The sequence below is a fragment of the Salvelinus alpinus genome, chromosome 25 (assembly GCF_045679555.1).
Source record: "Salvelinus alpinus chromosome 25, SLU_Salpinus.1, whole genome shotgun sequence".
Classification (NCBI taxonomy): domain Eukaryota; kingdom Metazoa; phylum Chordata; class Actinopteri; order Salmoniformes; family Salmonidae; genus Salvelinus; species Salvelinus alpinus.
The window spans coordinates 28,423,224-28,548,986 of record NC_092110.1 but is presented as its reverse complement, the minus strand read 5'-3'; the positions used below and the strand labels follow the sequence as shown (position 1 = coordinate 28,548,986).

At 42.6% G+C, this 125,763-nt stretch overlaps 3 protein-coding genes and 2 pseudogenes across 13 annotated transcripts; 2 read left to right on the top strand and 3 right to left on the bottom strand.

The window, feature by feature from the left end:
- Window positions 1–12,628: 12,628 nt before the first annotated feature.
- LOC139553770 (putative nuclease HARBI1) lies at window positions 12,629–16,688 on the bottom strand. Of its 5 annotated transcripts, XM_071366424.1 has the most exons (10): window positions 15,939–16,688; window positions 15,675–15,851; window positions 15,523–15,584; window positions 15,354–15,440; window positions 14,983–15,266; window positions 14,868–14,903; window positions 14,215–14,769; window positions 14,030–14,145; window positions 13,822–13,933; window positions 12,629–13,727 (listed from the first exon to the last, which is right to left on the bottom strand). In XM_071366424.1, exons 7-10 carry the CDS (start codon window positions 14,684–14,686, stop codon window positions 13,357–13,359), a joined length of 1,071 nt encoding a protein of 356 aa, XP_071222525.1. In that variant the 5' UTR covers window positions 14,687–14,769; window positions 14,868–14,903; window positions 14,983–15,266; window positions 15,354–15,440; window positions 15,523–15,584; window positions 15,675–15,851; window positions 15,939–16,688; the 3' UTR covers window positions 12,629–13,356. The 5 variants fall into 5 exon arrangements, with proteins under 5 accessions (XP_071222525.1, XP_071222523.1, XP_071222524.1 ...); XM_071366422.1 differs by having other exon boundaries at window positions 14,868–15,266; XM_071366423.1 differs by having other exon boundaries at window positions 14,215–14,903.
- Window positions 16,689–17,960: 1,272 nt separating this feature from the next.
- LOC139553768 (zinc finger protein 658B-like) lies at window positions 17,961–60,926 on the top strand. 3 transcript variants are annotated; one of them, XM_071366419.1, is made up of 4 exons: window positions 17,961–18,102; window positions 18,511–18,600; window positions 24,862–25,033; window positions 60,821–60,926. In XM_071366419.1, exons 1-4 carry the CDS (start codon window positions 18,073–18,075, stop codon window positions 60,895–60,897), a joined length of 369 nt encoding a protein of 122 aa, XP_071222520.1. In that variant the 5' UTR covers window positions 17,961–18,072; the 3' UTR covers window positions 60,898–60,926. The 3 variants fall into 3 exon arrangements, with proteins under 3 accessions (XP_071222520.1, XP_071222521.1, XP_071222519.1); XM_071366420.1 differs by lacking the exon at window positions 60,821–60,926 and adding an exon at window positions 59,187–60,572; XM_071366418.1 differs by lacking the exon at window positions 60,821–60,926 and adding an exon at window positions 41,661–44,215.
- Window positions 57,806–60,372, bottom strand: LOC139553769 (transcription factor Adf-1-like; annotated as a pseudogene).
- Window positions 60,927–61,040: 114 nt separating the features above from the next.
- On the bottom strand, window positions 61,041–82,307 carry heatr4 (HEAT repeat containing 4). 5 transcript variants are annotated; one of them, XM_071366414.1, is made up of 19 exons: window positions 81,896–82,307; window positions 81,420–81,465; window positions 68,138–68,165; window positions 67,099–67,879; window positions 66,715–66,902; window positions 66,463–66,621; window positions 66,187–66,390; window positions 65,884–66,027; window positions 63,945–64,121; window positions 63,538–63,707; window positions 63,281–63,385; window positions 63,056–63,174; window positions 62,787–62,967; window positions 62,535–62,604; window positions 62,170–62,359; window positions 61,886–61,964; window positions 61,644–61,797; window positions 61,417–61,469; window positions 61,064–61,178 (listed from the first exon to the last, which is right to left on the bottom strand). In XM_071366414.1, the coding sequence occupies exons 4-19, from the start codon at window positions 67,860–67,862 to the stop codon at window positions 61,092–61,094; spliced, it is 2,844 nt and encodes a 947-aa protein (XP_071222515.1). In that variant the 5' UTR covers window positions 67,863–67,879; window positions 68,138–68,165; window positions 81,420–81,465; window positions 81,896–82,307; the 3' UTR covers window positions 61,064–61,091. The 5 variants fall into 5 exon arrangements, 4 of the variants coding, with proteins under 4 accessions (XP_071222518.1, XP_071222516.1, XP_071222515.1 ...); XR_011670724.1 differs by having other exon boundaries at window positions 61,113–61,178; window positions 61,624–61,797; XM_071366417.1 differs by lacking the exon at window positions 61,417–61,469 and having other exon boundaries at window positions 61,041–61,178; window positions 61,624–61,797.
- A 1,447-nt stretch (window positions 82,308–83,754) lies between these two features.
- Window positions 83,755–107,107, top strand: LOC139553093 (RNA polymerase II-associated protein 1-like; annotated as a pseudogene).
- The last annotated feature ends 18,656 nt before the right edge of the window (window positions 107,108–125,763 follow it).

Here is a 125,763-nt window from a genome sequence, read left to right as displayed (position 1 = left end):
ATGTATTGAAATTGAATATGACAACTTTCAGGATGAATCAAACCATTATTTTTTTTATTCATCAATATATTTTGTGGGTAAAGGGTCTCCAAACCTGTTTTTTAAATTATGATTCATACATACAATACATGCTTTCCTAACCTTAAAATTTGCCCAAAAAATTTGCCCCCAAAAAATCTACAAAATCAGAGTATTTTTTTATCTGCCAGTTGGTGCAGAAATGGAGCCGAATATGCTTATATTGAGATTGATTGCTTTCATTGATCCCTATATACTGAACTCTGTTCCCCGGGCGACGATGACGTGTGTCTATTAAGGCAGCCCACCGCACCTCTCTGATTCAGAGGGGTTGGGTTAAATGAAGAAGACACATTTCAGTTGAATGCATTCAGATGTACAACTGACTAGGTATCCCCTTTTCCTTTTTGTGGTGTTCTAATTAAGAGGTACATCGTATTTAATGGGATGCACTGAAAACCCTATTAAATGAATATTCCATGAGAAAATCTGTTGGCCAGCAAGTGGGCGGGTTTTCAGTGGTTTAATTAAATTTATTCAGCGCACACAAGGGAACCAGGCCTGCAAAGCCCGTTACGCACCTGCATAAGGTAAGTCTGAATACCAACTACTGAGAAGTGCGTAGGAAAGGCGTGCATGGGAAAGAGTACATTTCTTAAATCTGAATCGGGCCCTTATTGTTTTGCAAAATGCCAACTAGTTCTGTGTCTTGTGAACACAGTTTTGAAAACCGACAACATTGTTCCAAACTATGCTTGTACATGATTGAGAAAAACAACATATGGTCAATGGTGGTTCAAACCTGGTTAAATGCTGAATGAATTACATAAAATGTATGTGTATTTAAAGCTGCAATATGTAACCTTTTGAGGGACCTGACCAAGTAAAAAAAATATGGACATAAAGCAGTTCAAGCAAGTAAAGACTATATGCAATCAATTAAAGTTATACAGTTTATAATATTAATACAGGTTAGTTAGAATGTTTCTTACTGACTGGAGGAAGCCCCTTCATGCTGTCTGTTTTCCTGATTATTGCAGATTGTTCCTGCTCCTCTTCATTAGGCTGAAGCACACCACCTCTCTTTCCTGCCACCATGTCCTCCATCTTCTCCAGCAGCTCTGTGACCTGAGTGACATCACCCCTGTTCTGATTATTCAGCACATGATACCTGTTCCTAAATTTCTCAACAAGCCACTGGAGGGCCTCCCCTTCACTTTCAATGTGCTGCTCAATGGTTGTGTCTCCCAGACAGTCCCCCATAGGTAAACAGCACTATAGTGTGACTCCAGACTGTCTCAATGAGAAGTGCCAGGTGTTCCTCTACGGCTCTTCGGTGTTTCTCAGTGAATTAAACATCTTCTCGTATGACCAGGAGGAGAATGTGGGGTCCTGGGGGACACAGAGACACACTAAGCACAATCTCCTGTTCAACCAGCTCAGGAGTTTCCACTAAGGGAACAATGTTTTTTTGTTGTTGTAAATTCCCATGGAACATCCCCATGGGACACACAGCAAATCATTATTGGGACACGTGCAATATCTTTTAATCAGCTGAGAGTTATAAAAACACTCAAGTTAACATCGGTGTGTACAATGACTTATCTGTACCATGCTCTGAGGAAAAAGTTGGACATTATTGCTGTTTACATGACATTATATATCACAAATCAAATCAAATGTTATTAGTCACATGCGCCGAATACAACAGGTGTAGACCTTACAGTGAAATGCTTACTTACGAGTCCCTAACCATCAATGCAGTTAATATATATATTTAAAAAAATATATGAATAAGAAATAAAAGTAACAAGTAATTAAAGAGCAGCAGTAAAATAACAATAGCGAGACTATATAGAGGGGGGTACAGGGTCAATGTGCAGGGGCACCGGTTAGTTGAGGTAATATGTACATGTAGGTAGAGTTATTAAAGTGATTATGCATAGATGATAACAACAGAGAGTAGCAACGGTATAAAAGAGGAGAGGGAGCAATGCAAATAGTCTGGGTAGCCATTTGATTAGATGTTCAGGAGTCTTATGGCTTGGGGGTAGAAGCTGTTTTGAAGCCTCTTGGACCTAGACTTGGCACTCCGGTACCGCTTGCCGTGCGGAAGCAGAGAGAACAGTCTATGACTAGGATGGCTGGAGTCTTCGACAATTTTTAGAGCCTTCCTCTGACACCGCCTGGTATAGAGCTCCTGGATGGCAGGAAGCTTGGCCTGGGCCGTATGCCATACCAGGCAGTGATGCAACCAGTCAGGAAGCTCTCGATGGTGCAGCTGTAGAACCTTTTGAGGATCTGAGGACCCATGCCAAATCTTTTCAGTCTCCTGAGGGGGAATAGGTTTTGTCGTGCCATCTTTACGACTGTCTTGGTGTGCTTGGACCATGTTAGTTTGTTGGTGATGTAGACACCAAGGAACTTGAAGCTCTCAATCTGCTCCACTAAATCCCGTTAGGTAGTCTACATTATTAAGGGGGTAGAATTTGTAAAGTATATAATAAGTATGTTTTACCTATTAGTGATCTGAGGTTCTCTCTCTGTTCCTGAACCTTCATCAGTCTCTGTTTTGCTCTCTCTTCCTCTACCTTATTTCTCTCTTCTATCTTCTCTAGCTCTTTCTCTTTATCTAATAATGGCCTCCTCTGTTTCCTGACACCGTCTCCTCTATCTTCTCCAGCAGCTCTGTGACATCATTTTTCAACAAGCCACTGGAGGACCTTCCCTTCACTCTCAATGTGCTGCTCAATGGTTGTCTCCCAGAAAGTCCCCATAGGTGAACAGCACTATAGTGTGACTCCAGACTCTCTCACTGAGAAGCTCCAGGTGTTCCTCTATTACTCTGTTTCTCAGTGAATGAATCATTGACTTTATTTATTTTTTATTTCACCTTTATTTAACCAGGTAGGCTAGTTGAGAACAAGTTCTCATTTACAACTGCGACCTGGCCAAGATAAAGCAAAGCAGTTCGACACATACAACAACACAGAGTTACACATGGAATAACATAGAATAAACAATAAACAAGCCAATAACACAATAAACAAGTCAATTTTTTTATATTTTTTTTATTTCACCTTTATTTAACCAGGTAGGCTAGTTGAGAACAAGTTCTAATTTACAATTGCGACCTGGCCAAGATAAAGCAAAGCAGTTCGACACATACAACAACACAGAGTTACACATGGAGTAAAACAAACATACAGTCAATAATACAGTAGAAAAATAAGTCTATATACAATGTGAGCAAATGTGGTGAGATAAGGGAGGTAAAGGCAAAAAAAAGGCCATGGTGGCGAAGTAAATACAATATAGCAAGTAAAACACTGGAATGGTAGATTTGCAGTGGAAGAATGTGCAAAGTAGAGATAGAAATAATGGGGTGCAAAATAAATAAATAAATACAGTAGGGGGAGAGCTAGTTGTTTGGGCTAAATTATAGATGGGCTATGTACAGGTGCAGTAATCGGTTAGCTGCTCAGATAGCTGATGTTTAAAGTTAGTGAGGGAAATGTAAGTCTTCAGCTTCAGAGATTTTTGCAATTCGTTCAGGTCACTGGCAGCAGAGAACTGGAAGGAAAGGCGGCCAAATGAGGTGTTGGCTTTGGGGATGATCAGTGAGATATACCTGCTGGAACGTGTGCTACAGGTGGGTGTTGTTATCGTGACTAGTGAACTGAGATAATGCGGAGCTTTACCTAGCATAGACTTATAGAAGACCTGGAGCCAGTGGGTCTGGCGACGAATATGTAGCGAGGGCCAGCGGACTAGAGCATACAGGTCGCAGTGGTGGGTGGTATAAGATGATTTGGTAACAAAACGAATGGCACTGTGATAGACTGCATCCAGTTTGCTGAGTAGAGCATTGGAAGCTATTTTGTAGATGACATCGCCGAAGTCGAGGATCGGTAGGATAGTCAGTTTTACTAGGGTAAGTTTGGCGGCGTGAGTGAAGGAGGCTTTGTTTCGAAATAGAAAGCCAATTCTAGATTTGATTTTGGATTGGAGATGTTTAATATGAGTCTGGAAGGAGAGTTTACAGTCTAGCCAGACACCTAGGTATTTGTAGTTGTCCACATATTCTAGGTCAGAACCGTCCAGGGTGGTGATGCTAGTTGGGCGGGCAGGTGCGGGCAGCGAACGGGTAAAAAGCATGCATTTGGTTTTTACTAGCGTTTAAGAGCAGTTGGAGGCCACGGAATGAGTGTTGTATGGCATTGAAGCTCGTTTGGAGGTTTGTTAGCACAGTGTCCAAGGAATGGCCAGAAGTTTACCAACTGCTACGACCAGGAGGAGAGTGAAAGGTCCTGGAGGACACAGAGACACACTGAGCACAATCTCCTGTTTAACCAGTTCAGGAGTCCACACTACAGTGGCAATAACCCACCAGCCTGGAGTGTCAAGCACAGTGACTTGCCTCTGTGCTACTTCTCCCTGTCTCTTCACACACTGAGCAGCTGTCCTCAGGTCAAACACCTCTCTGCCCAGATGGTGTTTCCTGCTGAACTCTTTCCAGCTCTTCTGTATCTCAGCAGGACCATCCTCAGCTCTGAGTAATGGAGGGTGTCACCAGAGAGAGAGAGATACAGAGAGAGAGATACAGAGATACAGAACCAGTCAAAAGTTTGGACACTGCTCATTCAAGGGTTTTTCTTTATTTTTTACTATTTTCTACATTGTAGAATAATAGTGAAGACATCAAAACCATGGAATAACACATATGAAATTATATAGTAACCAAAAAAGTGCCAAACAAATTAAAATATATTTTAGATTTTCAATTCTTCAAAGTAGCCACTCTTTGCCTTGATTACAGCTTTGAACAATCTTGTCATTCTCTCAGCCAGCTTTATGACGAATGCATTTCCAACAGTCTTGAAAAAGTTCCCACATGTGCTGAGCACTTGTTGGCTGCTTTTCCTTCACTCTGTTGTCCAACTCATCCCAAACCATCTCAATTGTGTTGAGGTCGGGTGATTGTGGAGGCCAGGTCATCTGATGCAGCACTCAATCCCTCTCCTTCTTGGTCAAATAGCCGTTACACAGCTTGAAGGTGTGTTGGGTCATTGTCCTGTTGAAAAACAAATGATAGTCCCACTAAGCGCAAACCAGATGTGATGCCGTATCACTGCAGAATGCTGTGGTAGACATGCTGGTTAAGTATGCCTTGAATTCTAAATAAATCACAGACAGTGTCACCAGCAAAGCACTGTCACACCATCACACCTCCTCCGTGCTTCATGGTGGGAACCACACATGCGGAGATCATCCATTCACCTACTCTGCGTCTCACAAGGATAAGGTGGTTGGAACCAAAAATCTATATTTTGGACTCATCAGAAAAAAAGTATATTGCTCGTGTTTCTTGGCCCAAGCAAGTCCCTTCTTCTTATAGGTCCTTTAGTAGCGTTTTTTTGCAGCAATTCGACTATGAAGGCCTGATTCACGTAGTCTCCTCTGAACAGTTGATGTTGAAATGTGTCTGTTACTTGAACTCTGTGAAGCATTTATTTGGGCTGCAATCTGAGATGCAGTTACCTCTAAGGAACTTATCCTCTGCAGCAGAGGTAACTCTGGGTCTTAAAGTAATGATGGACTGTCGTTTGTCTTTGCATATTTGAGCTGTTCTTGACATAATATTGACTTGGTCTTTTACCAAATAGGGCTATCTTCTGTAGACCACCCCTACCTTGTCACAAAACAGCTGATTGGCTCAAACGCATTAAGCAAAGAAATTTAACAAATTCACTTTAACAAGGCACACCTGTTAATTGAAATGCATTTCAGGTGACTACCTCATGAAGCTGGTTGAGAGAATGCCAAGAGTGTGCAAAGCTGTCATCAAGGCAAAGGGTGACTACTTTGAAGAATCTCAAATGTAAAATATATTTTGATTTGTTTATCACTTTGGTTACTACATGATTCCATCTGTGTTATTTGATAGTTGTGATATCTTCACTATTATTCTACAATGTAGAACGTTTTACAAGTAAAGAAACCCTTGAATGAGTAGGTGTGACCAAACTTTTGACTGGTACTGTATATTTTCTGGAGCAGCCCACATCACAAAGCTATAGTCACATGTTTAATTTACAAATTTACATTCTCCAAGATATGATTTGAAGTACAAAGATGGACCTCTAGACTACTTACCTGCATGTGTGATTAATCTGCTGGCAGCCATATTGTCTTTCTCCTGCTGCCTCTCTCCTCTGCCTGGAGCTTGGATCACTCAGTGATGTCTGCAGTACATCTGACTAGTTAGTTATTTCCTCATTCCCGGTTCTGACACATGGTGAGGTACAGTACCTGTTTGCCAATCTGATTACATTCCACCACTGCTCAAGTTTTATTAGTCGTACACTACCGTTCAAAAGTTTGGGGTCACATGTCCTTGTTTTTGAAAGAAAGGCAAATTTTTTTGTTTGTTCATTACAATAACATCAAATTGATCAGAAATACAGTGTAGACATTGTTAATGTTGTAAATGACTATTGTAGCTGGAAACGGCTGATTTTGAATGGAATATCTACATAGGCGTACAGAGGTCCATTATCAGCAACCATCACTCCTGTGTTCCAATGGCACATTGTGGTGTTAGCTAATCCAAGTTTATCATTTTAAAAGGCTAATTGATCATTAGAAAACTATTTTGCAATTATGTTAGCACAGCTGAAAACTGTTGTCCTGATTAAAGAAGCAATAAAACTGGCCTTCTTTAGACTAGTTGAGTATCTGGAGCATCAGTATTTGTGGATTCAATTACAGGCTCAAAATTGCCAGAAACAAATAACTTTCTTCTGAAACTCGTCTGTCTATTCTTGTTCTGAGAAATTAAGGCTATTCCATGCAAGAAATTGCCAAGAAACTGAAGATCTCGTGCAACGCTGTGCCCAACTCCCTTCACAGAACATCGCAAACTGGGTCTAACCAGAATAGAAAGAGGAGTGGGAGGCCCCGGTGCACAATTCAGCAAGAGGACAAGTACATTAGAGTGTCTAGTTTGAGAAACAGACGCCTCACAAGTCCTCAACTGGCAGCTTCATTAAATAGTACCCGCAAAACACCAGTCTCAACGTCAACAGTGAAGAGGCGACTCCGGGAAGCTGGCCTTCTAGGCAGAGTTGCAAAGAAAAAGCCATATCTCAGACTGGCCAATAAAAAGAAAAGATTAAGATGGACAACAGAACACAGACACTGGACAGAGGAACTCTGCCTAGAAGGCCAGCATCCCAGAGTTGCCTCTTCACCGTTGACGTTGAGACTAGTGCTTTTGATGAGCTTTAATTTTGAAAAGCTCCTCTCTGCCGATGCTACTGCAATTCTTAGGGCTATCCAACGTTTAGGATAGAGTAACTCCAGGTTTTTCTCACAGAGAAAGGAAAGCAGCTCAAAGGCAGTCATCTACACCTGCATTGCTTGCTGTTTGGGGTTTTAGGCTGGGTTTCTGTACAGCACTTCGAGATATTAGCTGATGTACGAAGGGCTATATAAAATAAACTTGATTTGATTTGATCTTGTCTGATGGCAGATCAGGTACATTCTGATTCTCGTGTGCCAGGTCCATTCCACTGATGTCACAGTCATCTCTGAAGGTTAGAGTGTTTTCAACTTCCATGCAGTGAGCCTTTAAAGATTCACTGGACATCTGAGAGGCAGTGCTGAAGTTCAGCAGCACTCCATATTTGGTTTTCACCTGGTTCAGTGTTTCAAATCTCTCATCCATGGATGTCACAGCAGAGTCGACTACAATGTTGAAGTAGTTGACTTCAAGGTTTTTCAGTACATCAGTCACTGGTTCATCAGGAGCCTCATAGCTGAAATGCCTCTTGCTGTTTCTCAGTCTCTTCTCTTTCAGAACAGCCTCCACATGAATTTCTTCACAAATGCTGTTGTCTGGACCTCAGAGAATCCAGTTTCCCAGTATGTAATGAGGGAGGCCATTGCATTTGCGATTCAATTCACTGCAATATCCAACTGCATTGAGGCAGATTGGAGGAGCTTGTTCACCTTGTTTGTCATTGTCAGTATCTCACACCATTCGACACAGCAAATCAAGAAGCGGTAGGACACAACTTCCTCTGCAAGTGCTTGTGTCTCCACTTTGGCCACATGATCATTGATCGTCTGTCTGGCTTCCAGTAATGCCTCCCGAACCTCATAAGTCTAATACCTGATTGTATGAGTACTTTGGAGCCTACTCTCCCATCTTGTGTCACCCCGTGACTTCACAGTTATGTTCACGTGTTTCTTCAAAACACTCCCATCTTTGTGTGCCAGCTGAAAAGAAGGTGAAGAGCTTTTGCACATGCCCAAAAAACCCAACTGCATCTTTTGGAGATTTGGCAGCATCTGCAATGACAAGGTTTAGAGTATGTGCTCCACATGGGATGAACGTGACTCTGGGATTTTTTTTTTTAGCAGTCTGGCTTGTACTCTTTGGTGCTTTCCCTTCATGTTGGCCACATTATCATAAGCTTGCCCTCTGCAATCTTCAAATGGAATCTTCAGCTTGTTCAGCTTATCTTAGATGACAGTTAACAGATTCAAGCCTGTTGTAACCTCAACATTCACAAAGCCGAGGAAGTGCTCCTTGATCTCTGGCTTTCCCTTTAAAGCCACGCTTCTCGGAATAATGGACATTTGCTCCTGGTGACTAATGTCAGGTGTACAGTCCAAGATAATGGAGAAGTACTTTGAGTCTCTTACTTGAGTCACTATTGCTTCCAGAATCTTGTCTCTCACAATCTGTATCAGCTCATTCTGTGTGCTCCTCCCAAGGTAATGAGCATGTCTCTCCATCTTTCATTTTGCTGAGATGATTTTCCATAACGGGGTCAAATTTTGACAGTAATTCAACCTTTTTTAGGAAGTTTACATTATCTGGTTGGAACAGTTAGTTTGAACCCATGAATGCTAGGTTTCTTTCAGCCAGAGACTGGGTGATACTTATTAAACGTGTAAGGACATCCCGCCATCTCTTTCTTTCAGCCTCCAAAATTGTAATTTGTATCTGGTCAAGAGTCTGTCCCCAACTTAGGTGTGGATCAAGTTCTCTCCACTTAATCACATTGTTTGTGTGTTCAGGACTACCCTCATGGTGTTTCAGAATGGTGTTGATATTTGACCAGTCATTCACGCCTTCCTTTATTATTTTGTACTTTTTTGTAGTAAAGAGCTTACAGCAAAAACAATACACAGCATTGTTTTGATTGAGTATGAAAGCCAGCTCCTGGTAATCTTTTCCCCATTTGACAGCTGTCTCTGTAATAAACCTGACAGGAAACCTCTTCTAGACTTGTCTTTAGGGTAAGAAAAATCCAGTCCTGGTTGAATGGACCTCTGAGCACTAACTCAGTCCTCATAAAATCTGTTAAGACTGGGGGCCAATCTGCTGGGTCATTTGGTGGAGTAGCAACTGTTCTATTAGGGTCTGAGCTGCTTGTATCTGATGCTGGCTGTACACCTCTGGTTATGCTAGTACTGGCTGAGGCTGCCTGTACTTCACCTGGATCTGTGTTAGTACTGGCTGAGGCTGGATGTAGATCAACTGAGTCTGTGTTAGTACTGGCTGATGATCCAGCATCTCCTCTACTGATAAACTTAAGCATAGTAATAGTATTGTTATCAGCTGCATCAGCCCCATTCAAACTGGCTCCCCCAGATTTCCTTTTATACATGTTCAAATATAAAATAGTATTTATACTATGGCTTGGCTGAATACTTGATGGTTATTATTTACTGAGAGATGTGCATCCATATTGCCCAGTATGCCCAGCTAATCAACATTTTAAATGCAATATATAAATCACTAGTCAATGTCAATCCATTGCTTTCCATCTTGCATTAGTCCAGAGTTGTAACTAAACCTTGACTGACAGACTAGATAATCATTGTCTTGTTTTAAAATGATGTGCGCCTATGAGGAGTGTCATCACACCCATATATTGTCTGGACTGGTCCCCAAAGAGGTTGCTGCTGGAAAGCGCGAGTTTCAATTCGTGCACGCGCATATGAATGCATGTTCACGCGCGACGCGGTTATATTTTCCGAGCTGCAGTTTATAAACACCGGATATGGAGATGAGTAGAACCAGGAGTGGCTTAGACCGGGCAGACTGCCCAAATACCCTAATCTTAACCAGTGGCGACCGGTCAATCAGGACCTGTTTTGAGCACCACTTGTTTAGCTAAAACACCATTTATTTCTAGCTCTAGTTGAGTAAAATAAGTAATATTGTTCTGGTCAGAAGATAATCCAGAAAATGACGGTAAACAGCGCCACTCTCTGGCGGAAAATGGAATGTTCTATTCTATAGTTAAATAAAGGTTAAATAAAAAGAAATACAATTCTCAGCCAGGCCCATCTTTTCAAAGAAAACACAATTTCAAATCGAATACATTTGTATTTGTCACATGCGCCGAATAAAACAGGTGTGGACCTTACCGTGAAATGCTTACTTACAAGCCCTTAACCAACAATGCAGTTTTAAGAAAATATTTACAAAATAAACTAAAGTAAAAAAGAAAGAAAAACAAGACATTAAAATACAATGTTCAGGGGTACAGGTTAGTCGAGGTAATTTGTACATGTAGGTAGGGGTAAAGTGACTATGCATAGATAATAAACAGTGAGTAGCAGCAGTGTAAAAACAAAGGGGGGTGGGGGTGTCAATGCAAGCAGTCCGGGTGGCCATTTGATTAATTGTTCAGCAGTCTTTTGGCTTGGGGGCAGAAGCTATTAAGGAGCCTTTGGACCTAGACTTGGCGCTCCGGGTACCGCTTGCTGTGCGAACAGTCTATGACTTGGGTGACTGGAGTCTTTGACAATTTTTGGGCCCTTCGTCTGACACCGCCTAGTATATACCGCCTGGTCCTGGATGGCGGAAGCTTGGCCCCAGTGATGTACATGGCCATACGCACTACCCTCTGTAGCGCCTTACCGTCGGATGCCGAGCAGTTGCCATACCAGGCGGTGATGCCACCATGCGCTCGATGGTGCAGCTGTAAATCTTGTTGAGGATCTGGGGATCTAATTATATCTCTATTTGAGCTAAATATGTAGTCGTGTTGCGATAAGAAAACCCTAGTCATTCAGGTAAAGAACCTCAGTCAGGCAGACAAATCTGAATGTTCAACAATTCGTTTCCCTGGCTGATAAGGCTTCTACTTAGAAATACTATAAGAGTAAATTAATAGATGACATTCACTGCTATAAACCTGTCTCCAGTATAATCGCATAATTTACACAGACCCACCGCGGACCTTCATGTGAATAGGGGTTCCATGGTCTGTTTTGTCAACGAGCTCAATGTATTTCAAGGACTTGTGGTAGCCAGATGATCCCAATAATTCCGGTAGCCTAGTAAACGATTCCCCCTCTGGGGTGATCTATTGCGAACTGTCTGGGACTCGTTGTTTCCCTGTTTACTACTCAACGATATTTTACTTATTAAGTCAACGACGAAATAACTGCAATACACTGGTCTCAAATATATTAGCATAACTAGGCAACACAGAACCATAGCGGACCCACTGTAAAATGAGAAGCTTTTTATCTTATAAAAACGTGTCCCAGTCCAACATGCTCTCTGAAATATGCGCTCATATCGTCGTATTTCACCAGATTGAGTTCTGTCATCACCACCAGCTCATCCAGGCCATATCACATCACCCATATTAGATTATTTCTTATGTCTTTCTGTCATGACTGTAATATTAGTTAATATGGCTAAATAGGTCTACCTGGATGTGAGCTGATAACTTATAAAATAATGTCCTCCAACAAACCATGTGATGAGTGATTATCACCTCTGAAGAAAAAGAGATGTTCACATTTACATTGTCACATCATTATTTGATAAATTAACAAAACAATTAACAACAGACACTTATCTTCAGTAGGCTCTTTATGCTCTTTATGTCCCGGCAGCAGTTGAAGAAATGACAGCAGCAAGGACTTCATCACTCTTTACATCTCTGAACCTCTTCCTGACTAACCTGTTTGACTGGCTACTTACTGTATGTTATCTTTGCATTTCAGACATCACAGATATAAATACATATTTGGACGCTCATGAAGATCTTCTTCTTTAAGGTTTTATGGCAGCCTATAAGTGTATTGCCACCACCTACTGGATGGGGTAGTGAAATTAAATCATACAAAATAAATAAAAATGCTTTGTTTGTAAATTACGTCTGAGTGCTGGGGCCTGTTGCACAAAACTAGGATAAGGGATTAAGCCAGGATATCTTGGTGATCCTGGCTCAATTGATCCGTAATCCGGTTGCACTAAAGATGGATAGGGGGCAGGAGGATATGTTATGGTATAAATTACCATGGAGATTTATTCTGTGGAGCTAGCCTGCTCCAGACCAGGCTAAATTCCAGGATCTATTTAATCTCATCCCTAATGTCAGTCAGCAGTCACCACAAATGGAAACCAATAGTTATTTCACTGCTCACTATACATTGTTATCACATATAACTAGACCCACTGTTATTATTTAAACGTTTGTGATCATTAATTTCAATGATTTTGGATAAAAAATGATTTTTAGATGATGTTGCTATCATTAGATAATTTACAGTTTTCCATAGACTATAAGGCTATATATAAAATGATAGAATATTAGGGCCACAGAGGGGAAAAAAACACAAGTCATAATATTGTAACCAGTTGTTTTAAAGGAGGACAGTTGTTAAAATGACAGATGTGGGGCATTTCGTGAAATTGTACTTCAGTATGGTTTCATAAACAAAGACATGCTGATGTGCCAGAATATTAAGTATCACATTGTCATAAGTATCAAAACTGTAAAAACAATATGTAGCTTTTCTGCAGAAAGAACCAGCCTCATAAATTTATGACTTTATCCTTTTTCTTCAGTGTGGCCCTAGTACTCTGTCATATAAACAAATACACATTCCATATGAATATAAAAACACAATGTGTAACATTATGTTCCTTTATTGAATAAGGACAAAACAAAGCAGGTAAACCATCAGCTCCTTTCGAAACTGAAGTCACAGTGACTCTACAAGATGGAAAGCACAGAATCCAAGCATATTATACAAAATGATACATACACATTCAAAGGTCTGTATATAACACACCCTGCATGTCTGCACACTAAAATAAATGCAGGACAAATCCATACACATCAACTGAACAGACAAATGAATGGATGCAGTAGCCTCCCTGCAGCCTTGTATTACACACAGTATACCGCACAAACATCATAAGAGGCCAAATTCGTCAAAAAACGAACCCAAAAAAACCCAAATTCCTCTGCCACCGCAGGACATATTTAACCAAAATTGAAAGCACACATACTAACTAAAATAATTCAACACATATTGGTCCCTCAGCAGCCGACCACTGTCGTCATCAGGGAAGATTGCCGGATTGTCCCAGTCCATGGCTGGTGGCACTCTGGGGGCCCTCTCCTTCCTCAGGCAGGCCACATTGTGGAGGACAGCACAAGCCACAGTAATATCACATGCCCTAACAGGGCTGACCCTTAATTTGTGAAGGCAGTGAAAGCGTGCCTTCAGGAGGCCAAAGGTCATTTCAACTCTGGCCCTGGTCCTGGCATGGGCATGGTTGTAGGCCTGCTGTGCTTCCTGGGGGTCTGTGAAAGGTGTCAGGAGAAAAGGCTGGCAGCCATACCCCCTGTCTCCCAGCAACACACCAGAGAATTCACCTGTCAACACAAAATCTCATCATTACTACCTCATAAACACAGTGATATTCTTGACACAGCCATGATGGTTATAAATAGGGGTTGTGTGGCTTACCTTGTGATAGGCACTGATAGATTTCAGAGGCCCGAAAGATTCTGGAGTCATGGACTGAGCCAGGCCATTTTGCCACAACATTGCTGATCACACAGTCAGCATTGCAGACCATCTGAAATCATAAGATGAGGAATATTACACCAATCAATGCACATCACTGGCAATGCAGAGTGTTCGTCAATGGACAATATCAAAAAGTTATGTTCACCTGAACATTAATGCTGTGAAAGGATTTCCTATTCACAAAATCGGCCTCATGGGCACCTGAGGGGGCTTTTATCCTTATGTGTGTGCAGTCCACTGCACCAATGACATTGGGGAAACCTGTCACACAAAGTAATGAGTATCCTACTATGTGTTAACAGTTGTCCTGTAATTTGTAGATCCTCTTACCTGCAATCCTATAGAACTCCTCTTTGATGTCACAGAGTCTTCTGTGGCCAGGGAAGGAGATGAAGACATCTGCTAATGCTTTGATAGCCAGACACACACTCCTTATTGTGCGGCAAATTGTGGCCTTGTTCAGCTGTTCTGCATCCCCCACTGAGTACAGGAAGGCTCCACTAGCAAAAAAGCGCAAGGCCACACAAACCATTTGCTCCACACTCAGTGCATGGCTCCGTGCAGTGCGGTGCTTAATCCTGGGACCCAGTAGTCTGCATAGATACCTGATGCCATCTGCAGAAAACCTGTATCTTTCATATAGATGGTCATCAGGGAAGGCCAGTGGGTCCAACCGGTCCCTGAAGACCCTTTCTCGCCTGAAGGCTCTCCTCAGCACAAGTGCTTCTTCATCCACCACATCTCGCACGAATGGGCATGCCATTGTCAGAGCAGAAAGGAACACACAATTTTGGGCCTTCATATAGGCTAGTGGCCACACCTGGTGCTGGGGGGGTGGGCAAAAGAGGGCGATGCCTTATAACGATGACTTGGTTGTACTGATTGCTGGGAAAATAAAAAAAACCTTAGAAAGATGCCACCGTCCTGTGTGCTCACAATAAGAGCTCATATGTCATGGCTCACTTGACTTTACGAGAATATACCTAATTTTTATTTTGAGCTGTGTCATCTTCTTGGAGCTGGGGGAGGAAAGAAAAATAATGATTAATACATTTGTGTTACAGTTAGCATACAGTGTACATTGAAGGCATATCTCACCTCCCTCTCAAGTTTTTTTATTTCAAGGTCCAGTTTCCTAATTGTCCTCTTTTTTATTTCGGACTCCAGTGCAAGATTTTCCATCTTTTTCTTCTTGTACTGAATGTCTATGTCTGCCAGTTCTATTTGGCGCCGGAGGTGGTTGCCATACAACTTTCTGATAGCTTGTGAGCTCTGTGAACACAATACAATTAGCGCAGCTGGAATTTGGCAGGATGTGGTGTCCTTTTATTAATACGCACTATGTTGCCAGGCTGGTTTTCCCACTGTATAGCATCTGGGTCCTGTAAAAGAAATTAGATTTTTTGATTTTGATGAGGACTCCTCACCATTGTAGAGTAAATAGTACTTTCACAGTCTTAACATGATACCTCATGCCTTCTGGAATCCAGAGAGATGGTCTCCTCCTCATCATCGTCTCCATCATGTGCTGTTGCTGCTGCACTGGGGCCTTCACCCTATCACATTTAATCGGATTCATATTGAAGCTAGTAGACAAGACATGCCAGGCCTACAGTATGCCTTTGATGGAGTACTCACTGGATCAGCATCGTCTGGTGCTTGTGCTGGTGGCTCTAACAGGAACACAGTGCTGCCAGACACTGCAAGGCAATAGGTAAACCAAAGTCAGACAGTCCAAATTGATTCAATATGAATGTGGTTGTATCCCATGTAGAGATGGAAGGACATACCTTGAATGAAGCGGGTGGCATCTTGGGAGGAACCTATGCTCGTCTCTTTCCCCCCAGGGATCCCCTCTAAGACGGGCCTGCCTTTATTTAGCTCCAAGGCCATGTCCTCTGCTGGGGTAAGGTCAGCCTTTGGTGACCCACCACCCGTGCCTTGTCTGTGGGTATTCTTTTTCACTGCTAAAACAGTACAGACAATGTGTGAGCAGGCACCTTCTGGGTACAATATATGCTTGTGCTTTGTTAAATATTAGTCAGGGACCATACCATTCTGCAGAATGTTCTTGTATTTGATTTTGACCTGCTGCCATGTCCGTTTTGGCCCGTTCATGTTTAATCTACACACACACACACACACACACACACACATTTAATGGAGTCACACTGCAAAAAATTACTTGGTATTTTTGTCTTGTTTTCAGTAAAAATATCAAAAAATGTATCATACCTTTATACAGTGTGATGGAGTTACTTTACACAATTTCACTCATATCTGCAGTGCATTTCAATTAAAAATTTAACCGTTTCATAATTACAGTACAACTGCATTTTTGGAGATGTGAATTAAATATTTGAATTGTAATTGTGATGTTTCAGCGGAGCGGTGAGTGTGTAATTGTGCACTACTTACGCATTCAGGCGGTCTGCAATACTTTGCCACGCTTTTTCTCTTTGCTTTATCACTGTGGCGGTGTTGCCTTTCTTCTTAATTATATCTTTTACCTCCTCGTATGCCTCCATGAGGATTTGTGCTTCCGACGGGGAAAAATACGCGGCTCTAGTTGCCATGGTAAATCAGTTAATCTGTGATCTGTGGCGGGGTCTATTTGAGTGAGCCGTGAGCGCGCACCTATCCAGGATTGGTTTCACCTGGCTTAATGAATCCGTGTCTGCTCATCCTGGCTTGGTCTTTGTGCAACCAATTAAGCCTGGACGCACATGTTTTGGCTTCATTGAGCTCAGCTGAGTCATTTATCCCGGATGTCTTAATTCTACTTTTGTGCAACAGGCCCCTGGAGTCTGCCCCTGGCTATCCGTAATAAAAATAATAAAAAACTGTGCCATTTGGTTTGCTGAATATAAGGAATGTGAAATGATTTATACTTTTACTTTTAATCCTTAAGTATATTTGACCTATTACATTTATTATTGATACTTAAATATATTTTAAACCAAGTACTTTTAGACTTTTACTAAAGTTATATTTTACTGGGTGACTTTCACTTTTACTTGAGTCATTTTCTGATAAGGTATCTTTACTTTTACTTATGCATGACAATTTGGTACTTTTTCCACCACTGGTTGGCATACGATATTCCTTCGGTCTACATACTCTTGACACATGGCCAAATAATTTGCATTTATCACACTGCAGGGGTTTGGGCACAAAGGCTCTCTCACAGGATGTCTCATAAACCCAAATACACGTGAGAAGGGAGCCTCTTCATCAAAGAACAACAGAATGGATGGAGTGTGTTTCCTCACTCCATCCACCACGAGGGACAGTTGGTGTGCACCAACCACTTGATCCAATTCTTCACGTATATCCTTTGCATTTACTTCTAGCGCCACCCAAGAGATATCACCCTTGATAGGTGGCCTGCTTTGAAGACCCACACACGACACATTCCAATCCGATATCTTCTTGACGTACATAGAGATGGAACATACAGTGCCTTTGGAAAGTATTCAGACCCCTAGACTTTTCCCACATTTTGTTACATTACAGCCTTATTCTAAAATGTATAAAATAAAATTTACAAAACTCAGCAATCTAATTACAATACCCCATCATGACAAAGCAAAAACAGGTTTTTAGACATTTTTGCGAATTTATCAAAAATAAAAAACAGAAATACCTTATTTTCATTGCTATGAGATTCGAAATTGAGCTCAGGTGCATCCTGTTTACATTGATCATCCTTGAGATGTTTCTACAACTTGATTGGAGTCCACATGAGGTAGATTCAATTGATTGGACATGATATGGAAAGGCACACAAGTGTCTATATAAGGTCCCACAGTTCAAATCAAATCAAACTTTATTTGCCACATGCGCCAAATACAACAAGTGTAGACTTTACCGTGAAATGCTTACTTACAAGCCCTTAACCAACAGTGCAGTTCAAGAAGAAGAAAATATTTACCAAGTAGGCTAAAATAAAAAGTAATAATAAAAAGTAACATAATAAGAATAACAATAACAAGGATATGTACAGGGGGCACCGGTACCAAGTCAGTGTGCAGGGGTACAGGCTAGTTGAGGTAATCACAAATTTATTTTGTGACTCCCAGATGTCATTATACTCCCGTACAGACAGAGGGCGATATTGCGTTGCACCAGTAACTCACTGCACACACTAGCAAAGAGAGAGGATGAGAAGCTTCTGTTCATGCTACGATGGCGTCAGAAGTGAAACCTGTCTTCGAGGTATGTTTCCACTCAGCAAACTTTAAAGATAAAATCAGTTAGAATTTATTTTAAAAAATGTACATTAAAATGATCGTTTTATGTGCCTCATCACAATAAAATACTGCGTAGTGTATGAACGCTCGTGCATGATTACTAACTAATTGTGTTTGTTGTGGAATGCAGCTAGCCACGCGGCTGTTATTTCATTTGGCTGGCTGTGTGCAATTGGTTTTGTATTGCAGAAGTGCATAATTGTATGGACTTATTTCATTTTTTAACAAAAAAACTCATTGGTCTTTTTATAATTCTAAATGGAGATGTCCTATCATCCGTGAGGGTTTGATCGTGCTACTCTGTTGCACTTTTGATGGTTTCCTTTGTCTTGTTTGTTGTTATGATGCTTTTAACTAATGTTTTCTGCAACAGGAGAACACTGCACTAGGATTCCTGTATAGGCTGATGAATGGAGCGTTTCAGGACAGAGACTCCAAAGATTCCGTTCTCTCCAAGGCTAATGTAAGCAGTGCTATTCACATCAGCGTTGCGTCGGCAACACTAAAAAAGTAATTCCGGGTTACGGAATTTCAGAAATTTGTCCAAATATAAGTCCCCGTAATAGTACAAAATTATAATTAACCTGTATTTATTTATGATACATGTAAAGTAATTATCTAAACATTCACCATTATTAATATTTGTTCATATTTAAGTGACATTTGCATAAAATGTTGGGTTTAGAACATCTTCCATGGTCAAATAAATGCCCCCAATGCTAATCATTGTATATGGAATACATATTGGCTTATGCCTGCCCATACCATAACCCCACTGCCACCACGGGGCACTCTGTTCACAACGTTGACATCAGCAAACCGCTAGCCCACACAACTCTATACACTCTGTCTGCCATCTGCCCGGTACAGTTGAAACCGGGATTCATCTGTGAAGGGCACACTTCTCCAGCGTGCCAGTGGCCATCGAAGGTGAGCATTTGCCCACTGAAGTTGGTCACAACGCCAAACTGCAGTCAGGTCAAGAACCTGGTGAGGACGACGAGTATGCAGATGCGCTTCCTTGAGATGTTTTCTGACAGTTTGTTCAGAAATTCAATGGTTGTCCAAACCCACAGTTTCATCAGCTGTCCGGGTGGCTGGCCTCTGACTATCCCGCAGGTGAAGAAGACAGATGTGGAGGTCCTGGACTGGCTTGGATATACGTGGTCTGAGGTTTTGCGGCCAGTTGGACTTAGTGCCAAATTCTCTAAAATGACGTTGGAGGTGGCTTATGGTAGATAAATTAACATTAAATTCTCTGGTAACAGCTCTGGTGGACATTCCTGTAGTCTGCATATCAATTGCACGCTCCTTTAAAACATCTATGGCATTGTTGTGTGACAAAACTGCACATTATAGAGGGGCTTTTTATTGTCCCCAGCACAAGGTGCACCTGTGTAATGATCATGCTGGTTAATCAGCTTCTTGATTTGCCACACCTGTCAGGTGGATGGATTATCTTGGCAAAGGAGAAATGCTCACTAACAGGGATGTAAACAGATTTGTTTACAATTTGAGAGAACTAAGCTTTTTGTGTGTATGGAACATGTCACAGATGTTTTATTTCAGCTCATGAAACAGGGGACCAACATTTGACATGTTAAGTTAATAATTTTGTTCAGTGTATATATGGTCATTTCACGGGGCTCTGAATAATACGGAGTGTTGCTGGCCATATTGGCTAATAGAGCATAATCTATTCTGGGTGCTGCAGTAAAAGTAATGTAGGGAATACTCAGTAGGGTCTGTAGAATGTATATATGGTGTCATTTCAGAGGGCTGTGAATAATACAGTGTTGCCGGCCTTTCACTGTTGTCAAACGGCTTAAAATGAGGTGTCTGGACACTATGGTACAAATATAGCACTGTACAGGAAAAAATATTTGTGCCGAAATAGAAGTGGGGTGGGTAGTACTCAGTCGGGTCTGTAGAATCTATATACAGTGAATTCGGAAAGTATTCAGATCCCATGACATTTTCACATTTTGTTACGTTAGTCTTTTTCTAAAATTGATTAAATAAAATTGTTTCCTCATCAATCTAAACACAATACCCCATAATGACAAAGCAAAAACAGTTTAATTAAACATTTTTGCAAATTGATAAAAAATACAAAACAGAAATACCTTATTTACCTAAGTATTCAGACCCTTTGCTTTGAGACTCGAAATTGATCTCAGGTGCATCCTGTTTCCATTGATCATCCTTGAGATGTTTCTTCAACTTGTTTTGGAGTCCACCTGGGGTAAATTCAATTGATTGGACATGATTTGGAAAGGTACACACCTGTCTATATAAGGTCCCACAGTTGACAGTGCATGTCAGAGCAAAACCAAGCCATGAGGTAGAAGGAATTGTCCGTAGAGCTCCGAGACAGGATTGTGTCGAGGCACAGATCAGGGGAAGGTTACCAAAACATTTCTGCAGCATTGGAGGTCCCAAAGAACACAGTGGCCTCCGTCATTCTTAAATTGAAAAAGTTTGGAACCAATAAGGGCTTTGGTCAGGGAGGTGACCAACAACCTGATGATCACTGACAGAGCTCCAGAGTTCCTCTGTGGAGATGGGAGAACCTTCCAGAAGGACAACAGTCTCTGCAGCACTCTACCAATCAGGCCTTTATGGTAGAGTGGCCAGACAGAAGCCACTCCTCAGTAAAAGGCACATGACTGCCCGTTTGGAGTTTGCCAAAAGGCACCTAAAGGACTCTCAGACCATGACAAACAAGATTCTTTGGTCTGATGAAACCAATATTGAACTCTTTGGCTTGATTTCCAAGTGTCACGTCTGGAGGAAACCTGGCACCATCCCTACAGTGAAGCATGATGGTGGCAGCACCATGCGGTGGGGTTTTTCAGAGGCAGGGACTGGGAGACTAGTCAGGGTCGAGGGAAAGATGAACTGAGCAAAGTACAGAGATTCTTGATGATAACCTGCTCCAGAGCGCTCAGGGCCTCAGACGGGTGAATGTTCAACTTCCAACAGGACAACGACCGTAAGCTCACAGCCAAGCCAACGCAGGAGTGGCTTTGGGACAAGTCTGACTGTTCTTGAGTGTCCCAGCCAGAGCCTGAACTTGAAACCTATCGATCATCTCTGGAGAGACCTGAAAATAGCTGTGCAGCTCCCCATCCAACCTGACAGAGCTTGAGAGGATCTGCAGAGAAGAATGGGAGAAACTCCCCAAATACAGATGTGCCAAGCTTGTAGCGTCATACCCAGGAAGACTCGAAGCTGTAATCGCTGCAAAAGGTTCTTCAACAAAGTACTGAGTAAAGGGTGTATTTTTTTTGTTGCAAACTTTTCTAAAAACCTATTCTAGCTTCAGGATTTTGGGGGGATTAATTTTAGAATAAGACTGTAACGTAACAAAATGTGGGAAAAGTCAAGGAGTCAGAATACTTTGCTTTGTGGCCAATGTAATGGGCGGAGTAAAAGGCCAGCGACACTCCGTATTATTCATAGCCCCATAAAATGACACCACAGGTTCTACAGACCCTACTTAGTACTCCTCCCTACCCTACTTTTACATCGGCACAAATAATATTTTATGTATCGTATAGTGTCCTGGCACCCCATTCTAAGCTACAGTATTTGAAGACAGTAAAAGGCTGGCAATACTCTATATTATTCAGAGCCCTGTGAAATGACACCATATATAGATTCTACAGACCCTACTGAGTACTACTCACCCCACTTTTACATCGGCCTATGTGCCGATGTAAAAATAGTTTTTTTCTCCATAAGCAAATATGTCTATTTTAAAAATTGTCTTTTTTTATTTAACCTTTATTTAACCAGGTAGGCTAGTTGAGAACAAGTTCTCATTTACAACTGCGACCTGGCCAAGATAAAGCAAAGCGACAAACAACACAGAGTTACACATGGCATAAACAAACATACAGTCAATAATACAATAGAGAAAAAGTCTGTATACAGTATGCAAATGAGGTAAAGCAATAAATAGGCCATAGTGGCAAAATAATTACAATTTAGCAATTAAACACTGGAGTGATAGATGTGCAGAAGATGAATGTGCAAGTAGAGATACTAGGGTGCAAAGGAGCAAAAAATAATACAGTATGGGGATGAGGTAGTTGGATGGGCTATGTACAGGTGCAGTGATCTGTGAGCTGCTCTGACAGCTGGTGCTTGGACAAATGGAATGGGTGAAGTAGAAATGGCTGCTGGGTATTTAGACCAGAGTCATCCAAATAATAACACATATATCAAACAAACAAACATTAGGAACACCTTTTTTTTTTTTTATGTATTTTTATTTTACAATTTTTCTTCCCAATTCCGTCATATCCAATTCCGATCTTTTCTCATTGTTGAAGCACTCCAACGGCCTCGGGAGAAGCGAAGGTCTAGTCATGCGTTCTCCGAAACATGACCCGCCGAACTGCGCTCCTTAACACCAGCCTGCTTAACCCGGAAGCTAGCCATACCAATGTGTCGGAGGAAACACCTTTCAACTGACCACCGAAGTCAGCTTGCAGGCGCCCGGTCCGCCACAAGGAGTCGCTAGAGCGCGATGAGCCAAGTAAAGCCCCCCCGGCTAAATCTTCCCCTAACACGGACAACGCTTTGCCAATTGTGCACCGCCTTATGGCTCTCCCGCTTGTGATAGCCTGGGATCGAACCCGGGTCTGTAGTGACGCCTTAGATGTTGCACCACTCGGGAGGCCTCAGGAACACCTTTTCTAATATTGAGTAGGACCACCCCCATTTTGTCCTCAGAACAAACTCAATTTGTTGGGGCATGGACGCTACAAGGTGTCAAGCGTTCCACAGGGATGCTGGCCCATGTAGACTCCAATGCGTCCCACAGTTGACACATTGGCTGGATGTCCTAGACCTCGAAGTCCGTTCCACTGCATTTCATTGTTCCTTATCAGGTATTACAGAAAACCAGCAGGCTTCGAACCTCGTAGGGTAAGAGTTGAATATCCCTGGTCTATGTCATGGAAAGACAGGTGTTCTTAATGTTTTGTATACTCAGTGTAGACTTGCACTAGATCAATAGGGTCTGTAAAATACTGTTATTTACTTAAGCTCCAACCATTTATCAATGTGCCTCACCTTATAATATTTGTTATATAAAGTAGTAACTCTTTAGTTTAGATTTGTGGTAACATTTGAACATTGTGCACTATTGATTTCGTATCATACACAGCATTTTACCGCAGACTTTTATTTTGAAGGTAAAATTGGAAAACGTCAGTCTTAATGTTGCTGCCATGAAGCTAATGCTAATCACATGCTGTGAATATTTAGAAAGAAAAATCTGGTTAGCATAGATTGAATATATATATATATATATATACAGGTTGTTAGCCCCATAGAGAATGATAGAGGCCTTTAGTGGCTTTAGTTTGATAATGAGTTGATTATTTTAATCAGTTGTGTAGTGCTAGGGCAGAAAATAAAACATGCAGACCTTGTGGTCCCGAGGACCAAGTTTGGGAAACCCTGCCGTTTTGGCACAGGCAGTGTCACAGAGCTTGCCAGCTTGTAGTCCTAAAAAGCGGAAATGGGTTACCTCTGATTTGTTCAGCCATTCAAATGGGGGAAAGAATAGGTTTTTGGGATAAATGCCCCCAAAAATGTCTGGGGTTAAGAAATTTAGAAGATCTTATATGTTTTGTTCAATGGGATAATATCAGTCAGTTAACATGACCTTTATGAATTATGAAGCCTGTGCTTTTTTGGATTACATAAATGCTTCAAAATGTAAAACAAGTGATGTTTGCTGATGAAGATGATCACATAGAACAAAATGTTAAGTTATGAAGATGATCTCATACATCACTTGTTTTACATTTTGAAGCATTTATGTAATCAAAAAAAGCACAGGCTTCATAATTAATAAAGATCATGTTTAACTGACTGATATTATCTCATAGAACTAAAAGGATAAGAGATTTTAATCCTCTGTTAACCTCAGATTGTTTTTGCTGTTTATCCCAAAACCCTCCCCATAGGGTTTGTCCAACGAACCATGGCGGAGTTGATGCCTACAAAAAGACACCATTACTATTGCTATCTATTGAGGGCTTCCACCGTTTTAATGTAGTCAACTGGGTGGGACTTCCAACTTCATTGGCTGATCCCTCCTGGTGACCCTGTTGGAGTCATGTCTAACCTACCCTGTTGGTCGTCAACAACCAGGTGTTCCGGTTTTCAGGGAAATGGAAGAGACCCTGTGATGCGACTTCTGTTTTTGGACTTTAACAAGGCGACAATATTAACTCCTCCACATTTACTGGATTGGTTGAACAGTGCAGAAGAGAACCTCCCCCGACAGTTATTTTATTCTCCTCAAGACCAGAATGTGGGGGATCTAGTTTCAGGCGTTTCTTTTACGCCTGCTAAGTTAGGTTGTCTAACCAGGTCATCAGAAGGGATCAGCCAATTGTGAAGAAAATGTAGTACTTTAAAATGGAGATTGCCTTAATGGCTCTGCCCATGCCGTCACAGATGCCATAATGGCACGGACACAATGAGGCGTCTTTCCATCTGCATGGTTAGCCCTGACATCTCATCTGAATGAATATTATCCTCTTTGAATGATACTTGCACAATAAGTTTATGTACAGTATGAAATATACCTGCTGTGCTTTTGGTGTCTCCATTCTCTACAGGACTATACAGCCCAAATTATTCTGGAGAGCGCTGTAGATGACTTACAGTAAATGTTTTTTCCCGCCCTTCACTCCAGGATTGTAAGGACAACTTCAGCATAACTCCGCCCCATCACGCAAAAGACAAACCACCCCTGCCGACTCTTAGAAAGGTTTCAGTGATACTGGAGGACTGCAGGAAATTACTGGGAGACCGTTTCAGACAATGTGAAAGAGAGGAGAATGGATTTGAGGCTTCAATTCCTCTTGGTAAGTGTATTTGTTATGAAGTAGTGTAAAAAGCAGCCTATTCAATGTGCCAAACTGGGTCAAAATATATATATATATATATTTTTGGGGTATTCTGTATAAGTTGTGTTCTTTATAATAACAATTCTGAGATAAAAGTGCTTGGAAAGTATTTATGTGCCTTAATTTTAGAAGATATAAGAGTTAACAAATTTAATTTAATTGTTCCATTGTTTTGAATTGAAGCCATCGGATCCTTACCGTTTTTTATACGGCGTGACTACTTTTGCAGATTTTTCTGGAACCCGAATGTTCCGTGGTTAAAGATACTGAGATTTCTGTGCATGTGCAGGATTTTAGTTTTTAACGTAGCTGCTGTCTACTCCGCTACCTACGCAGCTGTTGCTTGGGGGCTGCTCGTGCTTCACTGCCGCTTCCTCCCTGATCGTCGATGAATGTTGTACACAAAAGACATGTCGATGTGTTCCAACTATGCACGTTTAATCGCCTCAGGCTATTAAGCATAAGTTGATTGTTATTTTTTTCAAGAGGAGTTGCATGCTGACTACACCGGCCATGCGCGTGTCTTCGTGCACATGTTGATTTTGTCTGTCCCCATCAGACGCAATCATGACTAGAGGTCGACCGATTATGATTTTTCAAAGCCGATACCGATTATTGGAGGACCAAAAAAAGCCGATACCGATTAATTGGCAGATTTTTATATATATATATATATATATTTGTAATAATGACAATTACAACAATAGTGAATGAACAATGAACACTTTTATTTTAACTTAATATAATACATCAATAAAATCAATTTAGTCTCAAATAAATAATGAAACATGTTCAATTTGGTTTAAATAATGCAAAAACAACGTTTTGGAGAAGAAAGTAAAAGTGTAATATGTGCCATGTAAAAAAGCTAACGTTTAAGTTCCATGCTCAGAACATGAGAACATATGAAAGCTGGTGGTTCCTTTTAGCATGAGTCTTCAATATTCCCAGGTAAGAAGTTTTAGGTTGTAGTTATTATAGGACTATTTCTCTCTCTACCATTTATATTTCATATACCTTTGACTATTGGATGTTCTAATAGGTACTTTAGTATTGCCAGCCTAATCTCGGGAGTTGATAGGCTTAAAGTCATAAACAGCGCAATGCTTGAAGCATTGCGAAGAGCTGCTGGCAAACGCAGTAAAGTGCTGTTTGAATGAATACTTACGAGCCTGCTGCTGCCTACCACCGCTCAGTCAGACTGCTCTATCAAATCATAGACTTAATTATAATATAATAACACACAGAAATACGAGCCTTAGGTCATTAATATTGTCAAATCCAGAAACTATCATTGTAAAAAAAAAAAGTTTATTCTTTCAGTGAAATACGGAACCGTTCCGTATTTTATCTAACGGGTGGCATCCATAAGTCTAAATATTGCTGTTACATTGCACAACCTTCAATGTTATGTCATAATTACGTAACATTCTGGCAAATTAGTTCGCAACAAGCCAGGCGGCCCAAACTGTTGCATATTCCCTGACTCTGCGTGCAATGAACGCAAGAGAAGTGACATAATTTCCCTAGTTTAATATTGCCTGCTAACCTGAATTTCTTTTAACTAAACATGCAGGTTTAAAAAAATATACTTCTGTGTATTGATTTTAAGAAAGGCATTGATGTTTATGGTTAGGTACATTCGTGCAACGATTGTGCTTTTTTCACAAATGCGCTTTTGTTAAATCATCCCCCGTTCGGCGAAGTTGGCTGTCTTTGTTAGGAAGAAATGGTCTTCACACAGTTCGCAACGAGCCAGGCGGCTCAAACTGCTGCATATACCCTGACTCTGTTGCACAGAACGCAAAAGAAGTGAAACAATTTTCCTAGTTAAAAGAAATTCATGTTAGCAGGCAATATTAACTAAATATGCAGGTTTAAAAATATATACTTGTGTATTGATTTTAAGAAAGGCGTTGATGTTTTATGGTTAGGTACACATTGGTGCAACGACAGTGCTTTTTTTTCGCGAATGTGCTTGTTAAATCACCCGTTTGGCGAAGTACGCTGTGATTCAATGATATATATTTTTTTATTTAAAATGTTTAAATTTTACCCCCTTTTCTCCCCAATTTCGTGGTATCCAATTGTTAGTAGTTACTATCTTGTCTCATCGCTACAACTCCCGTACGGGCTCGGGAGAGACGAAGGTCGAAAGCCATGCGTCCTCCGAAACACAACCCAACCAAGCCGCACTGCTTCTTAACACAGCGCGCATCCAACCCGGAAGGCAGCCGCACCAATGTGTCGGAGAAAACATCGTGCACCTGGCGATCTGGTTAGTGTGCACTGCGCCCGGCCCGCCACAGGAGTCGCTAGTGCGCGATGAGACAAGGATATCCCTACCGGCCAAACCCTCCCTAACCCGGACGACGCTAGGCCAATTCTGCGTCGCCCCACGGATTCAATGATAAATTAACAGGCACAGCATCGATTATATGCAATGCAGGACAAGCTAGATAAACTAGTAAAATCATCAACAATGTGTAGTTAACTAGTGATTATGTTAAGAGTGATTGTTTTTTTAAAGATACGTTTAATGCTAGCTAGCACCTTGGCTCCTTGCTGCACTCGCATAACAGGTAGTCAGCCTGCCACGCAATCTCCTCGTGGAGTGCAATGTAATCGGCCATGATTGGTGTCCAAAAATGCAGATGACTGATTGTTATGAAAACTTGAAATCGGCCCTAATTAATCGGCTATTCCGATTAATCGGTCGACCTCTAATCATGACACGCAGGTGAAAATACCAAAAGCTATTGTGAATCAAATATTTTAATTTAGGGGCAGATCGATACAACAGTGCAGTTCAAGAAGAGTTAAGGAACATTGAGTTGTTATTTTATCTGACATGCATGTGGTCCACTTATTAGCTGGTTATTTGTAGAGATCTTACCAGGAGTCACACAAGTGTGTTTCTCTACTCTGATAATTCATCCACAGATAAAATGGCAAACCTAGTTTTTAGTTAGTTAAACCCATGTGGGTTTGTATCTTCCTGATATCCAGTAAGGAGGGGACTTGTAGTGCATCTCCAATAGAACCAAGCTATGGCTATGAAGATGCTCGTTAATGCATGTGAGCAGTGTGTGTAAAATGATTGAATAACATGTATGTGCACATTTATTTAGCAACTGTCGCGCACTCAACATGGCCAGTGTGGTTTGCGTGTTAGGCTAGATGCAGCTATACACAAGATACATGTTCAACCAGGGCTGTAGCTACATATGAGGAAACCGATGTCCGGACCTCAGTCATTTTTCAGAATAAAAAATCTTATAAATAGTTTTGGGGGAACTGTTGGGGTCTCAACTTACTGTTGAGAGTTAGAATAGTAGAATACACAAAGTGCAATTTTGAAACTTGGTTGTGTATCAGCAGTTTTCCTCTTGTTATGTCGCTCACTGACAGTCACCCAATTAGTCCATGTCAGTTAACATTTTTTAGATTGGTAAATTAGTCTATAGCCAGCTATCTTACCTTGTAGTAATCATGGCCGAATTACTGGCAGGGCACTGACCTCCAGGGGGGACCCCATTTTAATTTTGTTAGTCATTCTCACTCAGATATCAAATTAACATGGCATAAGTCATGGCAAAATGTGTAGAATTTCAGGAAAATAGCTTTAAATCTGCAACAACAAATCTGTAAAGCAAACTTATTTGTTCACCTTTTGTTAAAGTATTTTTCTGGTAACAGAAAGCATTTTAGAGTTTTTAAATGGTATAGAAATGCAGTAAATGAGCTTTAACTTAAAAAATATCTAGATTTGGACCTCACTAAAACTCAGACCCTGGCTACGGCCCTGTGATCAATATGTTCGTACAAGCTTTGGTGTCGTAACAGTATTGCAACATAAGCATGTTTTGAAGATTCTAAAGAACATGTTCTGAGAATAGGCCTATACTGTCTACATTCCCGCCAGTGATAACACATACAGCCAAAAAAACAAGCAAGTCATCAAATATTGAATGACCTTGTATTCAGATGAACTATTTTGGATTTAGAAGATAATTATTTGCCTCTGTGTAGACAAACCAACTGTATTGTTGAATACTTCACAACTGGATTGAAAAACCTTGTAAGATGTAATCATTTAGCTTTATCCACTTTTATTGAATCGCTGCGGTAAAACTGTCATTCTGATCTTGGAATGTTGTGATCACAGCATGTAAGTGTGTATAATTTGCATATCCAGACTCAACTCCAAGACACCATTGCTAGAATGTTACAATGTTCACCCCCCAGGTAGCTGGGTTTGTATTGTAGTCATCCCCTTGACATGTGATACGCTTGATGTTTGAGTTTGACAGCTGTCAAACTCTGATTACGCCCATACATCACGGGCTGTTATCGTTGGACAAATTTGTTTTGCATCGCCCCCTGCCTCATGTCGGCGGAGTATGCACATTTTAGACCATTCCATTGGACCTGAAGTGAGTTCTCCACCCACCCGGGGCATTGGGCGACGCAAAATGAACTCGTGCATTTTCAGTCTGGTTACCGGTCGGGATATGTACTCGGCTTCCTAGATCGTTCAATAGGCTACAGTGGTTCCTCCTTTAAAAGTTGCGAGCTTACACCGCGGGGCTTAGAGGTATTCAACGTCACGGCTTCATTGCTCCAAGCCACCACAAGGGGGAGTTAGAGCACTCATTATGCATTTGGGTCCCAAGGTTTTTATGACCAATCAAATCGAGTGGTTCCAATGATGAATTTAACGCAAGCCACCAGTCCCTGCTGATCCTCAGTAAAGATGGCTGACAAAACATTACGGTGGAAGCAAATGTAAGTAATTATAACGTCATAACAAGTCAAGCAAAAAATGTACAATTGAGAGGAATATGTTAGTTAATGTAGAGACAAATGATTGTGCATATTTTATTTGTTTAATTTATGAAAATCGCTATTTAGCACGTTTTTTTTCAGTCATATACAATACCAGGTGTATCAAACGCCATTCTTTGAATGATGCTGTGTCTGCATGTACAGTGGGGAGAACAAGTATTTGATACACTGACGATTTTGCAGGTTTTCCTACTTACAAAGCATGTAGAGGTCTGTAATTTTTATCATAGGTACACTTCAACTGTGAGAGACGGAATCTAAAACAAAAATCCAGAAAATCACATTGTATGATTTTTAAGTAATTAAAAATGGTAGCCGGTTTCAAACCCTCAACATTCTAGCCTGAAGTCCAGCACGCTATCGACTGTGCCCAAATGTATTAATTGGGGCAGATTGTGGCTAAAAACACTTGTATCAATTGGAATCTTTAACATGTGGAAAGGGTTATTAGTTTTTCACAAGCGCAGCAGGCTGGGATATTAACTGAACAATAGGCTATTATTCAACCTTTACTAAAGAATTGCCTAATAGCTGAACTAGGTGTGACAACTTGAGCTAGGTGTAACCCCCCCCTCATTTGTATCTACCTTTCCACATCTACCTACACATGGTTAATGTTCTGGGGGGGAAAAATATATATATTGGTCATGGCTCCCGAGTGGCGCAGCATCTCGTTGCAAGAGGCTTTACTACAGTCCCTGGTTCGAATACAGGCTGTATCACATCCGACCGTGATTGGGAGTGCCATAAGGTGGCGAACAATTGGCCCAGCGTCATCCGGGTTTGGCCGGGGTAGGCCGTTGTAAATAAGAATTTGTTCTTACCTGACTTGCCTAGTTTAAACAAAAATGAAATTTAAAAAACAAACTGGCATTAACCGCAGCGCAATCAATAGGAGGTGAACAGTGGCTGGTGCCGTTATGCTGTTCTGCTATTCCAAGGATGTGTAACCGAAGAGAGAGACCACGAGCGGGCACAGAAAACTGGGATGGATCCCGAGGCAAATGTGGCTTACCTCTGGGTGTTCATTAATACTGTCTCAGAAGTTTCTGTCCATGACTGGCATTAAAGACAAGAGTTAATGAGTACTTGAGGTCACCGAGAAAGTCAGGACATGGCCTGCTCTCCCTTATGTAAGGAATTAGGCACTTTCCCATGTTTACTACAGTATGTACTGTAGGCTTTGTTTACTTGTCAGCACAGTAGCCGAATAAACAAATGCAGGTGGCTTGTCTTCTAAATGCTTCCAAATGTAAAGGCATATACTGTACAGTACAGTATTTCTTCCATCAGCTTCTTTATGATTTCCTTAATAAAATAATGATAAAAAGTACTTTTTCAAAATGCAGATGTTGTTTTAGTTATGGATCCATAACAAATTACTATGGGAATAAATATCACTGATTTACAGAAATATTGGAACAAAGTTGTATAAAATGATGGCAAACAATTCAGAATCCTTGGAAGTTGGAGTCATTAAAACTAGTTTTTCAACCACTCCACAAATTTCTTGTTAACAAACTATAGTTTTGGAAAGTCGGTTAGGACATCTATTTTGTGCATGACACAAGTAATTTTTCCAGCAATTGTTTACTGACAGATTATTTCACTTTTAATTCACTGTATCACAATTCCAGTGGGTCAGAAGTTTACATACTCTGAGTTGACTGTGCCTTTAAACAACTTGGAAAATTCCAGAAAATGATGTCATGGCTTTAGACGCTTTTGATAGGCTAATTTACATAATTTGAGTCAATTGGAGGTGTACCTGTGGATGTATTTCAAGGCCTACCTTCAAACCCAGTGCCTCTTTGCTTGACGTCATTGGAAAATCAAAATAAATCAGCCAAGACCTCAAGGAAATTGTAGACCTCCACAAGTCTGGTTCATCCTTGGGAGCAATTTCCAAATGCCTGAAGGTACCACGTTCATCTGTACAAACAATAGTAAGCAAGAATAAACACCATGGGACCACGCAGCTGTCATACCACTCAGGAAGGAGATGCGTTCTGTCTCCTAGAGATGAACGTACTTTGGTGCGAAAAGTGAAAATCAATCCCAGAACAACAGCAAAGGACCTTGTGAAGATGCTGGAGGGAACAGGCACAAAAGTATCTATATCCACAGTAAAACGAGTCCTATATCGACATAACCTGAAAGGCCGCTCAGCAAGGAAGAAGCCACTGCTCAAAAACTGCCATTAAAAAAGCCAGACTACGGTTTGCAACTGCACATGGGGACAAAGATCGTACTTTTTGGAGAAATGTCCTCTGGTCTGATGAAACAAAAATATAACTGTTTGGCCATAATAACTATCATTATTTTCGGAGGAAAAGGGGGGAGGCTTGCAAGCCGAAGAACACCATCCCAACCGTGAAGCACGGGGGTGGCAGCATCATGTTGTGGGGGTGCTTTGCTGCAGGAGGGACTGGTGCACTTCACAAAATTTATGGCATAATGAGGAGGAAAGGTATGTGGATATATTGAAGCAACATCTGAAGACATCAGTCAGGAAGTTAAAGCTTGGTCGCAAATGGGTCTTGCAAATGGGCAATGACCCCAAGCATACTTCCGAAGTTGTGGCAAAATGGCTAAAGAACAACAAAGTCAAGGTATTGGAGTGGCCATCACATAGCCCTGACCTCAATCCTATAGAAAATTTGTGGGCAGAACTGAAAAAGCTTTTATGAGCAATGAGGCTTACAAATCTGACTCAGTTACACCAGCTAAGTCAGGAGGAATGGGCCAAAATTCGCCCAACGTATTGTGGGAAGCTTGTGGAAGGCTACCCAAAACATTTGACCCAAGTTAAACAATTTAAAGGCAATGCTAGCAAATTCTAATTGAGTGTATGTAAACTTCTGACCCACTGGGAATGTGATGAAAGAAATAAAAGCTGAAATTAAATAATTCTCTCTACTATTATTCTGACATTTCACATTCTTAAAATAAAGTGGCGATCCTAACTGTCAGGAATTGTGAAATTGTGAATTGTGAGTTTAAATGTATTTGGCTAAGGTGTATGTGAACTTCCGACTTCAACTGTACTATGTTATTACAAAAAAAGCTTTTAAGTTCTCTGCTAATGCCTATTTGGAAGACCATCAAATGCTTCTCAGATGCTATCTGGTGTTCAAACTAGCACTAACTTGCTTTAACAGAAAACATTTCTGACAATTAGATAACGTGCCACAGAATGCTGCAGCAGCCTGCAAGGTGTGCTGCAATATGACAACTTTTAAAGGACAACCACTGTACTTTTGTGATCATTGAAAGGCGAAGTAGCAGTTATAGGGCCTGTGTGTGGTTAAAACAGTTTTTTTTTTGTGAAGTTACATGCATGTATCTAGGCAGCATATCAAACACAGGCAAGATACAGACATCATTGCAAACATTGGCTATAGGAGGCAAGTCTGGCTAGTGGCTTCGAAATGGCAGCGACTATAAAAATTTGCCTACATCACACAACGTAGATTGTTTTTTCTTCAATGCGATGTGTAGGGACTTGCAACTGCAATATCCGTTACAAGAGACAGAAGGTTGTATCCTTCATAATACATTGCCTTCAGAAAGTATCCATACCCCTTGACTTATTCAACATTTTCTGTATATTGTTCTGAAGCTATTACACTGTTGCTTTGGTTGTATACATGGGGTCATTGTCCTGCTGGAATGTAAATCTTCACCCCAGTCTAAGATCGTTTGCCCTCTGAAGCAGGTTATCAAGGATTTGCCTATATTTGGCTCCCTTCATTGTTCCCTTTTTCCTTACCAGTCTCCCAGTCCCTGCTGCTGAAAAGCATCCCCATAGTATGATGCTGCCACCGCCATGCTTCACGGTAGGGATGGTGTTAGACGGGTGATGAGCTGTGCCTAGTTTTCTCCAGACATAGCGCTTTGCATTCAGGCCGAAAAAGTACATTTTTTTGTCTCATCAGACCCCAGAATCTTTTGCCTTACGCTCTCAGTCTTTCATGTGCCTTTTTGCAAACCCCAGGCGTGCTGTCATGTGCCTTTTTCTCAGGAGTGGCTTCCATCTAGCCACGCTCCCATAAAGCCCAGATTGGTAAAGTGCTGTAGAGACTATTGTCCTTCTGGCAGGTTCTCCCATCTCAGCCAAGGAACACTGGTCATTGGGTTCTTGGTCACCTCCCTGACCAAGGTCCTTGTTGCTCAGTTTGGTCGGACGGTCAGCTCTAGGCAGAGTCTGGGTAGTTCCATATGATGAAGACCACCATGCTCTTGGAAACTTTCAACACTCTAGAAATAGTTTTTACCCTTCCCCAGATATTACTCGTCACAATTATATCTCTGAGATCTACAGACAGTTCCTTGGACTTCATGGTATAGTTTCTGTTCTGTCATGCACTGTCAACTGTGGAACCTTATATAGACAGGTGTGTTTCTTTCTAAATCATTTTCAAACAATTTGAGTTGGCCACAGGTGGACTCCAATCTAGTTGTAGTGTCATCTCAAGGATGATCAATGGAAATTGGATGCACCTGAGCTCAGTTTGGAGTGTCATGGCAAAGGAGTGTGACTATTTATATAAATGAGATATTTCTGTATTTAATTTTCAATCAATTTGCAAATATTTCTAAAAACATTTGTTCACTTTGTCATGATGGGCTATTGTGTATAGATGGGTGAGAAATGTACATTTTATCCACTTTGAACTCGGGCTGTAACACAAAATGTGGAATAAGTCAAGGGGGATGAATACTTTCTGAAGTTACTGTGTATATATACTTTTTGGTAATGTTTGTTCAAATCCCCATTGGGTTTTTAGTTCAGATATGAGGCAGAGACATCGGCTACATTGTCATGTTTCAGAAGAGGCTGAATAAAGAGAGCTACGTAGAATAATTGTGTGCGTAAAATAACACATACGTAGAACATGATCCGGCTCCTTAGCTTGAGAAAGAGGTTTCCAGAACCAGGCTATGAGGGGTGGCCAGTCCTCTTCTGGCTGTGCCGGGTGGAGATTATAACAGAACATGGCCAAGATGTTCAAATGTTCATAAATGACGAGCATGGTCAAATAATAATAATCACAGTAGTTATCAAGGGTGTAGCAAGTCAGCACCTCAGGAGTAAATGTCAGTTGGCTTTTCATAGCCGATCATTAAGAGTATCTCTACCGCTCCTGCGGCCTCTAGAGAGTTGAAAACAGCAGGTCTGGGACAGGTAGCACGTCCGGTGGACAGGTCAGGGTTCCATAGCCGCAGGCAGAACAGTTGAAACTGGAACAGCAGCAAGGCCAGGTGGACTGGGGAGAGCAAGGAGTCATCATGCCCGGTAGTCCTGACGCATGGTCCTAGGGAGAGAAAGAAGGAGAGAATTAGAGAGAGCATACTTAAATTCACACAGGACACCGGATAAGACAGGAGAAGTACTCCAGATATAACAAACTGACCCTAGCCCCCCGACACAAACTACTGCAGCATAAATACTGGAGGCTGAGACAGGAGGGGTCAGGAGACACTGTGGCCCCATCCGATGATACCCCCGGACAGGGCCAAACAGGAAGGATATAACCCCACCCACTTTGCCAAAACACAGCCCCCGCACCACTAGAGGGATATCTTCAACCACCAACTTACAATCCTGAGACAAGGCCGAGTATAGCCCACAAAGATCTCCGCCACGGCACAAACCAAGGGGGGGGCGCCAACCCAGACAGGAAGATCACGTCAGTGACTCAACCCACTCAAGTGACGCACCCCTCCTAGGGACGGCATGAAAGAGCACCAGTAAGCCAGTGACTCAGCCCCTGTAATAGGGTTAGAGGCAGAGAATCCCAGTGGAGAGAGGGGAACCGGCCAGGCAGAGACAGCAAGGGCGGTTCGTTGCTCCAGAGCCTTTCCGTTCACCTTCACACTCCTGGGCCAGACTACACTCAATCATATGACCTACTGAAGAGATAAGTCTTCAGTAAAGACTTAAAAGGTTGAGACCGAGTCTGCGTTTCTCACATGGGTAGGCAGACCATTCCATAAAAATGGAGATCTATAGGAGAAAGCCCTGCCTCCAGCTGTTTGCTTAGAAATTCTAGGGACAATTAGGAGGCCTGCGTCTTGTGACCGTAGCGTACGTGTAGGTATGTACGGCAGGACCAACTCGGAAAGATAGGTAGGAGCAAGCCCATGTAACGCTTTGTAGGTTAACAGTAAAACCTTGAAATCAGCCCTTGCCTTAACAGGAAGCCAGTGTAGGGAAGCTAGCACTGGAGTAATATGATCAATTTGGGTTCTAGTCAGGATTCTAGCAGCCGTATTTAGCACTAACTGAAGTTTATTTAGTGCTTTATCCGGGTAGCCGGAAAGTAGAGCATTGCAATAGTCTAACCTAGAAGTAACAAAAGCATGGATTAATTTTTCTGCATCATTTTTGGACAGAACATTTCTGATTTTTGCAATGTTACGTAGATGGAAAAAAGCTGTCCTTGAAACAGTCTTGATATGTTCGTCAAAAGAGAGATCAGGGTCCAGAGTAACGCCGAGGTCCTTCAGTTTTATTTGAGACGACTTTACAACCATCAAGATGAATTGTCAGATTCAACAGAAGATCTCTTTGTTTCTTGGGACCTAGAACAAGCATCTCTGTTTTGTCCAAGTTTAAAAGTATAAAGTTTTCAGCCATCCACTTCCTTATGTCTGAAACACAGGCTTCTAGCGAGGGACATTTTGGGGCTTCACCATGTTTCATTGAAATGTACAGCTGTGTGTCATCCGCATAGCAGTGAAAGTTAACATTATGTTTTCGAATGACATCCCCAAGAGGTAAAATATATAGTGAAAACAATAGTGGTCCTAAAACGGAACCTTGAGGAACACCGAAATGTACAGTTGATTTGTCAGAGGACAAACCATTCACAGAGACAAACTGATATCTTTCCGACAGATAAGATCTAAACCAGGCCAGAACTTGTCCGTGTAGACCAATTTGGGTTTCCAATCTCTCCAAAAGAATGTGGTGATCGATGGTATCAAAGGCAGCACTAAGGTCTAGTAGCACGAGGACAGATGCAGAGCCTCGGTCTGACGCCATTAAAAGGTCATTTACCACCTTCACAAGTGCAGTCTCAGTGCTATGATGGGGTCTAAAACCAGACTGAAGCATTTCGTATACATTGTTTGTCTTCAGGAACGCAGTGAGTTGCTGCGCAACAGCTTTTTCTAAATTTTTTGAGAGGAATGGAAGATTCGATATAGGCCGATTCGTTTTTTTATATTTTCAGGATCAAGGTTTGGCTTTTTCAAGAGAGGCTTTATTACTGCCACTTTTAGTGAGTTTGGTACGAATCTGGTGGATAGAGAGCCGTTTATTATGTTCAACATAGGAGGGCCAAGCACATGAAGCAGCTCTTTCAGTAGTTTAGTTGGAATAGGATCCAGTATGCAGCTTGAAGGTTTAGAGGCCATGATTATTTTCATCATTGTGTCAAGAGATATAGTACTAAAACACTTGAGTATCTCTCTTGATCCTAGGTCCTGGCAGAGTTGTGCAGACTCAGGACAGCTGAGCTTTGGAGGAATACGCAGTTTTAAAGAGGAGTCCGTAATTTGCTTTCTAATGATCATGATCTTTTCCTCAAAGAAGTTCATGAATTTATCACAGCTGAAGTGAAAGCCATCCTCTCTTGGGGAATGCTGCTTTTTAGTTAGCTTTGTGACAGTATCAAAAATAAATTTAGGATTCTTCTTATTTTCCCCAATTAAGTTGGAAAAATAGGATGATCGAGCAGCAGTGAGGGCTCTTCGATACTGCACGGTACTGTCGGTACTGGTACTGCTTTCCAAGCTAGTCGGAAGACTTCCAGTTTGGTGTGGCGCCATTTCCGTTCCAATTTTCTGGAAGCTTGCTTCAGAGCTCGGGTATTTTCTGTATACCAGGGAGCTAGTTTCTTATGACAAATATTTTTAGTTTTTATGGGTGCGACTGCATCTAGGGTATTGCGCAAGGTTAAATTGAGTTCCTCAGTTAGGTGGTTAACTGATTTTTGTCCTCTGACGTCCTTGGGTAGGCAGAAGGAGTCTGGAAGGGCATCAAGGAATCTTTGGGTTGTCTGAGAATTTATAGCACGACTTTTGATGCTCCTTATTTGGGGTCTGAGCAGATTATTTGTTGCGATTGCAAACTTAATAAAATGGTGGTCCGATAGTCCAGGATTATGAGGAAAAACATTAAGATCTACAACATTTATTCCATGGGACAAAACTAGGTCCAGAGTATGACTGGCAGTGAGTAGGTCTAGAGACATGTTGGACAAAACCCACTGAGTCGATGATGGCTCCGAAAGCCTTTTGGAGTGGGTCTGTGGACTTTTCCATGTGAATATTAAAATCACCAAAAATGTTAATATTATCTGCTATGACTACAAGGTCCAATAAGAATTCCGGGAACTCAGTGAGGAACGCTGTATATGGCCCAGGAGGCCTGTAAACAGTAGCTATACAAAGTGATTGAGTAGGCTGCATAGATTTCATGACTAGAAGCTCAAAAGACGAAAACGTCATTTTTTTTTTTGTAAATTGAAATTTGCTATCGTAAATGTTAGCAACACCTCCGCCTTTGCGGGATGCACGGGGGATATGGTCACTAGTGTAACCAGGAGGTGAGGCCTCATTTAACACAGTAAATTCATCAGGCTTAAGCCATGTTTCAGTCAGGTCAATCACATCAAGATTATGATCAGTGATTAGTTAATTGACTATACCTGCCTTTGAAGTGAGGGATCTAACATTAAGTAGCCCTATTTTGAGATGTGAGGTATCACAATCTCTTTCAGTAATGGCAGGAATGGAGGAGGTCTTTATCCTAGTGAGATTGCTAAGGCGAACACCGCCATGTTTAGTTTTGCCCAACCTAGGTCCGAGGCACAGACACAGTCTCAATGGGGATAGCTAAGCTGACTACACTGACTATGCTAGTGGCAGACTCCACTAAGCTGGCAGGATGGCTAACAGCCTGCTGCCTGGCCTGCACCCTATTTCATTGTGGAGCTAGAGGAGTTAGAGCCCTGTCTATGTTGGTAGATAAGATGAGAGCACCCCTCCAGCTAGGATGGAGTCCGTCACTCCTCAGCAGGTCAGGCTTGGTCCTGTTTGTGGGTGAGTCCCAGAAAGAGGGCCAATTATCTACAAATTCTATCTTTTGGGAGGGGCAGAAAACAGTTTTCAACCAGCGATTGAGTTGTGAGACTCTGCTGTAGAGCTCATCACTCCCCCTAACTGGGAGGGGGCCAGAGACAATTACTTGATGCCGACATCTTTCTAGCTGATTTACACGCTGAAGCTATGTTGCGCTTGGTGACCTCTGACTGTTTCATCCTAACATCGTTGGTGCCGACGTGGATAACAATATCTCTATACTCTCTACACTCGCCAGTTTTAGCTTTAGCCAGCACCATCTTCAGATTAGCCTTAACGTCGGTAGCCCTGCCCCCTGGTAAACAGTGTATGATCGCTGGGTGATTCGTTTTAAGTCTAATACTGCGGGTAATGGAGTCGCCAATGACTAAGGTTTTCAATTTGTCAGAGCTAATGGTGGGAAGCTTCGGCGTCTCAGACCCCGTAACGGGAGGAGTAGAGACAAGAGAAGACTCGGCCTCAGACTCCGACTCGCTACTTAATGGGGAAAACCGGTTGAAAGTTTCTGTCGGCTGAATGAGCGACACCAGTTGAGCATTCCTACAGCATTTCCCTCCAGAAGCCATGAGAAAGTTGTCCGGCTGCGGGGACTGTGCGGGGGGGATTTATACTACTATCTGTACTTACTGGTGGCACAGACGCTGTTTCATCCTTTCCTACACTGAAATTACCCTTGCCTAAGGATTGCGTCTGAAGCTGGGCTTGCAGCACAGCTATCCTCGCCATAAGGCGATCGTTCTCCTGTATATTATGAGTACAGCGACTGCAATTAGAAGGCATCATGTTAATGTTACTACTTAGCTTCGGCTGTTGAAGGTGCTGACGAACCATGTCCAGATAAAGCGTCCGGAGTGAAAAAGTTGAATGAGGGAAAAAAGTTGTGAGGGAAAAACTAAAAATATAAACGGTAATTAAAAAGTAAAAACCGTAAAGTTGTCAGCTAGCAAAGTAAGGTTGGCAACAAAACGCACAGCAACACGTCTGCAAGTTCAAGAGGAAGTGACGACACAGCTTACCCAACCTTTGTTGATACATTGCATGTTTTCTCTTAGCTACTTCATGTAGCTAACATATTCTTGCTTTGCATATTCCTCTTTGATTTAGAAGATACTGTTGCACAAACAACATGCTGATTTAGGTCTACAGCATCACTGGTATTAGCAGGCTGTATTAGCTAGCTACGTTTGCTCTTACTCAGTACATTTATTAGCTATTAGCATTAGCGGCTAACAATTAGCATCTCACAAGATTTAGGGCAACTTGCTAACGGTTTGCTGATGTAAGTAACAAACTAATAGTGTCTATAGAATGCTAGTGGATTTACATTAAGAAGCAAAGTGAAAACAGCATTGTTGTCACCAACATTGTTGCATGTGCTGCATTGACCATGTCTTGTGGTTGAGGAACATCAAATGTGCTCCTTGAGTGACAGGGGGCGTGGCTAGGTCTGTGTGGAAAGTGGCAAGAAGAGAAAGAGTGAAGAGAGATGACTCAAGTAGCAAAGTAAACTATAAAAATGTATAATACACATGGCGTATCACATTTAACAAACCAAACATTCAAATACCGGTATAGAAGGTAATGTAAAAACCCAAACCGGTCCCTGTATCAATACAGTATCATAAAATACGGTATACCGCCCAGCCCTAATATATAGTAACATGTTTTTGTGTTTTATGGACACAGATTAAAGGGCAGAGCCTCCACTTTTTAACCTGCTTTAATCAATTCCAGCACCAAACCAATGTCTACATATGAGAAAGGTGTTTGTGGTTAAAAAGATAAGACTCCCAAAAAAATGCTTCTCTGTGACATAAGGTATGCTTAAAAGTAATTTTCAAAACCTGTAACAAGTTTCTAGCCCAAGGGAGGGTATTTTCTTGCTCCCCACATCATCGCAAATCTCATGGTGTTTGACAAATTGTGAAGGAAATTTTCTTGTGTGAAGACAGACTTGAAAATGTTAATCTTGTCTTTTGTGTCATAAACAATCCTTGGTTCCTGCTTGTGCTTGGTAAAGATATGAGTTCGGGGGGGGGGGCGGGGCGTCATGACCACCTCCTTAGGACCATCTTGCAGAATGCACAGAAAGTTAAGATAGGAGATGGAGCCAGTCACATGTAGGAACCGATCCAATGAATCCTGTTTGTTGGTTTTTATGTAGCCGTATGTGGGGAACGCCTTTGGAGAGCTCACTTCAGAACGGGACTTTATGTATCTAAGTTTGACTGTGACCTCGCTAGCATTCCGATAAACAATTATTCATTTAGATTGGCTTTGAGTGTGCTTAGGTAGAATTTCCACGACAAAGTGTTTTAACCTTTGATGGTCACCGGGGTAGAACTTCTCTACAAAACTTAGAAATGTGCCGTTTTCACATATGTTAACTGGTATTGTGCTGAAGATGACGTGGAAAACCAGTTTCCCTTTAATCCTGGACTAAATACTGTCAGATTTAAATATCCTAATACAGTTTTGGATTAATCAACATGGCTTGATTTTCTTGATTAATCTGTCTTTGATGAAACTTCCTAAGACATTGATCTGTTCTTTTATCTAACCCATGACTGTTTCAATCACACAGGACGGAGCCCTAGCCGCAAACAGCCGAAGAACAGAAAGAGCTCCTCTACATCAGCGAAGCCTAAACAACAACAAACATCTTTCACAATTAAGATGCACCACTGTAAACAGTGTGGGAAGAGTTTTAGTAATTATAAAGATCTAAGGAATCATCAGAAAGTGCACAAAGGGAAGTCCTACCACTGCTCTGACTGTGGAAAGTACTTTTCTATCTTAAGTGCTTTGAGAGTACATCGGACAGTTCATACGGGAGAGAAACCTTACTCGTGCTCTGAATGTGGGAAGAATTTTAAGCACATGGGAAGCCTAGGAGAACATCAGCTAAGACACATTGGAGAAAAACCCTTTAGCTGCCCTGACTGTGGAAAGAACTTTATAACACAACGTTATCTGAATAAACATCGGCGAACTCATACCGCTGAGAAGCGATACCCCTGTCCTGACTGTGGGAGAGGCTTCACTACGGCAGGACTTATGAAAAGACACAGAAGAATCCATACTGGTGAGAAGCCATACCAGTGCTCTGACTGTGGGCAAGGCTTTGCCAGATCCGAGGCATTGAAATCTCACCAGCTTACTCATAATGGAGAAAAACCTTATTCTTGCCCTGATTGTGAGATGAGTTTCAGCTCATCAGCGGGCCTGAAGTATCATCAAATGAATCATACTGGAGAGAAGCCCTACCACTGTGCAGCCTGTAATAAGAGATTCAAGTCAGCTTCAAGCTTAAAGTCTCATCAGAGGACGCACACTGGAGAGAAACCTTACCAGTGTCGTGACTGTGGGACAACATTCTCCAGTCTCAGTAATTTAAAAATACACCAGCGCATTCATTCTGGAGAGAAGCCTTACTCTTGCCCTGACTGTGGAAAAAGATTTTCTGCAGCATCCACTGTAAAAGCACACCAGCGGTCACATACTGGTGAAAGACCTTTTCCATGCTCTCATTGTGGGAAGGGCTTTACCATAAAGGCACATCTTGTGGTACACATGCGCATACACACTGGAGAGAGGCCCTACCACTGCACTGTCTGTGATGCAACCTTCTCCTCTTCAGGTCCCTTGGTGAGACACATGAGAATACACACTGGGGAGAAACCTTATAACTGCATTCATTGTGACAAGAGCTTCAAAACCTTGCATGAAATTACTGGTCATACAAGGGTGCATACAGGAGAGAGACCTTACCACTGCTCTAAGTGTGAGAAGAAGTTCAAGGGCCTGGGAGACTTGAGAAAGCATGAGCACACGCATACTGGAGAAAGAGTAGCATGTGGTCAGTGTAAGAAGACCTTTGCCTCCAACGGAGGATTAAGGTTACACAAAATGTCACACACAGGAGAGAAGCCCCACCACTGCACTGTCTGTGGGAAGAGATTTGTATCAACGTTTCTTCTGAAAACACACCATAGAGTGCACAGTGGAGAGAAGCCTTACAGTTGCTCTGACTGTGGGAAAATGTTTTCCCAACTGGCTAACTTATGGACCCACCAGCGCATGCATACTAGGGAGAAACTGTAATGCTGCTCTGAATGTGGAATGTTATTTCAAAATCTCGCTTGAAGGTGGACGTGGTTTTCCATAGAGACGATCAGCCTTTTTCCTGTGGCCGGTTTGGAAAACCAAACACACACCCAATCCTATTGGCGAAAAACGGTTCCATTGCTCCAACTGTGGTAAAAATGCCACCACATCAGGCCTGAAGTCATAAGTATTTGCATACTGGAGAGAAGTCTTGGTTGTGGAAAGGGTTTTGCATTATCACTTCAGTTGACAGGGTTCACAGTGGTGAGAAGCCTTACATGTGTAAAGACTGTGGGAAGTGTTTTCCCCAGCCCTCTAATTTGAAGTGTCATCAGATACAACACACTGGAATAAAACCACACTGCTGCTCTGACTGTGGCAAAGCATTCACCTTAAGCAACCTAGTGCAACATTGGTGTGTGCAGACTGGAGAGAAGTCCTACCACTACCTTGAATGTTGAAATATCTTTTCAGTATTAAAAGAACACAAGCGTGTTCACTCTGGAGAAAAGCTTTACTGTTGCTCGGACTGCAAGAAGGACTTTGCACAGATTTGTAACTTAAAAGAAACACCAGAAAACATCACAAGCAACATGCAGTAGTCAAAGCTAAGAAGTAGATGTGACAGTAGGGCCAAGAGTTTCTCTTTGCTCCAAATGGTAGCGCTTAAACAATCAATGTACACCTCTACATAAGTGTGTTTTTAAATTAAACGGTGGGAATGAATGTGGATTGTACCAGTATGGGGAAAACATTTGAACCAATTCAATGTTAGTGATTGATGTAGAGTTATTATAGCTAAACATTGTTACGCTTAAACTTTTATGCTATACAAAACTGATTTGGCTTAACAGATGTATAATTTTTTATTTTTTATTAATGACAGTTTAATCGAACAATCCATGTGGTTATAATATAAAATAAACTTAGTATATGATTTCCTATGCAGTTCAATAGTAATCTACTATGAATAATTTGTGTGGTTTTAGTACCAAACATTCACAAAATTATTAAATGCTTTTTAACCCTGAATGTATTTTTCTTCATTTTTGTCCCTCTGGTCTTGACAGTATCCCTAAAAGCTGATTTGTGTGTGATACATTTCATTTAGTGAGCTTTGATTACATTATTGTAACAAGTGCTTTTTCCTTTGCAAGAAATTCCATGTTGCGGGCAGAGGTGGTGCAGAAACTTACACATTAATTTGAATTTCAACCAATGTCGGATGAAGTGCAATTTCTAAGTCGTCTTTACAAAAGCAGTCTTAACTAGTGTATGGGGGTGTTAAAGCTGGAACCCTTAAAGGCCCCATTCAGTCTTTGTAATTGTATTTTTAAATCACCACTGTATGTTGAATAGATCAGTGTTAATTTAATGAAAACTCAATGTTTAATATATTTCACAGAGCCTCCTTTGCTGTTTGAAATGCTCAGTCTGATCTTGTGGGTGTTAGGAAATTAATGTGAAGATATTTATATACATAGCCCTGATTGGCTGGTAGGATGGTCTAGAGCCTTTACCCAGATGAACAGTCATTGGTCTATTATAATCAGATCGCATGGTGACATGTGGGCCAAAAGCTCCATCCTACCTGAACAGGCTGAAATTCCAGACAATTTCTTCAAAGGACTCTTGTACAAAAAGGGCATTATCATAATTTCAGTGTTATATCGACCTCACAGTGGTGGAAAAAGTACCCAATAGACATAGAGTAAAAGTAAAGATACTTTAAAAGAAAATGACTCAAGTAAAAATGAAAGTCGCCCAGTACAATACTACTTCAGTAAGTCTAAAAGTATTTGGTTGTAAATGTAATCGCAAAAAACTACTTTAACAAAATTAAGTATACATTTCTAATTCCTTTAATTAAGCAAACCAGACGGCATGATATTAGAGATTACATTTTTTTTTTTACAGATAGCCAGGAGCACACTTCAACACTCAGACATCCTTTACAAACGAAGCATTTGTGATTAGTGAGTCTGCCAGGTCAGAGGCAGTAGGGATGACCGGGATATTCTCTTGATAAGTACGTGAATTAGACAATTTTCCTGTCCTGCTAAGAATTCAAAATGTAATTAGTATTTTTGGGTGTCTGGGAACATGTAAAAAGTACATTATTTTCTTTAGGAATGTAGTGGAGTAAAAGTAAAAGTTGTCAAATATAAATAGTCAAGTACAGATACCCACAAAAATGACTTGAGGTATTTTAGAGTATTTTTACATCACTGTGTGGAAATGTCATTAATAAAAATGGGGAAATCACGTTAACAGAACTGCAGATTTAATGGTGAAACTGCCACATCAGTTTCACCCCCCCAACCTACCCCCGGGGACGACATTCCACGGGCGATAGAACAGCAGATCATTTCAGCAATAAGACCACAGCTAAGGGATGATCTTATGCACGACTCAACGCAGAGTGCCTGGATACAGCCCTTAGCTGTGGTATATTGGCCATATACCACAAACCCCAGAGGTGCCTTATTGCTATTATAAACTGGTTATCAACAACATTAATGTAATTTTCTGTCATACCAGTGGTATGTTTTAAGCAATAAGGCCCCAGGAGGTGTGGTATATTGGCCATATACCACAAACTCCCAAGGTGCCTTATTGCTATTAGAAACTGGATACCAACGTAATTAGAGCAGTAAAAATGCATACAGTTGAAGTCGGAAGTTTACATACACCTTAGCCAAATACATTTAAACTCAGTTTTTCACAATTCCTGACATTTAATCCTAATAAACATTCCACTTCATTTTAAGATTGTGAAATGTCAGAATAATAGTAGAGTGATTTATTTCAGCTTTTATTTCTTTCATCACATTCCCAGTGGGTCAGAAGTTTACATACACTGAATTAGTATTTGGTAGCATTGCCTTTAAATTGTTTAACTAGGGTCAAACGTTTCAGGTAGCCTTCCACAAACTTCCCCCAATAAGTTGGGTGAAATTTGGCCCATTCCTCCTGACATAGCTGGTGTAACTGAGTCACGTTTTTAGGCCTCCTTACTCGCACACGCTTTTTCAGTTCTGCCCACAAATGTTCTATGGGATTGAGGTCAGGGCTTTGTGATGGCCACTCCAATACCTTGACTTTGTTGTCCTTAAGCCATTTTGCCTCAACTTTGGAAGTATGCTTGTCCCTTTTTCAGGACCTTGTCTTTCAAAGATAATTTGTAAATATCCAAATAACTTAACAGATCTTCATTGTAAAAGGTTTAAACACTGTTTCCCATGCTTGTTCAATGAACCATAAACAATTAACATGCACCTGTGGAACGGTCGTTAAGACACTAACAGCTTACAGACGGTAGGCAATTAAGGTCACAGTTATGAAAACTGACTCTGAACAACACCAAAAGAAAGATGCCCAGGGTCCCTGCTCATCTGCGTGAACGTGCCTTAGGCATGCAGATGTGGCCAGGGCATGCAGATGTGGCCGTACTGTCCGTACACCTAAGACAGTGCTACAGGGAGAACAGCTGACGACCCTCGCAGTGGCAGACCGCGTGTAACAACACCTGCACAGGATCGGTACATCCGAACATCACACCTGCGGGACATACAGGTACAGGATGGCAACAACAACTGCCTAAGTTACACCAGGAACACACAATCCCTCCATCAGTGCTTAGACTGTCCACAATAAGCTGAGAGAGGCTGGACTGAGGGCTTGTAGGCCTGTTGTAAGGCAGGTCCTCAACTGACATCACCGGCAACAACGTCGCCTATGGGCACAAACCCACCGTCGCTGGAACAGTCAGGACTGGCAGAAAGTGCTCTTCACTGACGAGTCGCGGTTTTGTCTCACCAGGGGTGATGGTCGGATTCTCGTTTATCATCGAAGGAATGAGCGTAACACCGAGGCCTGTACTCTGGAGCGGGATCGATTTGGAGGTGGAGGGTCCGTCATGGTCCGGTGTCAGAGCAGCATCATCGGACTGAGCTTGTTGTCATTGCAGGCAACCGTCAACGCTGTGCGTTGCAGGGAAGACATCCTCCTCCCTCGTGGTACCCTTCCTGCAGGCTCATCCTGACATGCTCATCCTGACATGACCCTCCAGCATGACAATGCCACCAGCCATACTTCTCGTTCTGTGCGTGATTTCCTGCAAGACAGGAATGTCAGTGTTCTGCCATGGCCAGCGAAGAGCCCAGATCTCAATCCCATTGAGCAAGTCTGGGACCTGTTGGTTCGGAGGGTGAGTGCTAGGGCCATTCCCCCCAGAAATGTCCGGGAACTTGCAGGTGCCTTGGTGGAAGAGTGGGGTAACATCTCACAGCAAGAACTGGAAAATCTGGTGCAGTCCATGAGGAGGAGATGAGCTGCAGTACCTAATGCAGCTGGTGGCCACACCAGATACTGACTGTTACTTTTGATTTTGACCCCCCCTTTGTTCAGGGACACATTATTCCTACCGCAAGCTCTGAACCTTTACACCGGATCATCGCAGCTAGCAAGCTGCTATCCGAGTGGCTACTCCTGGCTAACGTCTCTGTCCCGAAGCAAGCACATCTCCCGGCTAGCCAAAGAGGTCCAGCAGCCAATTCTTGGGCTACAATACCTCTTTGCCAATTGGCGACGTCGCCGGATGCCCATCTGCTAGCCCCGGCCCGCTAGCTGTCTGAATCGCCGTGTCTCCAGCTCGCCTAGCATAGTAGCGACTACAGCTCCCTGACTCATCTAGTGCTGCTCATTGGACCCTATGATCACTTGGCTACACATGCCTCTCCCTAAAGTCAATGTGCCTTGTCTATTGCTGTTTTGGTTAGTGATTATTATCTTATTTCACTGTAGAGCCCAACATGCCTTAGATAGCCCTTTTGTTCCATCTCCCACACATGCGCTGACCTCACCTGGCTTAACTAGTGTCTCTAGAGACAAAACCTCTCTCATCGTCACTCAATGCCTAGGTTTACCTCCACTGTACTCACATCCTACCATACCCTTGTCTGTACATTATGCCTTGAATCTATTCTTCCGCGCCCAGAAATCTGGTCCTTTTACTTTCTGTTCCGAACGCACTAGACGACCAGTTCTTATAGCCTTTAGCCATACCCTTATCCTACTCCTACTCTGTTCCTCTGCTGATGTAGAGGTTAATCCAGGCCCTGCAGCGCCTAGCTCCACTCCCATTCTCCAGGCGCTCTCATTTGTTGACTTCTGTAACCGTAAAAGCCCTGGTTTCATGCATGTTAACATTAGAAGCCTCCTCCCTAAGTTTGTTTTATTCACTGCTTTAGCACACTCCGCCAACCCTGATGTCCTAGCAGTGTCTGAATCATGGCTTAGGAAGGCCACCAAAAATCCTGACATTTCCATCCCTAACTATAACATCTTCCGACAAGATAGAACTGCCAAAGGGGGCGGAGTTGCAATCTACTGCAGAGATTGTCTGCTGAGTTCTGTGATAATATCCAGGTCTGTACCCAAACAGTTCGAGCTTCTACTTTCAAAAGTCCACCTTCCCAGAAACAAGTCTCTCACCGTTGCCGCTTGTTATAGATCCCCTTCAGCCCCCAGCTGTGCACTGGACACCATATGTGAATTGATTGTCCCCCATCAATCTTCAGAGTTCGTACAGTTAGGTGACCTAAACTGGGATATGCTTAACACCCCGGCCGTCCTACAATCTAAGCTAGATGCCCTCAATCTCACACAAATTATTAAGGAACCTACCGGGTACAACCCTAAATCTGTAACCATAGGCACCCTCATAGATATCATCCTGACCAACTTGCCATCTAAATACACCTCTGCTGTCTTCAACCAGGATCTCGGCGATCACTGCCTCATTGCCTGCGTGCGTAATGGGTCCGCGGTCAAACGACCAACCCTCATCACTATCAAAAGCTCCTTAAAACACTTCAGCAAGCAGGCCTTTCTAATCGACCTGGCCCGGGTATCCTGGAAGGATATTGACCTACTAGCCTATTCAACCTCTCTTTCGTATCGTCTGAGAACCCCAAAGATTGGAAAGCTGCCACGGTTATCCCCCTCTTCAAAGGGGTAGACACTCTAGACCCAAACTGTTATAGACCAATACCCATCCTACCCTGCCTTCCTAAAATCTTCGAAAGCCAAGTTAACAAACAGATCACCGACCATTTAGAATCCCACCGTACCTTCTCCACTATACAATCTGTAATTATTTCGCAACTATGGTTTATTTATTGCCTACCTCCCTTATCCTACCTCATTGTATATAGACTTTTTATATTGTATTATTGACTGTATGTTTGTTTATTCCATGTGTAACTGTGTTGTTTGTGTCACACTGCTTTGCTTTATCTTGGCCAGTTCGCAGTTGTAAATGAGAACTTGTTCTCAACTAGCCTACCTGGTTAAATAAAGGTGAAATAAAAAATACATAAATTAAAGAATTCAGGTTTCCGAGCTGGTCATGGGTGCACCTCAGCCACGCTCAAGGTCCTAAACGATATCATAACTGCCATCGATAAAAGACAGTACTTTACAGCCGTCTTCATCGACCTGGCCAAGGTTCTCGACTCTGTCAATCACCGCATTCTTATCGGCAGACTCAATAGCCTTGGTTTCTCAAATGACTTCCTCGCCTGGTTCACCAACTTCTTCTCAGAGTTCAGTGTGTCAAATCGGAGGGCCTGTTGTCCGGACCTCTGGCAGTCTCTATGGCGGTGACAGGGGGCTCAATTCTCAGATGGACTCTCTTCTCGGTATATATCAATGATGTCGCCTTTGTTGCCAGTGATTCTCTGATCCACCTCTACTCAGACGACATCATTCTGTATACATCTGGCCCTTCTTTGGACACTATGTTAACATACCCTTGTAAAACTGACTATCCTACCGTTCCTTGACTTTGGTGATGTCATTTACAAAATAGCCTCCAACACTCTACTCAGCAAACTGGATGTAGTCTATCACAATGCCATCCGTTTTGTCACCAAAGCCCCATATACTACCCAACACTGCGACCTGTATGCTCTCGTTGGCTGGCCCTCACTACATAGTCGATGCCAAACCCACTGGATCCAGGTCATCTATAATTCTTTGCTAGGTAAAGCCCCACCTTATTACAGCTCACTGGTCACCATAGCAACATGCAGGTGCTCCAGCAGGTATTTCATCCCCAAAGCCAACATTTCCTTTGGTTGCCTTTCCTTCCAGTTCTCTGCTGCCAATGACTGGTACGAATTGCAAAAATCACTGAAGCTGGAGTCTTATATCTATCTCTCTAATTTTAAGCATCAGCTGTCAGAGCAGCTCACCGATCACTGTACCTGTACACAGCCAATCTGTAAATAGCACACCAAACTACCTCATCCCCATATTGTTATTTATCCTCTTGCTCTTTTGCGCCCCAGTATCTCTACTTGCACATCATCATCTATCACTCCAGTGTTAATGCTAAATTGTAATTATTTCGCCTCTATGGCCTATTTATTGCCTTACCTCCCTACTCTTCTACATTTGCACACACTGTACATAGATTTTTCTATTGTTACTAACTATACATTTATGTGTAACTCTGTTGTTTTTGTCACACTGAGTTTGAGTTTATTTTTACAGGGACAGTGCACATTAATCAACGTTTCAGTAAAAGTGCTGGTTTTAGCCAGCCGGCTAATTTTCAACCGCAGTCCCTGGGCAGGTTATTATAGACAATCATTGAGCAGTGAGCACACGCAGAGCAACATAGGACAAGCAAACGTAGCATACAGACAGAGCAACATAGGACAAGCAAGACATAGCATACAGACAGAGCAACATAGGACAAGCAAATGTAGCATACAGACAGATCAACAAAGAACAAAAAGCAGCAAGACAAAAGTCATAAAAGCAACAAAGTGTTTCCACACCTCACAAGCTACAGACAACAGACAATATGGAAAGCGGCAATACACAGCTAGGGATTATGTTCACAAATCTGATTGACCTTTAGCCATGTCTTTATGCATTTTGTGGAAGTGTGATATGTGGTGCAGTTATGTGTGTCTGATGGCAGTGTATTCCAGAGATAGGAAGCTCTCACAGAGAAAGCGGATTTACTAAAGGTGCTTTTCCTTAAGGGAACTATAGTCACCTCTCATGGCAGACCTTGTGGATCTGCTGCCATATGATTGGGTTTTCTGTTTAACAAAAATACTGAGTGGAGGGGGAGCCAGGCCATTTAGGATCTTAAATACAAGACATGCGTCGGTGTATTGGCACGAGATTTTCCCAACTCAGGAGCTCATGCTTTCTGAGGATGTAACAGTGATGATGGCACTGCTTTGCTTTATCTTGGCCAGGTCGCTGTTGTGAATGAGAACTTGTTCTCAAGTGGCCTACCTGGTGAAATAAAATTTAAAATATTTTATTTATTATTCACATGTCTGTGGAACTTGTTCAGTTTGTCTCAGTTGTTGAATCTTATGTTCATACAAATATTTACACATGTTAAGTTTGCTGAAAATAAACGCAGTTGACAGTGAGAGGACGTTTCTTTTTTTGCTGAGTGTACAGTTGAAGTCGGAAGTTTACATACACCTTAGCCAAATACATTTAAACTCATTTTTTTCACAATTCCTGACATTTAATCCTAGTAAAAATTCCCTGTCTTAGGTCAGTGAGGATCACCACTTTATTTTAAGAATATGAAATGTCAGAATAATGGTAGAGAGAATTATTTATTTCAGCTTTTATTTCTTTCATCACATTCCCAGTGGGTCAGAAGTTTACATACACTGAATTAGTATTTGGTAGCATTGCCTTAAATTGTTTAACTTGGGTCAAACGTTTCAGGTAGCCTTCCACAAGCTTCCCCCAATAAGTGAATTTTGGCCCATTCCTCCTGACAGAGCTGGTGTAACTGAGCCAGGTTTGTAGGCCTCCTTGCTCGCACAGACTTTTTCAGGTCTGCCCACGACTTTTCTATAGGATTGAGGTCAGGACTTTGTGATGGCGAATCCAATACCTTGACTTTGTTGTCCTTAAGCTATTTTGCCACAACTTTGGATGTATGTTTGGGGTCATTGTCCATTTGGAAGACCCATTTGCGACCAAGCTTTAACTTCCTGACTGATGTCTTGAGATGTTCCTTCAATATATCCACATCATTTCCCTGCCTCATGATGCCATCTATTTTGTGAAGTGCACCAGTCCCTCCTGCAGCAAAGCACCCCCACAACATGATGCTGCCACCCCCGTGCTTCACGGTCGGGATGGTGTTCTTTGGCTTGCAAGCCTCCCCCTTTTTCCTCCAAACATAACGATGGCCATTATCACCAAAGAGTTCTATTTTTCTTTCATTAGACCAGAGGACATTTCTCCAAAAAGTACGATCTTTGTCCCCATGTGCAGTTGCAAACCGTAGTCTGGCTTTTTTAATGGAGATTTTGGAGCAGTGGCTTCTTCCTTGCTGAGCGGCCTTTCAGGTTATGTGGATATAGATACTTTTGTACCTGTTTCATCCAGCATCTTCACAAGGTCCTTTGCTGCTGTTCTGGGATTGATTTGCACTTTTCGCACCAAAGTATGTTCATCTCTAGGAGACAGAACGCGTCTCCTTCCTGAGCGGTATGATGGCTGCGTGGTCCCATGGTGTTTATACTTGCTTACTATTGTTTGTACAGATGAACGTGGTACCTTCAGGCGTTTGGAAATTGCTCCCAAGGATGAACCAGACTTGTGGAGGTCTTGGCTGATTTCTTTTGATTTTTCCCATGTCAAGCAAGGAGGCACTGAGTTTGAAGGTAGGCCTTGAAATACATCCACAGATACATCTCCAATTGACTTAAGTAATGTCAATTAGCTTATCAGAAGCTTCTAAAGCCATGCCATTTTCTGAAATTTACAAGCTGTTTAAAGGCATAGTCAACTTAGTGTATGTAAACTTCTGACCCACTGGAATTGTGATACAGTGAATTATAAGTGAAATAATCTGTCTGTAAACAATTGTTGGAAAAATGACTTGTCATGCACAAAGTAGATGTCCTAACCGACTTGCCAAAACTATAGTTTGTTAACAAGAAATTTGTGGAGGGGTGTATGTACACAACTTCAACTGTATGTGTGTATGCATAGAGTACCAGTCAAAAGTTTGGACAACTACTCATTCAGTGGTTTTGCTTTTTTTTAAACTATTTCCTACATTGTATAATAATAGTGAAGACATCAAAACTATTAAATGTAGTAACCAAAAAAGTGTTAAACAGATTCTTCAAAGTAGCCACCCTTTGCCTTAATGACCGTTTTGTACACTTGCCATTCTCTCAACCAGCTTCACCTGGAATGCTTTTCCAACAGTCTTGAAGGAGTTCCCACATATGCTGAGCACTTGTTGGTTGCTTTTTCTTCACTCTGCGGTCCAACTCATCCCAAACCATCTCAATTGGGTTGAGGTTGGGTGATTGTGGAGGCCAGGTCATATGATGCAGCACTCCATTACTCTCCTTCTTGGTCAAATAATCATTACACAGCCTGGAGGTGTGTTGTGTGTTGTCTTGTTGAAAAACAAATGATTGTCCCACTAAGCGCAAATTAGATGGATGGGTAATCGCTGCAGAATGCTGTGGTAGACATGCTGGTTAAGTGTGCCTTGAATTCTAAATAAATCAGTGTCACCAGAAAAGCACCATAATACCCCCACCTCCATGCTTCACGGTGGGAACCACACAGCTGCAGATCATTCGTTCACCTACTCTGCATCTCACAAAGACATGACGGTTGGAACCAAAAATCTCAAATTTAGACTCATCAGACCAAAGGACAGATTTCCACCAGTCTAATGTTCATTGCTTGTATTTCTTGGTCCAAGCAAGTCTCTTCTTATTATTGGTGTCCTTTAGTAGTGGTTTCTTTGCAGCAATTTGACCATGAAGGCCTGATTCACACACAGTCTCTTCTGAACAGTTGATGTTGAGAGGGTCTGTTACTTGGACATTTATTTGGGCTGCAATCTGAGGTGCAGTTAACTCTAATGAACTTAACCTCTGTGGCAGAGGTAACTCTGAGTCTTCCTTTCCTGTGGCGGTCCTCATGAGAGCCAGTTTCATCATAGCGCTTGGTTTTTGCGACAGCACCTGAAGAAACGTTCAAAGTTAATGTCTTAAAGTAATGATGGACTGTCGTTTCTCTTTGCTTATTTGAGCCGTTCTTGCCATAATATGGACTTAGTCCTATTTGGTAAAAGACCACCTTGTCACAACACAGCTGATTGGCTCAAACAAATTAAGAAGGAAAGAAATTCCACAAATTTACTTAAGGCACACCTGTTAATTGAAATGCATTTCAGGTGACCACCTCATGAACCTGGTTGATTGAAGGGTAGGAGTGTGCGAAGCTGTCAAAGGCAAAGGGTGGCTACTTTGAAGAATCTTAAATATAAAATATATTGATTTGTTTTATCTATTTTTTGGTTACTACATGAATCCCTATGTGTTATTTCATAGTTTGTCTTCGCTATTATTATACAATATAGGAAATAGTAAAATAAAGAAAAACCCTGGAATGAGTAGGTGTCCAAACTTTTGACTGGTACATTGCACAAGAATGATATTTATGGATTTTAAGACATTTTTCTCTTTAGTCAACCCAATATTTTATGACTCTAAACTCGCCCGCCCCGCAGAAATAACAACGGGTTAGGAGTCAACCTGCGCAAATCAAACTGAATAATTGAAAGAGAATAGAAGAAACATCCTCATTTTACATTTTAGTCATTTAGCAGATGCTCTTATCCAGAGTGACTTACAGGAGCAATTAATTAGAGTTAAGTGCTTTGCTCAAGGGCACATCAACAGATTTTTCACATAGCTCGGGGATTTGAACCAGCAAACTTTTGTTTACTGGCGCAACCCCTAGGCTACCTGCTGCCAGACTGTATATTGTGTGGTGTGCAAAACATAAAAATATTGAGAACAGAGGGATGAGATGTGTAGAAAAATTAAGTGACAGAAGGAAAACATTCTCATATCTTATGGATCAGGCAAGTGGAACAAGTGCCAGTCTTTGAAACCAAACATTAGTTTAAATTTTTTATTTATTTATTTTATTTAACCTTTATTTAACCAGGTAGGCAAATTGAGAACACGTTCTCATTTACAATTGCGACCTGGCCAAGATAAAGCAAAGCAGTTCGACACATACAACAACACATAGTTACACATGGAGTAAAACAAACATATAGTCAATGATACAGTGAAAAAAAAATACGTCTATATACAATGTGAGCAAGTGAGGTGAGATAAGGGAGGTGAAGGCAAACAAATATATGTATAAATAAATAAAAATATAAAAAGGCCATGGTGGCGAAGTAAATACAACACAGCAAGTAAAATAAAACTAAAAAACACTGGAATGGTTGGTTTGCAGTGGAAGAAAGCGCAAAGTAGAGACAGAAATAATGGGGTGCAAAGGAGCAAAATAAATAAATAAATACAGTAGGTAAAGAGGTAGTTGTTTGGGCTAAATTATAGATGGGCTATGTACAGGTGCAGTAATCTATGAGCTGCTCTGACAGCTGGTGCTTAAAGCTAGTGAGGGAGATAAGTGTTTCCAGTTTCAGAGATTTTTGTAGTTCGTTCCAGTCATTGGCAGCAGAGAACTGGAAGGAGAGGCGGCCAAAGGAATAATTGGTTTTGGGGGTGACCAGAGAGATAAACCTGCTGGAGCGCGTGCTACAGGTAGGTGTTGCTATGGTGACCAGCGAGCTGAGATAAGGGGGGACTTTACCTAGCAGGGTCTTGTAGATGACCTGGAACCAGTGGGTTTGGCGACGAGTATGAAGCGAGGGCCAGCCAACGAGAGTGTACAGGTCGCAGTGGTGGGTAGTATATGGGGCTTTGGTGACAAAACGGATGGCACTGTGATAGACTGCATCCAATTTATTGAGTAGGGTTTTGGAGGCTATTTTGTAAATGACATCACCGAAGTCGAGGATTGGTAGGATGGTCAGTTTTACAAGGGTATGTTTGGCAGCATGAGTGAAGGATGCTTTGTTGCGGAATAGGAAGCCAATTCTAGATTTAACTTTGGATTGGAGATGTTTGATGTGAGTCTGGAAGGAGAGTTTACAGTCTAACCAGACACCTAGGTATTTGTAGTTGTCCACATATTCTAAGTCAGAGCCGTCCAGAGTAGTGATGTTGGACAGGCGGGCAGGTGCAGGCAGCGATCGGTTGAAGAGCATGCATTTAGTTTTACTTGTATTTAAGAGCAATTGGAGGCCACGGAAGGAGAGTTGTATGGCATTGAAGCTCGCCTGGAGGGTTGTTAACACGGTGTCAAAAGAAGGGCCAGAAGTATACAGAATAGTGTCGTCTGCGTAGAGGTGGATCAGAGAATCACCAGCAGCAAGAGCGACATCATTGATGTATACAGAGAAGAGAGTCGGTCCAAGAATTGAACCCTGTGGCACCCCCATGGAGACTGCCAGAGGCCCGGACAACAGACCCTCCGATTTGACACACTGAACTCGATCAGAGAAGTAGTTGGTGAACCAGGCGAGGCAATCATTAGAGAAACCAAGGCTGTCGAGTCTGCCGATGAGGATGTGGTGATTGACAGAGTCAAAAGCCTTGGCCAGGTCAATGAATACGGCTGCACAGTATTGTTTCCTATCGATGGCGGTTAAGATATCGTTTATGACCTTGAGCGTGGCTGAGGTGCACCCATGACCAGCTCTGAAACCAGATTGCATAGCGGAGAAGGTATGGTGGGATTCGAAATGGTCGGTAATCTGTTTGTTGACTTGGCTTTCGAAGACCTTAGAAAGGCAGGGTAGGATAGATATAGGTCTGTAGCTGTTAGGGTCAAGAGTGTCCCCCCCTTTGAAGAGGGGGATAACCGCAGCTGCTTTCCAATCTTTGGGAATCTCAGACGACACGAAAGAGAGGTTGAAAAGGCTAGTAATAGGGGTGGCAACAATTTCAGCAGATAGTTTTAGAAAGAAAGGGTCCAGATTATCTAGCCCGGCTGATTTGTAAGGGTCCAGATTTTGCAGCTCTTTTAGAACATCAGCTGACTGTATTTGGGAGAAAGAGAAATGGGGAAGGCTTGGGCGAGTAGCAGAGGGGGGAAGAGACAAACATGATTTTTACATAGGGACTAACTAGTTAGCTTTAATTGAAAAGTAATGTGGGCCACAGTATTGAAATTGGAACTAATGTTTTGATATGACATTTAAGTAGAACTGGAGCCAGCATAATTATCCTTTAAACAATTCATTTGCTGTGACATAATTACCTAGTTTTGATTTGCAAAAGGCTACGCGGAACATGGTCTGCTGTGGCAGCGGATCAAAAGCATTACTGCTTATTCATTTGCAGGTAGTTAAAAGTTACTCAAATGCTTAATGACTACGAAGATTAAAATACTCCAAGAGCTGAAGTTACGTGGTGGCTGAATGCCCTCAAAACACTGTTGTTGTTGCCTTTGTCAGGTACCTGTAGCATATGGGCAATTCCACGTTGATGCGGACACTCTGATTTTTCACTTTATAATGCGTGTGATGCAAAGTTAAACCACAACTCTATGCACAAGGACTACTTAATGTCCACTGAAAATGTTACAAAAACACATGTAACAGAATGACAGCACAGTCATTCTCTTACCAAACTTTACATCTGCACTAACATTCAGTGGAAATTGTTATTGTTTAATAATTTTTTATTTGACAGACATTTAAGTAAAAAAATTGCATACATAACTTGCTTGACATACAACACCTTAGTGAAATGAATGCAGCTGAGTGAAGTGGGGCAGCATTTAACCACAACTTTTATTAAGCTCAATAACATTCTAAAATGCATGAATGAAATAACCAACTTCAAAAAGTAGACAAAATATAAATTGTCAAGAGCAACTATTGCACCATTACACTAGCATGGAGAACATTTACTCAACTTTTTATTTTTTACAACCCGACTAAAGTATTACAGGAGCAAACAAAATGCATACCTGTATGCATAGCCGCGGGAAGTAGGGGTGCTGAAGCAACCCCTAAAAAAATAAAAGTAGTGCACTGGGCCTTTACTAGTCCTGTATTAGCCCCCACCCCCAAAACATCATCCCTTGGCTATGCCTGTGACCAGAGGGTAAGGTGACACTAAACAGACCAACATTGTTAGAATATTTTTTACAAATAAAATTCTAAGTAACAAACCATCTCCATGTGTTCGTATATATAACACAGGTATAAATGGTCTTCGCTAAAAGCAGCCCTCTCCACAAATATTAGGAGAATGAAAACATTTTAAACAAAAAATAATGTTTCTAGCTTAGTCCGGTTAATTAAGAACTACAGCCCCCTTCCGTCTATCACTACCACACTGAAACATTACCAGTGGGCTCAAACTTGGAAGGTGTGTGTGGGATGGGTTCCACTTTCTCAAGGTAACTAAATGAATATTGATAAAATGTTCTGTCCTAAGAAAGTCCCAACTCGATGATACAAAATATATTTACTGTACAGTTAGGCTAGTCGGTGTCCTCAAATTCAGCATCGTGGAGAAGTTGGTGAAATTTCAGCTTAATTGCACACTTTCCTGTTCCGCTGTAAGGTCATCTCATCCTCATTGTCTCCCTGTCCAGCTGTTTGCCAGGAATCTTTCCATGTCGTCTCAGCTCAGGTCTTTCATGTTAGCCAGGAAACTTTCCATGTCATCTCATCCTCATTGTCTCCCTGTCCAGCTGTTTGCCAGGAATCTTTCCATGTCATCTCATCCTCATTGTCTCCCTGTCCAGCTGTTTGCCAGGAATCTTTCCATGTCATCTCATCCTCATTGTCTCCCTGTCCAGCTGTTTGCCAGGAATCTTTCCATGTCATCTCATCTAAGTTGTTGTCCAAAGGTGGTGACATCTTGGTATCAACCACACTTCCATCTAGATCAATGAGGACGTCAGAGGTGCTAGTTGTCTCATCTTTTCCATCATCAAACTCCTCTGTGCTATTGCTGCCGCCGGTTCCTCTACCACGCTGTATGTATGGGATCAGAAATGCCATTAATTCACTATATCTCCATTTTTTTAGGGCCTTCCCTGTGGCACCACGGATCCGATCTGCTTTCACTTTCCTTGTGAACACATCCCTCAGGTTTCTCCATTTCTTTCGGGCATCTTCCTCTGGAACATAAAAAGAGGATATCCAAGTTGACAGTAGTCTCTGTTCTGTTTTTAAACTTCCCTTATGGCTATACCAGTGCTTTATGCATGGTCATTTGGATGAGCCATGTGTTCCCACAAACGTAGTCTTCCAATTTGTTCTCCACCTAGTCTAAGTATTTGGTTAGTTGAAACATAGTATTTTGTTCTGCCCAACTGCAACCTTCCACTTAGGCCTAGCTTGGCTATGGGCTAAAGCTGAGGGATAGGGATGGTGTAGGACTAACCACGCAAATTCCTAAACAGAGCTGGGATGCGTAAAAGCCCCCGTCTCTGTAGTGTAGAATTATGTTGTCACTGGATAAAATGGCTTGCACTGCTCTAGCTAAGAGTCTTACGCCAATGTTGACATATTGTTAAATCTTTGGATTATATTCTTATACTAACACTGACCTAATCATCGTTACTGCTGGTGTAGCAGCCAACATTGTTGTTGGCAGAACACTTGTGGTGCAAATCACGAGTGCCCACTCAACTGGTTCACCTCAGGTAGAAAGTTAATGAGTTAGCTAGCTAACGTTAACTAACAAACCGTGGCACACTGCCCCCTGTGGTTAGCTAACTTTACACGGTATATTGACCAAGGGAATCGGCATTACTAATCAATCATAAACGTAGCCAACTATTCTAATGCAATTAACAAAACAATAAAGAGCGATGCACAGTTAATGGTCGCAAACAATTAATAAACTAACCAAGCAAACAGTAGCTAGCTAGGATAGACCTGGAAGTTAAACCCAGCGTGAACGATGTTGTTCGCTAGAAAATATAGCAAGCTAGTCTACACAATAGTCAGATATGTCAAACTTAATAACGTTAGCGAAGAACAAGTTTAGCTAGTAACGTTAAAATTGTTACTCATTACTCACGCTAGCTAGCCAAAATGTATGCTAATGTTCTTAGCTAGTTAATCAGACCATACCTTTCAGTCCCAATTGTTTACCCACAGCCTTCCATGCATCCGATTTTTTTATCGGGTCTCTATATGAAGTCAAAGTTGAGTTATATAATTCTGGGTAGTCTGAAACCGCGGATATGATTCTTTCTGCAGCCATCCCAAGACTAGCTAGTTAGTTATCTAGCTAACCAGGAGCTGGTAGCCAGACCACTGTGAAGCCAGCCAGAATAACTAAGCACTTCCGGGTCGGGGTCACGGATTTTTGGAATCCTTTAGAATGAGTCCTGTCCTGTACATCCTGTATATGCACAATAATCGATGGGCTATATACTATATTAAAATCTAGAGTTTACACAACGAGAGTCGTTGCTTCTATTATTTTTGGAATACCGGTCAGATGCGAATAGAACAAGTATATTGCACTGTCGCAGTCTTTGTGGTGTCCATTCTACTAAGGATCACTATACTGTATATCCTCCAGAGTCTACATACACAAGTTCATCACAACTATTTGTGTGGCCCTGTAATGTGCAATATGCATGTTCCAATATGCATATCAGAGTCATCTGACCTACAGTATTTCCCACATATGTTCTCTCTTTCAGAACAATGGTGTAGCTCAGCTCCTGGCCTAGGTGACAGGTGGAACAACTGCAAACAGGTTCTGCAGTGGAGGAGCTAGCAGCACAGCTCCATCAATAACATCACGACCTGACAGTAAATCAACCCCTTCACAATCCCTTACAACTACATAATCCCCCAGTACTACTAAAGCAAACAAACATTTCTTAGTCAACAAATATTTTATTTATTTTATGCGGCCATGGTTATTAAATATTATCTTCATTTTCTTGGAGTGCTGAAGTTTCTCCACTGTCACATGATGGAGTGTTGATGATCTTGATAAGCAGATGAAGAGGATTTGTTGACAGGGCTGGATTCAAGCGTGCATTTAGAGGAGGACTACAGAGAAAAGGGGAGTTCTGTTAATTTACAACATCCACCTTAACGGTTTGTTTTTATCCTGGTTATGATTTTACTCATGTCATATTTGTTTTGTAAGTAATTGCTTGTATTAATAGTAGCTGTTCGTTTTATATAATAAATCAATTTAGCTTAAAATAAAGTGTATATTTCAAACTGGTTTGTTCTCTAGTTCTGCAACAAGACTAGGACTCAGGACAGGGAATACCTGACTCACAGAGGAATCTGAGGAGTGAGTCGGCCTTACTGTGGAAGGGCAATGTTTCATTCCTAGAAAAATGCCCACAATGGTTTCATGTTACCTTCTTCAAAAATGATATTCATCAGTCAGAAAACTGCATATACTGTAACTGCGGGAAATAAGATGGCTCTAATTCACTGCACATCAAGAATTAAATTAGATATTTAACTCAGCTTAACACACCGTAGTAGTCCGTCACTCACTGTTGTAGCGTTCCTGCAGCAGCTGTGATATTGGTGTAGTGTCCGGCCGGCTCTCATTTACCAGATACTTCCTCTGTTGCTGGTACATGTCCTCCAGCTTCTCCATCAACAGCACTTTGTCTGTGATGATGCTCTTGGTGCATAGCCTCTGAACCTGCAAACCAGGAGGATGGAACTGATGGCCCTCATTTTGCAACAAAAACACAAGTGCCTTTCCATGGCTAACCTTGAAACACATTTACCTGATCTTTGATTTTGTGGACCATGCCCCTGTCTCCTTCAATACTGTAGCCATAGTTTTTGAGGAGCCCCTGTATATGCCTTGTAGACCAAAAAATTGTTTTTGTTTTTAATGTTATGGACATAGATACATAGATAAACACTCATACCAGTAAAGCTAACACAGATGTGGCATGACATTATATCCCACTGGGCACACACTGATTAAATAAACTTTGATGTGGCACCAACGTGGAATAGACGTCTGTGCCCAGTAGGATGGATTTTGATCTGAATTCTGACTCACCTATGGACCTGGGGGTGGGGTTCCAGAACAAACCGCTCCTGTAGGAGGTGCTGCAGCTCTGGTCCCTTCACTTTAAGGATCTTTAGGGCCTTGCAGGCGGCGATGCGTACCTGGGGTTTCTCCTCATGATGTAACGCCCAGAGGAGGTGGTCCTGGAGGGTGGGCGTGAGGCAACCGATCTTCCCTAAAGCTAACAAACAATTGCAGTGCCTCGACACGTTCACACATCTGCTTTCTGACACTAGACTTATACTGTATATTTATATACACTATCACAGAAAGTTGCATATCTAGTGCAGTTGCAGTTTCACACTGTCATTACAAAATCCACTCTGTTGGCCAGTGGTCATCACCATGATGCTTACCACTGATTGCAACAACTTTAACCTCCCATGCTGGGTCATTCTGTGTTAGCTGAATCAGCTGATTCAAGACCTAAAACCAAAAAAGTAAAGATGAGGAATTTTTTCACCTGAAGTCCATCGTCTATCTATATTGAAGTGATATTGCCAAAGAAGACGTGGTTTATAGGATATATTGGCATGAGTATTAGGCACGAGACGAAGTCGAGACATACATTGTCTGCAAACTGCTGCCTCTCCTCTACCCTTTCTCACCATGCTGCACTTCATAATTAGAGCTGCAGCAGTCAGACAGGCCTGTTTCCTCACAGCCACAAAGTTGTCATTGAAACATTTCAGGAAGGGTGGCAGCAGCTTGGCGGTCATGATCTGTAGATGAGCTATGAGGATGAGAGCCTCCACCCTCCAGGAGGCGGGACCTTCCTCTAGCTTCATTCTGAAACAGCCAATGGGTGAGGTTTTAGGAAAAGAGTGGGATGCTCTCTAATCAGCTCATTAGTGATCACCAAATGCCAGTCTGGTACCTCAGCTCGTTGTGCACATCTCTTCCCATTCCTAGTTTCCCCAGGGCCTGGGCTGCAGCCTGCTTCACATTACCACTCCAGTCATTCCACATCAGGTAGATCAACTTGTTTGCAAGGTCCTACAAAATATAATTTCTAATGAGTACATAATCACATATCAATATCATAATTTTGGTTTGATTTGAGACACCAAATAAATCACAGAATTAGGGACTCAAGAGACACCTTATTAATTGGTCCTTTCAATTTGGAGATAGTGTTGCAAGCCAAGAGTCTGGTCCTCCAGTTGGCACAATTCAACTCCTCAGCCAGCAGAGAGCGAACTAGAGTCTAAAGAAAAATGTTAAGCCCAGAAAAAGGACATTTCAGATATCATGGATTTGCGATTAAACAGAAGAACACAGGCTAATAGTGCTTGCGCCAATGACTGGGTATATCATTTAGTTGAAGCAATTTAAGGGGAACAAATTTGAGTTACTCACTGTCTTGCTACTGATGCTGGCAAGTAGAGCCGCTGACTGTTCATTATCTGTGTGAACCTCACTGACGAAGTGCTGGGAGAGAAGTCTCTGAATGACTGGCCGACTGTGCTCCCCCTCCACAGCCAGGCACTGTGCTGCCACCCAGCTGTCTGCACCTACACCTGCAGAGTCTGACACAAAACACTACACTTTTCATTGGATGTCAGTGAAATGCAATTCATCCTGAATAATAAACCCCTACCTAAGTTATTTACTTAAAGTATTGGCGTTACATTTACGGTTTATATTCCGTTCAGATGTGAGTATTCACACAGACAATATGGGTCTTGGTGGTAGAACATAGTTGCACCTCATGTCTTTCCCTAAGGTATACAATGTACTCCAAAATCAATACAACCTGACCTAACCTTGATGTAGTGCATTGCGGAGGATTACGCGGGCTCGGGAGTCTGGCGTCCCCATGGCGTACTGGCACACTGCTGCTGCCATCTGAACTCTCTTCACAGGGTCGTCCAGAGCCAGGAGAAGAAGAGGCTGGAGCTCCTGAGGAACTGGCTGGATGTCCCACACACGGCCATACTGACCTGGGGGGAGTTTCCCAAAAACAAGTGCTATGTATGTTTTGTCCTTGGCTACTATATGTGTACATACAGTTGAAGTCGGAAGTTTACATACACTTAGGTTGGAGTCAATAAAACTCGTTTTTCAACCACTCCACAAATTTCTTGTTAACAAACTATAGTTTTGGCAAGTCGGTTAAGACATCTACTTTGTGCATGACAAGTCATTTTTCCAACAATTGTTTACAGACAGATTATTTCACTGTATCACAATTCCAGTGGGTCAGAAGTTTACATACACTAAGTTGACTGTGCCTTTAAACAGCGTGGAAAATTCCAGAAAATGATGTCATGGCTTTAGAAGCATCTGATAGGCTAATTGACATCATTTGAGTCATTTGGAGGTGTACCTGTGGATGTAATTCAAGACCTACCTTTAAATTCAGTGCCTTGTTGCTTGACATCATGGGGAAACATCTAAAGAAATCAGCCAAGACCTCAGAAAAAAAATTGTAGACCTCCACAAGTCTGGTTCATCCTTGGGAGCAATTTTCAAACGCCTGAAGGTACCAAGTTCATCTGTACAAACAATAGTACGCAAGTATAAACACCATGGGACCACGCAGCCATCATACCGCTCAGGAAGAAGACACGTTCTGTCTCCTAGAGATGATTGTACTTTGGTGCGAAAAGTGCAAATCAATCCCAGAACAGCAAAGGACCTTGTGAAGATGCTGGAGGAAACAGGTACAAAAGTATCTATATCCACAGTAAAACAAGTCCTATATCGACATAACCTGAAAGGCCGCTCAGCAAGGAAGAAGCCACTGCTCCAAAACCGCCATAAAAAAGCCAGACTACGGTTTGCAACTGCACATGGGGACAAAGATCATACTTTTTGGAGAAATGTCCTCTGGTCTGATGAAACAAAAATAGAACTGTTTGGCCATAATGACCACTGTTATGTTTGGAGGAAAAAGCGGGAGGCTTGCAAGATGAAGAACACCATCCCAACCGTGAAGCACTGGGATGGCATCATCAGGTTGTGGGGGTGCTTTGCTGCAGGAGGGACTCGTGCACTTCACAAAATAGATGGCTTCATGAGGAGGAAAATTATGTAGATATATTGAAGCAACATCCCAAGACATCAGTCAGGAAGTTAAAAGCTTTGTCGCAAATGGGTCTTCCAAATGGACAATGACCCCCAAGCATACATCCAAAGTTGTGGCAAAATGGCTTAAGGACAACAAAGTCAGGTATTGGAGTGGCTATTACAAAGCCCTAACCTCAATCCCATAGAAAATTTGTGGGCAGAACTGAAAAAGTGTGTGCGAGCAAGGAGGCGTGCAAACCTGACTCAGTTAGGAGGAATGGGCCAAAATTCACCCAATTTATTGTGGGAAGCTTGTGGAAGGCTACCTGAAACGTTTGAACAAAAGTTAAACAATTTAAAGGCAATGCTACCAAATACTAATTGAGTGTATGTAAACTTCTGACCCACTAGGATTGTGATGAAATAAATAAAAGCTGAAATAAATAATTCTCTCTACTATTATTCTGACATTTCACATTCTTAAAATAAAGTGGTGATCCTAACTGACCTAAGACAGGGACTTTTTACTAGGATACAATGTCAGGAATTGTGAAAAACTGAGTTTAAATGTATTTGGCTAAGGTGTATGTAAACTTCCGACTGTACTCTGTATTCAACTGTACTCACACACAATTACCAAAACAAATTGAAAAAGATGAGTTGAGAGATATGACGCAATCTATTACATCTCACCTGCATCTGTGGGATGTTGCTTTTCCCTCGGTCTGTTCACTGCCCCTGATGCACAAGTGGCTATGGCTGACAGGCGAATGTGGTAGTGCAGGTCTTTAAGGGCCCTCTTCAGCCCTTCAATAGTCACACTCTGCCAGGTGATCTCTAGAACAGGAAGGAACAGCCTCCTCAGGTTAAAGACAAACTGAAGTAGTATATCCGGGCATGCTGTAGTGTAACGATGTGAAATAAATTAGGCTTAACACCACAGTGATATTGACAAATGCTTAGAGAACATCAATATTTAATGACAAGGAGACCTACTGATCTTCCAGGCACTCCTCCATCCCTCCACTGCGTAACGTAAGGAGGAGAGCTCAGCCATAGGGTTGTAGTGGGCTTGCTGTCTGGGCACCTCTGTGTCCTTCCCGCTGTAGTCAGGAGGTCTCAGACCCACCTCTGTGGCATAGTCAGCAGTGGTAGGCAGGTCCACCCACCGCCGAGTACCTTTCTCCACCCGTCGCATTCCTACCCAATGGAAATTGAATGAGGTAAACCATGCTTTAACAGAGGTTGCATTTATTTGGTTAAAGTCCCAACCTTGTGTCTCATTGTGCATGGTTGCTGCTGAAGCCTTCGTCCACTTATCTGGACCACAGGGGAAAAAGTCTTGAAGGTTCTTTTGGTACTCTGAATTGTTGTCCATGATGATGCGATCGTGGTTCCGTGGATCTCGCTGATGTACCTGTTTGGCTATTCCTGCAACATGCAAAGTCAAGGAAATGTGATGTAGATCAATAACCAATATAGAAAATACTTTTTTTCATTTGCATGTGTATTGAGAGGGTGTACCAGAAAATATCTCCTGTTCAAAGTTATTCTCTGTGTGCAAGACATGGCTTCCAAGACGGGGGTTGAGGCTATCCTGAAGACGAGGAGGTTGAGGGGTTTCAATGTGCTTGACTGCTACAGTGTTGGCAGTCTGGTTCATACCCCCAGGCTCATCAGAACATACAGGGGGAAGAGAGTAGCCCTGCACCCTGCAGAAGGTATGTCAAGTGAAAATAGAGATCAGTGATATAAAACTGTGAATACAAATTCTTATGATCTACACATTATAGAAACTCACATAAAACATCAACTTTAGTGCATTGGACACTATTTGTTTGAAGCGTAAAACTGACTGGGGACTCAATAATTCAACATTAAATATTACGGTAGGTTTTGTCTCCTTGCCTGTAGTATACTGGAAGAGGTGTCTCAGCCTTGCTGCTCTGAAGAGCCTGCTGCTTCTCAGTCTGCTTGTGGAGATCTTGGTAGCTGCAGAAATCCTCCTCACACATGGGCTCCTCATTGACTAGATCTGTGGCGCTGGCTGAACCATACTGACTCCTCAGCAGTGACTGCAGCCGAGTCTTATTCTGGCACTGGTTTGGAATCTGTTGACTCACTATCCACTGGGCTGTGGTCTTGGTCAGCTTCTTTAGCACAAACTCATCCCAGTGGCAGCTCTTTAAACGATCCTCCCTGCCTCCTGTAGATGCTTCCTCGAGACAGTTGTAAACATTAGAAACTCCTCGTAGTCCTGTCCTTTTAAAGGAGTCCAAGAGCCCCCCCTGGTGACTAGGGAGTGTAAAGGAGTCTTTGGCAGTCAATGGAGCAAGATGGGATATTTGTAATTCAGGCAGCATAGAGGGAGGGTCTCTGAAGCCTCTGTTCTTGGCAGGATCCTGAGGTGAAGGATGAAGGGGGATACCTTTCATTGATTTTATCCCTGTGCTCTTCGGCTTGGGACTTGGTGCCAGAGGTCCAGAGGCATTGAAAAGCCAGTGGAAGTCAGCTTGACTGTAAGGTATACTGTCTGACCCCATCTCCCATATAACATCTTTGGAGAAGGTGAGACCGCAGGTGGCATTGTTGAGGAGTTGTCTGTAGAGCTGCTGGCCTTTCAGATTTTGTAGGCGGCCCACCTTTGATTTGGTGCGTTTTACCAAATCCATGTTGCTTAATGTATCCTCTTGGGGAACAAACCATTCATAAAAAAATATAACATAAATAGTGTAAAATTCAAAAAGCCTCACATTGCTAGGTTCATATGTTGCTGAGTGGATAGAATACCATAAAAGGATGCATAAAATCTCTTTTGAAAGGAATGATAATGTAAATCGCTAGAATATTGTATCTTGAGCCTGCTAATCAGCCCACTTAAATTATAAGTATAAGATGCATGTTTCAAACCATAACATTTCAAACCATAAAAAGCCTAAACACTTACCTGCATATTTTGTTGTCTGTCCGTATACCTGTTGTAGTAAACAGAATACTAGGTCTTAAATATATTTATATATATTATATCTATAATGTTATCTTCAACCTAGACATAATCCAGGAAGAACCACCACCTTCAATGCTGCTAACATGTATCAGCTGTTGACCATTAGTTGTCATGGCAACACATCCGTTGAGAGTTTGCCAGGGATAGCTTTGTTGCTGTCTTTGTGAATATAGCAACAATGTAGGCAACAATGTATCAACAACCAACAGATATTTTATGCTTACACAAAACACAGATGATTTTGTTAGATGCCTTTTTATTAACAGTCACTGCCATTTAAAACGGCACTCAAGATACTTAACTAGTTAAATAAAAATAAAACGGCACAATTTCTTTATTGCTCTCTGTATGCTTTTAAAATGTTGACAATAACTTTGTTCAAACTCCATATTTAATCCAATCAAGTTCTTTGCAATATAATGGTAATTTATAAAGCAATATTATCTCATCATGATTTCTATTAAAATAATCTGTATCAATTATTTAACTGCTTTGGACTCACAAATAGACTACAATTCATCTTTTGAAACGAACTTTGAGAATTGTTGTAAGTATCTCAACATGCACCCGTGAGAAGATAGGTATGTAGGCTCATGTTAGCTTTTGAGCATGGCTTGCATTTGTTGTAACAAATTATTCATATTATTAATAATTGATTATGATTATTAATAATTAGTAGTATTATTCAAACTCTCACATAAATAGATGTGTGTAACGAGTGTGCTGAGAGTCGGGCAGCAAGTTCAGGGAGTGAGTGTTTTAATAAATAAAATAAACATGACACACAAGCAATGCACCGACATGAACAAAGAGTCAATAACACCTGAGGAAAGAACCAAGGGGAGTGACAGATATAGGGAAGATAATCAAGGAGGTGATGGAGTCCAGATGAGTGTCATGAGGCGCAGGTGCGCGAGTCGATGGTGACAGGTGTGCGGGATAATCAGCAGCCTGATGACCTAGAGGCTGGAGAGGGAGTATACGTGACAGTACCCCCTCCCCGATGCGCCGCTCCAGCCGCAGGACACCGTCAAAGGGGACGAACCCGGGGAACAGGAGCGGACCAGTCACCCCTGCTGATGCGCGAGAACCTGTCACGCCAGCTGAGGCACGGGAACCTGTCAAGTCAGCTGGGGCGCGGGAACCTGACAGATCGGTTGAGGCAGGGGAGCCTGGTGATCCGGTGGAGGCATTAAAGCCTGACGAGCCGGCTGAGGCAGGGGAGCCTGGCGATGCGGCTGAGACAGGGGAGCCCGACGAGCCGGCTGAGACAGGGGAGCCGTCCGAGGCAGAGGCCGTGGCTCGGGTGGTTGTTGTCCTTGATGATCTTTATGGCCTTCCTGTGACATCGGGTGGTGTAGGTGTCCTGGAGGGCAGGTAGTTTGCCCCCGGTGATGCGTTGTGCAGACCTCACTACCCTCTGGAGAGCCTTACGGTTGTGGGCGGAGCAGTTGCCGTACCAGGCGGTGATACAGCCCGACAGGATGCTCTCGATTGTGCATCTGTAGAAGTTTGTGAGTGCTTTTGGTGACAAGCTGAATTTCTCCAGCCTCCTGAGGTTGAAGAGGCGCTGCTGCGCCTTCTTCACAACGCTGTCTGTGTGGGTGGACCAATTCAGTTTGTCCGTGATGTGTACGCCGAGGAACTTAAAACTTACTACCCTCTCTACTACTGTCCCGTCGATGTGGATAGGGAGGTGCTCCCTCTGCTGTTTCCTGAAGTCCACAATCATCTCCTTTGTTTTGTTGACGTTGAGTGTGAGGTTATTTTCCTGACACCACACTCCGAGGGCCCTCACCTCCTCCCTGTAGGCCGCCTCGTCGTTGTTGGTAATCAAGCCTACCACTGTAGTGTAGTCCGCAAACTTGATGATTGAGTTGGAGGCGTGCATGGCCGCGCAGTCGTGGGTGAACAGGGAGTACAGGAGAGGGCTCAGAACGCACCCTTGTGGGGCCCCAGTTTTGAGGATCAGCGGGGTGGAGATGTTGTTACCTACCCTCACCACCTGGGGGCGGCCCGTCAGGAAGTCCAGTACCCAGTTGCAAAGGGCGGGGTCGAGACCCAGGGTCTCGAGCTTGATGACGAGATTGGAGGGTACTATGGTGTTAAATGCTGAGCTGTAGTCGATGAACAGCATTCTCACATAGGTATTCCTCTTGTCCAGATGGGTTAGGGCAGTGTGCAGTGTGGTTGCGATTCAGTCGTCTGTGGACCTATTGGGGCGGTAAGCAAATTGGAGTGGGTCTAGGGTGACAGGTAGGGTGGAGGTGATATGGTCCTTGACTAGTCTCTCAAAGCACTTCATGATGACGGAAGTGAGTGCTACGGGGCGGTAGTTGTTTAGCTCAGTTACCTTAGCTTTCTTGGGAACAGGAACAATGGTGGCCCTCTTGAAGCATGTGGGAACAGCAGACTGGATAAGGATTGATTGAATGTGTCCGTAAACACACCAGCCAGCTGGTCTGCGCATGCTCTGAGGACGCGGCTGGGGATGCCGTCTGGGCCTGCAGCCTTGCGAGGGTTAACACGTTTAAATGTTTTACTCACGTCGGCTGCAGTGAAGGAGAGTCTGCAGGTTTTGGTAGCGGGCCGTGTCAGTGGCACTGTATTGTCCTCAAAGCGAGCAAAGAAGTTATTTAGTCTGTCTGGGAGCAAGACATCCTGGTCTGCGACGGGGCTGGTTTTCTTTTTGTAATCCGTGATTGACTGTAGACCCTGCCACATACCTCTTGTGTCTGAGCCGTTGAATTGCAACTCTACTTTGTCTCTATACTGACGCTTAGCTTGTTTGATTGCCTTGCGGAGGGAATAGCTACACTGTTTGTATTCGGTGTATTCGGTCCACTATCCACTGTATCTACCCGAGGAAGACCTCTCCTGATGGAAACCTCCTCTATTGGAGAGGGGCTGTTGTGGCTGTCCTCCAGCCCAAAGAGCTTCTCAACATGGTAGTGCACAAAGGCTGTACGGGACTCTATAAGCACCCTCAGGGGCCAGGACAGCATGAGAAGAGCAGTGAACCAGAACGGCACCTGAGAAGTATACCAGAGCAACCAGTCAGGGTCCACGTAGGCTATCAGATGCTCTCTAAAGTTCACGTTTTTCAGTTGTAACCCTTCTCGAGCCTCCATGTAGTCATCTAAACCCTCAATCTCTGAGAAGAACCTGGCACGTTGGTTGAGGTAATTATTTTCTGGTCCAGCCCCAGCAAAACTGAAGCACTTAGTGAAAAAAGTTTTGTTGCCGGGTGGCTCTCCAGTCCACGTAGATCCCGTGAGACGTCCCGCATACCACAGCGACTGTATTCAAACTCTCCCTCACCCTCGTGTGTGTTGACCTGCTCATGGTAGACCTGGGTGGTGGTCTAGGCTTCCCCGGTCCGGTAGCGGGTCACCTGTCTGGTCCTCAGAACAAAATGGTAACTTATGGCCTTCCACTAAACACACGGACGGGCTTGTCGCATCCTCAATAGGCACTCATACACGCTATCCACATCAGCCTTACACTGTAGCTAACTGCGAGCCCAGCAGTGCCAACACTCTACCAGGTAGACAACATAGAGCATGAACAGGAAGGCAAGAGTGATGTACACATAGCCGTCAGAGCAGGGGCTGTCATGGTAAATCATAGCGCCTCCTCCCATGCCAACCTCCTTGATTGAGGAAATGGAGGTCAAGGAGGTGATGAATGAGTCGAAGCTGAGTTTGGTGACTCGGATGAGCTGGCACCAAGCCACAGCGCCCAGGCAGCTGTACATCGGCAGGGAGAGCAGAAGGCACCGACAGTGGGACTCTGGACACATACAGGCACTCAAGGACTGCTTCGCAGGCTGCTGCTGCAGGGAAAGAGAGGAGGAAAAAGAGAAACAGTGTGAGAAAAAAGCTTACATACAATACTCTATTTTTCACATCTATTAAAGATAGATGTGTATGACAAAAGGCTGCATTTAAATAGCTTTTAGCAGTGTGATGAAAGGAGAACATGGTTTGAAGAACTTACAGAATTCACTAGGGAATCTAATAAAAGTACAACAGTTTATTTACGTTTCTTCTTTCCTGTGACACTATGTCTGATGAATCAGTTCGATGATTTGGCTGTGTTTAAGGTGCTTGATCACAATGTAGTCTATTTGATATTTACCTATACAGGTTGAAAGGTTTTTAACGGGGCAGAAAGCAACAGTGTCACATGAATAATAGATCTACAGTATCACATGAAAGAGAATGGTAAAACATGATGAAAAGTGAGTCCACATGCCAATGAGCCTAAAAAATGGCACTGATCCAATTTTGCTGTGGGCAAATTAACATGACAGGGCTGTAATGTGCTGAGCTTTTCCAAACTCAGAATACATTAAATGAGGTTGGAGCGATAGCGTGTAGGTCACATGAATGTCATTTAATTAGGCTATGCTGCAATGGGAACAACTGCTAATCACATTAGCTCAATGTACAACTAACATTCCCCCCAAAATCCTCCCTCGCAACTGTATTTTCAGACCCCCTATGTTTCTGCTAACGTTTCAAGCATCTTTGCAAGTGTTACAGCAAGCATGCACCATGTCCAACAGGGCATGTGTATCCTCAATCCCCCAGTGACTCGTTAAATAATCTATGACCTCAGACGGCTGCTAAAATGAACGTTGATTTTCTATACTAAACTTGACCACAACAGAATCAAACACACAAGTCATCGGATTACACATTCTGTGCGCCCTATGTCTGCTGAGTGTAAAGTGAAAAGTTCAGTGCAGCAACCCGTCTTCGAAAGTGCTCACATTTGCAATTCTGACTGCCAACGAAATGTCTCCTCTTCAGCAGAGGCATTCTCACAAAGTTGCTCTATTTTGTTCCAGTACAATGAGTCAGACCTAAGGCAACTGGCCAGAAAACATTACAAATAGGCAGGGTTAACTTAGTTATACTTTGTCTTGTTGTATTCAGCTAATTAAGGTCCTTCAGGTGTCTATAGCCATTCACCCATGAAGATCCATTGACAACATAGTGGAAGTGTCATTGTGGTCTTTTCAGCTCTCAGAATTAGTGTTGCTTCATGCAAGAAACGTCTCATTAACTGATATGTGCTCAAAGGAGAGCTCAGTCAGCAATGACTCATGAGTCAATCATTAGTAAACTTGGTTCCAATAACACAGTGGTTCCCAACCAGGGGTACTAGGGCCCCTAGGGGTACTAGGTTTATCCACAAGGGGTACTTGAGAAGACTCATGAGACCATAGGGCCTACTAGTAAAATGCACATGAGGGGGTACAGTACTTCTGTGGTACTCCGGGCAGATCAAAATTCAGTTTGTGGTACAGTAACCGAAAATAATGTGCTACTGGTAAAGTGTTTCACATGAAGGTTATGAACCAAACTAATCAGACCAGACAGAAAGGGCTGACTCAGACGGGACATGCAATCAGGCATCGACAACACAAGCAAAACATCCAAAATAGCATTGACCTTTTTAGAGCATCCTGGTACAGGGCAACACAGCATCATAGGTCAAGACCTCTGGGTCATGGACATACTGTCGGTTTGAGGTAAAAACAACTTGTTGTAATTTTATGGTCTCTCATAGAAGCTATATTTCACGGTGAGCTGCACACAACCAATTCCCCAGATGGAATAAGTGTTATTACAGACTGGAGGTAAAGCTCTCGCATCCCAAGTACACATCATTAAAGGGTACAAAATCCAGGTTCTCAGAATTACTGTATTGAGCCTTGCATACATATGTCATTACTAGGCTCTGTCTTCTAAGACTTGTATTTCTTAGGGAAATTACGTTGTTTAATGTGTTATACATAACACAGTACTTTGAATGCAGAATTACATTCATGTAGATATGATGGTAGGGATGGACATCATACAGGCCCCATGCTGCTCTTGGCTATTGCATTTCCGTAAAATCTGAGAAACTATTAAATGAGATAGTATTTTGCTGGTGAATTAATAGTGATTATTAGACTCCAGTGAACAGATAAAGGATGTTGTGGTTACCAATTGCACTCTGTATCCAACTTGTAAGTCGCTCTGGATAAGAGCGTCTGCTAAATGACTTAAATGTAAATGTATAGAATTTCTTCCATCTGAGCAGAGGACTGAAATAGACATGACATGAATAGCAACAATCAATATGATACGGGCTACATGTATAGGCCCACAGATATTGAGTGTGTGCCTTTTATTATGAGACTGTGTGTAGAAGGCTATCTATCATGACATTTTAATTCATAAAAAAGGCAACACCATTGTGCGCTTTTTCAGGATGATGCTGTCATTCCTATCATGTAATCTGCATTTAAACGCTTAGCCTTCTGCATTTGAATGAAAATGTTGCATTAACTCTCACCTCTTCCAGTACATCACTGCTGGCCGGTGCAGTCTCTCCATCATTGGGGGTGTTGGGCGCTGTGTCTTCCGCAGCGGTATCAACTTCCAAATTGGGAGAGAACATGCTGCTGTCTGGACATGATAGCATCAAGTCCAAGCTTCCCGTAGCCAAGCCCCCTCTCCTTTCTGATCCTCAACAGAGTTTCAGATCACCTGGGCTGGAGCCAAAGCAAATGGGAATCCCGCTTTAGGAGCTCCCATCGCTTGAACCCGGGGGGCGGGGACGATTCGATCGCAGAGGCTTTGCTAATATAGTCAAACAGAAACCGTAATGTGAAACATCAAAACAAAAGTGATGAAAGTGATACGCTGTCACACATGAGTGCGCAATAAATGGCCTGATCACTGATTAAAACTATGATCACTGATCCGATATCTAAAATGAATGGCAAAACATCCTAATGAGAAAGTGATGTCATTTCGCTTTTTACAAGCAGGAAAAAGCATAACAGAATTTTACATTTCAAAATAATTGATGCGCACCAATGATGTGTGTAGGCTATGTGCAGCATCAGCATCTGTAGCCCATTAAAGAAGAAGAAGACGGCCTGTTCAATTACTACATTACATCACATGAAATACTGTAGTTAAGGCTGAGCAATCCATGACACCACTTGTTGTCTGCAGCCAGATAGCCTCGTTCCAAAAAGTGAGATTTTTCCTAAATTGTGCACCCATGGTAAATATCTTCAGTAGCTTTGATTGGACTGATCATTTATACGTCATACTTTCAAAATCTTCGCTAGCAGTCATCATCATGAATCAAGTCAACATTCTACTGGCAAATCCTTTTTCATTCCTTGTCATATGAAGAGAAATAATGAAGAGAAATTATAGATCAAACGTATCGGTGCTCATCGGCCATTGAACATAAACATTACACAACAAGTTGGAAATCACAAATTCAACAATGAGTGGTTTGGAAGGAATCAGTGGCTAACTGCAAGCATTGCAAAGAAATCACAAGCCTGCTATTCAGTGGAGTGGGTGTGTGGTCCAAGTCCGGGTTTAAGAGCTTAAAAGGATAAACATTAAACATTGGCCATGCTGTCAATCCAGCATGACTTCTGACTCGCTCAAAACAACTGTAAACTCAGAACTGGGAAATCTGATTTTAGTGACTTCAAAACAACTGGGAACTTGAAAAAAATGAGCTCCAACTGGGAAAATAGGTTTTGAAGGTCATCCAACTGGAATTGCAAGTAGGGAACTCGGGCCTCTTTCTAGAGCTCCGACCTGATGATCACTGACGTCATCATGATTCGACCTTGTTTTTTCAGAGTTCCCAGTAGTCTTGAAAGCACCATAAATCCAGAGAATGCCAGACTTTGATGACAAAGTTTAGTGACGAAATTTGCCCCCGAAGGACTGCTGCGTCACCTTCCTGCTCAAGTGAGCATAGCACAACAAGATGAGTCCAAAAATGTATTGTATGCTGTTGCATAAATGATGTAATATGCCAGGGAGACTGTAGCTAAGAAAGTAATACTAAGTGTATATTGTGTAGTAAGCTGTTAGTAGCCAATGTGCCTCACCCTAATCATTTGGACCCTTTTCCGCTAATAACAGATACTGCGTTTTGGAAGTGTCAATGCGGGAATGATATTTGGTTTTCATTTGGCACTAATCGGTCAGCAGGTGTCGCTATTTTAAAAGGCAACTTTAAGGGTCATATATAGAGTCATGAAGCAGATAATACAGGGAGATGGATTACACTATTGGTAGATTCAATTCATTGTTGTAAATACTTATGCTACCAATAACAAGTCAAGTAACTGTATTTTATTTAGAGACATTGAGAGGAAAATAATTAAAATTATGTCTAAATTTCCATTGGCCAAAGTAATATGGGGTGGAGATTTTAATACAGTATTACATGATAATGTAGATAGATGGCCTCCTAAGGATAGCAATTCTGTTTGTGAGATAAGGAATATATGTCTAAGGTTAGGTGTTCTAGATATTTGGAGACATAAGAACCCAGATAAGATGATGTTTACATGGAGTACCAAAGATTTATGTATACAATCCCGTATTGATTTCTGGCTGAAGATATGGCTGACAAGGTTTATACAGTCTCAATTGAACCATCGATTTTAACAGACCACAACGGGATCTCAATAAAGATAAATATGCATGGTTTGTCAACAAAAAAAGTTAGTAAAGGTTACTGGAAAATGAATGACTTTACTAGAGAATTAAGTATTTAAGAAGGAAGTAGCAGGAATTATTGATAAATACTGGAATTGTGCCTGTGTTATGAATACGTTTGGAAGTTACTGGGAGCTAATGAAATTTGATATAAGGCTTTTGGCTATTTCAATGGGGAAAGAAATTGCTTGTGCCAAGAGAGAAAGAATATGACATCATAAAGGGAATAATGGATTATACTAAAAAAACTGAACTAACTAATCAGGAATTACTGGAGCTATCATCACTGCAAATGCAGTTAGACTGTATCTACGAGGAAAAGGCCCGGGGAGCGTTTGTAAGATCAAGACGAAAATGGATGGAAGAGGGAGAGAAAAATACAAAATATTTATTTAATTTAGAAAAAAGGGCAGGCGAAAAGACTTCCATATGTAAATTAATGATCAGTAATACTCCCAATGAAAATCCAAAAGAAATCTCTCAGCCTGTTGCCCAGTTTTATCAGAATCTGTATACATCACCCCAGTCAACTTCCAATATGGATCTTTTCTTAGACAATGTAGCAAACATTGCTAAGAAGATAGATAATGATTTCAGGGATTTTTGTGATGATGAGTTATCTGAAGTTGAGATAAGACTGTATTAAAAGCCTTAAGGACAATAGGTCCCCTGGAAATGATGGTTTAATAAGCTAGTTTTATAAAGCATTCAATGATAAATTGATTCCTTTCATTCTTGCTAGGTTCCAAGAATCAATAGAAAAAGGAGAGTTACCGCTTCCTTAAAGCAAGGTGTAACTACTTTGATTCCCAAACCTAATAAGGATAGTCTTTATATTGACAACTGGAGACATTAGCCTGTTGAATAATTATGGGAAATGATTTGCCCTTGTATTTGCTAAGAGGTTGAAACAAGGCTTGCATCATATAATTGATGAAGAACAATCTGGTTTTATGCATGGTCGACACATTAGTAATAACATCAGGTTGATCTTACATATGATTGACTATAATGACCTCATCCTTGATGATAGTTTTCTTATGTTTGTTGATTTTTATAAAGCTTTTGACACTTTAGAACATGGGTTTATGTTCAAAGCAATACGTTTTTTGATATAAAGCCTTTTTTTTTTTTATATAAAGCAGTCCAAACTTTATATAGTGGTTGTACTAGCTCTGTAAAATTACCTCAAGGGACATCCCAAAAATGTGATATTGGGCGTGGAATTAGGCAGGGCTTCCCAATTAGTCAATTTTATTTTTTATTGGTTACTCAAATTATGTCTCTTCATATCAAGAAAGTAAATTTTCAAGGTGTTTGCACTTGGCAATGAATTTAAACTATGTCAACTGGCTGATGATACCACCATATTTTTGAGAGACAGGAATGAGGTTTCTAAAGCAGTTTCCTGTATTGAAGACTTCCTTAGTTTCAGGTTTGAACATTAATATCAATAAGTCAGTCTTATTTCCACTGAAGGATTGTGTTTTACAGGAAGTATATGGTATCCCAGTTAAAGATACGGTTAATTATCTTGGAATTGTTATTTGCAAGGACGAAAAACAAAGGAGTGAATTAAACTTTAACCCCATTATTGAGAAAACAAAGAAGAAATTTAACCTCTGGTTGCTGAGAGATATCTCGTTATATGGCTGGGTTTTATTGTCCAAAGCTGAAGGGTTATCCAGATCGGTTTATGTCTTGTTATCACTTGAATTATCCCTAAAATTGTAAAGGACTTAGATAAGATTCTTTATAATTTTATTTGGAGGTACAAGCCTCACTATCTATGGAAAGATATTCTCACTAATACCCATGAACAAGGAGGTCTTGAGGTTTTAGATTTCAATACTCTAAATAATACTTGTAAAATAAATTGGATTCTGAAGTATATTAAAAACCAGAACAGTATTTGTAATGTCTTCCCTAAGTATTTATTTGACTCTGTTGGTGGTTTAGAATTTTTGCTTCTATGTAATTTTGATGTTGATAAAATCCCAGTAAAATTGGCCAAATTCCATAAGCAGGCAATTTTAGCTTGGATGTTAGCGTATAAACACACTTTTCCCCCCTCACAGATACTTTCTATGGAACAACAAAATTATACGATTTAAAAATAAGTCTCATTTTTTTCGTAACTGGCTTGAAAATAAAATTATTTTGGTTGGTCAGTTACTGAATGAGGATGGATATCTACTCTCATATGGGGAATTTCTTGATAAGTTTAAAATTCCAATAACCCCCGAAATAATGTGCAATTGTTTTTGATGCGATTCCAAGGGGGGTTTTATCTCTTTTTAAATTCCTCTGTGGTTGATGTAAGTAACATAGATTTACATGAAAATATATTCATTGGCAATATTAACATCAAAGATAAATGTAGTAATAACCAGATTAGGAATATTGTTTGTGATACTACAATTCCCTCAGCAAGATTATTTGGTCAAATATCTATGGTGATATACAATGAGGGAAAGCATGGAAAATTGCTAACAAATATTGTATCAGTAACAAGGTAAAGGAAGTTTAATTTAAAATGTTACATAGAATTTATCCTGTGAAACATGTTTTGGAAAGATTCAAGCAATATGGACTACAATTGTGATTTCTGTGGAATGGAGAAGGAGACCATTTAGCATATTTTTTTGGCCTGTGTTTATAGTAGAATTTTTGGGATTGACATAGAGAATTTTGTTACAAAAAAAATAGGACCGGTTGTACAATTTAATTGTTTTGATATAATAATTTATTTCAGAAATTCTGACATTGAAGATGTACCTAGTGTACCTAATAATACATTTCATATTCACAAATGCAAATGGTCTAATTCAAAACCTAACTTTTTTCACTTTATAAATTAATTTAAACAATATGGCACTACTTTAACTAAAATGAAAAACAAAAAGGCAATTAAAACTTGTTGTATTATTAATGAATATGATTTGTTTGTTTAGGATTCCTGGCAATGTAAATAGTTTGTATGTATGCTTGTTTGCATGTGACTATTCCTCTTTTGTTTATTGATATTTGTTAATTTAAAAAAAGATTTTAAAAAAGAGAGTAAGAACAGCCCTTAGCCTTGTGTAACAGTATAACTTTAAACCATCCCCTCGCCCCGACACGGGCGCGAACCAGGGACCCTCTGCACACATCAACAACTGACACCCACGAAGCGTCGTTACCCATCGCTCCACAAAAGCCGCGGCCCTTGCAGAGCAAGGTGCAACACTACTTCTAGGTTTCAGAGCAAGTGACGTAACTGATTGAAACGCTAGTAGCGCGTACCCGCTAACTAGCTAGCCATTTCACATCCGTTACACTTGGTATATTGGCCATATACCACACCTCCTCGGGCCTTATTGCTTAAATATACCACGGCTTTCAGCCGATCTGGAACGATGACTGGAACGAACTACAAAAATCTCTGAAACTGGAAACACTTATCTCCCTCACTAGCTTTAAGCACCAGCTGTCAGAGCAGCTCATAGATTATTGCACCTGTACATAGCCCATCTATAATTTAGCCCAAACAACTACCTCTTTACCTACTGTATTTATTTATTTATTTTGCTCCTTTGCACCCCATTATTTCTGTCTCTACGTTGCGCTTTCTTCCACTGCAAACCAACCATTCCAGTGTTTTTTAGTTTTATTTTACTTGCTGTGTTGTATTTACTTCGCCACCATGGCCTTTTTATATTTTTATTTATTTATACATATATTTGTTTGCCTTCACCTCCCTTATCTCACCTCACTTGCTCACATTGTATATAGACTTATTTTTTTTTCACTGTATCATTGACTATATGTTTGTTTTACTCCATGTGTAACTATGTGTTGTTGTATGTGTCGAACTGCTTTGCTTTATCTTGGCCAGGTCGCAATTGTAAATGAGAACGTGTTCTCAATTTGCCTACCTGGTTAAATAAAGGTTAAATAAAAAAAAAAAAAAAAAAAAATCTGCGTTCAGGGCTCAAACCACACAGTTTGTAAAGGGAAATAATGCACGCTCTAAAATGTGAGTGGAACAACTGACCTTCCACAGAGTTATTTTCCAGAGAACGCATAGAGCCACGAGTTGATTATCCGTTATATACCATGGCTATAATTTAACAAATTTTCTTCTAGAAATGTGTTCATTTGCTGCAAAAAAATATGTTCAACATCCACTGAAGTAGCTAGCAGAAGTTGTGACAGAAGTTGCCTTGGTAACCAAACAAACAGACTTTCTAGTTTAGCTAACCAAATGATCAGTCCTAACTTGCTATTATGAAAATCGAATTCAACAATGGCAACAACAAAAAATCGTCGTTTCCTTTCAAAGGTAGCTCAAACATATAATGAACTATAGCCATTGAATTGTACCATGCAAATAATACTATGCGTTATAGGGAAATAATGCACGGTCTAGAATGCCTAATGCCTAAGAAAAGTTTGCTTTCTGATCAGGACACTCCACACTGTTCATTACGAGGAGATCGCATTGAATATCAAACACCAAGCTAGCTAAATAGGCTGTTGCTAGCAAACCTGCCAATATTACAACCGAATTAAAAAATACCAGTTGCTGAAAACAGCTGGTCAACCTAGAAACATGTGGGAGGATTTGACAACATAGCGACACTTGCGTCATAACTGCAACATGGGGACCAGAGAAATTCATATTCGTCACTTACCACATTAGGTCATCAGATGCTCCCAAAAAATAAGTATCCGTTGGACCTGCATTTAAAATGAAGCCATTTTAGGTTGGTGTGGTTGGTTTAGCTTTCTCTAACTTTGTAGTAAGTATGGTCTGCATGTGTAGGCACATATTGCAAGGTGCCCAGATATCTTTACTAACTGTCCCATTATCTGGTTTTAATGTCCATTCTAGAATGCACTTCTAACCAATGAGAAATGAATATTCAACAACGCTGTGGTATAATGTGTGATAACTTCTGACTAAGGGCTGTTGTTAACTGTTGACCCAGTTGTTAATTCTAATAATATTCATTCGATGTTGCTATGCTAAACAAATTGGCATGTAGCTAGCTAGCAGAGATTCGACGATGATGATGCGAGACAATCATTTCAATATATAATGATTGAATAAATATCCAATAAGCCTACAGTACATAGGCAAAATTATGGTTGGCGAGTCCGAGCTTACCAACTAGCTTGGTTATGTTAATGGTGACGTTTTCGTTGATGGCACACAAGTGGAAGAACTATCCGTGCATGGTCCAGACGCTGGTTGGTGACAGACAGTCAGTGCTTGTCTCTTCTTTGGCGGAAAATGAGACGTCCCACTCATGACGTCCCACTCATATCGTTGCCAGCTAAAATGGCACTCCAGCGCTTTCTGTTCAGCCAATATCTAACTATTGAGTGAGCTCTCACACGGATGGCCACTCACAGCCGTTATTTCCCTTACCTCAATAGGCCCGCATCGAATAATTGTTGCATTCTGAAGTTGTTACCGTTAGTTATTTTCTCATGTTTTGACCCAGTCGTTCATTCGAATCATTATTTTCATTCAAAAATGCTATGCTAAACAAATCATCAGCATGCTGCTAGTTAGCAGAGATTCAATGATGATGAGAGACCAGAACGTCAATAAGTAATGATTTTAAAATATTCTAGTCGATATTGGATATAACGTCACAGCCTCGCCTGACTGTGGAAAAACAACCTGTGGTTACCTAGGTTACCCATTGGCTCAAACGCAATTTTCTTGTCTGTTTGTTTTAGTCAATTACAAAAATGCATTCAAGAAAAGTACAAAATGTTAAAAGATTACATTTCAAAATGTCCTGCTCTTTTCTCACTACCATAAGGCTTCCCTCATGCCCCCTTTCATGATGGTGCTAGCAGCAATGTAAGTGCTAGCTACCAACATAACATTAAGCAAGCCAAGACTGTTTGATTTGTTATTCTGTTTCGGGCTATGGGGACTGCTGAAGAACCCTTTTGAAACACTTTTTTCTAAAAGTGTATAGATTAGGGGGAAGTGATCAACTCAATCCATAAATAGTTAGTAGAAAGTTTAAGGGCTCTTTAAGGGCCACAGAATTAGCAGTGATGCTCCTCTTTGTGTAAACGGTGGATTTGGAAACCAGAAGTGCTACTGAGTAGAATGGATCCCCCTTTTACTGCGACACAAAGTACAGAATATTGTGTACGGTGCAATATGTATGTCCAGTATGAAAAAAATATTGTATTTAAACTGATTGGCCACTCTTTAAGGGCTGCAAAATAAGAAGCTACACTCCTCTGTGTGTAAACCTTGTGGATTGGAAACTAAAAGTGCAAAATGCAAATAAAATAAAATAAATCACATATCTCATAGAAATACTTTTAATTATTCTTTGTATGAGAAATATTATAAAATATATAGATAATTGTGCACATTTTTCATAATTCTCACCCTAATTATTCATTTACAAAGTATACAGGACAGGACTCTTATTCTGAAGGATTCCAAAAATCCGTGATCAGGAAGTACTTAGTTATTCTTGCCTGCTTGACAGCAGTCAAGCAAAGCACCTTACAATTATGAACATGATCAGTAGGTTTTCAATGTACTGTCTGTGTTTGTTGGCTGCTGGATCAGTGCCTGTAATTTACAATGTTCTAGACCAGCTAGCTACAATATTTTTTTATTTAATTAGGCAAGTCAGTTAAGAACAAGTTCTTATTTACGATGACGGCCTAACCCGGTTGTGATACAGCCTGGATTCAAACCAGGGTCTGTAGTGACACCTTTAGCACTGAGATGCGGTGCCTTAGACTGCTGCGCCACTCGGTCAAATGGCAGGACAGGACAGGACTTGATATGCTGTAACTTAGGTGAGAGGCAAGGAGAATATAATTGGCTTAGTTAAAATATAATTTTCTGGTGTGCTATGATATCACAACCCTGTACGTAAACATAATAATAAGTAGCCATATAACGTATTGTGTGATATCCCATTATGTCTACAGACAGTCAATTCCTTTTGCCTAACATGTTCTTTTATCTGTAGGGGGATGATACGGCGTCCCAAGCCCACTGACTCTGAGGCTGACCTACGAGAGCAGGAGAAGTTTCTTGCCTCTGGGACCCAGTCCACAGTCAATGTGGTCTGACGGCCAGACAAAAGAACAGGAGACTCAGGGGGCTCAAGGAGAACAGAGAGATGTGGTCACAATCTAAGGTTCATAGTAACTAAGTTCATTATCATACACCTCTCTGCAAGACAGTTGATTGTGTGTAGCTTCAAGCCTAAAGAAAATCTTTGGTATTTTGATTGTTAATAATATGATGCTGTACATCTTTCTTTATATCAGTCAGATGAGCTCTCCACTCTGACTCCTGCACCTCCCAAAAAGTCTTGCTTCAAAGCCGAGCGTGTTGGCTTTGAGGATGAGGACTCAGAGGAGAGGCTGGACAGACATGACATGCACACCAGTGCTGTTCTCACCAAGAACATTGTGAGTGATACTCTCACCATCTGTCTCCTGCTCAGTAGAGCCACACAGTTCTGTTTGTCTCAACAACTACCTCTATTTTTACACTCTTCTCTTCCCCTAGGAGAGGGACACTAGCACTACACCAGTGTCCTTACCAACATTAATTCTCCTAAAGTATTACATCGGCCGGAGAAGGAGAGCCCGGTAGGAGCTCAATTTAGTAATGCGGATCAATGAGTTGGTAAAATACAAAAATTACATGCTGTAGTTAACTGCTCAAAAAAATTGAAGTTTATACCAGATGTAATGTAATTAATCCAAAATGGTGCCCCACAAGTTCTGGATGCAAACTTAAACTATGCCATTAAACTATGGAAAGAGGAGCATTTGCCCAACAGATTGCAGCATAGAGAATAAGAGGGGAAGACCACTTTGTGCTGTGTACCAGAATCCAAGGAGCTGAACCTCTTTCCAGAATCCTCCATTGATAAGGATCAACCTCATTCTAGACTTGACAGTAAGTACCATAATTCAAATTCTTAATTTCATTAAGTTGATAAGAATATATTGCTGGCAGGCATTAATAATGTACTTGGATGTCTATTCTGTAGGCCTAAATTGGCTTGCACTGAATGTGATGTCCTGTTTGTTTTTGTACTGTCTCACTTGCAAGACAAGCCTGGCAATGCTAAATTGTTCAGTTGTTCACCTGCTCATGTCTCTCTTTCTCTTCCAGGATTCAGTGCGATGGTGGTCCAGGTGCTGGGTGGGTCAGACAGTACAGTAGAAACTGAAGATCCACCAGGAGAACCAGGCCAAATTACATGCCATGTCTAAGGGCGAGATCCTGGAGGAGCAGAAAAGGCTGCTGGGTCAGCTAGTTAGGCCCAAGTTACTGTTTGGGGACTCTTGTGCTGTGTTTAAAAAAGGATATGATGTGAGCCTTTTAAATGTTTCATATTGTGTACCTCTACCTCTCAGATCCCAGACTGGTTGACTTTGGAAGGGACTTGTAAGGCACTGGGAGTCTCTGTCTCAGTCAGGTGATCCAGCAGTGGAGCCCTCAACACTCTGGCCCACATTCTCACCAAGGTAGTCAGGTAGCCTAGTGGTTAAGAGCGTTAGGCCAGTAACCAAAAGGTCATTGGTTCGAACCTGAACCGATTAGGTGAAAGTCTGTCTGTGCCCTTGACCCAGGCACTTAACCCTTACTGCTCCACTGTCGCGCTGAAGAGAGTCTGATAAATTACTTAAATGTAAATGTACTGCCTGTCAATCAGTTTGATCATGTAGAGCCCTTCAGCTGATATATGTATGCAGATGTTGTAGTTATCAAAAAGTACTTGAATCCACTTTAACATTGCAGATTTGTCTTTGTGCTCCTGTTGTTTCTGTAGGCAGAGGGCTGGCAAGTTTACAGCTGCTCTCAGGGGTAGGGTGGTGTCAACTCTTCGGGCCTTCTCTTCATGCTGCACTTCTCACTGGACGATAATGTGGAGGGAGTGATGTCTGCCGCTGTGCAGGGGCTCGGTGTCCTCAGACGATGAAGTAAGGTAACTTACAGTGTGTGATTGCATCATCATCACCAATATACCATGGCTTGCTATGTGTGTATAAAACCCAATCATTGTGTCCCTGTCTTGTGTCTGGACAGCACACTCTCATGATTCCATGGGCTGGCCTCCTTTCCTCTGTTCAGAGGGAGGTGGAAGACGAGGGGCTCTGAGGTCATGAGAGAGACTGCTTCAGAGAAAGAAGAAAAAAAGACTGATGACTTTTCCAGGGATGATGTCATTAAGGTTGACTAGAGACCAGACTGGTTAATCAAACCAACACTCCACAATCGCTCTCTCTGTAATTATGCGGTGCATTGTCTTGGCACCCTGTGGAGAAGTACTAGTGATACAGTTGAAGTCAGAAGTTTACATACACCTTAGCCAAATACATTTAAACTCAGTTTTTCACAATTCTTGACATTTAATCTGAGTAAATATTCCGTGTTTTAGGTCAGTTAGGATCACCACTTTATTTTAAGAATGTGAAATGTTAGAATAATAGTAGAGAGAATGATTTATTTCAGCTTTTATTTCTTTCAACACATTCCCAGTGGGTCAGAAGTTTACATACACTCAATTAGTATTTGGTAGCATTGCCTTTAAATTGTTTAACTTGGGTCAAATGTTTCAGATAATCTTCCACAAGCTTCCCACAATAAGTTGGGTGAATTTTGGCCCATTCCTCCTGACAGATCTGGTGTAACTCAGTCAGGTTTGTAGGCCTCCTTGCTCGCACACGCTTTTTCAGTTCTGCCAACAAATTTTCTATAGGATTGAGGTCAGGGCTTTGTGATGGCCACTCCAATACCTTGACTTTGTTGTCTTTAAGCCATTTTGCCATAACTTTGGAAGTATGCTTGGGGTCATTGTCCATTTGGAAGACCCATTTGCGACCAAGCTTTAACTTCCTGACTGATGTCTTGAGATGTTGCTTTAAGATATCCACATAATTTTCCTTCCACATGTCACCATCTATTTTGAGAAGTGCACCAGTCCCTCCTGCAGCAAAGCACCCCCACAACATGATGCTGCCACCCCTGTTCTTCACGGTTGGGATGGTGTTCTTCGGCTTGCAAGCCTCCCCCTTTTTCCTCCAAACATAACGATGGTCATTATGGCCAAACAATTCTATTTTTGTTGCATCAGACATTGCTCCAAAAAGTATGATCTTTGTCCCCATGTGCAGTTGCAAACCGTAGTCTGGCTTTTTTATGACGGTTTTGGAGCAGTGGCTTCTTCCTTGCTGAGCGGCCTTTCAGGTTATGTCGATATAGGACTCGTTTTACTGTGGATATAGAAACCTTTGTACCTGTTTCCTCCAGCATCTTCACAAGGTCCTTTGCTGGGATTGATTTGCACTTTTCGCACCAAAGTACGTTCATCTCTAGGAGACAGAACGCGTCTCCTTCCTGAGCGGTATAACGGCTGCGTGGTCCCATGGTGTTTATACTTGCGTATTATTGTTTGTACAGATGAACGTGGTACGTTGATTTTCCCATGATGTCAAGCATAGAGGCACTGGGTTTGAAGGTAGGCCTTGAAATACATCCACAGGTACACCTCCAATTGACTCAAATTATGTAAATTAGCCCATCAGAAGCTTCTAAAGCCATGACATCATTTTCTGGAATTTAAAGGCACAGTCAATTTAGTGTATGTAAACTTCTGACCCACTTGAATTGTGCTACACTGAATTATAAGTGAAATAATCTGTCTGTAAACAATTGTTGGAAAAATGACTTGTGTCATGCACAAAGTAGATGTCCTAACCGACTTTCCAAAACTATAGTTTGTTAACAAGAAATTTGTGGAGTGGTTGAAAAACGAGTTTTAATGACTCCAACCTAAGTGTATGTAAACTTCCGACTTCAACTGTAAATGCATTGTGTAAAGCTGTTGGCTGTGTTGGTTTTCTGTCTCAGGGTTTACTGAGGATGAAGCTGCTTCCTAGGCTCCCCTACATCCTAGAGGGGATCCGCCCGTCACCCAGGGTGGTCCAGGATGTGATGGAAGTCCTGATCCGCATCTTCAAACACTCCTCCTCAGCAGCCACTCAGGTAACATCAACTACACCTCCCACAATGCCCTCTGGCATATCTCTGCCTCTCTCTTGTTTTATTAGCTGTAAGCACCTTCACATGAGTTACCATTTGTAGTATGAATAGTATCTGTACTGTCACTATAGGTCTTGGACTGCCTTCGTTTGAAGGAGACTGTGATGTCAGAGTTCCTGCCCTGTTCCTGGGCAGTGCCCACCTCACCGACCCCCAGTCTGTATGCGTGGCCAACGCCATGAAGCTCCTACATGTCCTGTACACCACTGACAGACACGCCTGTGCCAGGCTGGTAAGTGTGGAGAGAGGAATTTTCAAACCCAACTACCAGCTTACCTGATGTATTAATACCACACTTAACCTTCCTCTGTTGGCTCTTGTATGTATCCATAGTAACTTCAATGTATAAGGGAGTGACTAATAAGTGTTTTATGATCTGGGTCGGATGTATGATCTGATAGACTAGTACATCCATAATAAAGTCACCCTGACTGTGTGTTCCCCAGGTGAACTCTCTGGGTGTGCGGGAGCGTCTGTCTCGTCTGCTGGCCCCGGAGCCCAGTGATCTGCAGCTGGAGCCAGGGGAGGCCCTGAGGGTCAGCTCTGAGTCCTACCGGCTGTGGGCTGTGGCAGCCAGCTACGAGAGTAACTGGTCGTAACTGGGTTGGCTGACAACGTCACGAAAATGATGCGTGTGCATCGATGTGGCCGGAAGGTGTGCGTTGATGTCATATATATGCTAATATGGCTACATTTCGCTTGCTAGCTAATCAGCAACTGTAACAATGTATTTCAGAGACAAGTGCTCATTGTGCAAATGTATTTGTTTTCAATAAACATTTGGAGACTAAATATAGTTGACATGTTGTCAACAGTCTCAGCCAACCCTGTCTGCTTTGCCCATAGTTGTGCACATGTCAGATTTGTTGCTATGCAGCCAAGCGTCTATGGGCTCAGTCATATCATGGAAGACACCTGGTGGATGGTAGGGACGAAATAAGCCATCTGTACACGCCATCTTAAGTATTCTCCCATATACAATACCAATATCAGATGTGTGTAATCACATGTTGTTAGATTATACATGGCAAGAAAAGCTGTGTAAGCGAAAGGTTTCCTGTCATGCCAAATGCTCTTAGAAGCTTAGAAAAATAATTTTCTGAAAGAGTCCCTCAGAATGAGTAATACGGCAGAAACTTTCTCCCCTCTACCATTTCAAGAGACCTGTACCCCATCCTGGTGAAAATGTTGCAGTCTACCCAGCGGCTCTGGCCCCCTTCGGACCCCCTGCTGCCCCTGCAGCACCACAGGCTCCAGGCCCTCACTCTGCTCACACACGTCTCACACACCGCCGGCTGCCATCAGGAGCTGCAGGCTGGCCTGGTCAGGTAACACACACTCTGGCTTTCTGATACTTTTTAACTGTTCTCTCCTGCAGCTTTCTGTAGTTCCTTGATTTGTTGTTATCCACTAGATTCAACAGAGCCAAACCTCTACTTTCACTACAGTTCCCAGGGGGCTGAGTGTGTCCCCAGTGACGTGGGGTCATATAACAGGTCTGCAGCTCAAGGTGCTGGGGCTGCTAAAGGGCTGTGTGAGGACCCTGAGGGACCATGTCCAGAGGGAGAGCACCCTGAGACTGGTGCCGGCCTACCTGCTTTACATTGGGTCCCTTTACATTGGGTCCTTCTACTCCCAGCTCTCCATCCAGGTGAAAGTACAAACTATAGCGGTACTCAAGGAAATTAGCGTTGAATCTAAATAGTTTTAACATCCTGTCCTCGTCGCCTCGTTTTCCTTCATCAGTACAGATTGGAAAGAGCCTATAGAGAGAGCCTATATCACTATATCACTTTTACTTGTCTTCTCTTTTCCTATCTGGACTAGGGCCCTCTTATGTGTTTTTAGTTAGTAATACATGTCTGGACTAAGATCCTATTAGAATGTGTTTTTAGTTAGTAATACTTCTGGACTAGGGTCCTATTAGAATGTGTTTTTAGTAGTAGTACATGTCTGGACTAGGATCCTATTAGAATGTGTTTTTAGTTAGTAATACTTCTGGACTAGGGTCCTATTAGAATGTGTTTTTAGTTAGTAATACTTCTGGACTAGGGTCCTATTAGAATGTGTTTTAGTTAGTAATACATGTCTGGACTAGGATCCTATTAGAATGTGATTTTAGTTAGTAATACTTCTGGACTAGGGTCCTATTAGAATGTGTTTTTAGTTAGTAATACTTCTGGACTAGGGTCCTATTAGAATGTGTTTTTAGTTAGTAATACTTCTGGACTAGGGTCCTATTAGAATGTGTTTTTAGTTAGTAATACTTCTGGACTAGGGTCCTATTAGAATGTGTTTTTAGTTAGTAATACTTCTGGACTAGGGTCCTATTAGAATGTGTTTTTAGTTAGTAATACATGTCTGGACTAGGATCCTATTAGAATGTGTTTTTAGTTAGTAATACTTCTGGACTAGGGTCCTATTAGAATGTGTTTTTAGTTAGTAATACTTCTGGACTAGGGTCCTATTAGAATGTGTTTTAGTTAGTAATACATGTCTGGACTAGGATCCTATTAGAATGTGTTTTTAGTTAGTAATACTTCTGGACTAGGGTCCTATTAGAATGTGTTTTTAGTTAGTAATACTTCTGGACTAGGATCCTATTAGGATGTGTTTTTAGTAGTAATACTTCTGGACTAGGATCATATTAGGATGTGTTTTTAGTAGTAATACTTCTGGACTAGGATCCTATTAGGATGTGTTTTTAGTTAGTAATACTTCTGGACTAGGGTCCTATTAGAATGTGTTTTTAGTTAGTAATATGTGTCCATGCCTGCCCTTTCAGAGCTTGTTCAATCCAGTGGAGTGTGCAGGAGCTGGAGATGCTGACCTCAGAGGTTCTTCTCCCTCTGCTGTCCCATGAGGCTGTTCACAGCCTGATTTAACAACCTCAAGTGAGTCCCATCTACTTGGCAGCATAGAGCAATATCTATGGTGATTTACTCACACTCTGCAGAGCTTAATGGAAGGAATGTTGGTCTCTGTGTGGTTGTAACGGATAGAAATATTTATTTTTCTGTCTCTGTGTGGTTGTAACCCCCAGTTCTACTGCCCCGGCCCTGAGTTCATACCCAGTCTGCCTGGCTTGGGCTTCTCCGGGTGGACGCCTGGTGGGGGTCTGGCTGGACTCAGCTCCCCCTTCCCCCTCATCACCTCCCTGTGCTTCCTCCTGGACAACCTCCTCAGCATCCACAGAAGCCTGGTCTGCAAAGTAGGTCCTTATGGAGCTGTAGTTACTCTCTGATTTTGTTAGGCGTAAACCACAAACAGTGCAACAAACAATTCACATGCATTTGTTTGCCTCGTTACCTTGCAGCTGGCTAGTGGGAGTAGGACTAATCTCTCTCCTATGGTTTCTATCTCTCCCTCTCTGTCCAGTTCAGCTCCCTCCTCCTCTTTGAGGCTGTGCTAGGATACCTGCTAAGACTGGCCCACAGACTGGTAGTGTTTTGAGCCCAACATACCTCCCATCACTCAGTCTTAGGCTAGTCTCTGTATCAGTCTGTTTAGCTATCACGCCACTCCTGTCATGCTGAACGCCACCTTTCACATATAACATGGAGTACAAGGAGTGGAATGTTAGCAAAACAGACTGGTACCTAGGGCTGTTGCGGTGACCACATTATTGCCACACCGGTAGTCATAAGTCAAATTCCACGTGACCATTGAGTCACGGTAATCTCCTTTTATGCACTCTGGACATGCGTTGGTAGTACCCAACTCACTAATGACCATCAAGTCCTAATGGCCTGGTACTCAGGGCTCTATTGTCCCTCTAACCCACTCTGACATCAATGCAGATGCAAATCAAACAGACATCAAACACTTGTCATCAAAACAGTATCATGCTTTTAAAACTCACCTCACTGTGATCTATCAATTTGAAGAAAGAAGTTTAACAGGTTGAAACTGAGCGGAAAACATGGTCATTGTGGATGTTGTTTCAAAGCCAAACCCAACAAAGAACTGTTACTCAGTTAAGCACAAAAGATACTTCTGTCTTATGGTTAACAACTCCTCGATTAAAACCTGTTGTAGGTTAGTTGAACAAGAAGCCATGTCTGTATATACGAGAAAAACAAACCAGATTCAGAAGAACCTCGCCAGGACAGAAGAACAGGCACTTAATTAACTACTGAAAGACTAATCTTTGGTTATCAAACCTGCAGGCAAGGGGGGTGCTGATGGAGTTTTAGACTATGACAAATACAAAAGAGAGGTTCAGAAACAACTCAGTAATGAAGGCTTCTATAGAAAACTGAGTGTTGATCCCACACAGGTGTTCTAAAGGGATATTAGCTCACATCTGGAGCAAGCCCTATTTAACAACCTTCTCAAAACCTGAATATGAATACCTTTTCTGCAAATGTGCCATATGTCCATGCCTGTACATTTTGCCTAAGTTACATGAACCTAAAACATAAGGGAATTGTCCAGGCAGTCCAGTGGTTGCAGACTATTTCATTAAAACTCATGTGCAAGCATTGCCATCATATGAGAAAGAATCTATAGACTTTATAAATAAGATTTCAGAAATAACGGGATTAACAGAAGACTGTAGTTTGGTCACATTAGATGTCGAGTCTACATACCAGCATTCCCCACAAGGGGGGCGGGCAGCCCTAGCTCACTACTTGAGAGACCGAGATACTAACAAATACCCACCAACAAACTTTATTCTATTCTATGTTTTGAAGTATAACTACTTCAAGTTTGATGATGAATACTACATCCAAACGAATGGAACATCGATCCAAGCTATTCTAACCTTTATGTGGGTCAATTTGAAGAACGTTTTGTTAACAATGAAAATTAATTATTGAATAAAACCCTGAAGTGGTATCGATATATTGAAATTTTTTGTATATGGGGAGGAACGGGAGAAGAGCTGTCAGATTTTATGATATTACTCAATGACATTGACCCTAATTTCAAATTCACTATTGAATGTGACAACGTGTTCTTTACCTCGATATGTGGATTGAGAAAACAAATGTAACCCTGTTTACAACTGTGTACAGAAAAAGTATATTACAGGGAGACAGCTTCCACCCTGAGCCATTTAAAAAGACGATTTCCAAGAAGCCAGTTTTTCCAACAGCGCCGTATATGCCACTCCACAAAGGACTATCTAGAAAAAGCAGCGAAGATCCGCAATAGGTTCCTAAGAGGCTACTCTCCACAATGTGTGGATGAAGCTCTTAAATTGGCATATGTGAAAACAAGAGATTAACTACTACAAAAATGAACCACTAGAGCTAAAGAACACTCCCTAATGTTTATCACCACATATACTTTTAACTCGCGCAAAGTGGGAGATGCTGTCAAGAAACACTGGCGTGTTTTATCATCGGACCCAGCTATTCCAGATGAATATAAGAACCTACCACTTGTTGTATACAGGAGCGGTCCTAATTTCGCAACAAATTGGTCCATGCCAACTGCCAGGCACAAAAGAAAATGAGCCAGGCCCTTTTACGCCCTCTTCCGAATAAAGGCATAGGATGCACACAGTGCAACAATATGATGAAGTGTGAATATTTCTGCCACCCACATACAGGAAAACGGTTCCAAATAAATTAAATGATTACGTGCTCCTCCACCCATGTTATCTACATGATTACATGTTCATGTGGGCTGTGTTATGTAGGCAAAACCTCTCGTTCTCTCAAACAGAGAATTAATGAACATACAAGTTAAGGGGAGGTGATATAAATAATACTGTGAGCAAAACATTATGTTATTGGTTTTTCACCCTCCAGACATTATTCCCAAAAGGTCTAATGCCCGTGCATGTTATGTTGTAAATGTGAACATAAACTAATGCCACCACTTCAGCCTAATTTGACGTTTTTTCTTGCACTGTACCCAATGATTTATGAAAACTTACTTGATAGGTCGATGTCCTCATTGTGGTTTTACAGACGTATTTAATACGTTTTTTGTACACACTTTATTAGAATACTTATGAAATGCACATTGTTATATTTGGTAACATGTTTATTTTCACTCGACTCCAACCACATTCGATGCATTGAACGGATGTGGATGGAGCAATGTCGACATAGAAACACAAAAGCTCTGACGATGGTACGTAAGCTTAACAAAGAGCAGTGATACTGGCAAGAGCAGTGTACGGGTTTCTTCTTTTCTTCTCATGTTAGTCAATTGTTACCATTAACCAGGCTGTATCACATCCGGCCGTGATTGGGAGTCCCATAGGGCGGCGCACAATTGGCCCAGCGTCGTCTGGGCTTGGGCCTGGACATGTACTGGCTTAAGCAGGGGGACACGTCTGGCACTGCAGGATTTGAGTCCCTGGCGGCGTAGTGTGTTACTGATGGTAGGCTTTGTTACTTTGGTCCCAGCTCTCTGCAGGTCATTCACTAGGTCTCCCCGTGTGGTTCTGGGATTTTTGCTCACCGTTCTTGTGATCATTTTGACCCCACGGGGTGAGATCTTGCGTGGAGCCCCAGATCTAGGGAGATTATCAGTGGTCTTGTATGTCTTCCATTTCCTAATAATTGCTCCCACAGTTGATTTCTTCAAACCAAGCTGCTTACCTATTGCAGATTCAGTCTTCCCAGCCTGGTGCAGGTCTACAATTTTGTTTCTGGTGTCCTTTGACAGCTCTTTGGTCTTGGCCATAGTGGAGTTTGGAGTGTGACTGTTTGAGGTTGTGGACAGGTGTCTTTTATACTGATAACAAGTTCAAACAGGTGCCATTAATACAGGTAACGAGTGGAGGACAGAGGAGCCTCTTAAAGAAGAAGTTACAGGTCTGTGAGAGCCAGAAATCTTGCTTGTTTGTAGGTGACCAAATACTTATTTTCCACCATCATTTGCAAATAAATTCATTAAAAATCCTACAATGTGATTTTCTGGATTTTTTTCCCTCATTTTGTCTGTCATATTTGAAGTGTACCTATGATGAAAATTACAGGCCTCTCTCATCTTTTTAAGTGGGAGAACTTGCACAATTGGTGGCTGACTAAATACTTTTTTGCCCCACTGTATATACATTGCAACAAGTTTCTCATGATACAATATACCAATATAACACATTTACAAAATCCCATCCCTACTGACATGGAGTCTTCCAATATGCCCATTCACATGAACGCACCATCCGGGACAGGCACTACAAAGCCAGCCCGATTACCGTAGCTCGGGTCCTTATCCCAGCCCGATTACAGTAGCTCGGGTCCTTATCCCAGCATACCCGGAAGCTACAGAGATGGAGAGAGGAACAGAACCAAACAAACAACGCGCTCATCCATAACATTGATAAGTACAATAAACGTTGCTTAAATTGAACATGAACGCTTGTCTGTATAATCTTTATACCATAAACTGTTACTGGCGGGAGGTAAGAATAAAGTGTGAAATGTATGTACTAAGATAGAGAAGTTAACTTGTGTGTCGACCCACATTGTTATTAACGTAGCTGATAACGGAGCAGGGAGGCGCGATGAATGTTTGTGTGTTAGTGTACCAAACGCTGCCCGCGGCCAGTGACGGACTTCTCCGTCACAATACCTTCCTCCTCTCCTGAAGCAACCAGGTTCGGGAGCCGGGATAGGTAGTCTGCTGTGACGTTTTCTTTTCCTGCCTTGTGACGGACACAGAACCTGAAGGGCTGGAGCTCCAGATACCACCTGGTCACATGAGAATTCCGGTCCTTCATGGTCTGGATCCAGGTCAGGGCTCTGTGGTCTGTGTGCAGGTCAAATTCCCTCCCAAGAAGGTAGTAACGGAGGCTATCTAGTGCCCACTTTATAGCCAGGCACTCCTTCTCGATTGTCGAATACCTGGTTTCCCTGGGCAACATCTTCCGACTCAGGTACAGCACAGGTAGCTCTTCTTCTGGCACCCCTTGGGCCAGTACAGCTCCAATTCCCACAGCCGACGCGTCCACCTGTACGAGAAACCGCTTATGAAAATCAGGGGTCTGGAGAACAGGGAATGAGCACAGGTGTTTTTTCAGCATCATGAAAGCTTCCGCACACTCCTCAGTCCACTTCACAGGGTTGCTGGCCACCTTTGAAGTGAGGTTGGTCAGAGGGACAGCGATGGTCAAACTGCGGAATGAATCTCCGGTACCACCCTGCCAGACCTAGGAAGGACTTCACCTGTGTCTTGGTTCTGGGTTGAGGGCTGTTCCTGATGGACTCCACACGAGGCCGAACTTCAGCCTTACCCAGCTGGTAACCCAGGTACTTTGTCTCCTGTTTTGCCCACTCACACTTCAGGAGGTTAAGCGTGAGGCCTGCATCATGGATCTTCCCCAGGACTCTGCTAAGATGCTGTATGTGCTCCTCCCAGGAGTGGCTGTAGATCACCACATCGTCCAAGTAAGCAGCACAGCAATCGTCACAGTCCAGGAGGACCTTGTCCATCAGCCTCTGGAAAGTCGCAGGGGCCCCATGAAGGCCAAACGGCATAACCTTGAACTGGAACAGGCCCTTCGGCGTCTGGAAGGCAGTGTAGGCCTTGGATTGTTCGTCCAGGGGCACCTGCCAGTACCCTTTGCAGAGATACAATGTGGTGATGTAATGAGCTCTACCTATTCTCTCCAGTAAGTTGTCAATTCAGGGCATGGGGTAGGCATAAAACTGGGAGATGGTATTCACCTTACGGAAGTCCATACAGACCCGCAGAGAGCCAGCCTTCTTTGGGACAATGACAATGGGGCTGCTCCATTGACTTGAAGATGGCTCGACAACATCCATCTCTATTATGGTGTGGAGCTCTTCCTTGAGGGCTACCACCAGCCTCTCAGGCACACGGTAAGGATGCTGGCGGACAGGGTTCTGGTCAGGCTTCAAACGGATGATGTGTTCCAGGACTTTGGTTCTTCCTGGCCTCTGACTGAAGAGGGCCGGATACTTGCCAAACAGCTGCTTCAGCCTATCTTGCTTGTCTTCTTCCAGGTGAGCCAGTATTACCTCTGCTCATCTTTCCCATGCCTCTGTGACCCCCCTCCAACTCATCCTCTTCTTCTACTCTGCGGACCAGAAAGGACTTCCCCTTGGAGAGTTCCTCTCTCTCCTCCCAGGCCTTGAGGAGGTTAACATGATAGGTTTGCATCTCCTTACCCTTGTCCAGGTGCAGCACCCCATAGGTCACCGGGCCCATCTTCCTCCCGATTAGGTACGGCCCTTGCCACTGCCAAGGAGCTTGCAGGTAGACGAGGGAAGGAGGAGCAGGACTTTCTATCCTGGCTCAAACTCTCTGTGGCGAGCGTGCTGGTCATACCCTCTCGTCTGGGCCTTCTGGGCTTGCTGAAGGTTTGCCCTAGCTTCCTCTCGGTACCACTCCAGCCTGTCTCACATCTAGAGGACGTACTGGACAATCCCCTGTCCCGAGGTAGCTACTGGGGGACCTTCCCATCACTTCTTCAGCAGGTCCAGTGGTCCCTGCACCGGCCACACATAGAGGAGTTCAAATGGTGAAAAACCTGTCAATGCCTGAGGCACCTCCCTGTAAGCAAAAAGCAGAAAGGGTAACCACTTATCCCAGTCTTTACCAGTGTCGGCCACAAACTTCCTCAGCATGTTCTTGAGCGTTTAATTGAACCTTTCTACTAGCCCATCCGTTTGGCGATGGTAGGGAGTGGTACTCAAGCCTTTAATGCCCAGCTGTTGGTGGAGTTGAACCATCAGTCACAAGGTGAAGTTTGTCCCTTGGTCCATCAGGATTCCATCTGGGATTCCTACACGAGAGAAGAGCTGAACAAGAGCACTGATTATTTTTGGAGTGGTTATGGAACAGAGTGGAAAGGCTTCTGGGAACCGGGTGGCATAGTCACAGATCACCAGTATATACTCGTAACCTGCGCTACTCTTCTCCAAGGGTCCAACAATGTCCACTGCAATTCTCATGAATGGGGTAGAGATCACTGGCAGTGAACAGAGAGGAGCCCAGTCAGACCTACGGACAGCACTGGTTTTCTGGCATGTGGTGCATGTTTTTCAGTATGTTTGTACATCAGTATACATGGAGGGCCAAAAGAAACAGGAGCCTAGCCTAAGATAGGTCATATGTTGCCCTAGATGGCCTGCCCATGGGACTGTATGTACAAGGTTGAGAACAAGTGGTCTACATGTAGATCACACCACTAACTTCCTGCTATCTGCTTCTGACCCAAGGTAGAGTATGTGGTTGTCTACTGTGTAAATCCCCCCACATGAAGATTGGCTGTCCCCAGCTAAGGCTTTGTCAAACAAACCTGTCAAGGTTGGGCCAGACTTCTACAGTGTAGCAAAATTTTGTGGAACATCCCATTGCACCTCTAACCCAGACACATCAGCAACGGGTACAGGGGTCCCCACATTCTTCTCAAGACGCCGTTGGCGGTGTGACTTTCTGGGCCCTTTGTTTCCCCCCTCGCACAGACTATCAGTCAGGCAGAGGTTGTAAACCAGCTTTGGCCTGGGCACGAGTGACAACTGAGTATGACACATGAACATCAGACTGGTAAACTGACTGGTCATATAGCTGACCCCCACACTTCCCAACAGATCAGAGAGTACATGCACATGCCTCCCCAAAATCATCTCAGAAAGGTAGCTTCTCCATTACCCCAACTTTGAGGAGGTATTTCAAACCCTGAACTTGAACTGTGAGCTCAGCTGTGGGCTGCTGCGACTGATCACCGTGGACGCATTGGATCAGTGTCTGGTGAACGTAATCAATGCCATTAACAGGTACATTAATTGTCTGATCAACGACAGGGGACTGCCGGTGTCAATCATTGAAGTAAGACTTTTACCATTCACTTTTACAGGTACCAAGACTGACCCTTCCCCACTCTGTCTATTCTGAACACCATCCCCCTCTCTGGTCACATAACAGTAACCTGAGAGCTTGGATTTACGTAGTGGACACATTGAAGCTTTGTGCTCCTGCTGCCGGCAGTAAAAACAGGTCAGACCCCTCCCATCAGAGCGAACTGCGTGATCCCTAATCTCCCTCCTCCCAGACACATATCCCCCAGAGTTAACTCCACCATCTCTGTCGTCACTGATGTCCCTTGTGTCTCTGAAACTCCTTGGAGCGGGTGCTGCAGGTCGTGGTGGGCCCCCTTTACGTGCATTAAGTTACTGGAGTGCAAGCTTGGCCGCCATAAGCCCATCTTTGGGCTCGTGCTCTTAGACCCAGGTTCGAATGTCGTGTGGTAGAACTTGTAGAAGCTGCTCAAGGATGATGACCTCACCGATCTCGTCCTGTGTCTTCTCCTCCGGTCGAACCCATTGTCGGTAGAAGCCCTTGAGACGGTGGTACGTCTCTATTGGCAACTCACCCGATGGCATTGATGCAGCTCTGAAGCATTGACGGTAGGTCTCCGGGGAGATGTCGAACTTCACCAGCAGCGCTTCCTTTAAGCCCTTGTAGAAGTTGGACAACCCCTCATCCATTGCCGTGTAAGCCTCTGAGGCCTTGCCCGTGAGCAATGGGACAAGCCTGCAGGGACAAGCCTGCAGGCCCACTCTACCTCTGGCCATCTTGGCCATTCACTCAAACCTAAGCAGGTAGTTTTCAATGTCCCCCACCCCCCCCTGCTGGTATAAGGGCATCTTTGGCTCCTCCCTCAGGAATGCTGGGGCTGGCCTCATCACTGCTTGGGGATCCTGCTGTGGAGTTGAAGTCGCTGCTGCGTCGAGCTTTCGTCGTCCTGGTGTTGGCAGACCCAATCTTGGGCTCTCACTTACGAGTTTTGCTTGGTGAGGAGCTGTAAGGATAGATTGGCGTAGGACACGGAACTCCTGCTTGAGGTCTTCGTCCCTCCTCTCAAGGCAGGTGAAAATTCTGGTCCCCCAACTGCTCCTTCAGTCAGCTGGTCTTTTATGGCTGTATCTGCTGGTTCAACCGGTAGCTCAAGTGGTTCTGGTTGTGTTTGGCCCCTTGGTCGGGCTCCTAGTTTCTCATAATTTACCTCTTCTTCACCTGACGATTCCATGGTATTCCACCCCGTTTCAATTGTAGGCACCTTTTCTGACAGTTGATGTTGCTGCTGAGAACACAATCAAAACACAAGTATAAACACCATGGGACCACGCAGCCGTCATACCGCTCAGGAAGGAGACGCGTTCTGTCTCCTGGAGATGAATGTACTTTGGTGCTAAAAGTGCAAATCAATCCCAGAACAACAGCAAAGGACCTTGTGAAGTTGCTGGAGGAAACAGGTACAGAAGTATCTATATTGTTACGTTCCCCAGTTTCTGTGTTGTGGGTTTGTTTGTATGCGTATGTTTCAGGATGGCTTCCTGAAGTCCAAAGCAGCTGATTGGTCAGCCCCATTGATGATTAGAGCTCTGACCCTGCCCTCTCATCAGGAGAACAGCTGTTTTCAATTACCGACTCCTTCTGCAGCTTCAAAATCCAGAGTTCCTTTGTTATGAAGAGAGAGCTTCTTGGTATGTCCTGGGTTTCGTTGTTGGTTGGTCTGTATGAATTTTTGTAAAGTATTTTGTAGCCGGTCCTGCTGACGTTTCTGTATGCCATAGGACTGTGTTTTTGATTAATGAAATTGTTCACTTTAAGTTTGTATTATTCTGTTTCATTTGTTTCCAGGGGGGAAGGGGAAGGCACCTTGGGAGTGCTTAGGCAAGAGGCCTGCGAGCAGACATATACCCGTAGTATGTACTATGTCTATGCACACTAGGTAAGACCTGGCCGGACCATCCCCTGTATTTTGGTTAGTGCGCCAGGTGGTGCCAGGTAGGTGAGTTGTGGGTAGGTAAGGTAGGAGCGGGGGCTGTGTAAATTTTACTTAATTTGCTTTGGTTCCATCCAGCCCCTTTTCCCCAAATTACCGTGTGAAGGAAATAAATTCCCTGTAAACGGTAATATATTCTGCCTCTGTCATCCTTACCTGCAGTCACATACCTCTTTCACTCCACGGGTAGTTGAGTGTAGCAGGGTGTTGCGTTCCCCCCTCCAAGAGGCGTGCGTAACGATACCCACAGTAAAACAAGTCCTATATCGACGTAACCTGAAAGGCTGCTCAGCAAGGAAGAAGCCTCTGCTCCAAAACCGCCATTAAAAAAGCTAGACTATGGTTTGCAACTGCACATGGGGACAAAAATTGTACTTTTTGGAGAAATGTCCTCTGGTCTGATGAAACAAAAATAGAACTGTTTTGCCATAATGACCATCGTTATGTTTGGATGAAAAAGGGGGAGACTTGTAAGCCGAAGAACACCATCCCAACTGTGAAGCACAGGGGTGGCAGCATCATGTTATGGGGGCGCTTTGCTGCAGAAGGGAATGGTGCACTTCACAAAATAGATGGCATTATGAGGCAGGAAAATTATGTGGATATATTGAGGCAACATCTCAAGACATCAGTCAGAAAGTTAAAGCTTGGTCGCAAATGGGTCTTCCAAATGGACAATGACCCCAAGCATACTTCCAAAGTTGTGGCAAAATGGCTTAAGGACAACAAAGTCAAGGTATTGGAGTGGCCATCACAAAGCCTTGACCTCAATCCCATAGAAAATTTGTGGGCAGCACTGAAAAAGCATGTGCAAGCAAGGTTGTGAAGACTGGCCTCAGACCAGTAAGTGTGAGCTGAGCATCTGGTACATGCCATTGACTTGGGCTAGTGTACTGTAAGAGTGGGGGTGGGCCTGTTTATCTTCTGTGTGACTTTCATGTGTGACTTTCATGTTGAGACCTTCTTTGCAGGAGTGGGGTATTTGTCTGATCTGAGGGGGCCTAAATGGGGTGTGGGCATGTTTGATTTTGGGAGGGGGGGGGTTGATTGGTTGCGGTGGGGGTGTTGTCTGGATGTAGGTCCTCTCGGTGTAAGTTCTGTATGTGTAGGTCCGGGGGGGTCCTGCAGGTCTGGGAGAGTGTCTTGCTGGTCTGGGTGGGGTGTCTATTGATCTGTTGCTCCTGTGTGAAGTGTTGCATCAGCGGTTGAGGGCGGTGTCCTTTCGGGTCCGAGCAAAGGTGGGGCACTGCTGCCTTGTATAGGTGGACCTGGTCGTAAAGACTGTTCAAGTCCAGGGTGGAGTGGTGGGCCAGGTATACATTTGGTTTTGAGGCACAGTATACTTGCGTTTACCCGCTGTATGGTAGCAGGGTGGAAGTCTTTTCGTGGTAGCAGGGTAGAAGCTTTTTCAATCACTCCCTTGAGTGCTGTGGCCACCCTTTCCTGCTGTGTTGTCAGGTTGTTTGTGACTGTGTGTATTATTATGTGGCTGGGTGACCCTAGTTGGTCCTAGGACAGAAGGTCTAAGGTGAGCTGAGTGTTTAGACATGTGTTTGGGAAAATGTTTATTTTCTTGTATATATTTCCTGTTTGAGTCCATAAGGAGTACAATCTGTGGATTGTGTATGTTCTCAATGAGTATGGGGGGGTTGTAAGGGGGACTATCAGAGTGGCTGACAGGTTGGAGGGTGTTTTCAGGTTTCTGTTTGTTTGCTAGAGCATTTGGTGTATAGCTTAGGTAGTAGGAATCCTTCCAGATAATCTTGTCCAAAGTCAGGTTGGAGGTTTGGAGTTTAGATTTGGAGTGAAGGTTTTGTTGTGTAAGGTAGTATTCTTTATATGTCCTTGCCAAAAAATCCAAGTTTATCTAACTCAAAATCTATATTTTAAAAACATGCTGAAAAATGCAGGAGCTCATCTGCTCATGACCCCTCTCTCCTCCATTCCTTTCTCAAGCTCGCAGAGAAAGGGGCTGTCAACAGTTTAATTAAATCTGTTTCGTTGGGAAAATATGTTTCTATCTATGTTCTCAAACAGATTTCACTGGGTAGCTGCAGGAACAGGGTTGGAGAGCCCATGGCATACAGAGCTTGGAAGAAGTATCACCTGTTGCGCAGCGAGAGCATGCTCCTCAAACACTGGTTGACGCCTGGAGTGAAGATGTTCTTATAAACCCAGACATTTCTACTTGCAATCCCGTTTGAAAGCAGAGTTTTGATGCTTGTCACTAAGAAGAGGACCCCAGCTGCTACTATATTTATTTCTCAGCTGCTAGTATTAAGCACATGCTCCGCTATGAAAACCGGAGTAGCCTACCTGGCATGTTTAAAAAAACAAACTCAGTGAAAGCAGCCTCCATTCGCTATTCGAGTGCATACAGATTATGTATTTTCCCCCCTGCCGCTGTTCCTGCACATTTGATAACGGGCCATTCTAAATCGATGCAAATTTGACATATTAGTACAGACAAGATTACTTTGAGAATAATCTTATGTGTGAAAAATATGATCACTTTGAGAGAACAGTGTGAGCAGCCTGAGTCAAGGAACAGAGCGCAAGATTTTTTTTGACTTTCTCAAATCATTATTAGCATATATAGTTGCATTATGCTGCCCATATTTGTTTTCATTTCTAAGACATTCTAAGATTTGTATCATTAACTATAGTTGCCAATTAACTCTAAATCTAGCGTAAAGAACCTGTTTCAAATATCCACTTTTACGCTCAACATCGCCACTTCATGCAAATATCGCTCCGGAATGGAAAACATATCCTTTTCTATTTTATTCAGCAAAGCTCAATTATATTCTTCTTACTATAAAATCATGTAATGGCACAGTACTTATAAGCATATCTTGTGTGCAAAGTAATACGCCTACTACAGCCTATGGTGTGGCACATACAATAGGCCATTCATTCTGTTCTTCTGTGTAAGTGTACGTCAGGAAGCAGGTACAGAAGGTGAGTTTAATAATGAACAGATACAGATGAAGAAACATGAGAAGAATACTGAACGTGAGATAAAATAATACTACATAATGACTGATGTCAACTGAGGGCTAAATAAAGGTGGAGTAATCAAGGAGAAAATGATTATCAGGTGTGCTAATGATAGGGAACAAGTGTGCCTAATATAGTGTCCAGGGCCGGTGTTAGCAGACCAGTGACATTGAGCGCCGGAGGGAGCAGTAGTAGGCGTGACATTCTGAAATACATTTTCTTCACATAATGTTTCTTTTAGACCTGCATAAAATAAATCATGGATTTATTGTGATGGTGAAAATTAAATGGATTTCTTGGAGATGCTAAAGGTCTTTATGTTAATTAATGGACCGGCAGTCAGTTGCATGATAATAACCAGCTGACAGCCCTAGTCTTAGGCTATATAGCATCATCATATAGAGTTATTCAGGGCCAGGCTGTCTCATCTCCCTATACAGTAGGCTCATCTAGTCCTTCAGTCACTTTGTTCCTCAGACAGGTGGCTTTGTTAAGTAGTGAATCTGTACATGTATGTGCATCTGTGAAGTCTTTACTTGTTGGGATATTGGCATTTCCCTGTTAAATATATCACACACAGATAGTTGACCATAATAATCTTCACAATATTTGACTGAGCTGTTTGTACTCAATGCTTCCAGGTTCTCACTGTTGAAAGAGAATTCTCTCACGGGCCTTGTCTATGTGATTTGGAATGCTCCTGGCTAAATGTACATGGTGTTCTTTCCCAAACCAACATGGCCAACCTAAAAGGAGTTCTCCTCCATTGAACTTTCATAAAACAGAACTTAAAATTCTGGCATTCCTGTGCTATGAAATATTGGATGTGTTGAGGTGCAGGCCCAGAAGAGGAATTGTTGAGAGCCAGGGTGGTTTGAGATGCATTACCCCAAGCCAAAATGTGTAATGTTGGCACAACTCAGAATATATCATCTTGTTGGTTCATTGTTAATCTATGTAGTTTATTGCAGCAGTGTGCTGCCGTGGACATTGTGCACCACCAGATGCAAGCATGGTTTACATTTTATACAGCATCTGGTCTGTTAAGCACCACAATTGCTCTTCTCACATTCAGTTTTATTTGGTTTTTGCATTGCCGTTGTCTACATCTAGGCTTCATTAGAAATACATGTGAAGCAGGTTTTCAAAAGCTCATGGGCAAGGGCTGGGGGCTTTCATCTCAAGTCACACAAAGTTAATAGGTTTTTCTCAGGATGGGAAATGGGTGTGCCTATGCCCACCCATGCTGTGCCCCTGCCCAGTCATGTGAAATCTATAGATTAGGGCCTAATTTATTTCAATCAACGGATTTCCTTTTTTGAACTGTAACTCAGTAAAAGCTTTGAAATTGTTGCATGTTGTGTTTTATATTTTTGTTCAGTACAGTTTCTAACCTGATATTAAACATGTCATGCTAAGCCATTGTATATTATATCCAGGTTGCACCGAATAGTATCCTCTGGATCTAACTCCTGTCCTTTTCACTTTCAGTTAGATCACTGCTCTATAGCTGGAATTCCTCTGATGCCACAGCCAACCAGCCTTAGTCTTCTTATAAAGGCTCTATTTTATGTGAACTCAGTGCTGTATAGCTCCTCCCCTCCCCCCAGACCCTGGGTCCTTTGCTAAGGGAAGCCTGTGTCCAGCTGCCCTCTGTCCGGGGCTGCTACCTCTCTCACCTGGCCCACATGAGCCTTCTGTCCTCTCCTCCAGGGACCACCACCTGGGCCGAACTCCCTGGCTCAATAACCAGCTCCTCCCAGAACTCTCCGGCCCCCCCATCCTGTCCGATTGGTTCTTCCTGCCACTCGTCAGCCTGTACGAGCGGGCAGAGACACTGGACGAAGGGGGCCTGCAGGTGGAGTTGCTCCCCGCAGGGGAAGTGCAGTCGGTCACACACTGCCTACAGTGGCTGCTGCTGCTGGAGGTCTGGAGGGAGGAGTTACTCAGGGTGGTGCTGCCTGTAGCCAAGCTGGCCCGTCTGGCTTGTATCTTCATGTGCTCCATTAATTTCTTCCTGGAGAGGCCTGTCTAGAGGCTGACCTGGGCTCTGGACCTCAACTCCCCTCCTCCAGGCCTGGACTCCTTCAATGACCTCTATTCTGCCCTGGTTGGACAGTTTGAGTCGGGGTCCCCCTGTTTGACTACTTCAGCAGAGGCGCTTCAATGCCACCATGAAGTTGGCTGTGTTTAGGGAGCATGTGGGCCTGCTGCGCTCCCTGGGGGTAACACTGGAACAGGTGAGAGGGAGGCTGGTTAACATGCTGGATTGAAAGTTGTAATTGAGAGTACAGGGTACATTTCTGTGTAAACGGCCAGTAGATAGAGCACTGGGGTTCTTGTCACTTTCTGCAAAATTGTGCGATTTGACAGTATCTAAATCATGTGACATAAAGATAGGCTAAATGAACCCCTCTCTGTGTTCCTCCTAGCTGGCCATTCCTATGGAGAGGTTCACGTCGCCCCCGGTGGATTCTCTCCCACTGATACTCTACTTCCGTGCGCTGATGACGGCGACCTCAGACCCACGATGACAATTGACTGGACTGTGTTGCATTGCAGTTCCTAGAAATGTCATACTGCTCAACAGGGCTAGGCAATTTGAGGGTAATTGAGAATCGCTCTGTACTTTGGATATGAACTCTTTTGTACGCCCCTCTGAAAGGCTTTCTCCCCCCTTCTCCAGTAGGTTGAAACAGCACGTCGCAGCTTCCTGAGGAAGACTCACTACTACCTGACTGATGAGGTACACACTCGTACTCACTCTCCTTCCCCTGGGCCTTCCAGCTCTTCACTCCTCTCACCTTCCCCTGGGCCTTCTTATCCTCCTGCCACTCCTCCCCTCTCCGCTGAGGGTCTTTCCTAACATCTGTCCTGTCCAGATTAGGTGTTGAGGAGCCACCTGCTGCTGTTCAGTCTGCCCCAGAAAGTCTTTGAGCTGGGCTTCATCACTGACGATCATCTGCCTCCCATCTGGCAATGCAGACTGGAGAGTGTTCTAGGGACCCAGGAGGTTAGTGAAAGCAAGGGGGAATGAGGACAGTGATTAGGGGGGCAAATCATGGTTTTCATTTGAGCTCTGTGGTCATGCCAAGGGTACAAGCTCCAGGAGGGTTTACTGAAAACACTGAGCGAGGATAAAGACATGCTGTAAAAGGGCCTGGATGTGTCTGTCAAAATAATCAGTTAAGCTCCTTTAGTATGTTTATGTAACTTCAGCACTGTTGGAGTATTACATTTGTCTTTAATCTTCGTTGTCATTCAGCATTTGATGAACACTTAAAATAAAAATGGATCTACTTACAGATGAATACGCAGTAATGGTTTTGGTCCGCTGCCACAGCAGAGCATGTCATGTTCAATGTGGCTTTTTGCAAATCAAAACTAGGTTCAAATGATGTAATTATGTCACTGAAAATGGGATGATAATTAAGCTGGCTCCTGTTCTACTTAAATGTCATATCAGCCCAAAAAACAATGAAACACTTACACTCCAATTTAAATAATGCTTAATGTAAAATCCCACAAACTTTTACCAGTGTGGCCCCTGTTACTTTTCCATTGAAGCTACTTAACTAGTGCCTGTCTAAAATCTAATTTGTAAAGTGCCCATAAGGAATGTCAAACAAAGTGATGTTAGTCTCTTCCCCGCTGTGCTAGTATAGATAAAAGTTTGGTTTCAAAGACCACTTGCCTGTTCCATAAGATATGAAAAGGTTTCCTTCTGTCCTTTTCTCTTATTTGTCTATCTTTTATTTAACCTTTATTGAACTAGGCATGCTGGGCCAATTGTTCGCTGCCCTATGGGACTCCCAATCACGTCCGGTTGTGATACAGCCTGGAATCTAACCAGGGTCTGTAGTGACGCCTCTAGCACTGAGATGCAGTGCCATAGACCGTGCGCCACTCGGGAGTCTACACGTGTCCGTGTGCCACTCTCACCCCTCACCTTGTGATTGGGAACATTGTTCTGTGTAGGGTGATGTCTTTCAGATGGGACGTTAAACGGGTGTCCTGACTCTGTGGTCACTAAAGATCTCATGCCACTTATTGTAAGAGTGGGGTTGTTAACCACGGTGGCCTGGCTAAATTCCCAATCTAAATTCTCATACCATCATGGCCACCTAATTATCCCCAGTTTCTAATTGGCTCATTCATCCCCCCTCTTCTCCCCTATAACTGTTCCCCAGGTCGTTGTTGTAAATGAGAATGTGTTTTCAGTCAACTTACCTGGTAAAATAAGGGTTCAATAAAAATAATAAATAAATAATAAATTCCTTCCTACCAAATGTTCCCAAAAGAGTAAAATGTTTCTGTGTTTTGTACACCACACAATGAACAGTCTATGAGATCTGTGTTTCTTTTCCAGTCTATTTTCTTTCAATTATGCATACAGTTTGATGTGGCCATGATTGTTTACAGTGCAGGTTTTCACACCCAACATGTACATGTAGAATGACAGGCTGGCGCCTTGGTGAATCGCATCCAATTCACTCTCTCTCTTTCTCACTCTCTGTTTGTAACTAACTCTTCCCTAAAGAACAGTTGTTGGTTGGTTGCTTTTCTTGTTAGCTTCCTCAGGAATGCTGTCTTTGTGGTTTGCCAGTATGGGATGACAATGGACCCTCCTGCGGGCTTGTCTAATACTGGTCATATGGTTCCCTCCACATCTGGTATGCATTGTTACTCAAGCAGGGTTCCCTGAGGTTTCACACCAGTTCCCATATGAAAGCAGGCCATGTACAGTACATAAATATTAAATGGCGCCAGGTTCATCATGGCTATTTTATTGATGGCCGTTTAACGCTGTGGTACGAACATGTGGATGACATAGCTTCCAAAACCTAACTTTCCAAGATAAAATTTCACACCTGATTTGTTTCCCTGGTCAAATGCCTGGTATACTGTATGTGTTCTCCATGACCGTCACATCTATTTACCACGCACAATGGAGAGCTGATTATTATTACTTTTTTTTGTCTCTGGGGAAATCAATGTTGGGGCGGCAGGTAGCCTAGTGGTTAGAGCGTTGGACTAGTAACCGAAAGGTTGCAAGATTGAATCCCTGAGCTGACAAGGTAAAAATGTGTCTTTCTGCCCCTGAACAAGGCAGTTAACCCACTGTTCCTAGGCCGTCATTGAAAATAAGAATTTGTTAACTGACTTGCCTAGTTAAATAAAGGTGTAATGTATTAGCAACAGTTATTAAAACACCTAAATAAGTCCAGAAGGTTGAATATCACAAGTCTCTCTCTCAAAGGATGTTATGATAATTAGGTTAAAGTAACATAACAGATGTTTTCTCTCTTAAACACTATTCCTTCTCTCCTTCCTGCTGCTATAACTTTGTTCAAGAGAGTTTGACAGAGTTTCCTGGGACAGATTACAGACAGGTCTCTGTAGACACAGAGCTTGAGCACACTGCTGTTGTAACATTCCTCCATAAAGGAGTCTCACCTGATTGATCTCCTCTGTTTCCTCCTGGAGCTTGAATATGATCCATTAAACTATCTGCAGCACTTGGTAAAATCTCACTCCAGATGGCCACTCATAAACTACTTTTATAGGAAGCTTAGTCTGTCAAGAATTTATACTGAAATCAGAAGTTGACAGATATGGGGTGGGAAGGTGTTAGGCCTATTTCTACAGGCAGATTTTTGTTCCCACTCACCACACACCTTGCAATCTCAGTTCAGTTAGAATGCTCTTAAATGCTCAGCAACTTCTATGATTTTGTGTGCAGTTGCTATAGAGCAGAAACCAATTCTTAAGAGTTGCTGTAGCTTCTGTAGGAAAATAGGGCATACTTCATTGAATGAAGAGGGCTCCATGCAAATTGAAAACATGAATTATTCCACTATAGTTGTAGACAGTATAATGATTATTTACGCGGAGTTGTCATGCATCCGCCATTACTCAGCTGCAAACGTCAATGTAAAAACGTCTCATATCCTGTGAGTCATTTTGTGTGTTTCTGTCAAACAACCTCATATTCAACTCAGTTAACCTTTTTCAAAGAGTGTTGTGTTATGACTTACTGCGCCATAGTAGAATTATCTCTCAGAAGTTTAGGTCTCAGCCATCTTGATAAGCAAAATGTCTTAGGGAATAATCACACACTTCCTGGAGTGAAGTGTGGAAAGAAGACGGAATTAACCACGATGGGTTCTAAAGTCAAAACAACCGTACAGTAAAAATGCATCTCTTTGTGTCTGTCTCATTGTGATTAAGGCGATCATTCAGTTGTACTGCCTTGTTTTTCAATGTCCGAGATGAAGAGAACGCCCACCGGATAGGTTTACCTCAGAGTACAGACGTGATACCTGGGACTACTGAAACAAAAGCCTGATATATGTAACATATGTGATGGCTGGGTCATATTTCTCTCCTGTCATGGCTGGGTGCCATCTGGAATAGCTGCTGGGCATGTCGGCTGTTTCAAACAGATAGAGCTAACTCTGTCAGTGGGATAATGCAGCCTTTGGCAAATGTGCAGCAGGCTGTGTTCCAACAGACATAATCTCTGGTCTAAGAGTGTATTTCGAACAGGAGGGGGTAAAATACGGTCTGTCTGTCTCTAGATAGTGCAACTGTAACAGCTTATGGCCGTTATGTATGGATCTTTGACCTCTGGATGATTGATATTCATGACGAACACAACATTGGTCTCATCCATCTCTCTGGTTTCCCCCCATTTTTTTTTTATAGATCCATCAGCCTAAACTGGGTCAATGGAGTGAAGATGCTTAAACCTGATTGTTATAGTGAATTATCTTCAAAGGGCGGCTGAATAGCATTTGAACCTCATGGCACGTTGTTGTAAAGTTCATGTTGTCCAGTAGGAGGTGCTGTTTGGTCATCTGAGAACTCCCTAAGGTGGCAGGCACACTGGGCCGATTGACCCGGTCCTACGAGAGAACTAGTAAGCCCCAGAATAAGTGGACTAAATTGCTATCACCAGGTCCTAATGTCATTATCCACAGTAGTAATTCAGTGGGACTGATTATATTAGTTTGAGGACATGATGCTCTGGCGATGGCGTGGTGTCTCAACACTGCCCACATTGAGTCCAAGTTATTCTCGTTACAGACAAAAACAAAGACATTGTAAAATGCATACTTCCTTTTACTATGCTTTTGGCCAAATACAGGCAGGCTTCTGTCTGACTGGTATTCCTAAATAAATGGCATCTTACTACAGCAGGTATTGTCATACACCAACATGGTCTATAGAGCATTCCTGTCCACATATGGGAAGTTGAAGGGTGGATGTGTGTACATGCATGTTTAGTGCTGGGTTGAGGTCGACGTTGGCTGATGTTGTTCTTTCTTTTACTTTCAGGATGACGTGGTAGGAGAACTCAATAACTCGCCGTCTCCTTGTTGTTGAGGTAGATTACTCATTTACAGTGAATTAAATTGAAACAAGCACTGTGATTCAGTTAGTGGCCAGCAATAACTTGCCTTGTCACGCAACTGAGAGAGAGGCGGTGAGAGACAGTATACCACGCTTCTCTACCTCTGGCGTATGAGGAATATAGCACCTCTATAAAATTATTCTTAGAGAGCAACATCTATTACAGGTTGCGAACACCTGCTCTACCTTTAAGTCTCGTAAAATGCCTTTCCTTCACGTTATCATTATCACAGTCATTATCATTTTTGCGGTCATTATCATTATTGTGGTCATTATCACAGTCATTATCATTATCGCGGTCAAGTCGTATCAAGTCATCATTATTATCTGCTAGCTGAGAAAAGAAGCAAGGCCTCCCTTTCCAGGGCTATTTAGTCCTTTTGTCCCAGGCTGATAGAAATAGTCAAGGTCAGCAATGGAGGACTTCCAATTACCAGCTGAGCCACTAACCACACATAGACTTTAGAGGGTATTAGATATGTGAAATATTGATTGCCCAAGGAAAGGGCACTAAACCCACTTTAAACATTGCCACCAAGTGTCTCAAACATACAGAGAATATTTTTCATACACTAAACTCTATATAGTACACTACACAAGACTGTCTCTTTGACCACGGTGCGCTTTGTAACGCAGTCTGTATGATTTGATTGTGTCTCCCAAAATGCAGCAGCAAGGAATAGCTAAATTCATGTATTTCTCAGTAACATGTTGGATTAAATAATTATTGTCATGCTGTTCATAGGATTGGACTCTAGGAAACCGATTATTTAGAAACCACAGCTAAATGGAAAGTGCATTTACCTGTAAAGGATGTTAGATTCAGAAAATGCCCCATGCATTTGGTGGGCTTATTGAGTTTTTGAACTGTTTCACATTTACCATATTGCAGGCCTATTGATTCCTGCAATAAAAGGAAAAGGTGTTTAATAGTTCCTGTAATATTAGATTTTATCTACTATTGATTTTATACACAATCAGTGGTGGATATACTGAGGCAGAAACGCAAGAAAACAGAATTACTAGGGACATTGTTTTTTATTAGTTTAATGAGTTATAACTGTTCATTAAGGATGTATATACATGCTTTATTGTCTTATGCTTTAGAGATGTGGCGTTGTGCAAGTGATATTTGACCAACTGGTATTTCAAAAGAGTATGCTATGGTCAAATAACCGTCAATTTCGCAACTACGTCATCTGCACAACACAGGGTCATGTTTAAACCATTAATGACGCAAGTTTCCTGCCAGCATAGGTTGGGCTGGTGTGTGGATGAAAGCTTAGCTGACGTCTTTAAAGCCTCTGAACTAGCAAGACCCGGGACCCAAAGCAGGCAGACAGACAGAGACAGACAGACAGACAGAGAGCTAGCAGAATCCTAATGTCAGTCCGCAGAGTTCTCTCTCTGTAGTTTGGGGCTTGTTAATTATTTATCAGCCAGCTAACGAGGCACTATACTTTCCAAGTAGGGCTGAGAGAGAGCGAGAGGGAGTGGAGGGGCCCGAATGAAAGGCATGAAAGGGTTTTTAGTGTCAGATTACAACTTCAAACAACCGGGGGAGAATCTTGTCAATAATCAGAGATGGAATTTTAGCCTTTACCACCTCACTCCTCTATCAGATGAGTGGTGGGAGCTACCTGCAGCACATACAGAGAGGCTAATCTTACCCTGCTGTTCTGTGTCTGTCGGCATTTAGTGATTCAGCCTATGGGTTCCCATTCTCCAACACTGGGGCCCTGTTGATGCCATCTCAAATTCTCTGAATTCTAGCATTGCCATTTCACTTGTATAAAGCTACTGCACAAAATAATGCCAAAACAAGGCATACTCTAGGTTACCTCGAGATACAATAGAGCTGTCCTCGTATACCCCTCAGGTATGCAGTGTCTGTTCTGAAGGAAGCCCAGTCATTCATCGGCACCAAGCCCTTTTGTTTCAATCCATAAATATCCTAATGTTTGGAAATGACAAGTTCTTCGGTGGCTTCCCACCCACAAAATTATTTAAAAACCTGACATTTCATGGTGGCGTTTTGATCGAGCTCTCACTGTGGAAATGAGTGTATCCCTTCATAAGCTTTTTAAGAAGACTTTGAGCTTTTTAAGAAGACCTCAGCCGTCTACAGATTATTTAACTTTGACAGTTGGGAGTTTTTACACTAAGATCTTTAAAATAGTTTAGTGTTCATGCATGTATTTCCTAGTTCTCTGCCTGTTCATAACACACATGGCTTGAAGTTACCGAGGAGAGACATGGAGCATCATTTTTCTATTTAATTTATTTAGGCAAGTCAGTTCAGAAGAAATTCTTACATACAATGACGGCCTACCCCGGCCAAACCCGGACAATGGGCCGATTGTGCGCCGCCCTATGGGACTCCCAATCATGTCCGGATGTGATACAGCCTGGAGTCGAACCAGGGACTGTAGTGACGCCTCTTGCACTGAGATGCAGTGCCTTAGACCGCTGCGCCACTCAGGAGCCCATTATAAATAGGCCATAGCATTGATTTTATAAAAACACATCACACCACTAACCCTAGGCTAATGACTAATTAAAGCATTAATGCACATTAACAACCAGATACTAGATAACCTAGACTGACAACATTAGTATCTCACTTCCCCATCACACGTGACAGAGGATGTATCAGGAAACTCCGATTAATTAATGAATCAGTGCCTGCATCGTTTTGCTCTGCGCAAGTATCAATATATCAAGCCATTAAGCCAGTCAATACCCAAGTGGTCATTTGGGACAAAAGATTGTTAATTGGATAATTGTTTAACCCCCCCCAGGCAGGCAGATCATTTATGTTAATGAATGGGAAAAGTGCAGTGAGAGATGTAAAGAACAGTGTTTGTGCCAGCTGAAGGCTCCCTGGGCAACATACATTGATCCTCTGTGTGCTTTGTTTATCAGGGCTGCTGTGGGGAGATCATGCTTTTGGAATTAAAGGACTGAGGGCTCCAATTAGGTCTGCCGCCTGGCCTGACACACACAGACCCGAGTGTCTGTGGTAATCACTGACTGACCTGCCTCCTGTGTGTCTGTGGTAAACACCACTGACCTGGTCTGGAACAGAGCTGACTATGGAAATGTCCAGAAAGACAAATCATGTACTGTATATGACATACTACCCTAGGAAAAGTAAATACTATAATATGTGTATTCTGATAAACAGATGGGCCTTCAACTGATGTTCCTGAAAATCTTCCTTTTGCTACTGGTCATTGACTTGTTGGCTACCTTAGTTTGTTAATGCAGTCCCATCGCCTTCCTCTAGCGCTCTGTCAGATGTCCCATTTGCTCCAATGCCCTTTGCTCAAGATCTGAACAAACAGGACGACCCTTCGCTGGGTCATTACACCCAAGCTGAGCTGGGAGAGAGCAGTGCACACTGACATGACAGAATGGAGCACTGTGTGCTCCCTGGCGAACCACGCTGGAAGATCAGCAGCAACCTCTCCCTAGGTGCCAGCTCAAGCCACATTGTTTCTGGTTATTTATGTCTGCACCGTTTGAAATTCCACCTGTGCACCATCCCATGGGAACTGGGATTCTTTATATTCACAACGCATGATTGATTTCACTCTGATGTCCACCAGGAAATGAGATGGGCCAGTATAAATACCATTGTTTAATTGTACAGTAGGGGATTTTAGGGACAGAGATCAAAGGTGTTGGCATGATTTATTGTTTTATAGAGTTTGAGGTGCCAGTGCATTGTTAATTGGGAAGGCTGAGCAGCACATGCAATACTATGTGGTATTTTGTGTGAACTCTCGGTTTCTATGCTGTCCTCTGCGTACTCTTTTCAAATGTCCAATAGGATAGCTTAGATTGGGCTGAAGTTAGTGGATTGGACAATTTGAATGCTATGATACTATTCACAAACTAGCTAGTTTGATTCCACACAGTGAGCCAAGGACAAGAGGATAAGATGTACATATTGTCTTCTTGGCCAGAGATTCAATTAATGTCAAAGTTAAGCATTTGTTCTACATAGCATTCATTGTTTCAACTCCTGAGATGTCCATTACTGTCACGAACTGGCTTGTAGCCCGTAACAAAGAGGGAGATAACGTGGATATAACAAAAATATATTTATTAAATAAAGTAAACTATATCCAAGTAACAGTGGAGTGTGTAGTCAGTAGTGTAAGTGAGTGGATGCGTGCATAGATGGTGATAATGAGGAGTGTTGATTAGGACACATCATAGACCTCGAGGGTTATGGTCAGTGTAGACCACAATAGGTACTACACCCAACGTACACCTCGAAGTGTTGTAGCGCCCATATGAGTGCTAGCACTTCTTTTTCCACCATGGAGTAGTTCAACTTATAATGGTTAAACTTCTTGTAAAATAAACGAACATGCCTCTCAACACCGGACACATCTGCTTGCAGCAGGACTGCACCTGCCCCCACATGACTTACATCCACCTGCAAGGTGAATGACAAATCCATTGGCGGAGCAACCAGCACCGGAGTTGAGGTAAGAAACCTCTTTGCATCCTCAAAAGCCTGTTGACAGAGAGGAGACCAGATGTAAACCACCTTAGCTTTCAGCAAATCTGTCAGGGAGTGACTACGGTAGAGAAGTTCCTGCAGAAACTACATTAAAAACCAATCATTCCCAAGAAACGCATCAGTTCCTTTTTAGTAGTTGGTGGTGGAAAAACATCAATAGCTACCACTTTAGCCCAAACAGGATGCACTTCACCCTGCCCAACTATCTTACCAAGGTACTTATCAGTCACCTGAGCAAACTCGCATTCAGCCATATTGATAGTGAGGAGACCCGCAGCCAGGAGGTCCTAACAAGGCTTGAATACAGGACAAATGCTCCTCCCAAGTATCTGCATAAACCCCTACATCGTCCAGATAAACAGCGCACCTGACCAGACTGGAGCCAACCCTATTCATAAGGTGCTGAAAAGTGCCAGGTGCATTACGCAGACTGAAACTCATAACCAAATACCAGTATAGACCGGAGGGTGTAATAAAGGCAGAGATTTCACCTGCCAATAGCCCTTTAACAGGTAAAAATTGCTCACAAACTTTGCTGCTCCGACCTGCTCAATGCAGTCCTCCATCCGAGTAAGAGGAGATGAATCTGGTTTAGTGACACTGTTTACCTTACGGTAGTCTGTACAAAATCTGTTTGTCCCATCCGGTTTACTGACCAAGATGCAGGGAGAAGCCCAGCTGAAGAAAGAAGGCTCTGCAATATCACTCCAGCATGTACCTGATCTCAGCATCCAGACAATGGATTTTCTCAGACGAAACTCTATAGAACCACTGACGGATGGGGTCAGCATCCCCAACATCAATATCGTGTTCTATTAAGTTTATACCTGTAGGTGTATTAGAAAACAAAACTGGAAAACGAATTAGACCAACAAACTTGTCTCGCCTATCAGCAGGTAGATGAGCGAGAAGGCAATCCAAAACATCGAGTGACTGAATTTTTCAATCTACCCTGCAGTACGCAATCGTCGGGACCAGGGACATCCTCACCATGCATGGACCTAGCGTGACAAAAATAACCCAGTGATGTAGCAGTACCGGCCAAAAGAACAGGTTTACTGTCCTCTGCGGACTTCCACTATTCGGCCCCAGAGGAACGTGCATAATAGGGTTTTAGCAGATTTACATGGCACAGTTTGTGTGCTTTCTTCCGTTCCAGAGTGGCAACTAGAAAGTTTTGTTTTTACCGTATATGGACCTTGAAACTTGGTTTGAAAAGGAGAACCAACAATTGGCAGCAAAGCAAGAACCTGGTCACCTGGACTAAAGTGACGAGGCTCAGCTCACCGATCAAATATTCTCACCAGTGGCGTATAGGCGTCGCCGGAAATCACACATAAGATAACAGGGACCGAGGTGGCTCGGGAGACTTCCATTTATCCTGGAGCACCGCTAGAAGCCCACGTACACTATGTCTGAACACTAGGTAATTTGGACTGAAACCTGTGCCCTCCTGTTAAAACTTCCCTGGCGGCTAACAGTAACCAAGGCAACCCCTCCTCCCAATCCTTATCCATCTCCGTACAATAAGCTCTCAGCAAAGACTTGTGTTTGATTGAAACGTTCCAGCGCTCCTTGACTGCGCGTGATAGGCGCTTGCCAAATTGTGTTTAATATGGAGCTGTTTGAGAACCTGACCAAACAGATTAGATGGGAAATTAGAACCTTGGTCACTCTGAATAACCTTAGGGATTCCAAACAGTGAGTCAAAGCTTTTAGCACATACTTAGTCGTGATAGACCGGAGAGGATAGGCAGCAGGAAACCTAGTGGTCCAACACATTACAGTGAACAGGTAACTACTACCATTCTTGGAGTGAGGCAGAGGGCCAACACAGTCAATAATCAAATAATCAAAAGGCTGGCTGAGTACGAGAATAGGAAACAGCGGTACCTGCTTATTTGCTAGATTTGGTTTACCTGTTAATTGACAGGTGTGACAGGTTTTGATGAACGCGGAGGAAACATCCCACTTTAACCTAGGCCAAAATAAATGTTTCGGTATGCGATTGTAGGTTTTCCTCATGCCCAGATGTCCAGCAACATTGTTGTGGGAAGTTTAACACCAACTCACAACTTAACTGGCACAACATCCTGACTAATAGACTCCCAACAAAACGACTATGAGGCACTAGGGCATCATAAGACCTACCTCAGGCTCCCATTTCTTTTGGCCCTCCATGTATACTCATGTGCAAACATACTGCGAAATATGCCAGAAAACCAGAGATGTCCATAGGTCTGACTGGGCTCCTCTCTGTTCACTGCTAGTGATCTCTACCCCATTCAAGAAATTGCAATGGACATTGTTGGATCCTTGGAGAAGAGTAGTGCAGGTTACGAGTACACCCGGTTCCCGGAAGCCTTCCCACTCCGTTCCTTAACCACTCCAAAAATAATCAGTGCTCCTGTTAAGCTCTTCTCTCGTGTAGGAATTCCAGATGAAATCCTGATGTACCAAGGGTCAAACTTCACCTCACGACATGGAGTTCAACTCCACCAACAGCTGGACATTAAATGTCCTCCTTCCCTCGTCTACCTGCAAGCTCCTTGCACAGTGGCAAGGACCATACCTAATCGTGAGGAAGATGGGCCCGGTGACCTACGAGGTGCTGCACCCGGACAAGGGTAAGGAGAAGCAAACCTACCATGTGAACCTCCTGAAGTCCTGGGAGGAGAGAGAGGAACTCTCCAAGGGGACGTCCTTCCTAGTCCGCAGAGTAGAAGAAGAGGATGAGTTGGAGGGGGTCACAGAGGCATGGAAAGGACGAGCTGAGGTCATACTGGCTCACCTGGAAGAAGGCAAGCAAGATGTGTTGAAGCAGCTGTTTGGCAAGTATCCAGCCCTCTTCAGTCAGAAGCCAGGAAGAACCAAGGTCCTGGAACACATCATCCGTTTGAATCCTGACCAGAAACCTGTGCGCCAGCATCGTTACCGTGTGCCTGAGAGGCTGGTGGTAGCCCTCAAGGGAGAGGTCCACACCATGATAGAAATGTATGTTGTCGAGGCATTATCAAGTAATTGGAGCAGCCCCATTTTCCTTGTCACAAAGAAGGATGGGTCTTTGTGTGTCTACATGGACTTCCGTAAGTTTAATGCCATCTCCCAGTTTGATGCCTACCCCATGCCCCGCATTGACGACTTACTGGAGAGAATAGGCAGAGCTCATTACATCACCACATTGGATCTCTGCATCTTTGCTGCCAATTTAGACAATGTAGTGATCTACAGCCACTCCTGGTAGGAGTACATACAGCATCTTAGCTAAGTCCTTGGGAAGATCCATGATGCAGGCCTCACGCTTAACCTCCTGAAGTGTGAGTGTGCAAAACAGGAGACAAAGTACCTGGGTTACGAGCTGGGTAAGGGTGAAGTTTGGCCTCAGGTGGACAAAGTGGAGTCCATCAGGAACAGCCCTCAACCCAGGACCAAGACACAGGTGAAGTCCTTCCTAGGTCTGGCAGGGTGGTACCGGAGATTCATTCCCCATTTCTCAACTATCGCGGTTCCTCTAACAACCCTCACTTCAAAGGTGGCCAGCAACCCTGTGAAGTGGACTGAATGTGATGAAGCATTCATAATGCTGAAAAAATGCCTGTGATCATCCCGTTCTTCAGACCCCTGATTTTCAGAAGAGGTTCCTTGTACAGGTGGACACTTCGGCTGTGGGAATTGGAGCTGTACTGGCCCAAGGGGAGCCAGGAGAAGAGCTCCCCGTGCTGTAACTGAGTCAGAAGCTCTTGTCCAGGCAAACCAAGTATTCGACCATTGAGAAGGAGTGGCTTGCTATAAATTGGGCACTAGATAGCCTCCGGTACTACCTTTTTGGGAGAGTATTTGACCTGCAGACGGACCACAGAGCCCTGACCTGGATCCAGACCATGAAGGACTGGAATTCTCTCGTTACCAGGTGGTATCTGGAGCTTCAGCCCTTCCAGTTCTGTGTCCGTCACAAGGCAGGAAATAAAATGTCACAGCAGACTACCTATCCCGACTCCTGAACCTGGTCGCTTCAGGAGAGGAGGAAGGTAATGTGATGGAGAAGTCCATCACTGGCCGCGGGCAGCATTTGGTAAGCCAACACACACACATCTCCCCCTCCCTGCTCCGTTTTCAGCTACATTAGCAATGTGGGTCGACACACAAGTTAACTTAGTGATCTCAGTTCATACATTACGCACATTATTCTTACCTCCTGTCAGTAGAAGTTTGGTACACTGGGGCCCCACAAGGGTGCGTTCTGAGCCCTCTCCTGTACTCCCTGTTCACCCACGACTGCGTGGCCATGCACGCCTCCAACTCAATCATCAAGTTTGCGGATGACACTACAGTGGTAGGCTTGATTACCAACAACGACGAGACGGCCTACAGGGAGGAGGTGAGGGCCCTCGGAGTGTGGTGTCAGGAAAATAACCTCACACTCAACGTCAACAAAACAAAGGAGATGATTGTGGACTTCAGGAAACAGCAGAGGGAGCACCCCCCTATCCACATCGACGGGTCAGTAGTGGAGAAGGTGGAAAGTTTTAAGTTCCTCGGTGTACACATCACAGACAAACTGAATTGGTCCACCCACACAGACAGCGTCGTGAAGAAGGCGCAGCAGCGCCTCTTCAACCTCAGGAGGCTGAAGAAATTCGGCTTGTCACCAAAAGCACTCACAAACTTCTACAGATGCACAATCGAGAGCATCCTGTCGGGCTGTATCACCGCCTGGTACGGCAACTGCTCCGCCCACAACCGTAAGGCTCTCCAGAGGGTAGTGAGGTCTGCAGAACGCATCACCGGGGGCAAACTACCTGCCCTCCAGGACACCTACACCACCCGATGTCACAGGAAGGCCATAAAGATCATCAAGGACAACAACCACCCAAGCCACTGCCTGTTCACCCCGCTATCATCCAGAAGGTGAGGTCAGTACAGGTGCATCAAAGCAGGGACCGAGAGACTGAAAAACAGCTTCTATCTCAAGGCCATCAGACTGTTAAACAGCCACCACTAACATTTAGCGGCCGCTGCCAACATACTGACTCAACTCCAGCCACTTTAAAAATGGGAATTGATGGAAATTATGTAAAAATGTACCACTAGCCACTTTAAACAATGCCACTTAATATAATGTTTACATACCCTACATTACCCATCTCATATGTATATACTGTACTCTATATCATCTACTGCATCTTGCCATCTTTATGTAATACATGTACCACTAGCCACTTTAAACTATGCCACTTTATGTTTACATACCCTACAGTACTCATCTCATATGTATATACCGTACTCTATACCATCTACTGCATCTTGCCTATGCCGTTCTGTACCACCACTCATTCATATATCTTTATGTACATATTCTTTATCCCTTTACACTTGTGTGTGTATAAGGTAGTAGTTGTGGAATTGTTAGGTTAGATTACTTGTTGGTTACTACTGCATTGTCGGAACTAGAAGCACAAGCATTTCGCTACACTCGCATTAACATCTGCTAACCATGTGTATGTGACTAATAAAATTTGATTTGATTTGATTTGGTATGGTATAAAGAATACACAGACAAGCTTTCATGTTCATGTTCAATTTATTGTACTTATCAATGTTATGGATGAGCGCTGTTTGTCTGTTTCTGTACCTCTCTCTCCGTCTCTGTAGCTTCCAGGGGGTGGCTTTGTAGGCCCTGTCCCGAATGGCACGTTAATGTGAATGGGTGTATTGGAAGACACCATGTTAGTAGTGATGGAATTTTGTAAATGTGCTATATTGTATTATGATAAACCGATTACAAAGGTTCAATGAATATAATTCATAATGTGTTTAGCTGAGTGGAAAATGTAGGCTTTGATGTTTGTAATGGCTTAATTCATGAGTTTGGTATGTTCTGATGGGAGGGGCTTTCCCTAAAAAACGAGCCTCTCTCTGTTCAAGGGGGGGACCATTTTCATTGAGCTATTGATGGCGCATCATTGTTTTAGCTGTTCAATAATGTATACTTTTGGGGACAGTACTCTTTTTCTTCAGGAATCACTATGTAAATAAACACCCTTGCACATAAGTACTTTTGTGGCTCCGCCATCGTTTTATTTGATAGAGGTAGGTTTTTCAGTTTAGCCTTCTGGCCTACTTTACGCTACAGTCACATTACTTATACATTCTTACATTGCATTGTCAAAGGTGTACAATGAAGTGGGGGTATTACATTATTCCAGAGAAAGTAATGTTCTTTATGCATTTATTTTCAACCTTCCCTTGACATTGAGAAATACATTAGAGACGTACGACCATAAATTTACACAGACTGTAACATTGGCATCTGTCACGTTCTGCGGGAAGCCATGGTTATGTATTTTTTCACTCAATTAAATCACTGCAAACACTTGCTTTTCTCCAGGAGGGCTACCACAGGAGTGCACTAACATGCCTGGGAGTTCAGTTTAAAACATTCCACCCTGCAACAGCACATATGGGGAGGTTTGGAATGTACCTCCACCATTATTAACTCATGAATTCCCATCACTGATATATTGCTTGTCAAATTTCACTAGTTTCCACTCTAAATGTTTAACTTTTAAAGTAGTCATTAAAACTACATTTACTGGCTCAGAGCTGAAACTTGATCCAGAAGACAAGTAATGGAGAAATATACATGTGATGGTTCTGTGTAAGTCCCAATTCTTATCAGATACTCCCTCTTCCTCCCTAGCTACCTAATTTATTGGAGCAGTATTAGAGGAAAATGACAAAGATGTCCTAGTATATTCTTCACCACATTTGTGTGGAAAAAGTAGATTCATCCCTCTCATTGGCATGTTTGAGAAAAAGGGAAGGCTCTGCCTACATACATATTCCTGATGTTACAGAGGTTAACAGGGAAAACCACCTTCTGAATATTTGATGGTGTCACGCGTGAGTTGGGGTGGGCATTCTATGTTTTGTTCTATGTTTTGTATTTCTAGGTGTTTGGCCTGGTGTGGTTCTCAATCAGAGGCAGCTGTCTATCGTTGTCTCTGATTGAGAACCATACTTAGGTAGCCTCATCCCACCTGTGTTGTTGCTTCCTGTTGTGTGTCTGCACCAGCCAGAACTGTTTCGGTCGTTATTCTTTGTTATTTCAGTGTTCATTTAATAAATATGGACACGTACCACGCTGCACCTTGGTCCTCTTCTCCTTCTCCCGATGACAATTGTTACAGATGGATGATATATAAAGCAGTGACGTAAGATCTCACACTTTCTGAAGCTTTGAAATGTACAGTTGAAGTCAGAAGTGTACATACACTTAGGTCCACTGTTTTAGGCCAGTTAGGATCACCACTTTCTTTTAAGAATGTGAAATGTCAGAATATTAGGAGAGAATTATTTCTTTCATCACATTCCCAGTGGGTCAGAAGTGTACATACACTCAATTAGTATTTGGTAGCATTGCCTTTAAATTGTTTAATTTGGGTCAAACGTTTCGGGTAGCCTTCCACAAGCTTCCCACAATAAGTTGGGTGAATTTTAGCCCATTCCTCCTGACAGATCTGGTATAACTGAGTCAGGTTTGTAGGCCTCCTTGCTCGCACACGCTTTTTCAGTTCTGCCAACACATTTTTCTATGGGATTAAGGTCAGGGATTTGTGATGGCCACTCTAATACCTTGACTTTGTTGTCCTTAAGCCATTTTGCCACAAATTTGGAAGTATGCTTGGGGTCGTTGTCCATTTGGAAGACCCGTTTGTGACCAAGCTTTAACTTCCTGACTGATGTCTTGTGATGTTGCTTCAATATATCCACATCATTTTCCTGCCTCATGATGCCATCTATTTTGTGAAGTGCACCAGCCCCTCCTGCAGCAAAGCACCCACACAACATGATGCTGCCAACCCCGTGTTTCACAGTTAGGGTGGTGTTCTTCGGCTTGCAAGCCTCTCCCTTTTTCCTCCAAACATAACAATGGTCATTATGGGCGAACAGTTCTATTTTGGTTTCATCAGACCAGAGGACATTGCTCCAAAATGTATGATCTTTGTCCCCATGTGCAGTTGCAAACCGTAGTCTGGCTTTTTTATTGCGGTATTGGAGCAGTGGCTTCGTCCTTGCTGAGCGGCCTTTCAGGTTAAGTCGTTATAGGACTCGTTTGACTGTGGCTATAGATACTTTTGTACCTGTTTCCTCCAGCATCTTCACAAGGTCCTTTGCTGTTGTTCTGGGATTGATTTGCACTTTTCGCACCAAAGTACGTTAATCTCTAGGAGACAGAACGCGTCTCCTTACTGAGCGGTCTGACTGCTGCGTGGTCCCATGGTGTTTATACTTGCGTACTATTGTTTGTTTGGAAATTGCTCCCAAGGATGAACCAAACTTGTGGAAGTCTACAATTCTTTTTCTGAGGTCTTGGCTGATTTCTTTAGATTTTCACATGATGTCAAGCAAAGAGGCACTGAGTTTGAAGGTAGGCCTTGAAATACATCCACAGGTACACCTCCAATTGACTCAAATGATGTCAATTCGCCTATCAGAAGCTTCTAAAGCCATGTCATCATTTTCTGGAATTTTCCAAGCTGTTTAAAGGCACAGTCAACTTAGTGTATGTAAACTTCTGACCCACTGGAATTGTGATACATTGAATTATAAGTGAAATAATCTGTCTGTAAACAATTGTTGGAAAAATTACTTGTGTCATGCACAAAGTAGATGTCCTAACTGTCTTGCCAAAACTATAGTTTGTCAACAAGAAATTTGTGGAGTGGTTGAAAAATGAGTTTTAATGACTCCTTACTAGGATTAAATGTCAGGAATTGTGAAAAACTGAGTTTAAATGTATTTGGCTAAGGTGTATGTAAACTTCTGACTTCAACTGTAAATATTGTTGAAAAGGGCTTTAGCTAAGAAATTATTATTAAGAATATGATAAACTGGAAAAATCAATTACCATGCTAAACAAACAAACTGTCAATATAAATTCTAATCTAAGTTAAATCTTTACATCTAAAATCCTTATTTTGTGATGTCAAGCTTCTTCATTTTGGAAAGCATAGTATCCTACTTTTTTGGGGTTTATTTTACTTCATGTGAAGGCTACACCTTGTATGGATCCAACATCCTTGGGATTTGTCCAGTTGTCAATGGTGTGATTGTTCTATTTGTTCATAAATATCCAGCAACTTTGCACAGCCTTGTCTAGACGCTGTTCTTGTTTTGTTTATATGTCCGTTTATCCATTAAATCTTCACTCCATGTACTTGCTTCTCGTCTCCCAGCGTCTGTCCTAACAGAATGCTGGCACCAATATTGGAAGCATCAGGGAGTATTTTTGTTTTTTGTTGGGGTTGGTGATGTCAGGTGCCGCTGCCGAAGTAACCGGGGGGTGCCTCAGCTGGCTCGTCGGGCTTCCATGCCTCAGCTGGCTCGTCGGGCTTCCATGCCTTAGCTGGCTCGAGGTTTTCTTGCCTCGGTTGGCTCGACAGGTTCCCATCCCACGTCATGCCTCAGATGGCTTGTCGGGCTCCCACGCCTCAGCTGACTCATCAGGCTCCCATTCCCTTGTCCAGACGCTGTTCTTGTTTTGTCATATGTCCGTTTATCCATTAAATCTTCACTCCCTGTATTTGCTTCTTGTCTCCCAGCGTTTGTCTTCACAGGTGTATATACAGTACCAGTCAAAAGTCTGGACATACCTGCTCATTCGAGGGTTTTTCTTTATTTTTACTATTTTATACATTGTAGAGTAATAGTGAAGACATCAAACTATGAAATAACACATATGGAATCATGTAGTAACCAAAAAACTGTTAAACGAATCTAAATATATTTTAGATTCGTCAAAGTAGCCTCCCTTTGCCTTGATAGCTTTGCACACTTGGCATTCTCTTAACCAGCTTTATGAGGAATGCTTTTCCAACAGTCTTGAAGGAGTTCCCACATGCTGAGCACTTGTTGGCTGCTTTTCCTTCACTCTGCAGTCCAACTCATCCAAAACCATCTCAATTAGGTTGAGGTCGGGTGATCGTGGAGGCCAGGTCATCTGACGAAGCACTCCATCACTCTCCTTCTTGGTCAAATAGCCCTTAGACAGCCTGGAGGTGTGTTGGGTCATTGTCCTGTTGAAAAACAAATTATAGTCCCACTAAACACAAACCAGATAGGATGGAGTATCACTGCAGAATGCTGTGGTAGCCATGCTGGTTAAGTGTGCCTTGAATTCTAAATAAATCACAGACAGTGTCACCAGCAAAGCACCCCCACACCATCACACATCCTCCT

Bases quoted from the DNA above. Each gene is read 5' to 3' on its own strand.
- LOC139553770 (XM_071366425.1), bottom strand. From the start codon at position 14,686: ATGAAGGCCCAAAATTGTGTGTTCCTTTCTGCTCTGACAATGGCATGC. The intron at 14,146-14,214 runs GTAAGAGGATCT...TTTGTGTGACAG, and splicing joins GGAGTTCTATAGGATTGCAG to GTTTCCCCAATGTCATTGGT. The intron at 13,934-14,029 runs GTGAACATAACT...TTATGATTTCAG, and splicing joins TTCACAGCATTAATGTTCAG to ATGGTCTGCAATGCTGACTG.
- heatr4 (XM_071366414.1), bottom strand. From the start codon at position 67,862: ATGGATTTGGTAAAACGCACCAAATCAAAGGTGGGCCGCCTACAAAAT. The intron at 63,386-63,537 runs GTGAGTAACTCA...ATTTTTCTTTAG, and splicing joins CCAGCATCAGTAGCAAGACA to ACTCTAGTTCGCTCTCTGCT. The intron at 62,968-63,055 runs GTACCAGACTGG...TGGCTGTTTCAG, and splicing joins GATGTGCACAACGAGCTGAG to AATGAAGCTAGAGGAAGGTC.
- LOC139553768 (XM_071366418.1), top strand. From the start codon at position 18,073: ATGGCGTCAGAAGTGAAACCTGTCTTCGAG. The intron at 18,601-24,861 runs GTAAGCAGTGCT...CCTTCACTCCAG, and splicing joins CCGTTCTCTCCAAGGCTAAT to GATTGTAAGGACAACTTCAG. The intron at 25,034-41,660 runs GTAAGTGTATTT...TCAATCACACAG, and splicing joins TGAGGCTTCAATTCCTCTTG to GACGGAGCCCTAGCCGCAAA.